Genomic DNA, 144,179 nt, shown 5'->3' with positions numbered 1-144,179 from the left:
AAATTTTCATGAAGCTGAAAAATGCTGTTAAATGGTAGTTAAATCGGCATGCTTTTAATGCCTGGCTAGGGTTAGGGTTACAAGAACCATAGAATTTTGCCCGCTGTTGCACTTTTAGCTGCACTTTAAATGACAAAATGAAGAGAGTTTACCCATTAGAACAGGTATTCTTCACACTTTTCATCTGGCTCAGTTTTGGATAAAATCACTGGATAGGGCAATATACAAAAAGGTGACCAAAACTGTCCGAAAACTAAAAGTGCAGATAGGAGCAAATTATCACTCATCCTAAAGATAACTGGGGACCCGGAATGCAGCACTGACAGTAAAAAACTTCTACCTGTTGTGGGAATGCTAACCCTAACCCTAGCTAGGGTTTCAAATGTGGATTCCAGCAGGGTGTCTCAGAAGCCCTCCAAACATCAAAGATGAATTTTTTCCTCAAACTCCAAAAAATCAGTCTCAAACTATCAAAACAGTTTCTAAAACCTCTAGGAAATGTATCTTCTTTAATATTCTTTCTGGATTAGGCAAATTTTCATGAAGCTGAAAAATGCTGTTAAATGGTAGTTAAATTGGCATGCTTTTAATGCCTGGCTAGGGTTAGGGTTACAAGAACCATAGAATTTTGCCCGCTGTTGCACTTTTAGCTGCACTTTAAATGACAAAATGAAGAGAGTTTACCCATTAGAACAGGTATTCTTCACACTTTTCATCTGGCTCAGTTTTGGATAAAATCACTAGATAGGGCAATATACAAAAAGGTGACCAAAACTGTCCGAAAACTAAAAGTGCAGATAGGAGCAAATTATCACTCATCCTAAAGATAACTGGGGACCCGGAATGCAGCACTGACAGTAAAAAACTTCTACCTGTTGTGGGAATTCTAACCCTAACCCTAGCTAGGGTTTCAAATGTACATTCCGGCAGGGTGTCTCAGAAGCCCTCCAAACATCAAAGATGAATTTTTTCCTCAAACTCCAAAAAATCAGTCTCAAACTATCAAAACGGTTTCTAAAACCTCTAGGAAATGTATCTTCTTTAATATTCTGTCTGGTTTAGGCAAATTTTCATGAAGCTGAAAAATGCTGTTAAATGGTAGTTAAATCGGCATGCTTTTAATGCCTGGCTAGGGTTAGGGTTACAAGAACCATAGAATTTTGCCCGCTGTTGCACTTTTAGCTGCACTTTAAATGACAAAATGAAGAGAGTTTACCCATTAGAACAGGTATTCTTCACACTTTTCATCTGGCTCAGTTTTGGATGAAATCACTAGATAGGGCAATATACAAAAAGGTGACCAAAACTGTCCGAAAACTAAAAGTGCAGATAGGAGCAAATTATCACTCATCCTAAAGATATCTGGGGACCCGGAATGCAGCACTGACAGTAAAAAACTTCTACCTGTTGTGGGAATGCTAACCCTAACCCTAGCTAGGGTTTCAAATGTGGATTCCAGCAGGGTGTCTCAGAAGCCCTCCAAACATCAAAGATGAATTTTTTCCTCAAACTCCAAAAAATCAGTCTCAAACTATCAAAACGGTTTCTAAAACCTCTAGGAAATGTATCTTCTTTAATATTCTGTCTGGTTTAGGCAAATTGTCATGAAGCTGAAAAATGCTCTTAAATGGTAGTTAAATCGGCATGCTTTTAATGTCTGGCTAGGGTTAGGGTTACAAGAACCATAGAATTTTGACGCTGTTGCACTTTTAGCTGCACTTTAAATGTCAATATGAAGTGAGTTTACCCATTAGAACAGGTATTCTTCACACTTTTCATCTGGCTCAGTTTTGGATAAAATCACTGGATAGGGCAATATACAAAAAGGTGACCAAAACTGTCCGAAAACTAAAAGTGCAGATAGGAGAAAGTTATCACTCATCCTAAAGATAACTGGGGGCCCGGAATGCAGCACTGACAGTAAAATACTTCTACCTGTTGTGGGAATGCTAACCCTTAACCCCAGCTAGGGTTTCAAATGTGCATTCCAGCAGGGTGCCTCAGAAGCCCTCCAAACATCAAAGATGAATTTTTTCCTCAAACTCCAAAAAATCAGTCTCAAACTATCAAAACGGTTTCTAAAACCTCTAGGAAATGTATCTTCTTTAATATTCTTTCTGGATTAGGCAAATTTTCATGAAGCTGAAAAATGCTGTTAAATGGTAGTTAAATTGGCATGCTTTTAATGCCTGGCTAGGGTTAGGGTTACAAGAACCATAGAATTTTGCCCGCTGTTGCACTTTTAGCTGCACTTTAAATGACAAAATGAAGAGAGTTTACCCATTAGAACAGGTATTCTTCACACTTTTCATCTGGCTCAGTTTTGGATAAAATCACTAGATAGGGCAATATACAAAAAGGTGACCAAAACTGTCCGAAAACTAAAAGTGCAGATAGGAGCAAATTATCACTCATCCTAAAGATAACTGGGGACCCGGAATGCAGCACTGACAGTAAAAAACTTCTACCTGTTGTGGGAATGCTAACCCTAACCCTAGCTAGGGTTTCAAATGTGGATTCCAGCAGGGTGTCTCAAAAGCCCTCCAAACATCAAAGATGAATTTTTTTCTCAAACTCCAAAAAATCAGTCTCAAACTACCAAACGTTTTTTAAAACCTCTAGGAGATGTATCTTCTTTAATAATCTGTCTGGTTTAGGCAAATTTTCATGAAGCTGAAAAATGCTGTTAAATGGTAGTTAAATTGGCATGCTTTTAATGCCTGGCTAGGGTTAGGGTTACAAGAACCATAGAATTTTGCCCGCTGTTGCACTTTTAGCTGCACTTTAAATGACAAAATGAAGAGAGTTTACCCATTAGAACAGGTATTCTTCACACTTTTCATCTGGCTCAGTTTTGGATGAAATCACTAGATAGGGCAATATACAAAAAGGTGACCAAAACTGTCCGAAAACTAAAAGTGCAGATAGGAGCAAATTATCACTCATCCTAAAGATAACTGGGGACCCGGAATGCAGCACTGACAGTAAAAAACTTCTACCTGTTGTGGGAATGCTAACCCTAACCCTAGCTAGGGTTTCAAATGTACATTCCGGCAGGGTGTCTCAGAAGCCCTCCAAACATCAAAGATGAATTTTTTCCTCAAACTCCAAAAAATCAGTCTCAAACTATCAAAACGGTTTCTAAAACCTCTAGGAAATTTATCTTCTTTAATATTCTGTCTGGTTTAGGCAAATTTTCATGAAGCTGAAAAATGCTGTTAAATGGTAGTTAAATCGGCATGCTTTTAATGCCTGGCTAGGGTTAGGGATACAAGAACCATAGAATTTTGCCCGCTGTTGCACTTTTAGCTGCACTTTAAATGACAAAATGAAGAGAGTTTACCCATTAGAACAGGTATTCTTCACACTTTTCATCTGGCTCAGTTTTGGATAAAATCACTGGATAGGGCAATATACAAAAAGGTGACCAAAACTGTCCGAAAACTAAAAGTGCAGATAGGAGCAAATTATCACTCATCCTAAAGATAACTGGGGACCCGGAATGCAGCACTGACAGTAAAAAACTTCTACCTGTTGTGGGAATGCTAACCCTAACCCTAGCTAGGGTTTCAAATGTGGATTCCAGCAGGGTGTCTCAGAAGCCCTCCAAACATCAAAGATGAATTTTTTCCTCAAACTCCAAAAAATCAGTCTCAAACTATCAAAACGGTTTCTAAAACCTCTAGGAAATGTATCTTCTTTAATATTCTGTCTGGTTTAGGCAAATTGTCATGAAGCTGAAAAATGCTCTTAAATGGTAGTTAAATCGGCATGCTTTTAATGTCTGGCTAGGGTTAGGGTTACAAGAACCATAGAATTTTGACGCTGTTGCACTTTTAGCTGCACTTTAAATGTCAATATGAAGAGAGTTTACCCATTAGAACAGGTATTCTTCACACTTTTCATCTGGCTCAGTTTTGGATAAAATCACTGGATAGGGCAATATACAAAAAGGTGACCAAAACTGTCCGAAAACTAAAAGTGCAGATAGGAGAAAGTTATCACTCATCCTAAAGATAACTGGGGGCCCGGAATGCAGCACTGACAGTAAAATACTTCTACCTGTTGTGGGAATGCTAACCCTTAACCCCAGCTAGGGTTTCAAATGTGCATTCCAGCAGGGTGCCTCAGAAGCCCTCCAAACATCAAAGATGAATTTTTTCCTCAAACTCCAAAAAATCAGTCTCAAACTATCAAAACGGTTTCTAAAACCTCTAGGAAATGTATCTTCTTTAATATTCTTTCTGGATTAGGCAAATTTTCATGAAGCTGAAAAATGCTGTTAAATGGTAGTTAAATTGGCATGCTTTTAATGCCTGGCTAGGGTTAGGGTTACAAGAACCATAGAATTTTGCCCGCTGTTGCACTTTTAGCTGCACTTTAAATGACAAAATGAAGAGAGTTTACCCATTAGAACAGGTATTCTTCACACTTTTCATCTGGCTCAGTTTTGGATAAAATCACTAGATAGGGCAATATACAAAAAGGTGACCAAAACTGTCCGAAAACTAAAAGTGCAGATAGGAGCAAATTATCACTCATCCTAAAGATAACTGGGGACCCGGAATGCAGCACTGACAGTAAAAAACTTCTACCTGTTGTGGGAATGCTAACCCTAACCCTAGCTAGGGTTTCAAATGTGGATTCCAGCAGGGTGTCTCAAAAGCCCTCCAAACATCAAAGATGAATTTTTTTCTCAAACTCCAAAAAATCAGTCTCAAACTATCAAAACGTTTTTTAAAACCTCTAGGAGATGTATCTTCTTTAATAATCTGTCTGGTTTAGGCAAATTTTCATGAAGCTGAAAAATGCTGTTAAATGGTAGTTAAATTGGCATGCTTTTAATTCCTGGCTAGGGTTAGGGTTACAAGAACCATAGAATTTTGCCCGCTGTTGCACTTTTAGCTGCACTTTAAATGACAAAATGAAGAGAGTTTACCCATTAGAACAGGTATTCTTCACACTTTTCATCTGGCTCAGTTTTGGATAAAATCACTGGATAGGGCAATGTACAAAAAGGTGACCAAAACTGTCCGAAAACTAAAAGTGCAGATAGGAGAAAATTATCACTCATCCTAAAGATAACTGGAGACCCGGAATGCAGCACTGACAGTAAAAAACTTCTACCTGTTGTGGGAATGCTAACCCTAACCCTAGCTAGGGTTTCAAATGTACATTCCGGCAGGGTGTCTCAGAAGCCCTCCAAACATCAAAGATGAATTTTTCCTCAAACTCCAAAAAATTAGTCTCAAACTATCAAAACGGTTTCTAAAAGCTCTAGGAAAAGTTTCTTCTTTAATAATCTGTCTGGTTTAGGCAAATTTTCATGAAGCTGAAAAATGCTCTTAAATGGTAGTTAAAAAAAGCATGCTTTTAATGTCTGGCTAGAGTTAGGGTTACAAGAACCATAGAATTTTGACGCTGTTGCACTTTTAGCTGCACTTTAAATGTCAATATGAAGAGAGTTTACCCATTAGAACAGGTATTCTTCACACTTTTCATCTGGCTCAGTTTTGGATAAAATCACTGGATAGGGCAATATACAAAAAGGTGACCAAAACTGTCCGAAAACTAAAAGTGCAGATAGGAGAAAGTTATCACTCATCCTAAAGATAACTGGGGGCCCGGAATGCAGCACTGACAGTAAAAAACTTCTACCTGTTTTGGGAATGCTAACCCTAACCCTAGCTAGAGTTTCAAATGTACGTTCCGGCAGGGTGTCTCAGAAGCCCTCCAAACATCAAAGATGATTTTTTTCCTCAAACTCCAAAAAATCAGTCTCAAACTATCAAAACGTTTTTTAAAACCTCTAGGAGATGTATCTTCTTTAATAATATGTCTGGTTTAGGCAAATTTTCATGAAGCTGAAAAATGCTGTTAAATGGTAGTTAAATTGGCATGCTTTTAATGCCTGGCTAGGGTTAGGGTTACAAGAACCATAGAATTTTGCCCACTGTTGCACTTTTAGCTGCACTTTAAATGACAAAATGAAGAGAGTTTACCCATTAGAACAGGTATTCTTCACACTTTTCATATGGCTCAGTTTTGGATAAAATCACTGCATAGGGCAATATACAAAAAGGTGACCAAAACTGTCCGAAAACTAAAAGTGCAGATAGGAGCAAATTATCACTCATCCTAAAGATAACTGGGGACCCGGAATGCAGCACTGACAGTACAAAACTTCTACCTGTTGTGGGAATGCTAACCCTAACCCTAGCTAGGGCTTCAAATGTGGATTCCAGTAGGGTGTCTCAGAAGCCCTCCAAACATCAAAGATGAATTTTTTCTCAAACCAAAAAAAATCAGTCTCAAACTATCAAAACGGTTTCTAAAACCTCTAGGAAATGTATCTTCTTTAATATTCTGTCTGGTTTAGGCAAATTTTCATGAAGCTGAAAAATGCTGTTAAATGGTAGTTAAATCGGCATGCTTTTAATGCCTGGCTTGGGTTAGGGTTACAAGAACCATAGAATTTTGCCCGCTGTTGCACTTTTAGCTGCACTTTAAATGACAAAATGAAGAGAGTTTACCCATTAGAGCAGGTATTCTTCACACTTTTCATCTGGCTCAGTTTTGGATAAAATCACTGCATAGGGCAATATACAAAAAGGTGACCAAAACTGTCCGAAAACTAAAAGTGCAGATAGGAGCAAATTATCACTCATCCTAAAGATAACTGGGGACCCGGAATGCAGCACTGACAGTACAAAACTTCTACCTGTTGTGGAAATGCTAACCCTAACCCTAGCTAGGGTTTCAAATGTACATTCCGGCAGGGTGTCTCAGAAGCCCTCCAAACATAAAAGATGATTTTTTTCCTCAAACTCCAAAAAATCAGTCTCAAACTATCAAAACGGTTTTAAAAACCTCTAGAAGATGTATCTTCTTTAATAATCTGTCTGGTTTATGCAAATTTTCATGAAGCTGAAAAATGCTCTTAAATGGTAGTTAAATCGGCATGCTTTTAATGTCTGGCTAGGGTTAGGGTTACAAGAACCATAGAATTTTGACGCTGTTGCATTTTTAGCTGCACTTTAAATGTTAATATGAAGAGAGTTTACCCATTAGAACAGGTATTCTTCACACTTTTCATCTGGCTCAGTTTTGGATAAAATCACTGGATAGGGCAATATACAAAAAGGTGACCAAAACTGTCCGAAAACTAAAAGTGCAGATAGGAGAAAGTTATCACTCATCCTAAAGATAACTGGGGGCCCGGAATGCAGCACTGACAGTAAAATACTTCTACCTGTTGTGGGAATGCTAACCCTTAACCCCAGCTAGGGTTTCAAATGTGCATTCCAGCAGGGTGCCTCAGAAGCCCTCCAAACATCAAAGATGATTTTTTTCCTCAAACTCCAAAAAATCAGTCTCAAACTATCAAAACGGTTTCTAAAACCTCTAGGAAATGTATCTTCTTTAATATTCTTTCTGGTTTAGGCAAATTTTCATGAAGCTGAAAAATGCTGTTAAATGGTAGTTAAATTGGCATGCTTTTAATGCCTGGCTAGGGTTAGGGTTACAAGAACCATAGAATTTTGCCCGCTGTTGCACTTTTAGCTGCACTTTAAATGACAAAATGAAGAGAGTTTACCCATTAGAACAGGTATTCTTCACACTTTTCATCTGGCTCAGTTTTGGATAAAATCACTAGATAGGGCAATATACAAAAAGGTGACCAAAACTGTCCGAAAACTAAAAGTGCAGATAGGAGCAAATTATCACTCATCCTAAAGATAACTGGGGACCCGGAATGCAGCACTGACAGTAAAAAACTTCTACCTGTTGTGGGAATGCTAACCCTAACCCTAGCTAGGGTTTCAAATGTGCATTCCAGCAGGGTGTCTCAAAAGCCCTCCAAAAATCAAAGATGAATTTTTTTCTCAAACTCCAAAAAATCAGTCTCAAACTATCAAAACGTTTTTTAAAACCTCTAGGAGATGTATCTTCTTTAATAATCTGTCTGGTTTAGGCAAATTTTCATGAAGCTGAAAAATGCTGTTAAATGGTAGTTAAATTGGCATGCTTTTAATGCCTGGCTAGGGTTAAGGTTACAAGAACCATAGAATTTTGCCCGCTGTTGCACTTTTAGCTGCACTTTAAATGACAAAATGAAGAGAGTTTACCCATTAGAACAGGTATTCTTCACACTTTTCATCTGGCTCAGTTTTGGATAAAATCACTGGATAGGGCAATATACAAAAAGGTGACCAAAACTGTCCGAAAACTAAAAGTGCAGATAGGAGAAAATTATCACTCATCCTAAAGATAACTGGGGACCCGGAATGCAGCACTGACAGTAAAAAACTTCTACCTGTTGTGGGAATGCTAACCCTAGCCCTAGCTAGGGTTTCAAATGTGGATTCCGGCAGGGTGTCTCAGAAGCCCTCCAAACATCAAAGATGAATTTTTTCCTCAAACTCCAAAAAATCAGTCTCAAACTATCAAAACGGTTTCTAAAACCTCTAGGAAATGTATCTTCTTTAATATTCTGTCTGGTTTAGGCAAATTGTCATGAAGCTGAAAAATGCTCTTAAATGGTAGTTAAATCGGCATGCTTTTAATGTCTGGCTAGGGTTAGGGTTACAAGAACCATAGAATTTTGACGCTGTTGCACTTTTAGCTGCACTTTAAATGTCAATATGAAGAGAGTTTACCCATTAGAACAGGTATTCTTCACACTTTTCATCTGGCTCAGTTTTGGATAAAATCACTGGATAGGGCAATATACAAAAAGGTGACCAAAACTGTCCGAAAACTAAAAGTGCAGATAGGAGAAAGTTATCACTCATCCTAAAGATAACTGGGGGCCCGGAATGCAGCACTGACAGTAAAATACTTCTACCTGTTGTGGGAATGCTAACCCTTAACCCCAGCTAGGGTTTCAAATGTGCATTCCAGCAGGGTGCCTCAGAAGCCCTCCAAACATCAAAGATGAATTTTTTCCTCAAACTCCAAAAAATCAGTCTCAAACTATCAAAACGGTTTCTAAAACCTCTAGGAAATGTATCTTCTTTAATATTCTTTCTGGTTTAGGCAAATTTTCATGAAGCTGAAAAATGCTGTTAAATGGTAGTTAAATTGGCATGCTTTTAATGCCTGGCTAGGGTTAGGGTTACAAGAACCATAGAATTTTGCCCGCTGTTGCACTTTTAGCTGCACTTTAAATGACAAAATGAAGAGAGTTTACCCATTAGAACAGGTATTCTTCACACTTTTCATCTGGCTCAGTTTTGGATGAAATCACTAGATAGGGCAATATACAAAAAGGTGACCAAAACTGTCCGAAAACTAAAAGTGCAGATAGGAGCAAATTATCACTCATCCTAAAGATAACTGGGGACCCGGAATGCAGCACTGACAGTAAAAAACTTCTACCTGTTGTGGGAATGCTAACCCTAACCCTAGCTAGGGTTTCAAATGTACATTCCGGCAGGGTGTCTCAGAAGCCCTCCAAACATCAAAGATGAATTTTTTCCTCAAACTCCAAAAAATCAGTCTCAAACTATCAAAACGGTTTCTAAAACCTCTAGGAAATGTATCTTCTTTAATATTCTGTCTGGTTTAGGCAAATTGTCATGAAGCTGAAAAATGCTCTTAAATGGTAGTTAAATCGGCATGCTTTTAATGTCTGGCTAGGGTTAGGCTTACAAGAACCATAGAATTTTGACGCTGTTGCACTTTTAGCTGCACTTTAAATGTCAATATGAAGAGAGTTTACCCATTAGAACAGGTATTCTTCACACTTTTCATCTGGCTCAGTTTTGGATAAAATCACTGGATAGGGCAATATACAAAAAGGTGACCAAAACTGTCCGAAAACTAAAAGTGCAGATAGGAGAAAGTTATCACTCATCCTAAAGATAACTGGGGGCCCGGAATGCAGCACTGACAGTAAAATACTTCTACCTGTTGTGGGAATGCTAACCCTTAACCCCAGCTAGGGTTTCAAATGTGCATTCCAGCAGGGTGCCTCAGAAGCCCTCCATCCATCAAAGATGAATTTTTTCCTCAAACTCCAAAAAATCAGTCTCAAACTATCAAAACGGTTTCTAAAACCTCTAGGAAATGTATCTTCTTTAATATTCTTTCTGGATTAGGCAAATTTTCATGAAGCTGAAAAATGCTGTTAAATGGTAGTTAAATTGGCATGCTTTTAATGCCTGGCTAGGGTTAGGGTTACAAGAACCATAGAATTTTGCCCGCTGTTGCACTTTTAGCTGCACTTTAAATGACAAAATGAAGAGAGTTTACCCATTAGAACAGGTATTCTTCACACTTTTCATCTGGCTCAGTTTTGGATAAAATCACTAGATAGGGCAATATACAAAAAGGTGACCAAAACTGTCCGAAAACTAAAAGTGCAGATAGGAGCAAATTATCACTCATCCTAAAGATAACTGGGGACCCGGAATGCAGCACTGACAGTAAAAAACTTCTACCTGTTGTGGGAATGCTAACCCTAACCCTAGCTAGGGTTTCAAATGTGGATTCCAGCAGGGTGTCTCAAAAGCCCTCCAAACATCAAAGATGAATTTTTTTCTCAAACTCCAAAAAATCAGTCTCAAACTATCAAAACGTTTTTTAAAACCTCTAGGAGATGTATCTTCTTTAATAATCTGTCTGGTTTAGGCAAATTTTCATGAAGCTGAAAAATGCTGTTAAATGGTAGTTAAATTGGCATGCTTTTAATGCCTGGCTAGGGTTAGGGTTACAAGAACCATAGAATTTTGCCCGCTGTTGCACTTTTAGCTGCACTTTAAATGACAAAATGAAGAGAGTTTACCCATTAGAACAGGTATTCTTCACACTTTTCATCTGGCTCAGTTTTGGATAAAATCACTGGATAGGGCAATGTACAAAAAGGTGACCAAAACTGTCCGAAAACTAAAAGTGCAGATAGGAGAAAATTATCACTCATCCTAAAGATAACTGGAGACCCGGAATGCAGCACTGACAGTAAAAAACTTCTACCTGTTGTGGGAATGCTAACCCTAACCCTAGCTAGGGTTTCAAATGTACATTCCGGCAGGGTGTCTCAGAAGCCCTCCAAACATCAAAGATGAATTTTTCCTCAAACTCCAAAAAATTAGTCTCAAACTATCAAAACGGTTTCTAAAACCTCTAGGAAAAGTATCTTCTTTAATAATCTGTCTGGTTTAGGCAAATTTTCATGAAGCTGAAAAATGCTCTTAAATGGTAGTTAAAAAAAGCATGCTTTTAATGTCTGGCTAGAGTTAGGGTTACAAGAACCATAGAATTTTGACGCTGTTGCACTTTTAGCTGCACTTTAAATGTCAATATGAAGAGAGTTTACCCATTAGAACAGGTATTCTTCACACTTTTCATCTGGCTCAGTTTTGGATAAAATCACTGGATAGGGCAATATACAAAAAGGTGACCAAAACTGTCCGAAAACTAAAAGTGCAGATAGGAGAAAGTTATCACTCATCCTAAAGATAACTGGGGGCCCGGAATGCAGCACTGACAGTAAAAAACTTCTACCTGTTTTGGGAATGCTAACCCTAACCCTAGCTAGAGTTTCAAATGTACGTTCCGGCAGGGTGTCTCAGAAGCCCTCCAAACATCAAAGATGATTTTTTTCCTCAAACTCCAAAAAATCAGTCTCAAACTATCAAAAATGTTTTTTAAAACCTCTAGGAGATGTATCTTCTTTAATAATATGTCTGGTTTAGGCAAATTTTCATGAAGCTGAAAAATGCTGTTAAATGGTAGTTAAATTGGCATGCTTTTAATGCCTGGCTAGGGTTAGGGTTACAAGAACCATAGAATTTTGCCCACTGTTGCACTTTTAGCTGCACTTTAAATGACAAAATGAAGAGAGTTTACCCATTAGAACAGGTATTCTTCACACTTTTCATCTGGCTCAGTTTTGGATAAAATCACTGGATAGGGCAATATACAAAAAGGTGACAAAACTGTCCGAAAACTAAAAGTGCAGATAGGAGCAAATTATCACTCATCCTAAAGATAACTGGGGACCCGGAATGCAGCACTGACAGTAAAAAACTTCTACCTGTTGTGGGAATGCTAACCCTAACCCTAGCTAGGGTTTCAAATGTGGATTCCAGCAGGGTGTCTCAAAAGCCCTCCAAACATCAAAGATGAATTTTTTTCTCAAACTCCAAAAAATCAGTCTCAAACTATCAAAACGTTTTTTAAAACCTCTAGGAGATGTATCTTCTTTAATAATCTGTCTGGTTTAGGCAAATTTTCATGAAGCTGAAAAATGCTGTTAAATGGTAGTTAAATTGGCATGCTTTTAATGCCTGGCTAGGGTTAGGGTTACAAGAACCATAGAATTTTGCCCGCTGTTGCACTTTTAGCTGCACTTTAAATGACAAAATGAAGAGAGTTTACCCATTAGAACAGGTATTCTTCACACTTTTCATCTGGCTCAGTTTTGGATAAAATCACTGGATAGGGCAATGTACAAAAAGGTGACCAAAACTGTCCGAAAACTAAAAGTGCAGATAGGAGAAAATTATCACTCATCCTAAAGATAACTGGAGACCCGGAATGCAGCACTGACAGTAAAAAACTTCTACCTGTTGTGGGAATGCTAACCCTAACCCTAGCTAGGGTTTCAAATGTACATTCCGGCAGGGTGTCTCAGAAGCCCTCCAAACATCAAAGATGAATTTTTCCTCAAACTCCAAAAAATTAGTCTCAAACTATCAAAACGGTTTCTAAAACCTCTAGGAAAAGTATCTTCTTTAATAATCTGTCTGGTTTAGGCAAATTTTCATGAAGCTGAAAAATGCTCTTAAATGGTAGTTAAAAAAAGCATGCTTTTAATGTCTGGCTAGAGTTAGGGTTACAAGAACCATAGAATTTTGACGCTGTTGCACTTTTAGCTGCACTTTAAATGTCAATATGAAGAGAGTTTACCCATTAGAACAGGTATTCTTCACACTTTTCATCTGGCTCAGTTTTGGATAAAATCACTGGATAGGGCAATATACAAAAAGGTGACCAAAACTGTCCGAAAACTAAAAGTGCAGATAGGAGAAAGTTATCACTCATCCTAAAGATAACTGGGGGCCCGGAATGCAGCACTGACAGTAAAAAACTTCTACCTGTTTTGGGAATGCTAACCCTAACCCTAGCTAGAGTTTCAAATGTACGTTCCGGCAGGGTGTCTCAGAAGCCCTCCAAACATCAAAGATGATTTTTTTCCTCAAACTCCAAAAAATCAGTCTCAAACTATCAAAAATGTTTTTTAAAACCTCTAGGAGATGTATCTTCTTTAATAATATGTCTGGTTTAGGCAAATTTTCATGAAGCTGAAAAATGCTGTTAAATGGTAGTTAAATTGGCATGCTTTTAATGCCTGGCTAGGGTTAGGGTTACAAGAACCATAGAATTTTGCCCACTGTTGCACTTTTAGCTGCACTTTAAATGACAAAATGAAGAGAGTTTACCCATTAGAACAGGTATTCTTCACACTTTTCATCTGGCTCAGTTTTGGATAAAATCACTGGATAGGGCAATATACAAAAAGGTGACAAAACTGTCCGAAAACTAAAAGTGCAGATAGGAGCAAATTATCACTCATCCTAAAGATAACTGGGGGCCCGGAATGCAGCACTGACAGTAAAAAACTTCTACCTGTTGTGGGAATGCTAACCCTAACCATAGCTAGGGTTTCAAATGTGGATTCCAGCAGGGTGTCTCAGAAGCCCTCCAAACATCAAAGATGAATTTTTTCCTCAAACTCCAAAAAATCAGTCTCAAACTATCAAAACGGTTTCTAAAACCTCTAGGAAATGTATCTTCTTTAATATTCTGTCTGGTTTAGGTAAATTTTCATGAAGCTGAAAAATGCTGTTAAATGGTAGTTAAATTGGCATGCTTTTAATGCCTGGCTAGGGTTAGGGTTACAAGAACCATAGAATTTTGCCCACTGTTGCACTTTTAGCTGAACTTTAAATGACAAAATGAAGAGAGTTTACCCATTAGAACAGGTATTCTTCACACTTTTCATCTGGCTCAGTTTTGGATAAAATCACTGGATAGGGCAATATACAAAAAGGTGACCAAAACTGTCCGAAAACTAAAAGTGCAGATAGGAGCAAATTATCACTCATCCTAAAGATAACTGTGGACCCGGAATGCAGCACTGACAGTAAAAAACTTCTACCTGTTGTGGGAATGCTAACCCTAACCATAGCTAGGGTTTCAAATGTGGATTCCAGCAGGGTGTTTCAGAAGCCCTCCAAGCATCAAAGATGAATTTTTTCCTCAAACTCCAAAAAATCAGTCTCAAACTATCAAAACGGTTTCTAAAACCTCTAGGAAATGTATCTTCTTTAATATTCTGTCTGGTTTAGGCAAATTTTCATGAAGCTGAAAAATGCTCTTAAATGGTAGTTAAATCGGCATGCTTTTAATGCCTGGCTAGGGTTAGGGTTACAAGAACCATAGAAATTTGCCCGCTGTTGCACTTTTAGCTGCACTTTAAATGACAAAATGAAGAGAGTTTACCCATTAGAACAGGTATTCTTCACACTTTTCATCTGGCTCAGTTTTGGATAAAATCACTGGATAGGGCAATATACAAAAAGGTGACCAAAACTGTCCGAAAACTAAAAGTGCAGATAGGAGCAAATTATCACTCATCCTAAAGATAACTGGGGACCCGGAATGCAGCACTGACAGTAAAAAACTTCTACCTGTTATGGGAATGCTAACCCTAACCCTAGCTAGGGTTTCAAATGTACGTTCCGGCAGGGTGTTTCAGAAGCCCTCCAAACATCAAAGATGATTTTTTTCCTCAAACCTAGAAAAATCAGTCTCAAACTATCAAAACGGTTTTTAAAACCTCTAGGAAATGTATCTTCTTTAATAATCTGTCTTGTTCAGGCAAATTTTCATTAAGCTGAAAAATGCTGTTAAATGGTAGTTAAATCGGAATGCTTTTAATGTCTGGCTAGGCTTAGGGTTACAAGAACCATAGAATATTGCCCGCTGTTGCACTTTTAGCTGCACTTTAAATGACAAAATGAAGAGAGTTTATCCATTAGAACAGGTATTCTTCACACTTTTCATCTGGCTCAGTTTTGGATAAAATCACTGGATAGGGCAATATACAAAAAGGTGACCAAAACTGTCCGAAAACTAAAAGTGCAGATAGGAGCAAATTATCACTCATCCTAAAGATAACTGGGGGCCCGGAATGCAGCACTGACAGTAAAAACTTCTACCTGTTGTGGGAATGCTAACCCTAACCCTGTCCAGGGTTTCAAATGTACATTCCGGCAGGAAGTCTCAGAAGCCCTCCAAACATCAAAGATGATTGTTTTCCTCAAACCAAAAAAAATCAGTCTTAAACTATCAAAACGGTTTTTAAAACCTCTAGGAAATGTATCTTCTTTAATAATCTGTCTTGTTCAGGCAAATTTTCATGAAGCTGAAAAATGCTGTTAAATGGTAGTTAAATCGGCATGCTTTTAATGCCTGGCTTGGGTTAGGGTTACAAGAACCATAGAATTTTTCCGCTGTTGCACTTTTAGCTGCACTTTAAATGACAAAATGAAGAGAGTTTACCCATTAGAACAGGTATTCTTCACACTTTTCATCTGGCTCAGTTTTGGATAAAATCACTGGATAGGGCAATATACAAAAAGGTGACCAAAACTGTCCGAAAACTAAAAGTGCAGATAGGAGCAAATTATCTCTCATCCTAAAGATAACTGGGGACCCGGAATGCAGCACTGACAGTAAAAAATTTCTACCTGTTGTGGGAATGCTAAGCCTAACCCTAGCTAGGGTTTCAAATGTACATTCCGGCAGGGTGTCTCAGAAGCCCTCCAAACATCAAAGATGAATTTTTTCCTCAAACTCCAAAAAATCCGTCTCAAACTATCAAAACGGTTTCTAAAACCTCTAGGAAATGTATCTTCTTTAATATTCTGTCTGGTTTAGGCAAATTTTCATGAAGCTGAAAAATGCTGTTAAATGGTAGTTAAATCGGCATGCTTTTAATGCCTGGCTAGGGTTAGGGTTACAAGAACCATAGAAATTTGCCCGCTGTTGCACTTTTAGCTGCACTTTAAATGACAAAATGAAGAGAGTTTACCCATTAGAACAGATATTCTTCACACTTTTCATCTGGCTCAGTTTTGGATAAAATCACTGGATAGGGCAATATACAAAAAGGTGACCAAAACTGTCCGAAAACTAAAAGTGCAGATAGGAGCAAATTATCTCTCATCCTAAAGATAACTGGGGACCCGGAATGCAGCACTGACAGTAAAAAACTTCTACCTGTTGTGGGAATGCTAAGCCTAACCCTAGCTAGGGTTTCAAATGTACGTTCCGGCAGGGTGTTTCAGGAGCCCTCCAAACATCAAAGATGATTTTTTTCCTCAAACCTAGAAAAATCAGTCTCAAACTATCAAAACGGTTTTTAAAACCTCTAGGAAATGTATCTTCTTTAATAATCTGTCTTGTTCAGGCAAATTTTCATGAAGCTAAAAAATGCTGTTAAATGGTAGTTAAATCGGAATGCTTTTAATGTCTGGCTAGGCTTAGGGTTACAAGAACCATAGAATATTGCCCGCTGTTGCACTTTTAGGTGCACTTTAAATGACAAAATGAAGAGAGTTTACCCATTAGAGCAGGTATTCTTCACACTTTTCATCTGGCTCAGTTTTGGATAAAATCACTGGATAGGGCAATGTACAAAAAGGTGAACAAAACTGTCCGAAAACTAAAAGTGCAGATAGGAGCAAATTATCACTCATCCTAAAGATAACTGGGGGCCCGGAATGCAGCACTGACAGTAAAAACTTCTACCTGTTGTGGGAATGCTAACCCTAACCCTATCTAGGGTTTCAAATGTACAATCCGGCAGGGTGTCTCAGAAGCCCTCCAAACATCAAAGATGAATTTTTTCCTCAAACTCCAAAAAATCAGTCTCAAACTATCAAAATGGTTTCTAAAACCTCTAGGAAATGTATCTTCTTTAATAATCTGTCTGGTTTAGGCAAATTTTCATGAAGCTGAAAAATGCTGTTAAATGGTAGTTAAATCGGAATGCTTTTAATGTCTGTCTAGGCTTAGGGTTACAAGAACCATAGAATTTTGCCCGCTGTTGCACTTTTAGCTGCACTTTAAATGACAAAATGAAGAGAGTTTACCCATTAGAACAGGTATTCTTCACACTTTTCATCTGGCTCAGTTTTGGATAAAATCACTGGATAGGGCAATATACAAAAAGGTGACCAAAACTGTCCGAAAACTAAAAGTGCAGATAGGAGCAAATTATCTCTCATCCTAAAGATAACTGGGGACCCGGAATGCAGCACTGACAGTAAAAAACTTCTACCTGTTGTGGGAATGCTAAGCCTAACCCTAGCTAGGGTTTCAAATGTACATTCCGGCAGGGTGTTTCAGAAGCCCACCAAACATCAAAGATGATTTTTTTCCTCAAACCTAGAAAAATCAGTCTCAAACTATCAAAACGGTTTTTAAAACCTCTAGGAAATGTATCTTCTTTAATTATCTGTCTTGTTCAGGCAAATTTTCATGAAGCTGAAAAATGCTGTTAAATGGTAGTTAAATCGGAATGCTTTTAATGTCTGGCTAGGGTTAGGGTTACAAGAACCATAGAATTTTGCCCGCTGTTGCACTTTTAGCTGCACTTTAAATGACAAAATGAAGAGAGTTTACCCATTAGAACAGGTATTCTTCACACTTTTCATCTGGCTCAGTTTTGGATAAAATCACTGGATAGGGCAATGTACAAAAAGGTGAACAAAACTGTCCGAAAACTAAAAGTGCAGATAGGAGCAAATTATCACTCATCCTAAAGATAACTGGGGACCCGGAATGCAGCACTGACAGTAAAAAACTTCTACCTGTTGTGGGAATGCTAAGCCTAACCCTAGCTAGGGTTTCAAATGTGGATTCCAGCAGGGTGTCTCAGAAGCCCTCCAAACATCAAAGATTATTTTTTTCCTCAAACCAAGAAAAATCAGTCTCAAACTATCAAAACGGTTTTTAAAACCTCTAGGAAATGTATCTTCTTTAATAATCTGTTTTGTTCAGGCAAATTTTCATGAAGCTGAAAAATGCTTTTAAATGGTAGTTAAATCGGCATGCTTTTAATGCCTGGCTAGGGTTAGGGTTACAAGAACCATAGAATTTTGCCTGCTGTTGCACTTTTAGCTGCACTTTAAATGACAAAATGAAGAGAGTTTACCCATTAGAACAGGTATTCTTCACACTTTTCATCTGGCTCAGTTTTGGATAAAATCACTGGATAGGGCAATATACAAAAAGGTGACCAAAACTGTCCGAAAACTAAAAGTGCAGATAGGATCAAATTATCACTCATCCTAAAGATAACTGGGGGCCCGGAATGCAGCACTGACAGTAAAAAACTTCTACCTGTTGTGGGAATGCTAACCCCTAACCCTAGCTAGGGTTTCAAATGTGCGTTCCAGCAGGGTGTCTCAGAAGCCCTCCAAACATCAAAGATGATTGTTTTCCTCAAACCAAAAAAAATCAGTCTTAAACTATCAAAACGGTTTTTAAAACCTCTAGGAAATGTATCTTCTTTAATAATCTGTCTTGTTCAGGCAAATTTTCATGAAGCTGAAAAATGCTTTTAAATGGTAGTTAAATCGGCATGCTTTTAATGCCTGGCTAGGGTTAGGGTTACAAGAACCATAGAATTTTGCCCGCTGTTGCACTTTTAGCTGCACTTTAAATGACAAAATGAAGAGAGTTTACCCATTAGAACAGGTATTCTTCACACTTTTCATCTGGCTCAGTTTTGGATATAATCACTGGATAGGGCAATATACAAAAAGGTGACCAAAACTGTCCGAAAACTAAAAGTGCAGATAGGAGCAAATTATCACTCATCCTAAAGATAACTGGGGGCCCGGAATGCAGCACTGACAGTAAAAACTTCTACCTGTTGTGGGAATGCTAACCCTAACCCTGTCCAGGGTTTCAAATGTACATTCCGGCAGGGTGTCTCAGAAGCCCTCCAAACATCAAAGATGATTTTTTTCCTCAAACTCCAAAAAATCCGTCTCAAACTATCAAAACGGTTTCTAAAACCTCTAGGAAATGTATCTTCTTTAATAATCTGTCTTGTTCAGGCAAATTTTCATGAAGCTGAAAAATGCTGTTAAATGGTAGTTAAATCGGCATGCTTTTAATGTCTGGCTAGGCTTAGGGTTACAAGAACCATAGAATATTGCCCGCTGTTGCACTTTTAGGTGCACTTTAAATGACAAAATGAAGAGAGTTTACCCATTAGAGCAGGTATTCTTCACACTTTTCATCTGGCTCAGTTTTGGATAAAATCACTGGATAGGGCAATGTACAAAAAGGTGAACAAAACTGTCCGAAAACTAAAAGTGCAGATAGGAGCAAATTATCACTCATCCTAAAGATAACTGGGGGCCCGGAATGCAGCACTGACAGTAAAAACTTCTACCTGTTGTGGGAAAGCTAACCCTAACCCTATCTAGGGTTTCAAATGTACAATCCGGCAGGGTGTCTCAGAAGCCCTCCAAACATCAAAGATGAATTTTTTCCTCAAACTCCAAAAAATCAGTCTCAAACTATCAAAATGGTTTCTAAAACCTCTAGGAAATGTATCTTCTTTAATAATCTGTCTGGTTTAGGCAAATTTTCATGAAGCTGAAAAATGCTGTTAAATGGTAGTTAAATCGGAATGCTTTTAATGTCTGTCTTGGCTTAGGGTTAAAAGAACCATAGAATTTTGCCCGCTGTTGCACTTTTAGCTGCACTTTAAATGACAAAATGAAGAGAGTTTACCCATTAGAACAGGTATTCTTCACACTTTTCATCTGGCTCAGTTTTGGATAAAATCACTGGATAGGGCAATATACAAAAAGGTGACCAAAACTGTCCGAAAACTAAAAGTGCAGATAGGAGCAAATTATCTCTCATCCTAAAGATAACTGGGGACCCGGAATGCAGCACTGACAGTAAAAAACTTCTACCTGTTGTGGGAATGCTAAGCCTAACCCTAGCTAGGGTTTCAAATGTACATTCCGGCAGGGTGTTTCAGAAGCCCACCAAACATCAAAGATGATTTTTTTCCTCAAACCTAGAAAAATCAGTCTCAAACTATCAAAACGGTTTTTAAAACCTCTAGGAAATGTATCTTCTTTAATAATCTGTCTTGTTCAGGCAAATTTTCATGAAGCTGAAAAATGCTGTTAAATGGTAGTTAAATCGGCATGCTTTTAATGCCTGGCTTGGGTTAGGGTTACAAGAACCATAGAATTTTTCCGCTGCTGCATTTTTAGCTGCACTTTAAATGACAAAATGAAGAGAGTTTACCCATTAGAACAGGTATTCTTCACACTTTTCATCTGGCTCAGTTTTGTATAAAATCACTGGATAGGGCAATATACAAAAAGGTGAACAAAACTGTCCGAAAACTAAAAGTGCAGATAGGAGCAAATTATCTCTCATCCTAAAGATAACTGGGGACCCGGAATGCAGCACTGACAGTAAAAAACTTCTACCTGTTGTGGGAATGCTAAGCCTAACCCTAGCTAGGGTTTCAAATGTACGTTCCGGCAGGGTGTTTCAGAAGCCCTCCAAACATCAAAGATGATTTTTTTCCTCAAACCTAGAAAAATCAGTCTCAAACTATCAAAACGGTTTTTAAAACCTCTAGGAAATGTATCTTCTTTAATAATCTGTCTTGTTCAGGCAAATTTTCATTAAGCTGAAAAATGCTTTTAAATGGTAGTTAAATCGGAATGCTTTTAATGTCTGGCTAGGCTTAGGGTTACAAGAACCATAGAATTTTTCCGCTGCTGCATTTTTAGCTGCACTTTAAATGACAAAATGAAGAGAGTTTACCCATTAGAACAGGTATTCTTCACACTTTTCATCTGGCTCAGTTTTGTATAAAATCACTGGATAGGGCAATATACAAAAAGGTGACCAAAACATTCCGAAAACTAAAAGTGCAGATAGGAGCAAATTATCTCTCATCCTAAAGATAACTGGGGACCCGGAATGCAACACTGACAGTAAAAAACTTCTACCTGTTGTGGGAATGCTAAGCCTAACCCTAGCTAGGGTTTCAAATGTACATTCCGGAAGGGTGTCTCAGAAGCCCTCCAAACATCAAAGATGATTTTTTTCCTCAAACTCCAAAAAATCCGTCTCAAACTATCAAAACGGTTTCTAAAACCTCTAGGAAATGTATCTTCTTTAATAATCTGTCTTGTTCAGGCAAATTTTCATGAAGCTGAAAAATGCTTTTAAATGGTAGTTAAATCGGCATGCTTTTAATGTCTGGCTAGGCTTAGGGTTACAAGAACCATAGAATATTGCCCGCTGTTGCACTTTTAGGTGCACTTTAAATGACAAAATGAAGAGAGTTTACCCATTAGAGCAGGTATTCTTCACACTTTTCATCTGGCTCAGTTTTGGATAAAATCACTGGATAGGGCAATATACAAAAAGGTGAACAAAACTGTCCGAAAACTAAAAGTGCAGATAGGAGCAAATTATCTCTCATCCTAAAGATAACTGGGGACCCGGAATGCAGCACTGACAGTAAAAAACTTCTACCTGTTGTGGGAATGCTAAGCCTAACCCTAGCTAGGGTTTCAAATGTACATTCCGGCAGGGTGTTTCAGAAGCCCACCAAACATCAAAGATGATTTTTTTCCTCAAACCTAGAAAAATCAGTCTCAAACTATCAAAACAGTTTTTAAAACCTCTAGGAAATGTATCTTCTTTAATTATCTGTCTTGTTCAGGCAAATTTTCATGAAGCTGAAAAATGCTGTTAAATGGTAGTTAAATCGGAATGCTTTTAATGCCTGGCTAGGGTTAGGGTTACAAGAACCATAGAATTTTGCCCGCTGTTGCACTTTGAGCTGCACTTTAAATGACAAAATGAAGAGAGTTTACCCATTAGAGCAGGTATTCTTCACACTTTTCATCTGGCTCAGTTTTGGATAAAATCACTGGATAGGGCAATGTACAAAAAGGTGAACAAAACTGTCCGAAAACTAAAAGTGCAGATAGGAGCAAATTATCACTCATCCTAAAGATAACTGGGGGCCCGTAATGCAGCACTGACAGTAAAAACTTCTACCTGTTGTGGGAATGCTAACCCTAACCCTATCTAGGGTTTCAAATGTACAATCCGGCAGGGTGTCTCAGAAGCCCTCCAAACATCAAAGATGAATTTTTTCCTCAAACTCCAAAAAATCAGTCTCAAACTATCAAAATGGTTTCTAAAACCTCTAGGAAATGTATCTTCTTTAATAATCTGTCTGGTTTAGGCAAATTTTCATGAAGCTGAAAAATGCTGTTAAATGGTAGTTAAATCGGAATGCTTTTAATGTCTGTCTAGGCTTAGGGTTACAAGAACCATAGAATTTTGCCCGCTGTTGCACTTTTAGCTGCACTTTAAATGACAAAATGAAGAGAGTTTACCCATTAGAACAGGTATTCTTCACACTTTTCATCTGGCTCAGTTTTGGATAAAATCACTGGATAGGGCAATATACAAAAAGGTGACCAAAACTGTCCGAAAACTAAAAGTGCAGATAGGAGCAAATTATCTCTCATCCTAAAGATAACTGGGGACCCGGAATGCAGCACTGACAGTAAAAAACTTCTACCTGTTGTGGGAATGCTAAGCCTAACCCTAGCTAGGGTTTCAAATGTACATTCCGGCAGGGTGTTTCAGAAGCCCACCAAACATCAAAGATGATTTTTTTCCTCAAACCTAGAAAAATCAGTCTCAAACTATCAAAACGGTTTTTAAAACCTCTAGGAAATGTATCTTCTTTAATTATCTGTCTTGTTCAGGCAAATTTTCATGAAGCTGAAAAATGCTGTTAAATGGTAGTTAAATCGGAATGCTTTTAATGTCTGGCTAGGGTTAGGGTTACAAGAACCATAGAATTTTGCCCGCTGTTGCACTTTTAGCTGCACTTTAAATGACAAAATGAAGAGAGTTTACCCATTAGAACAGGTATTCTTCACACTTTTCATCTGGCTCAGTTTTGGATAAAATCACTGGATAGGGCAATGTACAAAAAGGTGAACAAAACTGTCCGAAAACTAAAAGTGCAGATAGGAGCAAATTATCACTCATCCTAAAGATAACTGGGGACCCGGAATGCAGCACTGACAGTAAAAAACTTCTACCTGTTGTGGGAATGCTAAGCCTAACCCTAGCTAGGGTTTCAAATGTGGATTCCAGCAGGGTGTCTCAGAAGCCCTCCAAACATCAAAGATTATTTTTTTCCTCAAACCAAGAAAAATCAGTCTCAAACTATCAAAACGGTTTTTAAAACCTCTAGGAAATGTATCTTCTTTAATAATCTGTTTTGTTCAGGCAAATTTTCATGAAGCTGAAAAATGCTTTTAAATGGTAGTTAAATCGGCATGCTTTTAATGCCTGGCTAGGGTTAGGGTTACAAGAACCATAGAATTTTGCCTGCTGTTGCACTTTTAGCTGCACTTTAAATGACAAAATGAAGAGAGTTTACCCATTAGAACAGGTATTCTTCACACTTTTCATCTGGCTCAGTTTTGGATAAAATCACTGGATAGGGCAATATACAAAAAGGTGACCAAAACTGTCCGAAAACTAAAAGTGCAGATAGGAGCAAATTATCTCTCATCCTAAAGATAACTGGGGACCCGGAATGCAGCACTGACAGTAAAAAACTTCTACCTGTTGTGGGAATGCTAAGCCTAACCCTAGCTAGGGTTTCAAATGTACATTCCGGCAGGGTGTTTCAGAAGCCCACCAAACATCAAAGATGATTTTTTTCCTCAAACCTAGAAAAATCAGTCTCAAACTATCAAAACGGTTTTTAAAACCTCTAGGAAATGTATCTTCTTTAATAATCTGTCTTGTTCAGGCAAATTTTCATGAAGCTGAAAAATGCTGTTAAATGGTAGTTAAATCGGCATGCTTTTAATGCCTGGCTTGGGTTAGGGTTACAAGAACCATAGAATTTTTCCGCTGTTGCACTTTTAGCTGCACTTTAAATGACAAAATGAAGAGAGTTTACCCATTAGAACAGGTATTCTTCACACTTTTCATCTGGCTCAGTTTTGGATAAAATCACTGGATAGGGCAATATACAAAAAGGTGACCAAAACATTCCGAAAACTAAAAGTGCAGATAGGAGCAAATTATCTCTCATCCTAAAGATAACTGGGGACCCGGAATGCAGCACTGACAGTAAAAAACTTCTACCTGTTGTGGGAATGCTAAGCCTAACCCTAGCTAGGGTTTCAAATGTGCATTCCAGCAGGGTGTCTCAGAAGCCCTCCAAACATCAAAGATGATTTTTTTCCTCAAACTCCAAAAAATCCGTCTCAAACTATCAAAACGGTTTCTAAAACCTCTAGGAAATGTATCTTCTTTAATAATCTGTCTTGTTCAGGCAAATTTTCATGAAGCTGAAAAATGCTGTTAAATGGTAGTTAAATCGGCATGCTTTTAATGTCTGGCTAGGCTTAGGGTTACAAGAACCATAGAATATTGCCCGCTGTTGCACTTTTAGGTGCACTTTAAATGACAAAATGAAGAGAGTTTACCCATTAGAGCAGGTATTCTTCACACTTTTCATCTGGCTCAGTTTTGGATAAAATCACTGGATAGGGCAATATACAAAAAGGTGAACAAAACTGTCCGAAAACTAAAAGTGCAGATAGGAGCAAATTATCACTCATCCTAAAGATAACTGGGGGCCCGGAATGCAGCACTGACAGTAAAAACTTCTACCTGTTGTGGGAATGCTAACACTAACCCTATCTAGGGTTTCAAATGTACAATCCGGCAGGGTGTCTCAGAAGCCCTCCAAACATCAAAGATGAATTTTTTCCTCAAACTCCAAAAAATCAGTCTCAAACTATCAAAATGGTTTCTAAAACCTCTAGGAAATGTATCTTCTTTAATAATCTGTCTGGTTTAGGCAAATTTTCATGAAGCTGAAAAATGCTGTTAAATGGTAGTTAAATCGGAATGCTTTTAATGTCTGTCTTGGCTTAGGGTTACAAGAACCATAGAATTTTGCCCGCTGTTGCACTTTTAGCTGCACTTTAAATGACAAAATGAAGAGAGTTTACCCATTAGAACAGGTATTCTTCACACTTTTCATCTGGCTCAGTTTTGGATAAAATCACTGGATAGGGCAATATACAAAAAGGTGACCAAAACTGTCCGAAAACTAAAAGTGCAGATAGGAGCAAATTATCTCTCATCCTAAAGATAACTGGGGACCCGGAATGCAGCACTGACAGTAAAAAACTTCTACCTGTTGTGGGAATGCTAAGCCTAACCCTAGCTAGGGTTTCAAATGTACATTCCGGCAGGGTGTTTCAGAAGCCCACCAAACATCAAAGATGATTTTTTTCCTCAAACCTAGAAAAATCAGTCTCAAACTATCAAAACGGTTTTTAAAACCTCTAGGAAATGTATCTTCTTTAATAATCTGTCTTGTTCAGGCAAATTTTCATGAAGCTGAAAAATGCTGTTAAATGGTAGTTAAATCGGCATGCTTTTAATGCCTGGCTTGGGTTAGGGTTACAAGAACCATAGAATTTTTCCGCTGTTGCACTTTTAGCTGCACTTTAAATGACAAAATGAAGAGAGTTTACCCATTAGAACAGGTATTCTTCACACTTTTCATCTGGCTCAGTTTTGGATAAAATCACTGGATAGGGCAATATACAAAAAGGTGACCAAAACTGTCCGAAAACTAAAAGTGCAGATAGGAGCAAATTATCTCTCATCCTAAAGATAACTGGGGACCCGGAATGCAGCACTGACAGTAAAAAACTTCTACCTGTTGTGGGAATGCTAAGCCTAACCCTAGCTAGGGTTTCAAATGTACATTCCGGCAGGGTGTTTCAGAAGCCCACCAAACATCAAAGATGATTTTTTTCCTCAAACCTAGAAAAATCAGTCTCAAACTATCAAAACAGTTTTTAAAACCTCTAGGAAATGTATCTTCTTTAATTATCTGTCTTGTTCAGGCAAATTTTCATGAAGCTGAAAAATGCTGTTAAATGGTAGTTAAATCGGAATGCTTTTAATGCCTGGCTAGGGTTAGGGTTACAAGAACCATAGAATTTTGCCCGCTGTTGCACTTTGAGCTGCACTTTAAATGACAAAATGAAGAGAGTTTACACATTAGAACAGGTATTTTTCACACTTTTCATCTGGCTCAGTTTTGGATAAAATCACTGGATAGGGCAATATACAAAAAGGTGACCAAAACTGTCCGAAAACTAAAAGTGCAGATAGGAGCAAATTATCACTCATCCTAAAGATAACTGGGGGCCCGGAATGCAGCACTGACAGTAAAAACTTCTACCTGTTGTGGGAATGCTAACCCTAACCCTAGCTTGGGTTTCAAATGTACATTCCGGCAGGGTGTCTCAGAAGCCCTCCAAACATCAAAGATTATTTTTTTCCTCAAACCAAGAAAAATCAGTCTCAAACTATCAAAACGGTTTTTAAAACCTCTAGGAAATGTATCTTCTTTAATAATCTGTTTTGTTCAGGCAAATTTTCATGAAGCTGAAAAATGCTTTTAAATGGTAGTTAAATCGGCATGCTTTTAATGCCTGGCTAGGGTTAGGGTTACAAGAACCATAGAATTTTGCCTGCTGTTGCACTTTTAGCTGCACTTTAAATGACAAAATGAAGAGAGTTTACCCATTAGAACAGGTATTCTTCACACTTTTCATCTGGCTCAGTTTTGGATAAAATCACTGGATAGGGCAATATACAAAAAGGTGACCAAAACTGTCCGAAAACTAAAAGTGCAGATAGGAGCAAATTATCTCTCATCCTAAAGATAACTGGGGACCCGGAATGCAGCACTGACAGTAAAAAACTTCTACCTGTTGTGGGAATGCTAAGCCTAACCCTAGCTAGGGTTTCAAATGTACATTCCGGCAGGGTGTTTCAGAAGCCCACCAAACATCAAAGATGATTTTTTTCCTCAAACCTAGAAAAATCAGTCTCAAACTATCAAAACGGTTTTTAAAACCTCTAGGAAATGTATCTTCTTTAATAATCTGTCTTGTTCAGGCAAATTTTCATGAAGCTGAAAAATGCTGTTAAATGGTAGTTAAATCGGCATGCTTTTAATGCCTGGCTTGGGTTAGGGTTACAAGAACCATAGAATTTTTCCGCTGTTGCACTTTTAGCTGCACTTTAAATGACAAAATGAAGAGAGTTTACCCATTAGAACAGGTATTCTTCACACTTTTCATCTGGCTCAGTTTTGGATAAAATCACTGGATAGGGCAATATACAAAAAGGTGACCAAAACATTCCGAAAACTAAAAGTGCAGATAGGAGCAAATTATCTCTCATCCTAAAGATAACTGGGGACCCGGAATGCAGCACTGACAGTAAAAAACTTCTACCTGTTGTGGGAATGCTAAGCCTAACCCTAGCTAGGGTTTCAAATGTGCATTCCAGCAGGGTGTCTCAGAAGCCCTCCAAACATCAAAGATGATTTTTTTCCTCAAACTCCAAAAAATCCGTCTCAAACTATCAAAACGGTTTCTAAAACCTCTAGGAAATGTATCTTCTTTAATAATCTGTCTTGTTCAGGCAAATTTTCATGAAGCTGAAAAATGCTGTTAAATGGTAGTTAAATCGGCATGCTTTTAATGTCTGGCTAGGCTTAGGGTTACAAGAACCATAGAATATTGCCCGCTGTTGCACTTTTAGGTGCACTTTAAATGACAAAATGAAGAGAGTTTACCCATTAGAGCAGGTATTCTTCACACTTTTCATCTGGCTCAGTTTTGGATAAAATCACTGGATAGGGCAATATACAAAAAGGTGAACAAAACTGTCCGAAAACTAAAAGTGCAGATAGGAGCAAATTATCACTCATCCTAAAGATAACTGGGGGCCCGGAATGCAGCACTGACAGTAAAAACTTCTACCTGTTGTGGGAATGCTAAGCCTAACCCTAGCTAGGGTTTCAAATGTACATTCCGGCAGGGTGTTTCAGAAGCCCACCAAACATCAAAGATGATTTTTTTCCTCAAACCTAGAAAAATCAGTCTCAAACTATCAAAACGGTTTTTAAAACCTCTAGGAAATGTATCTTCTTTAATAATCTGTCTTGTTCAGGCAAATTTTCATGAAGCTGAAAAATGCTGTTAAATGGTAGTTAAATCGGCATGCTTTTAATGCCTGGCTTGGGTTAGGGTTACAAGAACCATAGAATTTTTCCGCTGTTGCACTTTTAGCTGCACTTTAAATGACAAAATGAAGAGAGTTTACCCATTAGAACAGGTATTCTTCACACTTTTCATCTGGCTCAGTTTTGGATAAAATCACTGGATAGGGCAATATACAAAAAGGTGACCAAAACTGTCCGAAAACTAAAAGTGCAGATAGGAGCAAATTATCACTCATCCTAAAGATAACTGGGGGCCCGGAATGCAGCACTGACAGTAAAAACTTCTACCTGTTGTGGGAATGCTAACCCTAACCCTAGCTTGGGTTTCAAATGTACATTCCGGCAGGGTGTCTCAGAAGCCCTCCAAACATCAAAGATGATTTTTTTCCTCAAACTCCAAAAAATCCGTCTCAAACTATCAAAACGGTTTCTAAAACATCTAGGAAATGTATCTTCTTTAATATTCTGTCTGGTTTAGGCAAATTTTCATGAAGCTGAAAAATGCTGTTAAATGGTAGTTAAATCGGCATGCTTTTAATGCCTGGCTAGGGTTAGGGTTACAAGAACCATAGAAGTTTGCCCGCTGTTGCACTTTTAGCTGCACTTTAAATGACAAAATGAAGAGAGTTTACCCATTAGAACAGGTATTCTTCACACTTTTCATCTGGCTCAGTTTTGGATAAAATCACTGGATAGGGCAATATACAAAAAGGTGACCAAAACTGTCCGAAAACTAAAAGTGCAGATAGGAGCAAATTATCACTCATCCTAAAGATAACTGGGGACCCGGAATGCAGCACTGACAGTAAAAAACTTCTACCTGTTATGGGAATGCTAACCCTAACCCTAGCTAGGGTTTCAAATGTACGTTCCGGCAGGGTGTTTCAGAAGCCCTCCAAACATCAAAGATGATTTTTTTCCTCAAACCTAGAAAAATCAGTCTCAAACTATCAAAACGGTTTTTAAAACCTCTAGGAAATGTATCTTCTTTAATAATCTGTCTTGTTCAGGCAAATTTTCATTAAGCTGAAAAATGCTTTTAAATGGTAGTTAAATCGGAATGCTTTTAATGTCTGGCTAGGCTTAGGGTTACAAGAACCATAGAATATTGCCCGCTGTTGCACTTTTAGCTGCACTTTAAATGACAAAATGAAGAGAGTTTACCCATTAGAACAGGTATTCTTCACACTTTTCATCTGGCTCAGTTTTGGATAAAATCACTGGATAGGGCAATATACAAAAAGGTGACCAAAACTGTCCGAAAACTAAAAGTGCAGATAGGAGCAAATTATCTCTCATCCTAAAGATAACTGGGGACCCGGAATGCAGCACTGACAGTAAAAAACTTCTACCTGTTGTGGGAATGCTAAGCCTAACCCTAGCTAGGGTTTCAAATGTACATTCCGGCAGGGTGTTTCAGAAGCCCACCAAACATCAAAGATGATTTTTTTCCTCAAACCTAGAAAAATCAGTCTCAAACTATCAAAACGGTTTTTAAAACCTCTAGGAAATGTATCTTCTTTAATTATCTGTCTTGTTCAGGCAAATTTTCATGAAGCTGAAAAATGCTGTTAAATGGTAGTTAAATCGGAATGCTTTTAATGTCTGGCTAGGGTTAGGGTTACAAGAACCATAGAATTTTGCCCGCTGTTGCACTTTTAGCTGCACTTTAAATGACAAAATGAAGAGAGTTTACCCATTAGAACAGGTATTCTTCACACTTTTCATCTGGCTCAGTTTTGGATAAAATCACTGGATAGGGCAATGTACAAAAAGGTGAACAAAACTGTCCGAAAACTAAAAGTGCAGATAGGAGCAAATTATCACTCATCCTAAAGATAACTGGGGACCCGGAATGCAGCACTGACAGTAAAAAACTTCTACCTGTTGTGGGAATGCTAAGCCTAACCCTAGCTAGGGTTTCAAATGTGGATTCCAGCAGGGTGTCTCAGAAGCCCTCCAAACATCAAAGATTATTTTTTTCCTCAAACCAAGAAAAATCAGTCTCAAACTATCAAAACGGTTTTTAAAACCTCTAGGAAATGTATCTTCTTTAATAATCTGTTTTGTTCAGGCAAATTTTCATGAAGCTGAAAAATGCTTTTAAATGGTAGTTAAATCGGCATGCTTTTAATGCCTGGCTAGGGTTAGGGTTACAAGAACCATAGAATTTTGCCTGCTGTTGCACTTTTAGCTGCACTTTAAATGACAAAATGAAGAGAGTTTACCCATTAGAACAGGTATTCTTCACACTTTTCATCTGGCTCAGTTTTGGATAAAATCACTGGATAGGGCAATATACAAAAAGGTGACCAAAACTGTCCGAAAACTAAAAGTGCAGATAGGAGCAAATTATCTCTCATCCTAAAGATAACTGGGGACCCGGAATGCAGCACTGACAGTAAAAAACTTCTACCTGTTGTGGGAATGCTAAGCCTAACCCTAGCTAGGGTTTCAAATGTACATTCCGGCAGGGTGTTTCAGAAGCCCACCAAACATCAAAGATGATTTTTTTCCTCAAACCTAGAAAAATCAGTCTCAAACTATCAAAACGGTTTTTAAAACCTCTAGGAAATGTATCTTCTTTAATAATCTGTCTTGTTCAGGCAAATTTTCATGAAGCTGAAAAATGCTGTTAAATGGTAGTTAAATCGGCATGCTTTTAATGCCTGGCTTGGGTTAGGGTTACAAGAACCATAGAATTTTTCCGCTGTTGCACTTTTAGCTGCACTTTAAATGACAAAATGAAGAGAGTTTACCCATTAGAACAGGTATTCTTCACACTTTTCATCTGGCTCAGTTTTGGATAAAATCACTGGATAGGGCAATATACAAAAAGGTGACCAAAACATTCCGAAAACTAAAAGTGCAGATAGGAGCAAATTATCTCTCATCCTAAAGATAACTGGGGACCCGGAATGCAGCACTGACAGTAAAAAACTTCTACCTGTTGTGGGAATGCTAAGCCTAACCCTAGCTAGGGTTTCAAATGTGCATTCCAGCAGGGTGTCTCAGAAGCCCTCCAAACATCAAAGATTATTTTTTTCCTCAAACCAAGAAAAATCAGTCTCAAACTATCAAAACGGTTTTTAAAACCTCTAGGAAATGTATCTTCTTTAATAATCTGTTTTGTTCAGGCAAATTTTCATGAAGCTGAAAAATGCTTTTAAATGGTAGTTAAATCGGCATGCTTTTAATGCCTGGCTAGGGTTAGGGTTACAAGAACCATAGAATTTTGCCTGCTGTTGCACTTTTAGCTGCACTTTAAATGACAAAATGAAGAGAGTTTACCCATTAGAACAGGTATTCTTCACACTTTTCATCTGGCTCAGTTTTGGATAAAATCACTGGATAGGGCAATATACAAAAAGGTGACCAAAACTGTCCGAAAACTAAAAGTGCAGATAGGAGCAAATTATCTCTCATCCTAAAGATAACTGGGGACCCGGAATGCAGCACTGACAGTAAAAAACTTCTACCTGTTGTGGGAATGCTAAGCCTAATCCTAGCTAGGGTTTCAAATGTACATTCCGGCAGGGTGTTTCAGAAGCCCACCAAACATCAAAGATGATTTTTTTCCTCAAACCTAGAAAAATCAGTCTCAAACTATCAAAACGGTTTTTAAAACCTCTAGGAAATGTATCTTCTTTAATAATCTGTCTTGTTCAGGCAAATTTTCATGAAGCTGAAAAATGCTGTTAAATGGTAGTTAAATCGGCATGCTTTTAATGCCTGGCTTGGGTTAGGGTTACAAGAACCATAGAATTTTTCCGCTGTTGCACTTTTAGCTGCACTTTAAATGACAAAATGAAGAGAGTTTACCCATTAGAACAGGTATTCTTCACACTTTTCATCTGGCTCAGTTTTGGATAAAATCACTGGATAGGGCAATATACAAAAAGGTGACCAAAACATTCCGAAAACTAAAAGTGCAGATAGGAGCAAATTATCTCTCATCCTAAAGATAACTGGGGACCCGGAATGCAGCACTGACAGTAAAAAACTTCTACCTGTTGTGGGAATGCTAAGCCTAACCCTAGCTAGGGTTTCAAATGTGCATTCCAGCAGGGTGTCTCAGAAGCCCTCCAAACATCAAAGATGATTTTTTTCCTCAAACTCCAAAAAATCCGTCTCAAACTATCAAAACGGTTTCTAAAACCTCTAGGAAATGTATCTTCTTTAATAATCTGTCTTGTTCAGGCAAATTTTCATGAAGCTGAAAAATGCTGTTAAATGGTAGTTAAATCGGCATGCTTTTAATGTCTGGCTAGGCTTAGGGTTACAAGAACCATAGAATATTGCCCGCTGTTGCACTTTTAGGTGCACTTTAAATGACAAAATGAAGAGAGTTTACCCATTAGAGCAGGTATTCTTCACACTTTTCATCTGGCTCAGTTTTGGATAAAATCACTGGATAGGGCAATATACAAAAAGGTGAACAAAACTGTCCGAAAACTAAAAGTGCAGATAGGAGCAAATTATCACTCATCCTAAAGATAACTGGGGGCCCGGAATGCAGCACTGACAGTAAAAACTTCTACCTGTTGTGGGAATGCTAACACTAACCCTATCTAGGGTTTCAAATGTACAATCCGGCAGGGTGTCTCAGAAGCCCTCCAAACATCAAAGATGAATTTTTTCCTCAAACTCCAAAAAATCAGTCTCAAACTATCAAAATGGTTTCTAAAACCTCTAGGAAATGTATCTTCTTTAATAATCTGTCTGGTTTAGGCAAATTTTCATGAAGCTGAAAAATGCTGTTAAATGGTAGTTAAATCGGAATGCTTTTAATGTCTGTCTTGGCTTAGGGTTACAAGAACCATAGAATTTTGCCCGCTGTTGCACTTTTAGCTGCACTTTAAATGACAAAATGAAGAGAGTTTACCCATTAGAACAGGTATTCTTCACACTTTTCATCTGGCTCAGTTTTGGATAAAATCACTGGATAGGGCAATATACAAAAAGGTGACCAAAACTGTCCGAAAACTAAAAGTGCAGATAGGAGCAAATTATCTCTCATCCTAAAGATAACTGGGGACCCGGAATGCAGCACTGACAGTAAAAAACTTCTACCTGTTGTGGGAATGCTAAGCCTAACCCTAGCTAGGGTTTCAAATGTACATTCCGGCAGGGTGTTTCAGAAGCCCACCAAACATCAAAGATGATTTTTTTCCTCAAACCTAGAAAAATCAGTCTCAAACTATCAAAACGGTTTTTAAAACCTCTAGGAAATGTATCTTCTTTAATAATCTGTCTTGTTCAGGCAAATTTTCATGAAGCTGAAAAATGCTGTTAAATGGTAGTTAAATCGGCATGCTTTTAATGCCTGGCTTGGGTTAGGGTTACAAGAACCATAGAATTTTTCCGCTGTTGCACTTTTAGCTGCACTTTAAATGACAAAATGAAGAGAGTTTACCCATTAGAACAGGTATTCTTCACACTTTTCATCTGGCTCAGTTTTGGATAAAATCACTGGATAGGGCAATATACAAAAAGGTGACCAAAACTGTCCGAAAACTAAAAGTGCAGATAGGAGCAAATTATCTCTCATCCTAAAGATAACTGGGGACCCGGAATGCAGCACTGACAGTAAAAAACTTCTACCTGTTGTGGGAATGCTAAGCCTAACCCTAGCTAGGGTTTCAAATGTACATTCCGGCAGGGTGTTTCAGAAGCCCACCAAACATCAAAGATGATTTTTTTCCTCAAACCTAGAAAAATCAGTCTCAAACTATCAAAACAGTTTTTAAAACCTCTAGGAAATGTATCTTCTTTAATTATCTGTCTTGTTCAGGCAAATTTTCATGAAGCTGAAAAATGCTGTTAAATGGTAGTTAAATCGGAATGCTTTTAATGCCTGGCTAGGGTTAGGGTTACAAGAACCATAGAATTTTGCCCGCTGTTGCACTTTGAGCTGCACTTTAAATGACAAAATGAAGAGAGTTTACACATTAGAACAGGTATTTTTCACACTTTTCATCTGGCTCAGTTTTGGATAAAATCACTGGATAGGGCAATATACAAAAAGGTGACCAAAACTGTCCGAAAACTAAAAGTGCAGATAGGAGCAAATTATCACTCATCCTAAAGATAACTGGGGGCCCGGAATGCAGCACTGACAGTAAAAACTTCTACCTGTTGTGGGAATGCTAACCCTAACCCTAGCTTGGGTTTCAAATGTACATTCCGGCAGGGTGTCTCAGAAGCCCTCCAAACATCAAAGATGATTTTTTTCCTCAAACTCCAAAAAATCCGTCTCAAACTATCAAAACGGTTTCTAAAACATCTAGGAAATGTATCTTCTTTAATATTCTGTCTGGTTTAGGCAAATTTTCATGAAGCTGAAAAATGCTGTTAAATGGTAGTTAAATCGGCATGCTTTTAATGCCTGGCTAGGGTTAGGGTTACAAGAACCATAGAAGTTTGCCCGCTGTTGCACTTTTAGCTGCACTTTAAATGACAAAATGAAGAGAGTTTACCCATTAGAACAGGTATTCTTCACACTTTTCATCTGGCTCAGTTTTGGATAAAATCACTGGATAGGGCAATATACAAAAAGGTGACCAAAACTGTCCGAAAACTAAAAGTGCAGATAGGAGCAAATTATCACTCATCCTAAAGATAACTGGGGACCCGGAATGCAGCACTGACAGTAAAAAACTTCTACCTGTTATGGGAATGCTAACCCTAACCCTAGCTAGGGTTTCAAATGTACGTTCCGGCAGGGTGTTTCAGAAGCCCTCCAAACATCAAAGATGATTTTTTTCCTCAAACCTAGAAAAATCAGTCTCAAACTATCAAAACGGTTTTTAAAACCTCTAGGAAATGTATCTTCTTTAATAATCTGTCTTGTTCAGGCAAATTTTCATTAAGCTGAAAAATGCTTTTAAATGGTAGTTAAATCGGAATGCTTTTAATGTCTGGCTAGGCTTAGGGTTACAAGAACCATAGAATATTGCCCGCTGTTGCACTTTTAGCTGCACTTTAAATGACAAAATGAAGAGAGTTTACCCATTAGAACAGGTATTCTTCACACTTTTCATCTGGCTCAGTTTTGGATAAAATCACTGGATAGGGCAATATACAAAAAGGTGACCAAAACTGTCCGAAAACTAAAAGTGCAGATAGGAGCAAATTATCTCTCATCCTAAAGATAACTGGGGACCCGGAATGCAGCACTGACAGTAAAAAACTTCTACCTGTTGTGGGAATGCTAAGCCTAACCCTAGCTAGGGTTTCAAATGTACATTCCGGCAGGGTGTTTCAGAAGCCCACCAAACATCAAAGATGATTTTTTTCCTCAAACCTAGAAAAATCAGTCTCAAACTATCAAAACGGTTTTTAAAACCTCTAGGAAATGTATCTTCTTTAATTATCTGTCTTGTTCAGGCAAATTTTCATGAAGCTGAAAAATGCTGTTAAATGGTAGTTAAATCGGAATGCTTTTAATGTCTGGCTAGGGTTAGGGTTACAAGAACCATAGAATTTTGCCCGCTGTTGCACTTTTAGCTGCACTTTAAATGACAAAATGAAGAGAGTTTACCCATTAGAACAGGTATTCTTCACACTTTTCATCTGGCTCAGTTTTGGATAAAATCACTGGATAGGGCAATGTACAAAAAGGTGAACAAAACTGTCCGAAAACTAAAAGTGCAGATAGGAGCAAATTATCACTCATCCTAAAGATAACTGGGGACCCGGAATGCAGCACTGACAGTAAAAAACTTCTACCTGTTGTGGGAATGCTAAGCCTAACCCTAGCTAGGGTTTCAAATGTGGATTCCAGCAGGGTGTCTCAGAAGCCCTCCAAACATCAAAGATTATTTTTTTCCTCAAACCAAGAAAAATCAGTCTCAAACTATCAAAACGGTTTTTAAAACCTCTAGGAAATGTATCTTCTTTAATAATCTGTTTTGTTCAGGCAAATTTTCATGAAGCTGAAAAATGCTTTTAAATGGTAGTTAAATCGGCATGCTTTTAATGCCTGGCTAGGGTTAGGGTTACAAGAACCATAGAATTTTGCCTGCTGTTGCACTTTTAGCTGCACTTTAAATGACAAAATGAAGAGAGTTTACCCATTAGAACAGGTATTCTTCACACTTTTCATCTGGCTCAGTTTTGGATAAAATCACTGGATAGGGCAATATACAAAAAGGTGACCAAAACTGTCCGAAAACTAAAAGTGCAGATAGGAGCAAATTATCTCTCATCCTAAAGATAACTGGGGACCCGGAATGCAGCACTGACAGTAAAAAACTTCTACCTGTTGTGGGAATGCTAAGCCTAACCCTAGCTAGGGTTTCAAATGTACATTCCGGCAGGGTGTTTCAGAAGCCCACCAAACATCAAAGATGATTTTTTTCCTCAAACCTAGAAAAATCAGTCTCAAACTATCAAAACGGTTTTTAAAACCTCTAGGAAATGTATCTTCTTTAATAATCTGTCTTGTTCAGGCAAATTTTCATGAAGCTGAAAAATGCTGTTAAATGGTAGTTAAATCGGCATGCTTTTAATGCCTGGCTTGGGTTAGGGTTACAAGAACCATAGAATTTTTCCGCTGTTGCACTTTTAGCTGCACTTTAAATGACAAAATGAAGAGAGTTTACCCATTAGAACAGGTATTCTTCACACTTTTCATCTGGCTCAGTTTTGGATAAAATCACTGGATAGGGCAATATACAAAAAGGTGACCAAAACATTCCGAAAACTAAAAGTGCAGATAGGAGCAAATTATCTCTCATCCTAAAGATAACTGGGGACCCGGAATGCAGCACTGACAGTAAAAAACTTCTACCTGTTGTGGGAATGCTAAGCCTAACCCTAGCTAGGGTTTCAAATGTGCATTCCAGCAGGGTGTCTCAGAAGCCCTCCAAACATCAAAGATGATTTTTTTCCTCAAACTCCAAAAAATCCGTCTCAAACTATCAAAACGGTTTCTAAAACCTCTAGGAAATGTATCTTCTTTAATAATCTGTCTTGTTCAGGCAAATTTTCATGAAGCTGAAAAATGCTGTTAAATGGTAGTTAAATCGGCATGCTTTTAATGTCTGGCTAGGCTTAGGGTTACAAGAACCATAGAATATTGCCCGCTGTTGCACTTTTAGGTGCACTTTAAATGACAAAATGAAGAGAGTTTACCCATTAGAGCAGGTATTCTTCACACTTTTCATCTGGCTCAGTTTTGGATAAAATCACTGGATAGGGCAATATACAAAAAGGTGAACAAAACTGTCCGAAAACTAAAAGTGCAGATAGGAGCAAATTATCACTCATCCTAAAGATAACTGGGGGCCCGGAATGCAGCACTGACAGTAAAAACTTCTACCTGTTGTGGGAATGCTAACACTAACCCTATCTAGGGTTTCAAATGTACAATCCGGCAGGGTGTCTCAGAAGCCCTCCAAACATCAAAGATGAATTTTTTCCTCAAACTCCAAAAAATCAGTCTCAAACTATCAAAATGGTTTCTAAAACCTCTAGGAAATGTATCTTCTTTAATAATCTGTCTGGTTTAGGCAAATTTTCATGAAGCTGAAAAATGCTGTTAAATGGTAGTTAAATCGGAATGCTTTTAATGTCTGTCTTGGCTTAGGGTTACAAGAACCATAGAATTTTGCCCGCTGTTGCACTTTTAGCTGCACTTTAAATGACAAAATGAAGAGAGTTTACCCATTAGAACAGGTATTCTTCACACTTTTCATCTGGCTCAGTTTTGGATAAAATCACTGGATAGGGCAATATACAAAAAGGTGACCAAAACTGTCCGAAAACTAAAAGTGCAGATAGGAGCAAATTATCTCTCATCCTAAAGATAACTGGGGACCCGGAATGCAGCACTGACAGTAAAAAACTTCTACCTGTTGTGGGAATGCTAAGCCTAACCCTAGCTAGGGTTTCAAATGTACATTCCGGCAGGGTGTTTCAGAAGCCCACCAAACATCAAAGATGATTTTTTTCCTCAAACCTAGAAAAATCAGTCTCAAACTATCAAAACGGTTTTTAAAACCTCTAGGAAATGTATCTTCTTTAATAATCTGTCTTGTTCAGGCAAATTTTCATGAAGCTGAAAAATGCTGTTAAATGGTAGTTAAATCGGCATGCTTTTAATGCCTGGCTTGGGTTAGGGTTACAAGAACCATAGAATTTTTCCGCTGTTGCACTTTTAGCTGCACTTTAAATGACAAAATGAAGAGAGTTTACCCATTAGAACAGGTATTCTTCACACTTTTCATCTGGCTCAGTTTTGGATAAAATCACTGGATAGGGCAATATACAAAAAGGTGACCAAAACTGTCCGAAAACTAAAAGTGCAGATAGGAGCAAATTATCTCTCATCCTAAAGATAACTGGGGACCCGGAATGCAGCACTGACAGTAAAAAACTTCTACCTGTTGTGGGAATGCTAAGCCTAACCCTAGCTAGGGTTTCAAATGTACATTCCGGCAGGGTGTTTCAGAAGCCCACCAAACATCAAAGATGATTTTTTTCCTCAAACCTAGAAAAATCAGTCTCAAACTATCAAAACAGTTTTTAAAACCTCTAGGAAATGTATCTTCTTTAATTATCTGTCTTGTTCAGGCAAATTTTCATGAAGCTGAAAAATGCTGTTAAATGGTAGTTAAATCGGAATGCTTTTAATGCCTGGCTAGGGTTAGGGTTACAAGAACCATAGAATTTTGCCCGCTGTTGCACTTTGAGCTGCACTTTAAATGACAAAATGAAGAGAGTTTACACATTAGAACAGGTATTTTTCACACTTTTCATCTGGCTCAGTTTTGGATAAAATCACTGGATAGGGCAATATACAAAAAGGTGACCAAAACTGTCCGAAAACTAAAAGTGCAGATAGGAGCAAATTATCACTCATCCTAAAGATAACTGGGGGCCCGGAATGCAGCACTGACAGTAAAAACTTCTACCTGTTGTGGGAATGCTAACCCTAACCCTAGCTTGGGTTTCAAATGTACATTCCGGCAGGGTGTCTCAGAAGCCCTCCAAACATCAAAGATGATTTTTTTCCTCAAACTCCAAAAAATCCATCTCAAACTATCAAAACGGTTTCTAAAACATCTAGGAAATGTATCTTCTTTAATATTCTGTCTGGTTTAGGCAAATTTTCATGAAGCTGAAAAATGCTGTTAAATGGTAGTTAAATCGGCATGCTTTTAATGCCTGGCTAGGGTTAGGGTTACAAGAACCATAGAAGTTTGCCCGCTGTTGCACTTTTAGCTGCACTTTAAATGACAAAATGAAGAGAGTTTACCCATTAGAACAGGTATTCTTCACACTTTTCATCTGGCTCAGTTTTGGATAAAATCACTGGATAGGGCAATATACAAAAAGGTGACCAAAACTGTCCGAAAACTAAAAGTGCAGATAGGAGCAAATTATCACTCATCCTAAAGATAACTGGGGACCCGGAATGCAGCACTGACAGTAAAAAACTTCTACCTGTTATGGGAATGCTAACCCTAACCCTAGCTAGGGTTTCAAATGTACGTTCCGGCAGGGTGTTTCAGAAGCCCTCCAAACATCAAAGATGATTTTTTTCCTCAAACCTAGAAAAATCAGTCTCAAACTATCAAAACGGTTTTTAAAACCTCTAGGAAATGTATCTTCTTTAATAATCTGTCTTGTTCAGGCAAATTTTCATTAAGCTGAAAAATGCTTTTAAATGGTAGTTAAATCGGAATGCTTTTAATGTCTGGCTAGGCTTAGGGTTACAAGAACCATAGAATATTGCCCGCTGTTGCACTTTTAGCTGCACTTTAAATGACAAAATGAAGAGAGTTTACCCATTAGAACAGGTATTCTTCACACTTTTCATCTGGCTCAGTTTTGGATAAAATCACTGGATAGGGCAATATACAAAAAGGTGACCAAAACTGTCCGAAAACTAAAAGTGCAGATAGGAGCAAATTATCTCTCATCCTAAAGATAACTGGGGACCCGGAATGCAGCACTGACAGTAAAAAACTTCTACCTGTTGTGGGAATGCTAAGCCTAACCCTAGCTAGGGTTTCAAATGTACATTCCGGCAGGGTGTTTCAGAAGCCCACCAAACATCAAAGATGATTTTTTTCCTCAAACCTAGAAAAATCAGTCTCAAACTATCAAAACGGTTTTTAAAACCTCTAGGAAATGTATCTTCTTTAATAATCTGTCTTGTTCAGGCAAATTTTCATGAAGCTGAAAAATGCTGTTAAATGGTAGTTAAATCGGCATGCTTTTAATGTCTGGCTAGGGTTAGGGTTACAAGAACCATAGAATTTTGCCCGCTGTTGCACTTTTAGCTGCACTTTAAATGACAAAATGAAGAGAGTTTACCCATTAGAACAGGTATTCTTCACACTTTTCATCTGGCTCAGTTTTGGATAAAATCACTGGATAGGGCAATGTACAAAAAGGTGAACAAAACTGTCCGAAAACTAAAAGTGCAGATAGGAGCAAATTATCACTCATCCTAAAGATAACTGGGGACCCGGAATGCAGCACTGACAGTAAAAAACTTCTACCTGTTGTGGGAATGCTAAGCCTAACCCTAGCTAGGGTTTCAAATGTGGATTCCAGCAGGGTGTCTCAGAAGCCCTCCAAACATCAAAGATTATTTTTTTCCTCAAACCAAGAAAAATCAGTCTCAAACTATCAAAACGGTTTTTAAAACCTCTAGGAAATGTATCTTCTTTAATAATCTGTTTTGTTCAGGCAAATTTTCATGAAGCTGAAAAATGCTTTTAAATGGTAGTTAAATCGGCATGCTTTTAATGCCTGGCTAGGGTTAGGGTTACAAGAACCATAGAATTTTGCCCGCTGTTGCACTTTTAGCTGCACTTTAAATGACAAAATGAAGAGAGTTTACCCATTAGAACAGGTATTCTTCACACTTTTCATCTGGCTCAGTTTTGGATAAAATCACTGGATAGGGCAATATACAAAAAGGTGACCAAAACTGTCCGAAAACTAAAAGTGCAGATAGGAGCAAATTATCTCTCATCCTAAAGATAACTGGGGACCCGGAATGCAGCACTGACAGTAAAAAACTTCTACCTGTTGTGGGAATGCTAAGCCTAACCCTAGCTAGGGTTTCAAATGTACGTTCCGGCAGGGTGTTTCAGGAGCCCTCCAAACATCAAAGATGATTTTTTTCCTCAAACCTAGAAAAATCAGTCTCAAACTATCAAAACGGTTTTTAAAACCTCTAGGAAATGTATCTTCTTTAATAATCTGTCTTGTTCAGGCAAATTTTCATGAAGCTGAAAAATGCTGTTAAATGGTAGTTAAATCGGCATGCTTTTAATGCCTGGCTTGGGTTAGGGTTACAAGAACCATAGAATTTTTCCGCTGTTGCACTTTTAGCTGCACTTTAAATGACAAAATGAAGAGAGTTTACCCATTAGAACAGGTATTCTTCACACTTTTCATCTGGCTCAGTTTTGGATAAAATCACTGGATAGGGCAATATACAAAAAGGTGACCAAAACTGTCCGAAAACTAAAAGTGCAGATAGGAGCAAATTATCTCTCATCCTAAAGATAACTGGGGACCCGGAATGCAGCACTGACAGTAAAAAACTTCTACCTGTTGTGGGAATGCTAAGCCTAACCCTAGCTAGGGTTTCAAATGTACATTCCGGCAGGGTGTCTCAGAAGCCCTCCAAACATCAAAGATGAATTTTTTCCTCAAACTCCAAAAAATCCGTCTCAAACTATCAAAACGGTTTCTAAAACCTCTAGGAAATGTATCTTCTTTATTATTCTGTCTGGTTTAGGCAAATTTTCATGAAGCTGAAAAATGCTTTTAAATGGTAGTTAAATCGGCATGCTTTTAATGCCTGGCTAGGGTTAGGGTTACAAGAACCATAGAAGTTTGCCCGCTGTTGCACTTTTAGCTGCACTTTAAATGACAAAATGAAGAGAGTTTACCCATTAGAACAGATATTCTTCACACTTTTCATCTGGCTCAGTTTTGGATAAAATCACTGGATAGGGCAATATACAAAAAGGTGACCAAAACTGTCCGAAAACTAAAAGTGCAGATAGGAGCAAATTATCTCTCATCCTAAAGATAACTGGGGACCCGGAATGCAGCACTGACAGTAAAACACTTCTACCTGTTGTGGGAATGCTAAGCCTAACCCTAGCTAGGGTTTCAAATGTACGTTCCGGCAGGGTGTTTCAGGAGCCCTCCAAACATCAAAGATGATTTTTTTCCTCAAACCTAGAAAAATCAGTCTCAAACTATCAAAACGGTTTTTAAAACCTCTAGGAAATGTATCTTCTTTAATAATCTGTCTTGTTCAGGCAAATTTTCATGAAGCTGAAAAATGCTGTTAAATGGTAGTTAAATCGGCATGCTTTTAATGCCTGGCTTGGGTTAGGGTTACAAGAACCATAGAATTTTTCCGCTGTTGCACTTTTAGCTGCACTTTAAATGACAAAATGAAGAGAGTTTACCCATTAGAACAGATATTCTTCACACTTTTCATCTGGCTCAGTTTTGGATAAAATCACTGGATAGGGCAATATACAAAAAGGTGACCAAAACTGTCCGAAAACTAAAAGTGCAGATAGGAGCAAATTATCTCTCATCCTAAAGATAACTGGGGACCCGGAATGCAGCACTGACAGTAAAAAACTTCTACCTGTTGTGGGAATGCTAAGCCTAACCCTAGCTAGGGTTTCAAATGTACGTTCCGGCAGGGTGTTTCAGGAGCCCTCCAAACATCAAAGATGATTTTTTTCCTCAAACCTAGAAAAATCAGTCTCAAACTATTAAAACGGTTTTTAAAACCTCTAGGAAATGTATCTTCTTTAATAATCTGTCTTGTTCAGGCAAATTTTCATGAAGCTAAAAAATGCTGTTAAATGGTAGTTAAATCGGAATGCTTTTAATGTCTGGCTAGGCTTAGGGTTACAAGAACCATAGAATATTGCCCGCTGTTGCAGTTTTAGGTGCACTTTAAATGACAAAATGAAGAGAGTTTACCCATTAGAGCAGGTATTCTTCACACTTTTCATCTGGCTCAGTTTTGGATAAAATCACTGGATAGGGCAATGTACAAAAAGGTGAACAAAACTGTCCGAATACTAAAACTGCAGATAGGAGCAAATTATCACTCATCCTAAAGATAACTGGGGGCCCGGAATGCAGCACTGACAGTAAAAACTTCTACCTGTTGTGGGAATGCTAACCCTAACCCTAGCTTGGGTTTCAAATGTACATTCCGGCAGGGTGTCTCAGAAGCCCTCCAAACATCAAAGATGATTTTTTTCCTCAAACTCCAAAAAATCCGTCTCAAACTATCAAAACGGTTTCTAAAACCTCTAGGAAATGTATCTTCTTTAATATTCTGTCTGGTTTAGGCAAATTTTCATGAAGCTGAAAAATGCTGTTAAATGGTAGTTAAATCGGCATGCTTTTAATGCCTGGCTAGGGTTAGGGTTACAAGAACCATAGAAGTTTGCCCGCTGTTGCACTTTTAGCTGCACTTTAAATGACAAAATGAAGAGAGTTTACCCATTAGAACAGGTATTCTTCACACTTTTCATCTGGCTCAGTTTTGGATAAAAATACCTGGATAGGGCAATATACAAAAAGGTGAACAAAACTGTCCGAAAACTAAAAGTGCAGATAGGAACAAATTATCACTCATCCTAAAGATAACTGGGGGCCCGGAATGCAGCAGTGACAGTAAAAAACTTCTACCTGCTGTGGGAATGCTAAGCCTAACCCTAGCTAGGGTTTCAAATGTACATTCCGGCAGGGTGTCTCAGAAGCCCTCCAAACATCAAAGATGAATTTTTTCCTCAAACTCCAAAAAATACGTCTCAAACTATCAAAACGGTTTCGAAAACCTCTAGGAAATCTATCTTCTTTAATATTCTGTCTGGTTTAGGCAAATTTTCATGAAGCTGAAAAATGCTGTTAAATGGTAGTTAAATCGGCATGCTTTTAATGCCTGGCTAGGGTTAGGGTTACAAGAACCATAGAAGTTTGCCCTCTGTTGCACTTTTAGCTGCACTTTAAATGACAAAATGAAGAGAGTTTACCCATTAGAACAGATATTCTTCACACTTTTCATCTGGCTCAGTTTTGGATAAAATCACTGGATAGGGCAATATACAAAAAGGTGACCAAAACTGTCCGAAAACTAAAAGTGCAGATAGGAGCAAATTATCTCTCATCCTAAAGATAACTGGGGACCCGGAATGCAGCACTGACAGTAAAAAACTTCTACCTGTTGTGGGAATGCTAAGCCTAACCCTAGCTAGGGTTTCAAATGTACGTTCCGGCAGGGTGTTTCAGGAGCCCTCCAAACATCAAAGATGATTTTTTCCTCAAACCTAGAAAAATCAGTCTCAAACTATCAAAACGGTTTTTAAAACCTCTAGGAAATGTATCTTCTTTAATAATCTGTCTTGTTCAGGCAAATTTTCATGAAGCTGAAAAATGCTGTTAAATGGTAGTTAAGTCGGCATGCTTTTAATGCCTGGCTTGGGTTAGGGTTACAAGAACCATAGAATTTTTCCGCTGTTGCACTTTTAGCTGCACTTTAAATGACAAAATGAAGAGAGTTTACCCATTAGAACAGGTATTCTTCACACTTTTCATCTGGCTCAGTTTTGGATAAAATCACTGGATAGGGCAATATACAAAAAGGTGACCAAAACTGTCCGAAAACTAAAAGTGCAGATAGGAGCAAATTATCTCTCATCCTAAAGATAACTGGGGACCCGGAATGCAGCACTGACAGTAAAAAACTTCTACCTGTTGTGGGAATGCTAAGCCTAACCCTAGCTAGGGTTTCAAATGTACATTCCGGCAGGGTGTCTCAGAAGCCCTCCAAACATCAAAGATGAATTTTTTCCTCAATCTCCAAAAAATCCGTCTCAAACTATCAAAACGGTTTCTAAAACCTCTAGGAAATGTATCTTCTTTATTATTCTGTCTGGTTTAGGCAAATTTTCATGAAGCTGAAAAATGCTTTTAAATGGTAGTTAAATCGGCATGCTTTTAATGCCTGGCTAGGGTTAGGGTTACAAGAACCATAGAAGTTTGCCCGCTGTTGCACTTTTAGCTGCACTTTAAATGACAAAATGAAGAGAGTTTACCCATTAGAGCAGGTATTCTTCACACTTTTCATCTGGCTCAGTTTTGGATAAAATCACTGGATAGGGCAATGTACAAAAAGGTGAACAAAACTGTCCGAATACTAAAAGTGCAGATAGGAGCAAATTATCACTCATCCTAAAGATAACTGGGGGCCCGGAATGCAGCACTGACAGTAAAAACTTCTACCTGTTGTGGGAATGCTAACACTAACCCCATCTAGGGTTTCAAATGTACATTCCGGCAGGGTGTCTCAGAAGCCCTCCAAACATCAAAGATGAATTTTTTCCTCAAAATCAAAAAAATCAGTCTCAAACTATCAAAATGGTTTCTAAAACCTCTAGGAAATGTATCTTCTATAATAATCTGTTTTGTTCAGGCAAATTTTCATGAAGCTGAAAAATGCTTTTAAATGGTAGTTAAATCGGCATGCTTTTAATGCCTGGCTAGGGTTAGGGTTACAAGAACCATAGAATTTTGCCCGCTGTTGCACTTTTAGCTGCACTTTAAATGACAAAATGAAGAGAGTTTACCCATTAGAACAGGTATTCTTCACACTTTTCATCTGGCTCAGTTTTGGATAAAATCACTGGATAGGGCAATATAAAAAAAGGTGAACAAAACTGTCCGAAAACTAAAAGTGCAGATAGGAGAAAATTATCACTCATCCTAAAGATAACTGGGGACCCGGAATGCAGCACTGACAGTAAAAAACTTCTACCTGTTGTGGGAATACTAACCCTAACGCTAGCTAGGGTTTCAAATGTACGTTCCGGCAGGGTGTTTCAGAAGCCCACCAAACATCAAAGATGATTTTTTTCCTCAAACCTATAAAAATCAGTCTCAAACTATCAAAACGGTTTTTAAAACCTCTAGGAAATGTATCTTCTTTAATTATCTGTCTTGTTCAGGCAAATTTTCATGAAGCTGAAAAATGCTGTTAAATGGTAGTTAAATCGGAATGCTTTTAATGCCTGGCTAGGGTTAGGGTTACAAGAACCATAGAATTTTGCCCGCTGTTGCACTTTTAGCTGCACTTTAAATGACAAAATGAAGAGAGTTTACCCATTAGAACAGGTATTCTTCACACTTTTCATCTGGCTCAGTTTTGGATAAAATCACTGGATAGGGCAATATACAAAAAGGTGACCAAAACTGTCCGAAAACTAAAAGTGCAGATAGGAGCAAATTATCTCTCATCCTAAAGATAACTGGGGACCCGGAATGCAGCACTGACAGTAAAAAACTTCTACCTGTTGTGGGAATGCTAAGCCTAACCCTAGCTTGGGTTTCAAATGTACATTCCGGCAGGGTGTCTCAGAAGCCCTCCAAACATCAAAGATGATTTTTTTCCTCAAACTCCAAAAAATCCGACTCAAACTATCAAAACGGTTTCTAAAACCTCTAGGAAATGTATCTTCTTTAATATTCTGTCTGGTTTAGGCAACTTTTCATGAAGCTGAAAAATGCTGTTAAATGGTAGTTAAATCGGCATGCTTTTAATGCCTGGCTAGGGTTAGGGTTACAAGAACCATAGAAGTTTGCCCGCTGTTGCACTTTTAGCTGCACTTTAAATGACAAAATGAAGAGAGTTTACCCATTAGAACAGGTATTCTTCACACTTTTCATCTGGCTCAGTTTTGGATAAAAATACCTGGATAGGGCAATATACAAAAAGGTGAACAAAACTGTCCGAAAACTAAAAGTGCAGATAGGAACAAATTATCACTCATCCTAAAGATAACTGGGGGCCCGGAATGCAGCACTGACAGTAAAAAACTTCTACCTGTTGTGGGAATGCTAACCCCTAACCCTAGCTAGGGTTTCAAATGTGCATTCCAGCAGGGTGTCTCAGAAGCCCTCCAAACATCAAAGATGATTGTTTTCCTCAAACCAAAAAAAATCAGTCTTAAACTATCAAAACGGTTTTTAAAACCTCTAGGAAATGTATCTTCTTTAATAATCTGTCTTGTTCAGGCAAATTTTCATGAAGCTGAAAAATGCTGTTAAATGGTAGTTAAATCGGCATGCTTTTAATGCCTGGCTTGGGTTAGGGTTACAAGAACCATAGAATTTTTCCGCTGTTGCACTTTTAGCTGCACTTTAAATGACAAAATGAAGAGAGTTTACCCATTAGAACAGGTATTCTTCACACTTTTCATCTGGCTCAGTTTTGGATAAAATCACTGGATAGGGCAATATACAAAAAGGTGACCAAAACTGTCCGAAAACTAAAAGTGCAGATAGGAGCAAATTATCTCTCATCCTAAAGATAACTGGGGACCCGGAATGCAGCACTGACAGTAAAAAACTTCTACCTGTTGTGGGAATGCTAAGCCTAACCCTAGCTAGGGTTTCAAATGTACATTCCGGCAGGGTGTCTCAGAAGCCCTCCAAACATCAAAGATGAATTTTTTCCTCAAACTCCAAAAAATCCGTCTCAAACTATCAAAACGGTTTCTAAAACCTCTAGGAAATGTATCTTCTTTAATATTCTGTCTGGTTTAGGCAAATTTTCATGAAGCTGAAAAATGCTGTTAAATGGTAGTTAAATCGGCATGCTTTTAATGCCTGGCTAGGGTTAGGGTTACAAGAACCATAGAAGTTTGCCCGCTGTTGCACTTTTAGCTGCACTTTAAATGACAAAATGAAGAGAGTTTACCCATTAGAACAGATATTCTTCACACTTTTCATCTGGCTCAGTTTTGGATAAAATCACTGGATAGGGCAATATACAAAAAGGTGACCAAAACTGTCCGAAAACTAAAAGTGCAGATAGGAGCAAATTATCTCTCATCCTAAAGATAACTGGGGACCCGGAATGCAGCACTGACAGTAAAAAACTTCTACCTGTTGTGGGAATGCTAAGCCTAACCCTAGCTAGGGTTTCAAATGTACGTTCCGGCAGGGTGTTTCAGGAGCCCTCCAAACATCAAAGATGATTTTTTTCCTCAAACCTAGAAAAATCAGTCTCAAACTATTAAAACGGTTTTTAAAACCTCTAGGAAATGTATCTTCTTTAATATTCTGTCTGGTTTAGGCAAATTTTCATGAAGCTGAAAAATGCTGTTAAATGGTAGTAAAATCGGCATGCTTTTAATGCCTGGCTAGGGTTAGGGTTACAAGAACCATAGAATTTTGCCCGCTGTTGCACTTTTAGCTGCACTTTAAATGACAAAATGAAGAGAGTTTACCCATTAGAACAGGTATTCTTCACACTTTTCATCTGGCTCAGTTTTGGATAAAATCACTGGATAGGGCAATATACAAAAAGGTGACCAAAACTGTCCGAAAACTAAAAGTGCAGATAGGAGCAAATTATCTCTCATCCTAAAGATAACTGGGGACCCGGAATGCAGCACTGACAGTAAAAAACTTCTACCTGTTGTGGGAATGCTAAGCCTAACCCTAGCTAGGGTTTCAAATGTACGTTCCGGCAGGGTGTTTCAGGAGCCCTCCAAACATCAAAGATGATTTTTTTCCTCAAACCTAGAAAAATCAGTCTCAAACTATCAAAACGGTTTTTAAAACCTCTAGGAAATGTATCTTCTTTAATAATCTGTCTTGTTCAGGCAAATTTTCATGAAGCTGAAAAATGCTGTTAAATGGTAGTTAAATCGGCATGCTTTTAATGCCTGGCTTGGGTTAGGGTTACAAGAACCATAGAATTTTTCCGCTGTTGCACTTTTAGCTGCACTTTAAATGACAAAATGAAGAGAGTTTACCCATTAGAACAGATATTCTTCACACTTTTCATCTGGCTCAGTTTTGGATAAAATCACTGGATAGGGCAATATACAAAAAGGTGACCAAAACTGTCCGAAAACTAAAAGTGCAGATAGGAGCAAATTATCTCTCATCCTAAAGATAACTGGGGACCCGGAATGCAGCACTGACAGTAAAAAACTTCTACCTGTTGTGGGAATGCTAAGCCTAACCCTAGCTAGGGTTTCAAATGTACGTTCCGGCAGGGTGTTTCAGGAGCCCTCCAAACATCAAAGATGAATTTTTTCCTCAACTTCAAAAAAATCAGTCTCAAACTATCAAAATGGTTTCTAAAACCTCTAGGAAATGTATCTTCTATAATAATCTGTTTTGTTCAGGCAAATTTTAATGAAGCTGAAAAATGCTTTTAAATGGTAGTTAAATCGGCATGCTTTTAATGCCTGGCTAGGGTTAGGGTTACAAGAACCATAGAATTTTGCCCGCTGTTGCACTTTTAGCTGCACTTTAAATGACAAAATGAAGAGAGTTTACCCATTAGAACAGGTATTCTTCACACTTTTCATCTGGCTCAGTTTTGGATAAAAATACCTGGATAGGGCAATATACAAAAAGGTGAACAAAACTGTCCGAAAACTAAAAGTGCAGATAGGAACAAATTATCACTCATCCTAAAGATAACTGGGGGCCCGGAATGCAGCACTGACAGTAAAAAACTTCTACCTGTTGTGGGAATGCTAACCCCTAACCCTAGCTAGGGTTTCAAATGTGCATTCCAGCAGGGTGTGTCAGAAGCCCTCCAAACATCAAAGATGCATTTTTTCCTCAAACTCCAAAAAATCAATCTCAAACTATTAAAACGGTTTCTAAAACCTCTAGGAAATGTATCTTCTATAATAATCTGTTTTGTTCAGGCAAATTTTCATGAAGCTGAAAAATGCTGTTAAATGGTAGTTAAATCGGAATGCTTTTAATGCCTGGCGTGGGTTAGGGTTACAAGAACCATATAATTTTGCCCGCTGTTGCACTTTTAGCTGCACTTTAAATGACAAAATGAAGAGAGTTTACCCATTAGAACAGGTATTCTTCACACTTTTCATCTGGCTCAGTTTTGGATAAAATCACTGGATAGGGCAATATACAAAAAGGTGACCAAAACTGTCCGAAAACTAAAAGTGCAGATAGGAGCAAATTATCACTCAACCTAAAGATAACTGGGGACCCGGAATGCAACACTGACAGTAAAAAACTTCTACCTGTTGTGGGAATGCTAACCCTAACCCTAGCTAGGGTTTCAAATGTACATTCCGGCAGGGTGTCTCAGAAGCCCTCCAAACATCAAAGATGAATTTTTTCCTCAAACTCCAAAAAATCAGTCTCAAACTATTAAAACGGTTTCTAAAACCTCTAGGAAATATATCTTCTTTAATAATCTGTTTTGTTCAGGCAAATTTTCATGAAGCTGAAAAATGCTGTTAAATGGTAGTTAAATCGGCATGCTTTTAATGCCTGGCTAGGGTTAGGGTTACAAGAACCATAGAATTTTGCCCGCTGTTGCACTTTTAGCTGCACTTTAAATGACAAAATGAAGAGAGTTTACCCATTAGAACAGGTATTCTTCACACTTTTCATCTGGCTCAGTTTTGGATAAAATCACTGGATAGGCCAATATACAAAAAGGTGACCAAAACTGTCCGAAAACTAAAAGTGCAGATAGGAGAAAATTATCACTCATCCTAAAGATAACTGGGGGCCCGGAATGCAGCACTGACAGTAAAAAACTTCTACCTGTTGTGGGAATGCTAACCCTAACCCTAGCTAGGGTTTCAAATGTTCGTTCCGGCAGGGTGTCTCAGAAGCCCTCCAAACATCAAAGATGATTTTTTTCCTCAAACTCCAAAAAATCCATCTCAAACTATCAAAACGGTTTCTAAAACCTCTAGGAAATGTATCTTCTTTAATAATCTGTCTGGTTTAGGCAAATTTTCATGAAGCTGAAAAATGCTGTTAAATGGTAGTTAAATCGGAATGCTTTTAATGTCTGGCTAGGTTTAGGGTTACAAGAACCATAGAATTTTGCCCGCTGTTGCACTTTTAGCTGCACTTTAAATGACAAAATGAAGAGAGTTTACCCATTAGAACAGGTATTCTTCACACTTTTCATCTGGCTCAGTTTTGGATAAAAATACCTGGATAGGGCAATATACAAAAAGGTGAACAAAACTGTCCGAAAACTAAAAGTGCAGATAGGAGCAAATTATCACTCATCCTAAAGATAACTGGGGACCCGGAATGCAGCACTGACAGTAAAAAACTTCTACCTGTTGTGGGAATGCTAACCCTAACCCTACCTAGGGTTTCAAATGTACATTCCGGCAGGGTGTCTCAGAAGCCCTCCAAACATCAAAGATGATTTTTTTCCTCAAACTCCAAAAAATCAGTCTCAAACTATCAAAACGGTTTCTAAAACCTCTAGGAAATGTATCTTCTTTAATAATCTGTCTTGTTCAGGCAAATTTTCATGAAGCTGAAAAATGCTTTTAAATGGTAGTTAAATCGGCATGCTTTTAATGCCTGGCTAGGGTTAGGGTTACAAGAACCATAGAATTTTGCCCGCTGTTGCACTTTTAGCTGCACTTTAAATGACAAAATGAAGAGAGTTTACCCATTAGAACAGGTATTCTTCACACTTTTCATCTGGCTCAGTTTTGGATAAAATCACTGGATAGGCCAATATACAAAAAGGTGACCAAAACTGTCCGAAAACTAGAAGTGCAGATATGAGAAAATTATCTCTCATCCTAAAGATAACTTGGGGCCCGGAATGTAGCACTGACAGTAAAAAACTTCTACCTGTTGTGGGAATGCTAACCCCTAACCCTAGCTAGGGTTTCAAATGTGCATTCCAGCTGGGTGTCTCAGAAGCCCTCCAAACATCAAAGATGATTGTTTTCCTCAAACCAAGAAAAATCAGTCTTAAACTATCAAAACGGTTTTTAAAACCTCTAGGAAATGTATCTTCTTTAATAATCTGTCTTGTTCAGGCAAATTTTCATGAAGCTGAAAAATGCTTTTAAATGGTAGTTAAATCGGCATGCTTTTAATGCCTGGCTAGGGTTAGGGTTACAAGAACCATAGAATTTTGCCCGCTGTTGCACTTTTAGCTGCACTTTAAATGACAAAATGAAGAGAGTTTACCCATTAGAACAGGTATTCTTCACACTTTTCATCTGGCTCAGTTTTGGATAAAATCACTGGATAGGGCAATATACAAAAAGGTGACCAAAACTGTCCGAAAACTAAAAGTGCAGATAGGAGCAAATTATCTCTCATCCTAAAGATAACTGGGGACCCGGAATGCAGCACTGACAGTAAAAAACTTCTACCTGTTGTGGGAATGCTAAGCCTAACCCTAGCTAGGGTTTCAAATGTACGTTCCGGCAGGGTGTTTCAGGAGCCCTCCAAACATCAAAGATGATTTTTTTCCTCAAACCTAGAAAAATCAGTCTCAAACTATCAAAACGGTTTTTAAAACCTCTAGGAAATGTATCTTCTTTAATAATCTGTCTTGTTCAGGCAAATTTTCATGAAGCTGAAAAATGCTGTTAAATGGTAGTTAAATCGGCATGCTTTTAATGCCTGGCTTGGGTTAGGGTTACAAGAACCATAGAATTTTTCCGCTGTTGCACTTTTAGCTGCACTTTAAATGACAAAATGAAGAGAGTTTACCCATTAGAACAGGTATTCTTCACACTTTTCATCTGGCTCAGTTTTGGATAAAATCACTGGATAGGGCAATATACAAAAAGGTGACCAAAACTGTCCGAAAACTAAAAGTGCAGATAGGAGCAAATTATCTCTCATCCTAAAGATAACTGGGGACCCGGAATGCAGCACTGACAGTAAAAAACTTCTACCTGTTGTGGGAATGCTAAGCCTAACCCTAGCTAGGGTTTCAAATGTACATTCCGGCAGGGTGTCTCAGAAGCTCTCCAAACATCAAAGATGAATTTTTTCCTCAATCTCCAAAAAATCCGTCTCAAACTATCAAAACGGTTTCTAAAACCTCTAGGAAATGTATCTTCTTTATTATTCTGTCTGGTTTAGGCAAATTTTCATGAAGCTGAAAAATGCTTTTAAATGGTAGTTAAATCGGCATGCTTTTAATGCCTGGCTAGGGTTAGGGTTACAAGAACCATAGAAGTTTGCCCGCTGTTGCACTTTTAGCTGCACTTTAAATGACAAAATGAAGAGAGTTTACCCATTAGAGCAGGTATTCTTCACACTTTTCATCTGGCTCAGTTTTGGATAAAATCACTGGATAGGGCAATGTACAAAAAGGTGAACAAAACTGTCCGAATACTAAAAGTGCAGATAGGAGCAAATTATCACTCATCCTAAAGATAACTGGGGGCCCGGAATGCAGCACTGACAGTAAAAACTTCTACCTGTTGTGGGAATGCTAACACTAACCCTATCTAGGGTTTCAAATGTACATTCCGGCAGGGTGTCTCAGAAGCCCTCCAAACATCAAAGATGAATTTTTTCCTCAAAATCAAAAAAATCAGTCTCAAACTATCAAAATGGTTTCTAAAACCTCTAGGAAATGTATCTTCTATAATAATCTGTTTTGTTCAGGCAAATTTTCATGAAGCTGAAAAATGCTTTTAAATGGTAGTTAAATCGGCATGCTTTTAATGCCTGGCTAGGGTTAGGGTTACAAGAACCATAGAATTTTGCCCGCTGTTGCACTTTTAGCTGCACTTTAAATGACAAAATGAAGAGAGTTTACCCATTAGAACAGGTATTCTTCACACTTTTCATCTGGCTCAGTTTTGGATAAAATCACTGGATAGGGCAATATAAAAAAAGGTGAACAAAACTGTCCGAAAACTAAAAGTGCAGATAGGAGAAAATTATCACTCATCCTAAAGATAACTGGGGACCCGGAATGCAGCACTGACAGTAAAAAACTTCTACCTGTTGTGGGAATACTAACCCTAACGCTAGCTAGGGTTTCAAATGTACGTTCCGGCAGGGTGTTTCAGAAGCCCACCAAACATCAAAGATGATTTTTTTCCTCAAACCTATAAAAATCAGTCTCAAACTATCAAAACGGTTTTTAAAACCTCTAGGAAATGTATCTTCTTTAATTATCTGTCTTGTTCAGGCAAATTTTCATGAAGCTGAAAAATGCTGTTAAATGGTAGTTAAATCGGAATGCTTTTAATGCCTGGCTAGGGTTAGGGTTACAAGAACCATAGAATTTTGCCCGCTGTTGCACTTTTAGCTGCACTTTAAATGACAAAATGAAGAGAGTTTACCCATTAGAACAGGTATTCTTCACACTTTTCATCTGGCTCAGTTTTGGATAAAATCACTGGATAGGGCAATATACAAAAAGGTGACCAAAACTGTCCGAAAACTAAAAGTGCAGATAGGAGCAAATTATCTCTCATCCTAAAGATAACTGGGGACCCGGAATGCAGCACTGACAGTAAAAAACTTCTACCTGTTGTGGGAATGCTAAGCCTAACCCTAGCTTGGGTTTCAAATGTACATTCCGGCAGGGTGTCTCAGAAGCCCTCCAAACATCAAAGATGATTTTTTTCCTCAAACTCCAAAAAATCCGTCTCAAACTATCAAAACGGTTTCTAAAACCTCTAGGAAATGTATCTTCTTTAATATTCTGTCTGGTTTAGGCAACTTTTCATGAAGCTGAAAAATGCTGTTAAATGGTAGTTAAATCGGCATGCTTTTAATGCCTGGCTTGGGTTAGGGTTACAAGAACCATAGAATTTTTCCGCTGTTGCACTTTTAGCTGCACTTTAAATGACAAAATGAAGAGAGTTTACCCATTAGAACAGGTATTCTTCACACTTTTCATCTGGCTCAGTTTTGGATAAAATCACTGGATAGGGCAATATACAAAAAGGTGACCAAAACTGTCCGAAAACTAAAAGTGCAGATAGGAGCAAATTATCTCTCATCCTAAAGATAACTGGGGACCCGGAATGCAGCACTGACAGTAAAAAACTTCTACCTGTTGTGGGAATGCTAAGCCTAACCCTAGCTAGGGTTTCAAATGTACGTTCCGGCAGGGTGTTTCAGGAGCCCTCCAAACATCAAAGATGATTTTTTTCCTCAAACCTAGAAAAATCAGTCTCAAACTATTAAAACGGTTTTTAAAACCTCTAGGAAATGTATCTTCTTTAATATTCTGTCTAGTTTAGGCAAATTTTCATGAAGCTGAAAAATGCTGTTAAATGGTAGTAAAATCGGCATGCTTTTAATGCCTGGCTAGGGTTAGGGTTACAAGAACCATAGAATTTTGCCCGCTGTTGCACTTTTAGCTGCACTTTAAATGACAAAATGAAGAGAGTTTACCCATTAGAACAGGTATTCTTCACACTTTTCATCTGGCTCAGTTTTGGATAAAATCACTGGATAGGGCAATATACAAAAAGGTGACCAAAACTGTCCGAAAACTAAAAGTGCAGATAGGAGCAAATTATCTCTCATCCTAAAGATAACTGGGGACCCGGAATGCAGCACTGACAGTAAAAAACTTCTACCTGTTGTGGGAATGCTAAGCCTAACCCTAGCTAGGGTTTCAAATGTACGTTCCGGCAGGGTGTTTCAGGAGCCCTCCAAACATCAAAGATGATTTTTTTCCTCAAACCTAGAAAAATCAGTCTCAAACTATCAAAACGGTTTTTAAAACCTCTAGGAAATGTATCTTCTTTAATAATCTGTCTTGTTCAGGCAAATTTTCATGAAGCTGAAAAATGCTGTTAAATGGTAGTTAAATCGGCATGCTTTTAATGCCTGGCTTGGGTTAGGGTTACAAGAACCATAGAATTTTTCCGCTGTTGCACTTTTAGCTGCACTTTAAATGACAAAATGAAGAGAGTTTACCCATTAGAACAGATATTCTTCACACTTTTCATCTGGCTCAGTTTTGGATAAAATCACTGGATAGGGCAATATACAAAAAGGTGACCAAAACTGTCCGAAAACTAAAAGTGCAGATAGGAGCAAATTATCTCTCATCCTAAAGATAACTGGGGACCCGGAATGCAGCACTGACAGTAAAAAACTTCTACCTGTTGTGGGAATGCTAAGCCTAACCCTAGCTAGGGTTTCAAATGTACGTTCCGGCAGGGTGTTTCAGGAGCCCTCCAAACATCAAAGATGAATTTTTTCCTCAACTTCAAAAAAATCAGTCTCAAACTATCAAAATGGTTTCTAAAACCTCTAGGAAATGTATCTTCTATAATAATCTGTTTTGTTCAGGCAAATTTTAATGAAGCTGAAAAATGCTTTTAAATGGTAGTTAAATCGGCATGCTTTTAATGCCTGGCTAGGGTTAGGGTTACAAGAACCATAGAATTTTGCCCGTTGTTGCACTTTTAGCTGCACTTTAAATGACAAAATGAAGAGAGTTTACCCATTAGAACAGGTATTCTTCACACTTTTCATCTGGCTCAGTTTTGGATAAAAATACCTGGATAGGGCAATATACAAAAAGGTGAACAAAACTGTCCGAAAACTAAAAGTGCAGATAGGAACAAATTATCACTCATCCTAAAGATAACTGGGGGCCCGGAATGCAGCACTGACAGTAAAAAACTTCTACCTGTTGTGGGAATGCTAACCCCTAACCCTAGCTAGGGTTTCAAATGTGCATTCCAGCAGGTTGTCTCAGAAGCCCTCCAAACATCAAAGATGCATTTTTTCCTCAAACTCCAAAAAATCAATCTCAAACTATTAAAACGGTTTCTAAAACCTCTAGGAAATGTATCTTCTATAATAATCTGTTTTGTTCAGGCAAATTTTCATGAAGCTGAAAAATGCTGTTAAATGGTAGTTAAATCGGAATGCTTTTAATGTCTGGCGTGGGTTAGGGTTACAAGAACCATATAATTTTGCCCGCTGTTGCACTTTTAGCTGCACTTTAAATGACAAAATGAAGAGAGTTTACCCATTAGAACAGGTATTCTTCACACTTTTCATCTGGCTCAGTTTTGGATAAAATCACTGGATAGGGCAATATACAAAAAGGTGACCAAAACTGTCCGAAAACTAAAAGTGCAGATAGGAGCAAATTATCACTCAACCTAAAGATAACTGGGGACCCGGAATGCAACACTGACAGTAAAAAACTTCTACCTGTTGTGGGAATGCTAACCCTAACCCTAGCTAGGGTTTCAAATGTACATTCCGGCAGGGTGTCTCAGAAGCCCTCCAAACATCAAAGATGAATTTTTTCCTCAAACTCCAAAAAATCAGTCTCAAACTATTAAAACGGTTTCTAAAACCTCTAGGAAATATATCTTCTTTAATAATCTGTTTTGTTCAGGCAAATTTTCATGAAGCTGAAAAATGCTGTTAAATGGTAGTTAAATCGGCATGCTTTTAATGCCTGGCTAGGGTTAGGGTTACAAGAACCATAGAATTTTGCCCGCTGTTGCACTTTTAGCTGCACTTTAAATGACAAAATGAAGAGAGTTTACCCATTAGAACAGGTATTCTTCACACTTTTCATCTGGCTCAGTTTTGGATAAAATCACTGGATAGGCCAATATACAAAAAGGTGACCAAAACTGTCCGAAAACTAAAAGTGCAGATAGGAGAAAATTATCACTCATCCTAAAGATAACTGGGGGCCCGGAATGCAGCACTGACAGTAAAAAACTTCTACCTGTTGTGGGAATGCTAACCCTAACCCTAGCTAGGGTTTCAAATGTACGTTCCGGCAGGGTGTCTCAGAAGCCCTCCAAACATCAAAGATGATTTTTTTCCTCAAACTCCAAAAAATCCGTCTCAAACTATCAAAACGGTTTCTAAAACCTCTAGGAAATGTATCTTCTTTAATAATCTGTCTGGTTTAGGCAAATTTTCATGAAGCTGAAAAATGCTGTTAAATGGTAGTTAAATCGGAATGCTTTTAATGTCTGGCTAGGTTTAGGGTTACAAGAACCATAGAATTTTGCCCGCTGTTGCACTTTTAGCTGCACTTTAAATGACAAAATGAAGAGAGTTTACCCATTAGAACAGGTATTCTTCACACTTTTCATCTGGCTCAGTTTTGGATAAAATCATTGGATAGGGCAATATACAAAAAGGTGAACAAAACTGTCCGAAAACTAAAAGTGCAGATAGGAGCAAATTATCACTCATCCTAAAGATAACTGGGGACCCGGAATGCAGCACTGACAGTAAAAAACTTCTACCTGTTGTGGGAATGCTAACCCTAACCCTACCTAGGGTTTCAAATGTACATTCCGGCAGGGTGTCTCAGAAGCCCTCCAAACATCAAAGATGATTTTTTTCCTCAAACTCCAAAAAATCAGTCTCAAACTATCAAAACGGTTTCTAAAACCTCTAGGAAATGTATCTTCTTTAATAATCTGTCTTGTTCAGGCAAATTTTCATGAAGCTGAAAAATGCTTTTAAATGGTAGTTAAATCGGCATGCTTTTAATGCCTGGCTAGGGTTAGGGTTACAAGAACCATAGAATTTTGCCCGCTGTTGCACTTTTAGCTGCACTTTAAATGACAAAATGAAGAGAGTTTACCCATTAGAACAGGTATTCTTCACACTTTTCATCTGGCTCAGTTTTGGATAAAATCACTGGATAGGGCAATATACAAAAAGGTGACCAAAACTGTCCGAAAACTAAAAGTGCAGATAGGAGCAAATTATCATTCACCCTTAAGATAACTGGGGGCCCGGAATGCAGCACTGACAGTAAAAAACTTCTACCTGTTGTGGGAATGCTAACCCTAACCCTAGCTAGGGTTTCAAATGTAAGTTCCGGCAGGGTGTCTCAGAAGCCCTCCAAACATCAAAGATGATTTTTTTCCTCAAACCAAGAAAAATCAGTCTCAAACTATCAAAACGGTTTTTAAAACCTCTAGGAAATGTATCTTCTTTAATAATCTGTCTTGTTCAGGCAAATTTTCATGAAGCTGAAAAATACTGTTAAATGGTAGTTAAATCGGAATGCTTTTAATGTCTGGCTAGGGTTAGGGTTACAAGAACCATAGAATTTTGCCCGCTGTTGCACTTTTAGCTGCACTTTAAATGACAAAAGGAAGAGAGTTTACCCATTAGAACAGGTATTCTTCACACTTTTCATCTGGCTCAGTTTTGGATAAAATCACTGGATAGGGCAATATACAAAAAGGTGACCAAAACTGTCCGAAAACTAAAAGTGCAGATAGGAGCAAATTATCATTCACCCTTAAGATAACTGGGAGCCCGGAATGCAGCACTGACAGTAAAAACCTTCTACCTGTTGTGGGAATGCTAACCCTAACCCTAGCTAGGGTTTCAAATGTACGTTCCGGCAGGGTGTCTCAGAAGCCCTCCAAACATCAAAGATGATTTTTTTCCTCAAACTCCAAAAAATCAGTCTCAAACTATCAAAACGGTTTTTAAAACCTCTAGGAGATGTATCTTCTTTAATAATCTGTTTTGTTCAGGCAAATTTTCATGAAGCTGAAAAATGCTGTTAAATGGTAGTTAAATCGGAATGCTTTTAATGTCTGGCTAGGGTTAGGGTTACAAGAACCATAGAATTTTGCCCGCTGTTGCACTTTTAGCTGCACTTTAAATGACAAAAGGAAGAGAGTTTACCCATTAGAACAGGTATTCTTCACACTTTTCATCTGGCTCAGTTTTGGATAAAATCACTGGATAGGGCAATATACAAAAAGGTGACCAATACTGTCCGAAAACCAAAAGTGCAGATAGGAACAAATTATCACTCATCCTAAAGATAACTGGGGGCCCGGAATGCAGCACTGACAGTAAAAAACTTCTACCTGTTGTGGGAATGCTAACCCCTAACCCTAGCTAGGGTTTCAAATGTGCATTCCAGCAGGGTGTCTCAGAAGCCCTCCAAACATCAAAGATGATTGTTTTCCTCAAACCAAAAAAAATCAGTCTTAAACTATCAAAACGGTTTTTAAAACCTCTAGGAAATGTATCTTCTTTAATAATCTGTCTTGTTCAGGCAAATTTTCATGAAGCTGAAAAATGCTTTTAAATGGTAGTTAAATCGGCATGCTTTTAATGCCTGGCTAGGGTTAGGGTTACAAGAACCATAGAATTTTGCCCGCTGTTGCACTTTTAGCTGCACTTTAAATGACAAAATGAAGAGAGTTTACCCATTAGAACAGGTATTCTTCACACTTTTCATCTGGCTCAGTTTTGGATAAAATCACTGGATAGGGCAATATACAAAAAGGTGACCAAAACTGTCCGAAAACTAAAAGTGCAGATAGGAGCAAATTATCATTCACCCTTAAGATAACTGGGGGCCCGGAATGCAGCACTGACAGTAAAAAACTTCTACCTGTTGTGGGAATGCTAACCCTAACCCTATCTAGGGTTTCAAATGTACAATCCGGCAGGGTGTCTCAGAAGCCCTCCAAACATCAAAGATGATTTTTTTCCTCAAACTCCAAAAAATCAGTCTCAAACTATCAAAACGGTTTTTAAAACCTCTAGGAGATGTATCTTCTTTAATAATCTGTCTGGTTTAGGCAAGTTTTCATGAAGCTGAAAAATGCTGTTAAATGGTAGTTAAATCGGCATGCTTTTAATGCCTGGCTAGGGTTAGGGTTACAAGAACCATAGAATTTTGCCCGCTGTTGCACTTTTAGCTGCACTTTAAATGACAAAATGAAGAGAGTTTACCCATTAGAACAGGTATTCTTCACACTTTTCATCTGGCTCAGTTTTGGATAAAATCACTGGATAGGGCAATATACAAAAAGGTGACCAAAACTGTCCGAAAACTAAAAGTGCAGATAGGAGCAAATTATCATTCACCCTTAAGATAACTGGGAACCCGGAATGCAGCACTGACAGTAAAAAACTTCTACCTGTTGTGGGAATGCTAACCCTAACCCTACCTAGGGTTTCAAATGTACATTCCGGCAGGGTGTCTCAGAAGCCCTCCAAACATCAAAAATGATTTTTTTCCTCAAACTCCAAAAAATCAGTCTCAAACTATCAAAATGGTTTCTAAAACCTCTAGGAAATGTATCTTCTTTAATAATCTGTTTTGTTCAGGCAAATTTTCATGAAGCTGAAAAATGCTGTTAAATGGTAGTTAAATCAGAATGCTTTTAATGTCTGGCTAGGGTTAGGGTTACAAGAACCATAGAATTTAGCCCGCTGTTGCACTTTTAGCTGCACTTTAAATGACAAAATGAAGAGAGTTTACCCATTAGAACAGGTATTCTTCACACTTTTCATCTGGCTCAGTTTTGGATAAAATCACTGGATAGGGCAATATACAAAAAGGTGACCAAAACTGTCCGAAAACTAAAAGTGCAGATAGGAGCAAATTATCACTCATCCTAAAGATAACTGGGGACCCGGAATGCAACACTGACAGTAAAAAACTTCTACCTGTTGTGGGAATGCTAACCCTAACCCTAGCTAGGGTTTCAAATGTACATTCCGGCAGGGTGTCTCAGAAGCCCTCCAAACATCAAAGATGAATTTTTTCCTCAAACTCCAAAAAATCAGTCTCAAACTATTAAAACGGTTTCTAAAACCTCTAGGAAATGTATCTTCTTTAATAATCTGTTTTGTTCAGGCAAATTTTCATGAAGCTGAAAAATGCTGTTAAATGGTAGTTAAATCGGAATGCTTTTAATGTCTGGCTAGGGTTAGGGTTACAAGAACCATAGAATTTTGCCCGCTGTTGCACTTTTAGCTGCACTTTAAATGACAAAAGGAAGAGAGTTTACCCATTAGAACAGGTATTCTTCACACTTTTCATCTGGCTCAGTTTTGGATAAAATCACTGGATAGGGCAATATACAAAAAGGTGACCAATACTGTCCGAAAACTAAAAGTGCAGATAGGAACAAATTATCACTCATCCTAAAGATAACTGGGGACCCGGAATGCAGCACTGACAGTAAAAAACTTCTACCTGTTGTGGGAATGCTAACCCTAACCCTACCTAGCGTTTCAAATGTACATTCCGGCAGGGTGTCTCAGAAGCCCTCCAAACATCAAAGATGATTTTTTTCCTCAAACCAAAAAAAATCAGTCTTAAATATCAAAACGGTTTTTAAAACCTCTAGGAAATGTATCTTCTTTAATATTCTGTCTGGTTTAGGCAAATTTTCATGAAGCTGAAAAATGCTTTTAATGGTAGTTAAATCGGCATGCTTTTAATGCCTGGCTAGGGTTAGGGTTACAAGAACCATAGAATTTTGCCCGCTGTTGCACTTTTAGCTGCACTTTAAATGACAAAATGAAGAGAGTTTACCCATTAGAACAGGTATTCTTCACACTTTTCATCTGGCTCAGTTTTGGATAAAATCACTGGATAGGGCAATATACAAAAAGGTGACCAAAACTGTCCGAAAACTAAAAGTGCAGATAGGAGCAAATTATCACTCATCCTAAAGATAACTGGGGACCCGGAATGCAACACTGACAGTAAAAAACTTCTACCTGTTGTGGGAATGCTAACCCTAACCCTAGCTAGGGTTTCAAATGTGCATTCCAGCAGGGTGTCTCAGAAGCCCTCCAAACATCAAATATGATTGTTTTCCTCAAACCAAAAAAAATCAGTCTTAAACTATCAAAACGGTTTTTAAAACCTCTAGGAAATGTATCTTCTTTAATAATCTGTCTTGTTCAGGCAAATTTTCATGAAGCTGAAAAATGCTGTTAAATGGTAGTTAAATCGGCATGCTTTTAATGCCTGGCTTGGGTTAGGGTTACAAGAACCATAGAATTTTGCCCGCTGTTGCACTTTTAGCTGCACTTTAAATAACAAAATGAAGAGAGTTTACCCATTAGAACAGGTATTCTTCACACTTTTCATCTGGCTCAGTTTTGGATAAAATCACTGGATAGGGCAATATACAAAAAGGTGACCAAAACTGTCCGAAAACTAAAAGTGCAGATAGGAGCAAATTATCACTCATCCTAAAGATAACTGGGGGCCCGGAATGCAGCACTGACAGTAAAAAACTTCTACCTGTTGTGGGAATGCTAACCCCTAACCCTAGCTAGGGTTTCAAATGTGCATTCCAGCAGGGTGTCTCAGAAGCCCTCCAAACATCAAAGATGATTGTTTTCCTCAAACCAAAAAAAATCAGTCTTAAACTATCAAAACGGTTTTTAAAACCTCTAGGAAATGTATCTTCTTTAATAATCTGTCTTGTTCAGGCAAATTTTCATGAAGCTGAAAAATGCTTTTAAATGGTAGTTAAATCGGCATGCTTTTAATGCCTGGCTATGGTTAGGGTTACAAGAACCATAGAATTTTGCCCGCTGTTGCACTTTTAGCTGCACTTTAAATGACAAAATGAAGAGAGTTTACCCATTAGAACAGGTATTCTTCACACTTTTCATCTGGCTCAGTTTTGGATAAAATCACTGGATAGGGCAATATACAAAAAGGTGACCAAAACTGTCCGAAAACTAAAAGTGCAGATAGGAGCAAATTATCATTCACCCTTAAGATAACTGGGGGCCCGGAATGCAGCACTGACAGTAAAAAACTTCTACCTGTTGTGGGAATGCTAACCCTAACCCTAGCTAGGGTTTCAAATGTAAGTTCCGGCAGGGTGTCTCAGAAGCCCTCCAAACATCAAAGATGATTTTTTTCCTCAAACCAAGAAAAATCAGTCTCAAACTATCAAAACGGTTTTTAAAACCTCTAGGAAATGTATCTTCTTTAATAATCTGTCTTGTTCAGGCAAATTTTCATGAAGCTGAAAAATACTGTTAAATGGTAGTTAAATCGGAATGCTTTTAATGCCTGGCTAGGGTTAGGGTTACAAGAACCATAGAATTTTGCCTGCTGTTGCACTTTTAGCTGCACTTTAAATGACAAAATGAAGAGAGTTTACCCATTAGAACAGGTATTCTTCACACTTTTCATCTGGCTCAGTTTTGGATAAAATCACTGGATAGGGCAATATACAAAAAGGTGACCAAAACTGTCCGAAAACTAAAAGTGCAGATAGGAGAAAATTATCACTCATCCTAAAGATAACTGGGGGCCCGGAATGCAGCACTGACAGTAAAAAACTTCTACCTGTTGTGGGAATGCTAACCCTAACCCTAGCTAGGGTTTCAAATGTACGTTCCGGCAGGGTGTCTCAGAAGCCCTCCAAACATCAAAGATGCATTTTTTCCTCAAACTCCAAAAAATCAGTCTCAAACTATTAAAACGGTTTCTAAAACCTCTAGGAAATGTATCTTCTTTAATAATCTGTTTTGTTCAGGCAAATTTTCATGAAGCTGAAAAATGCTGTTAAATGGTAGTTAAATCGGAATGCTTTTAATGCCTGGCTTGGGTTAGGGTTACAAGAACCATATAATTTTGCCCGCTGTTGCACTTTTAGCTGCACTTTAAATGACAAAATGAAGAGAGTTTACCCATTAGAACAGGTATTCTTCACACTTTTCATCTGGCTCAGTTTTGGATAAAATCACTGGATAGGGCAATATACAAAAAGGTGACCAAAACTGTCCGAAAACTAAAAGTGCAGATAGGAGCAAATTATCACTCATCCTAAAGATAACTGGGGACCCGGAATGCAACACTGACAGTAAAAAACTTCTACCTGTTGTGGGAATGCTAACCCTAACCCTAGCTAGGGTTTCAAATGTACATTCCGGCAGGGTGTCTCAGAAGCCCTCCAAACATCAAAGATGAATTTTTTCCTCAAACTCCAAAAAATCAGTCTCAAACAATTAAAACGGATTCTAAAACCTCTAGGAAATGTATCTTCTTTAATAATCTGTTTTGTTCAGGCAAATTTCATGAAGCTGAAAAATGCTGTTAAATGGTAGTTAAATCGGAATGCTTTTAATGTCTGGCTAGGGTTAGGGTTACAAGAACCATAGAATTTTGCCCGCTGTTGCACTTTTAGCTGCACTTTAAATGACAAAAGGAAGAGAGTTTACCCATTAGAACAGGTATTCTTCACACTTTCATCTGGCTCAGTTTTGGATAAAATCACTGGATAGGGCAATATACAAAAAGGTGACCAATACTGTCCGAAAACCAAAAGTGCAGATAGGAACAAATTATCACTCATCCTAAAGATAACTGGGGGCCCGGAATGCAGCACTGACAGTAAAAAACTTCTACCTGTTGTGGGAATGCTAACCCCTAACCCTAGCTAGGGTTTCAAATGTGCATTCCAGCAGGGTGTCTCAGAAGCCCTCCAAACATCAAAGATGATTGTTTTCCTCAAACCAAAAAAAATCAGTCTTAAACTATCAAAACGGTTTTTAAAACCTCTAGGAAATGTATCTTCTTTAATAATCTGTCTTGTTCAGGCAAATTTTCATGAAGCTGAAAAATGCTTTTAAATGGTAGTTAAATCGGCATGCTTTTAATGCCTGGCTAGTGTTAGGGTTACAAGAACCATAGAATTTTGCCCGCTGTTGCACTTTTAGCTGCACTTTAAATGACATAATGAAGAGAGTTTACCCATTAGAACAGGTATTCTTCACACTTTTCATCTGGCTCAGTTTTGGATAAAATCACTGGATAGGGCAATATACAAAAAGGTGACCAAAACTGTCCGAAAACTAAAAGTGCAGATAGGAGCAAATTATCATTCACCCTTAGGATAACTGGGGGCCCGGAATGCAGCACTGACAGTAAAAAACTTCTACCTGTTGTGGGAATGCTAACCCTAACCCTAGCTAGGGTTTCAAATGTACGTTCCGGCAGGGTGTCTCAGAAGCCCTCCAAACATCAAAGATGATTTTTTTCCTCAAACTCCAAAAAATCGGTCTCAAACTATCAAAACGGTTTTTAAAACCTCTAGGAGATGTATCTTCTTTAATAATCTGTCTGGTTTAGGCAAGTTTTCATGAAGCTGAAAAATGCTGTTAAATGGTAGTTAAATCGGCATGCTTTTAATGCCTGGCTAGGGTTAGGGTTACAAGAACCATAGAATTTTGCCCGCTGTTGCACTTTTAGCTGCACTTTAAATGACAAAATGAAGAGAGTTTACCCATTAGAACAGGTATTCTTCACACTTTTCATCTGGCTCAGTTTTGGATAAAATCACTGGATAGGGCAATATACAAAAAGGTGACCAAAACTGTCCGAAAACTAAAAGTGCAGATAGGAGAAAATTATCACTCATCCTAAAGATAACTGGGGGCCCGGAATGCAGCACTGACAGTAAAAAACTTCTACCTGTTGTGGGAATGCTAACCCTAACCCTAGCTAGGGTTTCAAATGTGGATTCCAGCAGGGTGTCTCAGAAGCCCTCCAAACATCAAAGATTATTTTTATCCTCAAACTCCAAAAAATCAGTCTCAAACTATCAAAACGGTTTTTAAAACCTCTAGGAGATGTATCTTCTTTAATAATCTGTCTGGTTTAGGCAAATTTTCATGAAGCTGAAAAATGCTGTTAAATGGTAGTTAAATCGGAATGCTTTTAATGTCTGGCTAGGGTTAGGGTTACAAGAACCATAGAATTTAGCCCGCTGTTGCACTTTTAGCTGCACTTTAAATGACAAAATGAAGAGAGTTTACCCATTAGAACAGGTATTCTTCACACTTTTCATCTGGCTCAGTTTTGGATAAAATCACTGGATAGGGCAATATACAAAAAGGTGACCAAAACTGTCCGAAAACTAAAAGTGCAGATAGGAGCAAATTATCACTCATCCTAAAGATAACTGGGGACCCGGAATGCAGCACTGACAGTAAAAAACTTCTACCTGTTGTGGGAATGCTAACCCTAACCCTAGCTAGGGTTTCAAATGTAAATTCCGGCAGGGTGTCTCAGAAGCCCTCCAAACATCAAAGATGAATTTTTTCCTCACACCAAAAAAAAACAGTCTCAAACTATCAAAACGGTTTCTAAAACCTCAAGGAAATGTATCTTCTTTAATAATCTGTCTTGTTCAGGCAAATTTTCATGAAGCTGAAAAATGCTGTTAAATGGTAGTTAAATCGGCATGCTTTTAATGCCTGGCTAGGGTTAGGGTTACAAGAACCATAGAATTTTGCCCGCTGTTGCACTTTTAGCTGCACTTTAAATGACAAAATGAAGAGAGTTTACCCATTAGAACAGGTATTCTTCACACTTTTCATCTGGCTCAGTTTTGGATAAAATCACTGGATAGGGCAATATACAAAAAGGTGACCAAAACTGTCCGAAAACTAAAAGTGCAGATAGGAGCAAATTATCACTCATCCTAAAGATAACTGGGGACCCGGAATGCAGCACTGACAGTAAAAAACTTCTACCTGTTGTGGGAATGCTAAACCTAACCCTAGCTAGGGTTTCAAATGTACATTCAGGCAGGGTGTCTCAGAAGCCCTCCAAACATCAAAGATGCATTTTTTCCTCAAACTCCAAAAAATCAATCTCAAACTATTAAAACGGTTTCTAAAACCTCTAGGAAATGTATCTTCTTTAATAATCTGTTTTGTTCAGGCAAATTTTCATGAAGCTGAAAAATGCTGTTAAATGGTAGTTAAATCGGAATGCTTTTAATGCCTGGCTTGGGTTAGGGTTACAAGAACCATATAATTTTGCCCGCTGTTGCACTTTTAGCTGCACTTTAAATGACAAAATGAAGAGAGTTTACCCATTAGAACAGGTATTCTTCACACTTTTCATCTGGCTCAGTTTTGGATAAAATCACTGGATAGGGCAATATACAAAAAGGTGACCAAAACTGTCCGAAAACTAAAAGTGCAGATAGGAGCAAATTATCACTCATCCTAAAGATAACTGGGGACCCGGAATGCAACACTGACAGTAAAAAACTTCTACCTGTTGTGGGAATGCTAACCCTAACCCTAGCTAGGGTTTCAAATGTACATTCCGGCAGGGTGTCTCAGAAGCCCTCCAAACATCAAAGATGAATTTTTTCCTCAAACTCCAAAAAATCAGTCTCAAACAATTAAAACGGTTTCTAAAACCTCTAGGAAATGTATCTTCTTTAATAATCTGTTTTGTTCAGGCAAATTTCATGAAGCTGAAAAATGCTGTTAAATGGTAGTTAAATCGGAATGCTTTTAATGTCTGGCTAGGGTTAGGGTTACAAGAACCATAGAATTTTGCCCGCTGTTGCACTTTTAGCTGCACTTTAAATGACAAAAGGAAGAGAGTTTACCCATTAGAACAGGTATTCTTCACACTTTTCATCTGGCTCAGTTTTGGATAAAATCACTGGATAGGGCAATATACAAAAAGGTGACCAATACTGTCCGAAAACCAAAAGTGCAGATAGGAACAAATTATCACTCATCCTAAAGATAACTGGGGGCCCGGAATGCAGCACTGACAGTAAAAAACTTCTACCTGTTGTGGGAATGCTAACCCCTAACCCTAGCTAGGGTTTCAAATGTGCATTCCAGCAGGGTGTCTCAGAAGCCCTCCAAACATCAAAGATGATTGTTTTCCTCAAACCAAAAAAAATCAGTCTTAAACTATCAAAACGGTTTTTAAAACCTCTAGGAAATGTATCTTCTTTAATAATCTGTCTTGTTCAGGCAAATTTTCATGAAGCTGAAAAATGCTTTTAAATGGTAGTTAAATCGGCATGCTTTTAATGCCTGGCTAGGGTTAGGGTTACAAGAACCATAGAATTTTGCCCGCTGTTGCACTTTTAGCTGCACTTTAAATGATAAAATGAAGAGAGTTTACCCATTAGAACAGGTATTCTTCACACTTTTCATCTGGCTCAGTTTTGGATAAAATCACTGGATAGGGCAATATACAAAAAGGTGACCAAAACTGTCCGAAAACTAAAAGTGCAGATAGGAGCAAATTATCATTCACCCTTAGGATAACTGGGGGCCCGGAATGCAGCACTGACAGTAAAAAACTTCTACCTGTTGTGGGAATGCTAACCCTATCCCTAGCTAGGGTTTCAAATGTACGTTCCGGCAGGGTGTCTCAGAAGCCCTCCAAACATCAAAGATGATTTTTTTCCTCAAACTCCAAAAAATCGGTCTCAAACTATCAAAACGGTTTTTAAAACCTCTAGGAGATGTATCTTCTTTAATAATCTGTCTGGTTTAGGCAAGTTTTCATGAAGCTGAAAAATGCTGTTAAATGGTAGTTAAATCGGCATGCTTTTAATGCCTGGCTAGGGTTAGGGTTACAAGAACCATAGAATTTTGCCCGCTGTTGCACTTTTAGCTGCACTTTAAATGACAAAATGAAGAGAGTTTACCCATTAGAACAGGTATTCTTCACACTTTTCATCTGGCTCAGTTTTGGATAAAATCACTGGATAGGGCAATATACAAAAAGGTGACCAAAACTGTCCGAAAACTAAAAGTGCAGATAGGAGAAAATTATCACTCATCCTAAAGATAACTGGGGGCCCGGAATGCAGCACTGACAGTAAAAAACTTCTACCTGTTGTGGGAATGCTAACCCTAACCCTAGCTAGGGTTTCAAATGTGGATTCCAGCAGGGTGTCTCAGAAGCCCTCCAAACATCAAAGATTATTTTTATCCTCAAACTCCAAAAAATCAGTCTCAAACTATCAAAACGGTTTTTAAAACCTCTAGGAGATGTATCTTCTTTAATAATCTGTCTGGTTTAGGCAAATTTTCATGAAGCTGAAAAATGCTGTTAAATGGTAGTTAAATCGGAATGCTTTTAATGTCTGGCTAGGGTTAGGGTTACAAGAACCATAGAATTTAGCCCGCTGTTGCACTTTTAGCTGCACTTTAAATGACAAAATGAAGAGAGTTTACCCATTAGAACAGGTATTCTTCACACTTTTCATCTGGCTCAGTTTTGGATAAAATCACTGGATAGGGCAATATACAAAAAGGTGACCAAAACTGTCCGAAAACTAAAAGTGCAGATAGGAGCAAATTATCACTCATCCTAAAGATAACTGGGGACCCGGAATGCAGCACTGACAGTAAAAAACTTCTACCTGTTGTGGGAATGCTAACCCTAACCCTAGCTAGGGTTTCAAATGTAAATTCCGGCAGGGTGTCTCAGAAGCCCTCCAAACATCAAAGATGAATTTTTTCCTCACACCAAAAAAAAACAGTCTCAAACTATCAAAACGGTTTCTAAAACCTCAAGGAAATGTATCTTCTTTAATAATCTGTCTTGTTCAGGCAAATTTTCATGAAGCTGAAAAATGCTGTTAAATGGTAGTTAAATCGGCATGCTTTTAATGCCTGGCTAGGGTTAGGGTTACAAGAACCATAGAATTTTGCCCGCTGTTGCACTTTTAGCTGCACTTTAAATGACAAAATGAAGAGAGTTTACCCATTAGAACAGGTATTCTTCACACTTTTCATCTGGCTCAGTTTTGGATAAAATCACTGGATAGGGCAATATACAAAAAGGTGACCAAAACTGTCCGAAAACTAAAAGTGCAGATAGGAGCAAATTATCACTCATCCTAAAGATAACTGGGGACCCGGAATGCAGCACTGACAGTAAAAAACTTCTACCTGTTGTGGGAATGCTAACCCTAACCCTAGCTAGGGTTTCAAATGTAAATTCCGGCAGGGTGTCTCAGAAGCCCTCCAAACATCAAAGATGAATTTTTTCCTCACACCAAAAAAAAACAGTCTCAAACTATCAAAACGGTTTCTAAAACCTCTAGGAAATGTATCTTCTTTAATAATCTGTTTTGTTCAGGCAAATTTCATGAAGCTGAAAAATGCTGTTAAATGGTAGTTAAATCGGAATGCTTTTAATGTCTGGCTAGGGTTAGGGTTACAAGAACCATAGAATTTTGCCCGCTGTTGCACTTTTAGCTGCACTTTAAATGACAAAAGGAAGAGAGTTTACCCATTAGAACAGGTATTCTTCACACTTTTCATCTGGCTCAGTTTTGGATAAAATCACTGGATAGGGCAATATACAAAAAGGTGACCAAAACTGTCCGAAAACTAAAAGTGCAGATAGGAGAAAATTATCATTCACCCTTAAGATAACTGGGGGCCCGGAATGCAGCACTGACAGTAAAAAACTTCTACCTGTTGTGGGAATGCTAACCCTAACCCTAGCTAGGGTTTCAAATGTACGTTCCGGCAGGGTGTCTCAGAAGCCCTCCAAACATCAAAGATGATTTTTTTCCTCAAACTCCAAAAAATCAGTCTCAAACTATCAAAACGGTTTTTAAAACCTCTAGGAAATGTATCTTCTTTAATAATCTGTTTTGTTCAGGCAAATTTTCATGAAGCTGAAAAATGCTGTTAAATGGTAGTTAAATCGGCATGCTTTTAATGCCTGGCTTGGGTTAGGGTTACAAGAACCATAGAATTTTGCCCGCTGTTGCACTTTTAGCTGCACTTTAAATGACAAAAGGAAGAGAGTTTACCCATTAGAACAGGTATTCTTCACACTTTTCATCTGGCTCAGTTTTGGATAAAATCACTGGATAGGGCAATATACAAAAAGGTGACCAATACTGTCCGAAAACTAAAAGTGCAGATAGGAACAAATTATCACTCATCCTAAAGATAACTGGGGGCCCGGAATGCAGCACTGACAGTAAAAAACTTCTACCTGTTGTGGGAATGCTAACCCCTAACCCTAGCTAGGGTTTCAAATGTGCATTCCAGCAGGGTGTCTCAGAAGCCCTCCAAACATCAAAGATGATTGTTTTCCTCAAACCAAAAAAAATCAGTCTTAAACTATCAAAACGGTTTTTAAAACCTCTAGGAAATGTATCTTCTTTAATAATCTGTCTTGTTCAGGCAAATTTTCATGAAGCTGAAAAATGCTTTTAAATGGTAGTTAAATCGGCATGCTTTTAATGCCTGGCTAGGGTTAGGGTTACAAGAACCATAGAATTTTGCCCGCTGTTGCACTTTTAGCTGCACTTTAAATGACAAAATGAAGAGAGTTTACCCATTAGAACAGGTATTCTTCACACTTTTCATCTGGCTCAGTTTTGGATAAAATCACTGGATAGGGCAATATACAAAAAGGTGACCAAAACTGTCCGAAAACTAAAAGTGCAGATAGGAGCAAATTATCATTCACCCTTAAGATAACTGGGGGCCCGGAATGCAGCACTGACAGTAAAAAACTTCTACCTGTTGTGGGAATGCTAACCCTAACCCTAGCTAGGGTTTCAAATGTAAGTTCCGGCAGGGTGTCTCAGAAGCCCTCCAAACATCAAAGATGATTTTTTTCCTCAAACCAAGAAAAATCAGTCTCAAACTATCAAAACGGTTTTTAAAACCTCTAGGAAATGTATCTTCTTTAATAATCTGTCTTGTTCAGGCAAATTTTCATGAAGCTGAAAAATACTGTTAAATGGTAGTTAAAACGGAATGCTTTTAATGTCTGGCTAGGGTTAGGGTTACAAGAACCATAGAATTTTGCCTGCTGTTGCACTTTTAGCTGCACTTTAAATGACAAAATGAAGAGAGTTTACCCATTAGAACAGGTATTCTTCACACTTTTCATCTGGCTCAGTTTTGGATAAAATCACTGGATAGGGCAATATACAAAAAGGTGACCAAAACTGTCCGAAAACTAAAAGTGCAGATAGGAGCAAATTATCATTCACCCTTAAGATAACTGGGGGCCCGGAATGCAGCACTGACAGTAAAAAACTTCTACCTGTTGTGGGAATGCTAACCCTAACCCTAGCTAGGGTTTCAAATGTACGTTCCGGCAGGGTGTTTCAGAAGCCCTCCAAACATCAAAGATGAATTTTTTCCTCAAACTCCAAAAAATCAGTCTCAAACAATTAAAACGGTTTCTAAAACCTCTAGGAAATGTATCTTCTTTAATAATCTGTTTTGTTCAGGCAAATTTCATGAAGCTGAAAAATGCTGTTAAATGGTAGTTAAATCGGAATGCTTTTAATGTCTGGCTAGGGTTAGGGTTACAAGAACCATAGAATTTTGCCCGCTGTTGCACTTTTAGCTGCACTTTAAATGACAAAAGGAAGAGAGTTTACCCATTAGAACAGGTATTCTTCACACTTTTCATCTGGCTCAGTTTTGGATAAAATCACTGGATAGGGCAATATACAAAAAGGTGACCAATACTGTCCGAAAACCAAAAGTGCAGATAGGAACAAATTATCACTCATCCTAAAGATAACTGGGGGCCCGGAATGCAGCACTGACAGTAAAAAACTTCTACCTGTTGTGGGAATGCTAACCCCTAACCCTAGCTAGGGTTTCAAATGTGCATTCCAGCAGGGTGTCTCAGAAGCCCTCCAAACATCAAAGATGATTGTTTTCCTCAAACCAAAAAAAATCAGTCTTAAACTATCAAAACGGTTTTTAAAACCTCTAGGAAATGTATCTTCTTTAATAATCTGTCTTGTTCAGGCAAATTTTCATGAAGCTGAAAAATGCTTTTAAATGGTAGTTAAATCGGCATGCTTTTAATGCCTGGCTAGGGTTAGGGTTACAAGAACCATAGAATTTTGCCCGCTGTTGCACTTTTAGCTGCACTTTAAATGACAAAATGAAGAGAGTTTACCCATTAGAACAGGTATTCTTCACACTTTTCATCTGGCTCAGTTTTGGATAAAATCACTGGATAGGGCAATATACAAAAAGGTGACCAAAACTGTCCGAAAACTAAAAGTGCAGATAGGAGCAAATTATCATTCACCCTTAGGATAACTGGGGGCCCGGAATGCAGCACTGACAGTAAAAAACTTCTACCTGTTGTGGGAATGCTAACCCTAACCCTAGCTAGGGTTTCAAATGTACGTTCCGGCAGGGTGTCTCAGAAGCCCTCCAAACATCAAAGATGATTTTTTTCCTCAAACTCCAAAAAATCGGTCTCAAACTATCAAAACGGTTTTTAAAACCTCTAGGAGATGTATCTTCTTTAATAATCTGTCTGGTTTAGGCAAGTTTTCATGAAGCTGAAAAATGCTGTTAAATGGTAATTAAATCGGCATGCTTTTAATGCCTGGCTAGGGTTAGGGTTACAAGAACCATAGAATTTTGCCCGCTGTTGCACTTTTAGCTGCACTTTAAATGACAAAATGAAGAGAGTTTACCCATTAGAACAGGTATTCTTCACACTTTTCATCTGGCTCAGTTTTGGATAAAATCACTGGATAGGGCAATATACAAAAAGGTGACCAAAACTGTCCGAAAACTAAAAGTGCAGATAGGAGAAAATTATCACTCATCCTAAAGATAACTGGGGGCCCGGAATGCAGCACTGACAGTAAAAAACTTCTACCTGTTGTGGGAATGCTAACCCTAACCCTAGCTAGGGTTTCAAATGTGGATTCCAGCAGGGTGTCTCAGAAGCCCTCCAAACATCAAAGATTATTTTTATCCTCAAACTCCAAAAAATCAGTCTCAAACTATCAAAACGGTTTTTAAAACCTCTAGGAGATGTATCTTCTTTAATAATCTGTCTGGTTTAGGCAAATTTTCATGAAGCTGAAAAATGCTGTTAAATGGTAGTTAAATCGGAATGCTTTTAATGTCTGGCTAGGGTTAGGGTTACAAGAACCATAGAATTTAGCCCGCTGTTGCACTTTTAGCTGCACTTTAAATGACAAAATGAAGAGAGTTTACCCATTAGAACAGGTATTCTTCACACTTTTCATCTGGCTCAGTTTTGGATAAAATCACTGGATAGGGCAATATACAAAAAGGTGACCAAAACTGTCCGAAAACTAAAAGTGCAGATAGGAGCAAATTATCACTCATCCTAAAGATAACTGGGGACCCGGAATGCAGCACTGACAGTAAAAAACTTCTACCTGTTGTGGGAATGCTAACCCTAACCCTAGCTAGGGTTTCAAATGTAAATTCCGGCAGGGTGTCTCAGAAGCCCTCCAAACATCAAAGATGAATTTTTTCCTCACACCAAAAAAAAACAGTCTCAAACTATCAAAACGGTTTCTAAAACCTCAAGGAAATGTATCTTCTTTAATAATCTGTTTTGTTCAGGCAAATTTTCATGAAGCTGAAAAATGCTGTTAAATGGTAGTTAAATCGGAATGCTTTTAATGTCTGGCTAGGGTTAGGGTTACAAGAACCATAGAATTTTGCCCGCTGTTGCACTTTTAGCTGCACTTTAAATGACAAAATGAAGAGAGTTTACCCATTAGAACAGGTATTCTTCACACTTTTCATCTGGCTCAGTTTTGGATAAAATCACTGGATAGGGCAATATACAAAAAGGTGACCAAAACTGTCCGAAAACTAAAAGTGCAGATAGGAGCAAATTATCACTCATCCTAAAGATAACTGGGGACCCGGAATGCAGCACTGACAGTAAAAAACTTCTACCTGTTGTGGGAATGCTAAACCTAACCCTAGCTAGGGTTTCAAATGTACATTCAGGCAGGGTGTCTCAGAAGCCCTCCAAACATCAAAGATGCATTTTTTCCTCAAACTCCAAAAAATCAATCTCAAACTATTAAAACGGTTTCTAAAACCTCTAGGAAATGTATCTTCTTTAATAATCTGTTTTGTTCAGGCAAATTTTCATGAAGCTGAAAAATGCTGTTAAATGGTAGTTAAATCGGAATGCTTTTAATGCCTGGCTTGGGTTAGGGTTACAAGAACCATATAATTTTGCCCGCTGTTGCACTTTTAGCTGCACTTTAAATGACAAAATGAAGAGAGTTTACCCATTAGAACAGGTATTCTTCACACTTTTCATCTGGCTCAGTTTTGGATAAAATCACTGGATAGGGCAATATACAAAAAGGTGACCAAAACTGTCCGAAAACTAAAAGTGCAGATAGGAGCAAATTATCACTCATCCTAAAGATAACTGGGGACCCGGAATGCAACACTGACAGTAAAAAACTTCTACCTGTTGTGGGAATGCTAACCCTAACCCTAGCTAGGGTTTCAAATGTACATTCCGGCAGGGTGTCTCAGAAGCCCTCCAAACATCAAAGATGAATTTTTTCCTCAAACTCCAAAAAATCAGTCTCAAACAATTAAAACGGTTTCTAAAACCTCTAGGAAATGTATCTTCTTTAATAATCTGTTTTGTTCAGGCAAATTTCATGAAGCTGAAAAATGCTGTTAAATGGTAGTTAAATCGGAATGCTTTTAATGTCTGGCTAGGGTTAGGGTTACAAGAACCATAGAATTTTGCCCGCTGTTGCACTTTTAGCTGCACTTTAAATGACAAAAGGAAGAGAGTTTACCCATTAGAACAGGTATTCTTCACACTTTTCATCTGGCTCAGTTTTGGATAAAATCACTGGATAGGGCAATATACAAAAAGGTGACCAATACTGTCCGAAAACCAAAAGTGCAGATAGGAACAAATTATCACTCATCCTAAAGATAACTGGGGGCCCGGAATGCAGCACTGACAGTAAAAAACTTCTACCTGTTGTGGGAATGCTAACCCCTAACCCTAGCTAGGGTTTCAAATGTGCATTCCAGCAGGGTGTCTCAGAAGCCCTCCAAACATCAAAGATGATTGTTTTCCTCAAACCAAAAAAAATCAGTCTTAAACTATCAAAACGGTTTTTAAAACCTCTAGGAAATGTATCTTCTTTAATAATCTGTCTTGTTCAGGCAAATTTTCATGAAGCTGAAAAATGCTTTTAAATGGTAGTTAAATCGGCATGCTTTTAATGCCTGGCTAGGGTTAGGGTTACAAGAACCATAGAATTTTGCCCGCTGTTGCACTTTTAGCTGCACTTTAAATGACAAAATGAAGAGAGTTTACCCATTAGAACAGGTATTCTTCACACTTTTCATCTGGCTCAGTTTTGGATAAAATCACTGGATAGGGCAATATACAAAAAGGTGACCAAAACTGTCCGAAAACTAAAAGTGCAGATAGGAGCAAATTATCATTCACCCTTAGGATAACTGGGGGCCCGGAATGCAGCACTGACAGTAAAAAACTTCTACCTGTTGTGGGAATGCTAACCCTAACCCTAGCTAGGGTTTCAAATGTACGTTCCGGCAGGGTGTCTCAGAAGCCCTCCAAACATCAAAGATGATTTTTTTCCTCAAACTCCAAAAAATCGGTCTCAAACTATCAAAACGGTTTTTAAAACCTCTAGGAGATGTATCTTCTTTAATAATCTGTCTGGTTTAGGCAAGTTTTCATGAAGCTGAAAAATGCTGTTAAATGGTAGTTAAATCGGCATGCTTTTAATGCCTGGCTAGGGTTAGGGTTACAAGAACCATAGAATTTTGCCCGCTGTTGCACTTTTAGCTGCACTTTAAATGACAAAATGAAGAGAGTTTACCCATTAGAACAGGTATTCTTCACACTTTTCATCTGGCTCAGTTTTGGATAAAATCACTGGATAGGGCAATATACAAAAAGGTGACCAAAACTGTCCGAAAACTAAAAGTGCAGATAGGAGAAAATTATCACTCATCCTAAAGATAACTGGGGGCCCGGAATGCAGCACTGACAGTAAAAAACTTCTACCTGTTGTGGGAATGCTAACCCTAACCCTAGCTAGGGTTTCAAATGTGGATTCCAGCAGGGTGTCTCAGAAGCCCTCCAAACATCAAAGATTATTTTTATCCTCAAACTCCAAAAAATCAGTCTCAAACTATCAAAACGGTTTTTAAAACCTCTAGGAGATGTATCTTCTTTAATAATCTGTCTGGTTTAGGCAAATTTTCATGAAGCTGAAAAATGCTGTTAAATGGTAGTTAAATCGGAATGCTTTTAATGTCTGGCTAGGGTTAGGGTTACAAGAACCATAGAATTTAGCCCGCTGTTGCACTTTTAGCTGCACTTTAAATGACAAAATGAAGAGAGTTTACCCATTAGAACAGGTATTCTTCACACTTTTCATCTGGCTCAGTTTTGGATAAAATCACTGGATAGGGCAATATACAAAAAGGTGACCAAAACTGTCCGAAAACTAAAAGTGCAGATAGGAGCAAATTATCACTCATCCTAAAGATAACTGGGGACCCGGAATGCAGCACTGACAGTAAAAAACTTCTACCTGTTGTGGGAATGCTAACCCTAACCCTAGCTAGGGTTTCAAATGTAAATTCCGGCAGGGTGTCTCAGAAGCCCTCCAAACATCAAAGATGAATTTTTTCCTCACACCAAAAAAAAACAGTCTCAAACTATCAAAACGGTTTCTAAAACCTCAAGGAAATGTATCTTCTTTAATAATCTGTCTTGTTCAGGCAAATTTTCATGAAGCTGAAAAATGCTTTTAAATGGTAGTTAAATCGGCATGCTTTTAATGCCTGGCTAGGGTTAGGGTTACAAGAACCATAGAATTTTGCCCGCTGTTGCACTTTTAGCTGCACTTTAAATGACAAAATGAAGAGAGTTTACCCATTAGAACAGGTATTCTTCACACTTTTCATCTGGCTCAGTTTTGGATAAAATCACTGGATAGGGCAATATACAAAAAGGTGACCAAAACTGTCCGAAAACTAAAAGTGCAGATAGGAGCAAATTATCACTCATCCTAAAGATAACTGGGGACCCGGAATGCAGCACTGACAGTAAAAAACTTCTACCTGTTGTGGGAATGCTAACCCTAACCCTAGCTAGGGTTTCAAATGTAAATTCCGGCAGGGTGTCTCAGAAGCCCTCCAAACATCAAAGATGAATTTTTTCCTCACACCAAAAAAAAACAGTCTCAAACTATCAAAACGGTTTCTAAAACCTCTAGGAAATGTATCTTCTTTAATAATCTGTCTTGTTCAGGCAAATTTTCATGAAGCTGAAAAATGCTGTTAAATGGTAATTAAATTGGCATGCTTTTAATGCCTGGCTAGGGTTAGGGTTACAAGAACCATAGAATTTTGCCCGCTGTTGCACTTTTAGCTGCACTTTAAATGACAAAATGAAGAGAGTTTACCCATTAGAACAGGTATTCTTCACACTTTTCATCTGGCTCAGTTTTGGATAAAATCACTGGATAGGGCAATATACAAAAAGGTGACCAAAACTGTCCGAAAACTAAAAGTGCAGATAGGAGCAAATTATCACTCATCCTAAAGATAACTGGGGACCCGGAATGCAGCACTGACAGTAAAAAACTTCTACCTGTTGTGGGAATGCTAACCCTAACCCTAGCTAGGGTTTCAAATGTACATTCCGGCAGGGTGTCTCAGAAGCCCTCCAAACATCAAAGATGCATTTTTTCCTCAAACTCCAAAAAATCAGTCTCAAACTATTAAAACGGTTTCTAAAACCTCTAGGAAATGTATCTTCTTTAATAATCTGTTTTGTTCAGGCAAATTTTCATGAAGCTGAAAAATGCTGTTAAATGGTAGTTAAATCGGAATGCTTTTAATGTCTGGCTAGGGTTAGGGTTACAAGAACCATAGAATTTTGCCCGCTATTGCACTTTTAGCTGCACTTTAAATGACAAAATGAAGAGAGTTTACCCATTAGAACAGGTATTCTTCACACTTTTCATCTGGCTCAGTTTTGGATAAAATCACTGGATAGGGCAATATACTAAAAGGTGACCAAAACTGTCCGAAAACTAAAAGTGCAGATAGGAGCAAATTATCACTCATCCTAAAGATAACTGGGGACCCGGAATGCAGCACTGACAGTAAAAAACTTCTACCTGTTGTGGGAATGCTAAACCTAACCCTAGCTAGGGTTTCAAATGTACATTCAGGCAGGGTGTCTCAGAAGCCCTCCAAACATCAAAGATGCATTTTTTCCTCAAACTCCAAAAAATCAATCTCAAACTATTAAAACGGTTTCTAAAACCTCTAGGAAATGTATCTTCTTTAATAATCTGTTTTGTTCAGGCAAATTTTCATGAAGCTGAAAAATGCTGTTAAATGGTAGTTAAATCGGAATGCTTTTAATGCCTGGCTTGGGTTAGGGTTACAAGAACCATATAATTTTGCCCGCTGTTGCACTTTTAGCTGCACTTTAAATGACAAAATGAAGAGAGTTTACCCATTAGAACAGGTATTCTTCACACTTTTCATCTGGCTCAGTTTTGGATAAAATCACTGGATAGGGCAATATACAAAAAGGTGACCAAAACTGTCCGAAAACTAAAAGTGCAGATAGGAGCAAATTATCACTCATCCTAAAGATAACTGGGGACCCGGAATGCAACACTGACAGTAAAAAACTTCTACCTGTTGTGGGAATGCTAACCCTAACCCTAGCTAGGGTTTCAAATGTACATTCCGGCAGGGTGTCTCAGAAGCCCTCCAAACATCAAAGATGAATTTTTTCCTCAAACTCCAAAAAATCAGTCTCAAACAATTAAAACGGTTTCTAAAACCTCTAGGAAATGTATCTTCTTTAATAATCTGTTTTGTTCAGGCAAATTTCATGAAGCTGAAAAATGCTGTTAAATGGTAGTTAAATCGGAATGCTTTTAATGTCTGGCTAGGGTTAGGGTTACAAGAACCATAGAATTTTGCCCGCTGTTGCACTTTTAGCTGCACTTTAAATGACAAAAGGAAGAGAGTTTACCCATTAGAACAGGTATTCTTCACACTTTTCATCTGGCTCAGTTTTGGATAAAATCACTGGATAGGGCAATATACAAAAAGGTGACCAAAACTGTCCGAAAACTAAAAGTGCAGATAGGAGCAAATTATCACTCATCCTAAAGATAACTGGGGACCCGGAATGCAGCACTGACAGTAAAAAACTTCTACCTGTTGTGGGAATGCTAAACCTAACCCTAGCTAGGGTTTCAAATGTACATTCAGGCAGGGTGTCTCAGAAGCCCTCCAAACATCAAAGATGCATTTTTTCCTCAAACTCCAAAAAATCAATCTCAAACTATTAAAACGGTTTCTAAAACCTCTAGGAAATGTATCTTCTTTAATAATCTGTTTTGTTCAGGCAAATTTTCATGAAGCTGAAAAATGCTGTTAAATGGTAGTTAAATCGGAATGCTTTTAATGCCTGGCTTGGGTTAGGGTTACAAGAACCATATAATTTTGCCCGCTGTTGCACTTTTAGCTGCACTTTAAATGACAAAATGAAGAGAGTTTACCCATTAGAACAGGTATTCTTCACACTTTTCATCTGGCTCAGTTTTGGATAAAATCACTGGATAGGGCAATATACAAAAAGGTGACCAAAACTGTCCGAAAACTAAAAGTGCAGATAGGAGCAAATTATCACTCATCCTAAAGATAACTGGGGACCCGGAATGCAACACTGACAGTAAAAAACTTCTACCTGTTGTGGGAATGCTAACCCTAACCCTAGCTAGGGTTTCAAATGTACATTCCGGCAGGGTGTCTCAGAAGCCCTCCAAACATCAAAGATGAATTTTTTCCTCAAACTCCAAAAAATCAGTCTCAAACAATTAAAACGGTTTCTAAAACCTCTAGGAAATGTATCTTCTTTAATAATCTGTTTTGTTCAGGCAAATTTCATGAAGCTGAAAAATGCTGTTAAATGGTAGTTAAATCGGAATGCTTTTAATGTCTGGCTAGGGTTAGGGTTACAAGAACCATAGAATTTTGCCCGCTGTTGCACTTTTAGCTGCACTTTAAATGACAAAAGGAAGAGAGTTTACCCATTAGAACAGGTATTCTTCACACTTTTCATCTGGCTCAGTTTTGGATAAAATCACTGGATAGGGCAATATACAAAAAGGTGACCAATACTGTCCGAAAACCAAAAGTGCAGATAGGAACAAATTATCACTCATCCTAAAGATAACTGGGGGCCCGGAATGCAGCACTGACAGTAAAAAACTTCTACCTGTTGTGGGAATGCTAACCCCTAACCCTAGCTAGGGTTTCAAATGTGCATTCCAGCAGGGTGTCTCAGAAGCCCTCCAAACATCAAAGATGATTGTTTTCCTCAAACCAAAAAAAATCAGTCTTAAACTATCAAAACGGTTTTTAAAACCTCTAGGAAATGTATCTTCTTTAATAATCTGTCTTGTTCAGGCAAATTTTCATGAAGCTGAAAAATGCATTTAAATGGTAGTTAAATCGGCATGCTTTTAATGCCTGGCTAGGATTAGGGTTACAAGAACCATAGAATTTTGCCCGCTGTTGCACTTTTAGCTGCACTTTAAATGACAAAATGAAGAGAGTTTACCCATTAGAACAGGTATTCTTCACACTTTTCATCTGGCTCAGTTTTGGATAAAATCACTGGATAGGGCAATATACAAAAAGGTGACCAAAACTGTCCGAAAACTAAAAGTGCAGATAGGAGCAAATTATCACTCATCCTAAAGATAACTGGGGACCCGGAATGCAGCACTGACAGTAAAAAACTTCTACCTGTTGTGGGAATGCTAAACCTAACCCTAGCTAGGGTTTCAAATGTACATTCCGGCAGGGTGTCTCAGAAGCCCTCCAAACATCAAAGATGCATTTTTTCCTCAAACTCCAAAAAATCAGTCTCAAACTATTAAAACGGTTTCTAAAACCTCTAGGAAATGTATCTTCTTTAATAATCTGTTTTGTTCAGGCAAATTTTCATGAAGCTGAAAAATGCTGTTAAATGGTAGTTAAATCGGAATGCTTTTAATGTCTGGCTAGGGTTAGGGTTACAAGAACCATAGAATTTTGCCCGCTGTTGCACTTTTAGCTGCACTTTAAATGACAAAATGAAGAGAGTTTACCCATTAGAACAGGTATTCTTCACACTTTTCATCTGGCTCAGTTTTGGATAAAATCACTGGATAGGGCAATATACAAAAAGGTGACCAAAACTGTCCGAAAACTAAAAGTGCAGATAGGAGCAAATTATCACTCATCCTAAAGATAACTGGGGACCCGGAATGCAGCACTGACAGTAAAAAACTTCTACCTGTTGTGGGAATGCTAAACCTAACCCTAGCTAGGGTTTCAAATGTACATTCAGGCAGGGTGTCTCAGAAGCCCTCCAAACATCAAAGATGCATTTTTTCCTCAAACTCCAAAAAATCAATCTCAAACTATTAAAACGGTTTCTAAAACCTCTAGGAAATGTATCTTCTTTAATAATCTGTTTTGTTCAGGCAAATTTTCATGAAGCTGAAAAATGCTGTTAAATGGTAGTTAAATCGGAATGCTTTTAATGCCTGGCTTGGGTTAGGGTTACAAGAACCATATAATTTTGCCCGCTGTTGCACTTTTAGCTGCACTTTAAATGACAAAATGAAGAGAGTTTACCCATTAGAACAGGTATTCTTCACACTTTTCATCTGGCTCAGTTTTGGATAAAATCACTGGATAGGGCAATATACAAAAAGGTGACCAAAACTGTCCGAAAACTAAAAGTGCAGATAGGAGCAAATTATCACTCATCCTAAAGATAACTGGGGACCCGGAATGCAACACTGACAGTAAAAAACTTCTACCTGTTGTGGGAATGCTAACCCTAACCCTAGCTAGGGTTTCAAATGTACATTCCGGCAGGGTGTCTCAGAAGCCCTCCAAACATCAAAGATGAATTTTTTCCTCAAACTCCAAAAAATCAGTCTCAAACAATTAAAACGGTTTCTAAAACCTCTAGGAAATGTATCTTCTTTAATAATCTGTTTTGTTCAGGCAAATTTCATGAAGCTGAAAAATGCTGTTAAATGGTAGTTAAATCGGAATGCTTTTAATGTCTGGCTAGGGTTAGGGTTACAAGAACCATAGAATTTTGCCCGCTGTTGCACTTTTAGCTGCACTTTAAATGACAAAAGGAAGAGAGTTTACCCATTAGAACAGGTATTCTTCACACTTTTCATCTGGCTCAGTTTTGGATAAAATCACTGGATAGGGCAATATACAAAAAGGTGACCAATACTGTCCGAAAACCAAAAGTGCAGATAGGAACAAATTATCACTCATCCTAAAGATAACTGGGGGCCCGGAATGCAGCACTGACAGTAAAAAACTTCTACCTGTTGTGGGAATGCTAACCCCTAACCCTAGCTAGGGTTTCAAATGTGCATTCCAGCAGGGTGTCTCAGAAGCCCTCCAAACATCAAAGATGATTGTTTTCCTCAAACCAAAAAAAATCAGTCTTAAACTATCAAAACGGTTTTTAAAACCTCTAGGAAATGTATCTTCTTTAATAATCTGTCTTGTTCAGGCAAATTTTCATGAAGCTGAAAAATGCTTTTAAATGGTAGTTAAATCGGCATGCTTTTAATGCCTGGCTAGGGTTAGGGTTACAAGAACCATAGAATTTTGCCCGCTGTTGCACTTTTAGCTGCACTTTAAATGACAAAATGAAGAGAGTTTACCCATTAGAACAGGTATTCTTCACACTTTTCATCTGGCTCAGTTTTGGATAAAATCACTGGATAGGGCAATATACAAAAAGGTGACCAAAACTGTCCGAAAACTAAAAGTGCAGATAGGAGAAAATTATCATTCACCCTTAAGATAACTGGGGGCCCGGAATGCAGCACTGACAGTAAAAAACTTCTACCTGTTGTGGGAATGCTAACCCTAGCTAGGGTTTCAAATGTAAGTTCCGGCAGGGTGTCTCAGAAGCCCTCCAAACATCAAAGATGATTTTTTTCCTCAAACCAAGAAAAATCAGTCTCAAACTATCAAAACGGTTTTTAAAACCTCTAGGAAATGTATCTTCTTTAATAATCTGTCTTGTTCAGGCAAATTTTCATGAAGCTGAAAAATACTGTTAAATGGTAGTTAAAACGGAATGCTTTTAATGTCTGGCTAGGGTTAGGGTTACAAGAACCATAGAATTTTGCCTGCTGTTGCACTTTTAGCTGCACTTTAAATGACAAAATGAAGAGAGTTTACCCATTAGAACAGGTATTCTTCACACTTTTCATCTGGCTCAGTTTTGGATAAAATCACTGGATAGGGCAATATACAAAAAGGTGACCAAAACTGTCTGAAAACTAAAAGTGCAGATAGGAGCAAATTATCATTCACCCTTAAGATAACTGGGGGCCCGGAATGCAGCACTGACAGTAAAAAACTTCTACCTGTTGTGGGAATGCTAACCCTAACCCTAGCTAGGGTTTCAAATGTACGTTCCGGCAGGGTGTCTCAGAAGCCCTCCAAACATCAAAGATGAATTTTTTCCTCAAACTCCAAAAAATCAGTCTCAAACAATTAAAACGGTTTCTAAAACCTCTAGGAAATGTATCTTCTTTAATAATCTGTTTTGTTCAGGCAAATTTCATGAAGCTGAAAAATGCTGTTAAATGGTAGTTAAATCGGAATGCTTTTAATGTCTGGCTAGGGTTAGGGTTACAAGAACCATAGAATTTTGCCCGCTGTTGCACTTTTAGCTGCACTTTAAATGACAAAAGGAAGAGAGTTTACCCATTAGAACAGGTATTCTTCACACTTTTCATCTGGCTCAGTTTTGGACAAAATCACTGGATAGGGCAATATACAAAAAGGTGACCAAAACTGTCCGAAAACTAAAAGTGCAGATAGGAGCAAATTATCATTCACCCTTAAGATAACTGGGGGCCCGGAATGCAGCACTGACAGTAAAAAACTTCTACCTGTTGTGGGAATGCTAACCCTAACCCTAGCTAGGGTTTCAAATGTAAGTTCCGGCAGGGTGTCTCAGAAGCCCTCCAAACATCAAAGATGATTTTTTTCCTCAAACTCCAAAAAATCAGTCAAAAACTATCAAAACGGTTTTTAAAACCTCTAGGAGATGTATCTTCTTTAATAATCTGTCTGGTTTAGGCAAGTTTTCATGAAGCTGAAAAATGCTGTTAAATGGTAGTTAAATCGGCATGCTTTTAATGCCTGGCTAGGGTTAGGGTTACAAGAACCATAGAATTTTGCCCGCTGTTGCACTTTTAGCTGCACTTTAAATGACAAAAGGAAGAGAGTTTACCCATTAGAACAGGTATTCTTCACACTTTTCATCTGGCTCAGTTTTGGATAAAATCACTGGATAGGGCAATATACAAAAAGGTGACCAATACTGTCCGAAAACTAAAAGTGCAGATAGGAATAAATTATCACTCATCCTAAAGATAACTGGGGGCCCGGAATGCAGCACTGACAGTAAAAAACTTCTACCTGTTGTGGGAATGCTAACCCTAACCCTAGCTAGGGTTTCAAATGTACGTTCCGGCAGGGTGTCTCAGAAGCCCTCCAAACATCAAAGATGATTTTTTTCCTCAAACTCCAAAAAATCGGTCTCAAACTATCAAAAAGGTTTTTAAAACCTCTAGGAGATGTATCTTCTTTAATAATCTGTCTGGTTTAGGCAAGTTTTCATGAAGCTGAAAAATACTGTTAAATGGTAGTTAAATCGGCATGCTTTTAATGCCTGGCTAGGGTTAGGGTTACAAGAACCATAGAATTTTGCCCGCTGTTGCACTTTTAGCTGCACTTTAAATGACAAAATGAAGAGAGTTTACCCATTAGAACAGGTATTCTTCACACTTTTCATCTGGCTCAGTTTTGGATAAAATCACTGGATAGGGCAATATACAAAAAGGTGACCAAAACTGTCCGAAAACTAAAAGTGCAGATAGGAGAAAATTATCACTCATCCTAAAGATAACTGGGGGCCCGGAATGCAGCACTGACAGTAAAAAACTTCTACCTGTTGTGGGAATGCTAACCCTAACCCTAGCTAGGGTTTCAAATGTGCATTCCAGCAGGGTGTCTCAGAAGCCCTCCAAACATCAAAGATGATTGTTTTCCTCAAACCAAAAAAAATCAGTCTTAAACTATCAAAACGGTTTTTAAAACCTCTAGGAAATGTATCTTCTTTAATAATCTGTCTTGTTCAGGCAAATTTTCATGAAGCTGAAAAATGCTTTTAAATGGTAGTTAAATCGGCATGCTTTTAATGCCTGGCTAGGGTTAGGGTTACAAGAACCATAGAATTTTGCCCGCTGTTGCACTTTTAGCTGCACTTTAAATGACAAAATGAAGAGAGTTTACCCATTAGAACAGGTATTCTTCACACTTTTCATCTGGCTCAGTTTTGGATAAAATCACTGGATAGGGCAATATACAAAAAGGTGACCAAAACTGTCCGAAAACTAAAAGTGCAGATAGGAGCAAATTATCATTCACCCTTAAGATAACTGGGGGCCCGGAATGCAGCACTGACAGTAAAAAACTTCTACCTGTTGTGGGAATGCTAACCCTAACCCTAGCTAGGGTTTCAAATGTAAGTTCCGGCAGGGTGTCTCAGAAGCCCTCCAAACATCAAAGATGATTTTTTTCCTCAAACCAAGAAAAATCAGTCTCAAACTATCAAAACGGTTTTTAAAACCTCTAGGAAATGTATCTTCTTTAATAATCTGTCTTGTTCAGGCAAATTTTCATGAAGCTGAAAAATACTGTTAAATGGTAGTTAAATCGGAATGCTTTTAATGCCTGGCTAGGGTTAGGGTTACAAGAACCATAGAATTTTGCCTGCTGTTGCACTTTTAGCTGCACTTTAAATGACAAAATGAAGAGAGTTTACCCATTAGAACAGGTATTCTTCACACTTTTCATCTGGCTCAGTTTTGGATAAAATCACTGGATAGGGCAATATACAAAAAGGTGACCAAAACTGTCCGAAAACTAAAAGTGCAGATAGGAGCAAATTATCATTCACCCTTAAGATAACTGGGGGCCCGGAATGCAGCACTGACAGTAAAAAACTTCTACCTGTTGTGGGAATGCTAACCCTAACCCTAGCTAGGGTTTCAAATGTACGTTCCGGCAGGGTGTCTCAGAAGCCCTCCAAACATCAAAGATGATTTTTTTCCTCAAACTCCAAAAAATCGGTCTCAAACTATCAAAACGGTTTTTAAAACCTCTAGGAGATGTATCTTCTTTAATAATCTGTCTGGTTTAGGCAAGTTTTCATGAAGCTGAAAAATGCTGTTAAATGGTAGTTAAATCGGCATGCTTTTAATGCCTGGCTAGGGTTAGGGTTACAAGAACCATAGAATTTTGCCCGCTGTTGCACTTTTAGCTGCACTTTAAATGACAAAATGAAGAGAGTTTACCCATTAGAACAGGTATTCTTCACACTTTTCATCTGGCTCAGTTTGGATAAAATCACTGGATAGGGCAATATACAAAAAGGTGACCAAAACTGTCCGAAAACTAAAAGTGCAGATAGGAGAAAATTATCACTCATCCTAAAGATAACTGGGGGCCCGGAATGCAGCACTGACAGTAAAAAACTTCTACCTGTTGTGGGAATGCTAACCCTAACCCTAGCTAGGGTTTCAAATGTGGATTCCAGCAGGGTGTCTCAGAAGCCCTCCAAACATCAAAGATTATTTTTATCCTCAAACTCCAAAAAATCAGTCTCAAACTATCAAAACGGTTTTTAAAACCTCTAGGAGATGTATCTTCTTTAATAATCTGTCTGGTTTAGGCAAATTTTCATGAAGCTGAAAAATGCTGTTAAATGGTAGTTAAATCGGAATGCTTTTAATGTCTGGCTAGGGTTAGGGTTACAAGAACCATAGAATTTTGCCCGCTGTTGCACTTTTAGCTGCACTTTAAATGACAAAATGAAGAGAGTTTACCCATTAGAACAGGTATTCTTCACACTTTTCATCTGGCTCAGTTTTGGATAAAATCACTGGATAGGGCAATATACAAAAAGGTGACCAAAACTGTCCGAAAACTAAAAGTGCAGATAGGAGCAAATTATCACTCATCCTAAAGATAACTGGGGACCCGGAATGCAGCACTGACAGTAAAAAACTTCTACCTGTTGTGGGAATGCTAACCCTAACCCTAGCTAGGGTTTCAAATGTAAATTCCGGCAGGGTGTCTCAGAAGCCCTCCAAACATCAAAGATGAATTTTTTCCTCACACCAAAAAAAAACAGTCTCAAACTATCAAAACGGTTTCTAAAACCTCTAGGAAATGTATCTTCTTTAATAATCTGTCTTGTTCAGGCAAATTTTCATGAAGCTGAAAAATGCTGTTAAATGGTAGTTAAATCGGCATGCTTTTAATGCCTGGCTAGGGTTAGGGTTACAAGAACTATATAATTTTGCCCGCTGTTGCACTTTTAGCTGCACTTTAAATGACAAAATGAAGAGAGTTTACCCATTAGAACAGGTATTCTTCACACTTTTCATCTGGCTCAGTTTTGGATAAAATCACTGGATAGGGCAATATACAAAAAGGTGACCAAAACTGTCCGAAAACTAAAAGTGCAGATAGGAGAAAATTATCACTCATCCTAAAGATAACTGGGGGCCCGGAATGCAGCACTGACAGTAAAAAACTTCTACCTGTTGTGGGAATGCTAACCCTAACCCTAGCTAGGGTTTCAAATGTACGTTCCGGCAGGGTGTCTCAGAAGCCCTCCAAACATCAAAGATGATTTTTTTCCTCAAACTCCAAAAAATCAGTCTCAAACTATCAAAACGGTTTTTAAAACCTCTAGGAAATGTATCTTCTTTAATAATCTGTTTTGTTCAGGCAAATTTTCATGAAGCTGAAAAATGCTGTTAAATGGTAGTTAAATCGGCATGCTTTTAATGCCTGGCTAGGGTTAGGGTTACAAGAACCATAGAATTTTGCCCGCTGTTGCACTTTTAGCTGCACTTTAAATGACAAAATGAAGAGAGTTTACCCATTAGAACAGGTATTCTTCACACTTTTCATCTGGCTCAGTTTTGGATAAAATCACTGGATAGGGCAATATACAAAAAGGTGACCAAAACTGTCCGAAAACTAAAAGTGCAGATAGGAGCAAATTATCAATCATCCTAAAGATAACTGGGGACCCGGAATGCAGCACTGACAGTAAAAAACTTCTACCTGTTGTGGGAATGCTAACCCTAACCCTAGCTAGGGTTTCAAATGTACATTCCGGCAGGGTGTCTCAGTAGCCCTCCAAACATCAAAGATGAATTTTTTCCTCACACCAAAAAAAAACAGTCTCAAACTATCAAAACGGTTTCTAAAACCTCTAGGAAATGTATCTTCTTTAATAATCTGTCTTGTTCAGGCAAATTTTCATGAAGCTGAAAAATGCTGTTAAATGGTAGTTAAATCGGCATGCTTTTAATGCCTGGCTAGGGTTAGGGTTACAAGAACCATAGAATTTTGCCCGCTGTTGCACTTTTAGCTGCACTTTAAATGACAAAATGAAGAGAGTTTACCCATTAGAACAGGTATTCTTCACACTTTTCATCTGGCTCAGTTTTGGATAAAATCACTGGATAGGGCAATATACAAAAAGGTGACCAAAACTGTCCGAAAACTAAAAGTGCAGATAGGAGCAAATTATCACTCATCCTAAAGATAACTGGGGACCCGGAATGCAGCACTGACAGTAAAAAACTTCTACCTGTTGTGGGAATGCTAACCCTAACCCTAGCTAGGGTTTCAAATGTAAATTCCGGCAGGGTGTCTCAGAAAACCCTCCAAACATCAAAGATGAATTTTTTCCTCACACCAAAAAAAAACAGTCTCAAACTATCAAAACGGTTTCTAAAACCTCTAGGAAATGTATCTTCTTTAATAATCTGTCTTGTTCAGGCAAATTTTCATGAAGCTGAAAAATGCTTTAAATGGTAGTTAAATCGGCATGCTTTTAATGCCTGGATAGGGTTAGGGTTACAAGAACCATAGAATTTTGCCCGCTGTTGCACTTTTAGCTGCACTTTAAATGACAAAATGAAGAGAGTTTACCCATTAGAACAGGTATTCTTCACACTTTTCATCTGGCTCAGTTTTGGATAAAATCACTGGATAGGGCAATATACAAAAAGGTGACCAAAACTGTCCGAAAACTAAAAGTGCAGATAGGAGAAAATTATCATTCACCCTTAAGATAACTGGGGGCCCGGAATGCAGCACTGACAGTAAAAAACTTCTACCTGTTGTGGGAATGCTAACCCTAACCCTAGCTAGGGTTTCAAATGTATATTCCGGCAGAGTGTCTCAAAGCCCTCCAAACATCAAAGATGATTTTTTTCCTCAAACCAAAAAAAATCAGTCTTAAACTATCAAAACGGTTTCTAAAACTTCTAGGAAATGTATCTTCTTTAATAATCTGTTTTGTTCAGGCAAATTTTCATGAAGCTGAAAAATGCTGTTAAATGGTAGTTAAATCGGCATGCTTTTAATGCCTGGCTAGGGTTAGGGTTACAAGAACCATAGAATTTTGCCCGCTGTTGCACTTTTAGCTGCACTTTAAATGACAAAATGAAGAGAGTTTACCCATTAGAACAGGTATTCTTCACACTTTTCATCTGGCTCAGTTTTGGATAAAATCACTGGATAGGGCAATATACAAAAAGGTGACCAAAACTGTCCGAAAACTAAAAGTGCAGATAGGAGCAAATTATCATTCACCCTTAAGATAACTGGGGGCCCGGAATGCAGCACTGACAGTAAAAAACTTCAACCTGTTGTGGGAATGCTAACCCTAACCCTAGCTAGGGTTTCAAATGTAAGTTCCGGCAGGGTGTCTCAGAAGCCCTCCAAACATCAAAGATGATTTTTTTCCTCAAACTCCAAAAAATCAGTCTCAAACTATCAAAACGGTTTTTAAAACCTCTAGGAGATGTATCTTCTTTAATATTCTGTCTGGTTTAGGCAAATTTTCATGAAGCTGAAAAATGCTGTTAAATGGTAGTTAAATCGGCATGCTTTTAATGCCTGGCTTGGGTTAGGGTTACAAGAACCATAGAATTTTGCCCGCTGTTGCACTTTTAGCTGCACTTTAAATGACAAAATGAAGAGAGTTTACCCATTAGAACAGGTATTCTTCACACTTTTCATCTGGCTCAGTTTTGGATAAAATCACTGGATAGGGCAATATATAAAAAGGTGACCAAAACTGTCCGAAAACTAAAAGTGCAGATAGGAGAAAATTATCACTCATCCTAAAGATAACTGGGGACCCGGAATGCAGCACTGACAGTAAAAAACTTCTACCTGTTGTGGGAATGCTAACCCTAACCCTAGCTAGGGTTTCAAATGTACATTCCGGCAGGGTGTCTCAGAAGCCCTCCAAACATCAAAGATGATTTTTTTCCTCAAACCAAAAAAAATCAGTCTTAAACTATCAAAACGGTTTCTAAAACCTCTAGGAAATGTATCTTCTTTAATAATCTGTTTTGTTCAGGCAAATTTTCATGAAGCTGAAAAATGCTGTTAAATGGTAGTTAAATCGGAATGCTTTTAATGTCTGGCTAGGGTTAGGGTTACAAGAACCATAGAATTTTGCCCACTGTTGCACTTTAAGCTGCACTTTAAATGTCAAAATGAAGAGAGTTTACCCATTAGAACAGGTATTCTTCACACTTTTCATCTGGCTCAGTTTTGGATAAAATCACTGGATAGGGCAATATACAAAAAGGTGACCAATACTGTCCGAAAACTAAAAGTGCAGATAGGAGCAAATTATCACTCATCCTAAAGATAACTGGGGACCCGGAATGCAGCACTGACAGTAAAAAACTTCTACCTGTTGTGGGAATGCTAACCCTAACCCTAGCTAAGGTTTCAAATGTACGTTCCGGCAGGGTGTCTCAGAAGCCCTCCAAACATCAAAGATGATTTTTTTCCTCAAACTCCAAAAAATCAGTCTCAAACTATCAAAACGGTTTTTAAAACCTCTAGGAGATGTATCTTCTTTAATATTCTGTCTGGTTTAGGCAAATTTTCATGAAGCTGAAAAATGCTGTTAAATGGTAGTTAAATCGGCATGCTTTTAATGCCTGGCTAGGGTTAGGGTTACAAGAACCATAGAATTTTGCCCGCTGTTGCACTTTTAGCTGCACTTTAAATGACAAAATGAAGAGAGTTTACCCATTAGAACAGGTATTCTTCACACTTTTCATCTGGCTCAGTTTTGGATAAAATCAATGGATAGGGCAATATACAAAAAGGTGACCAAAACTGTCCGAAAACTAAAAGTGCAGATAGGAGCAAATTATCATTCACCCTTAAGATAACTGGGGGCCCGGAATGCAGCACTGACAGTAAAAACTTCAACCTGTTGTGGGAATGCTAACCCTAACCCTAGCTAGGGTTTCAAATGTACGTTCCGGCAGGGTGTCTCAGAAGCCCTCCAAACATCAAAGATGATTTTTTTCCTCAAACTCCAAAAAATCAGTCTCAAACTATCAAAACGGTTTTTAAAACCTCTAGGAGATGTATCTTCTTTAATAATCTGTCTGGTTTAGGCAAATTTTCATGAAGCTGAAAAATGCTGTTAAATAGTAGTTAAATCGGCATGCTTTTAATGCCTGGCTAGGGTTAGGGTTACAAGAACCATAGAATTTTGCCCGCTGTTGCACTTTTAGCTGCACTTTAAATGACAAAATGAAGAGGGTTTACCCATTAGAACAGGTATTCTTCACACTTTTCATCTGGCTCAGTTTTGGATAAAATCACTGAATAGGGCAATATACAAAAAGGTGACCAAAACTGTCCGAAAACTAAAAGTGCAGATAGGAGAAAATTATCACTCATCCTAAAGATAACTGGGGGCCCGGAATGCAGCACTGACAGTAAAAAACTTCTACCTGTTGTGGGAATGCTAACCCTAACCCTAGCTAGGGTTTCAAATGTGGATTCCAGCAGGGTGTCTCAGAAGCCCTCCAAACATCAAAGATTATTTTTATCCTCAAACTCCAAAAAATCAGTCTCAAACTATCAAAACGGTTTTTAAAACCTCTAGGAGATGTATCTTCTTTAATAATCTGTCTGGTTTAGGCAAATTTTCATGAAGCTGAAAAATGCTGTTAAATGGTAGTTAAATCGGAATGCTTTTAATGTCTGGCTAGGGTTAGGATTACAAGAACCATAGAATTTTGCCCGCTGTTGCACTTTTAGCTGCACTTTAAATGACAAAATGAAGAGAGTTTACCCATTAGAACAGGTATTCTTCACACTTTTCATCTGGCTCAGTTTTGGATAAAATCACTGGATAGGGCAATATACAAAAAGGTGACCAAAACTGTCCGAAAACTAAAAGTGCAGATAGGAGCAAATTATCACTCATCCTAAAGATAACTGGGGACCCGGAATGCAGCACTGACAGTAAAAAACTTCTACCTGTTGTGGGAATGCTAACCCTAACCCTAGCTAGGGTTTCAAATGTAAATTCCGGCAGGGTGTCTCAGAAGCCCTCCAAACATCAAAGATGAATTTTTTCCTCACACCAAAAAAAAACAGTCTCAAACTATCAAAACGGTTTCTAAAACCTCTAGGAAATGTATCTTCTTTAATAATCTGTCTTGTTCAGGCAAATTTTCATGAAGCTGAAAAATGCTGTTAAATGGTAGTTAAATCGGCATGCTTTTAATGCCTGGCTAGGGTTAGGGTTACAAGAACTATATAATTTTGCCCGCTGTTGCACTTTTAGCTGCACTTTAAATGACAAAATGAAGAGAGTTTACCCATTAGAACAGGTATTCTTCACACTTTTCATCTGGCTCAGTTTTGGATAAAATCACTGGATAGGGCAATATACAAAAAGGTGACCAAAACTGTCCGAAAACTAAAAGTGCAGATAGGAGAAAATTATCATTCACCCTTAAGATAACTGGGGGCCCGGAATGCAGCACTGACAGTAAAAAACTTCTACCTGTTGTGGGAATGCTAACCCTAACCCTAGCTAGGGTTTCAAATGTACGTTCCGGCAGGGTGTCTCAGAAGCCCTCCAAACATCAAAGATGATTTTTTTCCTCAAACTCCAAAAAATCAGTCTCAAACTATCAAAACGGTTTTTAAAACCTCTAGGAAATGTATCTTCTTTAATAATCTGTTTTGTTCAGGCAAATTTTCATGAAGCTGAAAAATGCTGTTAAATGGTAGTTAAATCGGTATGCTTTTAATGCCTGGCTTGGGTTAGGGTTACAAGAACCATAGAATTTTGCCCGCTGTTGCACTTTTAGCTGCACTTTAAATAACAAAATGAAGAGAGTTTACCCATTAGAACAGGTATTCTTCACACTTTTCATCTGGCTCAGTTTTGGATAAAATCACTGGATAGGGCAATATACAAAAAGGTGACCAAAACTGTCCGAAAACTAAAAGTGCAGATAGGAGCAAATTATCAATCATCCTAAAGATAACTGGGGACCCGGAATGCAGCACTGACAGTAAAAAACTTCTACCTGTTGTGGGAATGCTAACCCTAACCCTAGCTAGGGTTTCAAATGTACATTCCGGCAGGGTGTCTCAGTAGCCCTCCAAACATCAAAGATGAATTTTTTCCTCACACCAAAAAAAAACAGTCTCAAACTATCAAAACGGTTTCTAAAACCTCTAGGAAATGTATCTTCTTTAATAATCTGTCTTGTTCAGGCAAATTTTCATGAAGCTGAAAAATGCTGTTAAATGGTAGTTAAATCGGCATGCTTTTAATGTCTGGCTAGGGTTAGGGTTACAAGAACCATAGAATTTTGCCCACTGTTGCACTTTAAGCTGCACTTTAAATGTCAAAATGAAGAGAGTTTACCCATTAGAACAGGTATTCTTCACACTTTTCATCTGGCTCAGTTTTGGATAAAATCACTGGATAGGGCAATATACAAAAAGGTGACCAATACTGTCCGAAAACTAAAAGTGCAGATAGGAGCAAATTATCACTCATCCTAAAGATAACTGGGGACCCGGAATGCAGCACTGACAGTAAAAAACTTCTACCTGTTGTGGGAATGCTAACCCTAACCCTAGCTAAGGTTTCAAATGTACGTTCCGGCAGGGTGTCTCAGAAGCCCTCCAAACATCAAAGATGATTTTTTTCCTCAAACTCCAAAAAATCAGTCTCAAACTATCAAAACGGTTTTTAAAACCTCTAGGAGATGTATCTTCTTTAATATTCTGTCTGGTTTAGGCAAATTTTCATGAAGCTGAAAAATGCTGTTAAATGGTAGTTAAATCGGCATGCTTTTAATGCCTGGCTAGGGTTAGGGTTACAAGAACCATAGAATTTTGCCCGCTGTTGCACTTTTAGCTGCACTTTAAATGACAAAATGAAGAGAGTTTACCCATTAGAACAGGTATTCTTCACACTTTTCATCTGGCTCAGTTTTGGATAAAATCAATGGATAGGGCAATATACAAAAAGGTGACCAAAACTGTCCGAAAACTAAAAGTGCAGATAGGAGCAAATTATCATTCACCCTTAAGATAACTGGGGGCCCGGAATGCAGCACTGACAGTAAAAACTTCAACCTGTTGTGGGAATGCTAACCCTAACCCTAGCTAGGGTTTCAAATGTACGTTCCGGCAGGGTGTCTCAGAAGCCCTCCAAACATCAAAGATGATTTTTTTCCTCAAACTCCAAAAAATCAGTCTCAAACTATCAAAACGGTTTTTAAAACCTCTAGGAGATGTATCTTCTTTAATAATCTGTCTGGTTTAGGCAAATTTTCATGAAGCTGAAAAATGCTGTTAAATAGTAGTTAAATCGGCATGCTTTTAATGCCTGGCTAGGGTTAGGGTTACAAGAACCATAGAATTTTGCCCGCTGTTGCACTTTTAGCTGCACTTTAAATGACAAAATGAAGAGGGTTTACCCATTAGAACAGGTATTCTTCACACTTTTCATCTGGCTCAGTTTTGGATAAAATCACTGAATAGGGCAATATACAAAAAGGTGACCAAAACTGTCCGAAAACTAAAAGTGCAGATAGGAGAAAATTATCACTCATCCTAAAGATAACTGGGGGCCCGGAATGCAGCACTGACAGTAAAAAACTTCTACCTGTTGTGGGAATGCTAACCCTAACCCTAGCTAGGGTTTCAAATGTGGATTCCAGCAGGGTGTCTCAGAAGCCCTCCAAACATCAAAGATTATTTTTATCCTCAAACTCCAAAAAATCAGTCTCAAACTATCAAAACGGTTTTTAAAACCTCTAGGAGATGTATCTTCTTTAATAATCTGTCTGGTTTAGGCAAATTTTCATGAAGCTGAAAAATGCTGTTAAATGGTAGTTAAATCGGAATGCTTTTAATGTCTGGCTAGGGTTAGGATTACAAGAACCATAGAATTTTGCCCGCTGTTGCACTTTTAGCTGCACTTTAAATGACAAAATGAAGAGAGTTTACCCATTAGAACAGGTATTCTTCACACTTTTCATCTGGCTCAGTTTTGGATAAAATCACTGGATAGGGCAATATACAAAAAGGTGACCAAAACTGTCCGAAAACTAAAAGTGCAGATAGGAGCAAATTATCACTCATCCTAAAGATAACTGGGGACCCGGAATGCAGCACTGACAGTAAAAAACTTCTACCTGTTGTGGGAATGCTAACCCTAACCCTAGCTAGGGTTTCAAATGTAAATTCCGGCAGGGTGTCTCAGAAGCCCTCCAAACATCAAAGATGAATTTTTTCCTCACACCAAAAAAAAACAGTCTCAAACTATCAAAACGGTTTCTAAAACCTCTAGGAAATGTATCTTCTTTAATAATCTGTCTTGTTCAGGCAAATTTTCATGAAGCTGAAAAATGCTGTTAAATGGTAGTTAAATCGGCATGCTTTTAATGCCTGGCTAGGGTTAGGGTTACAAGAACTATATAATTTTGCCCGCTGTTGCACTTTTAGCTGCACTTTAAATGACAAAATGAAGAGAGTTTACCCATTAGAACAGGTATTCTTCACACTTTTCATCTGGCTCAGTTTTGGATAAAATCACTGGATAGGGCAATATACAAAAAGGTGACCAAAACTGTCCGAAAACTAAAAGTGCAGATAGGAGAAAATTATCATTCACCCTTAAGATAACTGGGGGCCCGGAATGCAGCACTGACAGTAAAAAACTTCTACCTGTTGTGGGAATGCTAACCCTAACCCTAGCTAGGGTTTCAAATGTACGTTCCGGCAGGGTGTCTCAGAAGCCCTCCAAACATCAAAGATGATTTTTTTCCTCAAACTCCAAAAAATCAGTCTCAAACTATCAAAACGGTTTTTAAAACCTCTAGGAAATGTATCTTCTTTAATAATCTGTTTTGTTCAGGCAAATTTTCATGAAGCTGAAAAATGCTGTTAAATGGTAGTTAAATCGGTATGCTTTTAATGCCTGGCTTGGGTTAGGGTTACAAGAACCATAGAATTTTGCCCGCTGTTGCACTTTTAGCTGCACTTTAAATAACAAAATGAAGAGAGTTTACCCATTAGAACAGGTATTCTTCACACTTTTCATCTGGCTCAGTTTTGGATAAAATCACTGGATAGGGCAATATACAAAAAGGTGACCAAAACTGTCCGAAAACTAAAAGTGCAGATAGGAGCAAATTATCAATCATCCTAAAGATAACTGGGGACCCGGAATGCAGCACTGACAGTAAAAAACTTCTACCTGTTGTGGGAATGCTAACCCTAACCCTAGCTAGGGTTTCAAATGTACATTCCGGCAGGGTGTCTCAGTAGCCCTCCAAACATCAAAGATGAATTTTTTCCTCACACCAAAAAAAAACAGTCTCAAACTATCAAAACGGTTTCTAAAACCTCTAGGAAATGTATCTTCTTTAATAATCTGTCTTGTTCAGGCAAATTTTCATGAAGCTGAAAAATGCTGTTAAATGGTAGTTAAATCGGCATGCTTTTAATGCCTGGCTAGGGTTAGGGTTACAAGAACCATAGAATTTTGCCCGCTGTTGCACTTTTAGCTGCACTTTAAATGACAAAATGAAGAGAGTTTACCCATTAGAACAGGTATTCTTCACACTTTTCATCTGGCTCAGTTTTGGATAAAATCACTGGATAGGGCAATATACAAAAAGGTGACCAAAACTGTCCGAAAACTAAAAGTGCAGATAGGAGCAAATTATCACTCATCCTAAAGATAACTGGGGACCCGGAATGCAGCACTGACAGTAAAAAACTTCTACCTGTTGTGGGAATGCTAACCCTAACCCTAGCTAGGGTTTCAAATGTAAATTCCGGCAGGGTGTCTCAGAAGCCCTCCAAACATGAAAGATGAATTTTTTCCTCACACCAAAAAAAAACAGTCTCAAACTATCAAAACGGTTTCTAAAACCTCTAGGAAATGTATCTTCTTTAATAATCTGTCTTGTTCAGGCAAATTTTCATGAAGCTGAAAAATGCTTTAAATGGTAGTTAAATCGGCATGCTTTTAATGCCTGGATAGGGTTAGGGTTACAAGAACCATAGAATTTTGCCCGCTGTTGCACTTTTAGCTGCACTTTAAATGACAAAATGAAGAGAGTTTACCCATTAGAACAGGTATTCTTCACACTTTTCATCTGGCTCAGTTTTGGATAAAATCACTGGATAGGGCAATATACAAAAAGGTGACCAAAACTGTCCGAAAACTAAAAGTGCAGATAGGAGCAAATTATCATTCACCCTTAAGATAACTGGGGGCCCGGAATGCAGCACTGACAGTAAAAAACTTCTACCTGTTGTGGGAATGCTAACCCTAACCCTAGCTAGGGTTTTAAATGTACGTTCCGGCAGGGTGTCTCAGAAGCCCTCCAAACATCAAAGATGATTTTTTTCCTCAAACTCCAAAAAATCAGTCTCAAACTATCAAAACGGTTTTTAAAACCTCTAGGAGATGTATCTTCTTTAATATTCTGTCTGGTTTAGGCAAATTTTCATGAAGCTGAAAAATGCTGTTAAATGGTAGTTAAATCGGCATGCTTTTAATGCCTGGCTTGGGTTAGGGTTACAAGAACCATAGAATTTTGCCCGCTGTTGCACTTTTAGCTGCACTTTAAATGACAAAATGAAGAGAGTTTACCCATTAGAACAGGTATTCTTCACACTTTTCATCTGGCTCAGTTTTGGATAAAATCACTGGATAGGGCAATATATAAAAAGGTGACCAAAACTGTCCGAAAACTAAAAGTGCAGATAGGAGAAAATTATCACTCATCCTAAAGATAACTGGGGACCCGGAATGCAGCACTGACAGTAAAAAACTTCTACCTGTTGTGGGAATGCTAACCCTAACCCTAGCTAGGGTTTCAAATGTACATTCCGGCAGGGTGTCTCAGAAGCCCTCCAAACATCAAAGATGATTTTTTTCCTCAAACCAAAAAAAATCAGTCTTAAACTATCAAAGCGGTTTCTAAAACCTCTAGGAAATGTATCTTCTTTAATAATCTGTTTTGTTCAGGCAAATTTTCATGAAGCTGAAAAATGCTGTTAAATGGTAGTTAAATCGGAATGCTTTTAATGTCTGGCTAGGGTTAGGGTTACAAGAACCATAGAATTTTGCCCACTGTTGCACTTTAAGCTGCACTTTAAATGTCAAAATGAAGAGAGTTTACCCATTAGAACAGGTATTCTTCACACTTTTCATCTGGCTCAGTTTTGGATAAAATCACTGGATAGGGCAATATACAAAAAGGTGACCAATACTGTCCGAAAACTAAAAGTGCAGATAGGAGCAAATTATCACTCATCCTAAAGATAACTGGGGACCCGGAATGCAGCACTGACAGTAAAAAACTTCTACCTGTTGTGGGAATGCTAACCCTAACCCTAGCTAGGGTTTCAAATGTACGTTCCGGCAGGGTGTCTCAGAAGCCCTCCAAACATCAAAGATGATTTTTTTCCTCAAACTCCAAAAAATCAGTCTCAAACTATCAAAACGGTTTTTAAAACCTCTAGGAGATGTATCTTCTTTAATAATCTGTCTGGTTTAGGCAAATTTTCATGAAGCTGAAAAATGCTGTTAAATAGTAGTTAAATCGGCATGCTTTTAATGTCTGGCTAGGGTTAGGGTTACAAGAACCATAGAATTTTGCCCGCTGTTGCACTTTTAGCTGCACTTTAAATGACAAAATGAAGAGAGTTTACCCATTAGAACAGGTATTCTTCACACTTTTTCATCTGGCTCAGTTTTGGATAAAATCACTGGATAGGGCAATATACAAAAAGGTGACCAAAACTGTCCGAAAACTAAAAGTGCAGATAGGAGCAAATTATCATTCACCCTTAAGATAACTGGGGACCCGGAATGCAGCACTGACAGTAAAAAACTTCTACCTGTTGTGGGAATGCTAACCCTAACCCTAGCTAGGGTTTCAAATGTACATTCCGGCAGGCTGTCTCAGAAGCCCTCCAAACATCAAAGATGAATTTTTTCCTCACACCAAAAAAAAAATAGTCTCAAACTATCAAAACGGTTTCTAAAACCTCTAGGAAAAGTACTTTCCTAGAGAGTCCTCGCAGTTCACAGTACAACTGGCCATAGCCGTACTCGGAATATGCTCTCGATAATCTCGTTTAGTTTAAGAACGGCCGTATTTCATATCAACCCACAGATGCATTGCATAAACACTAGAATTCTGGTTGTACTTAAATTGACCTTATACGTTTTGGATTATGTTTAACCTTCTTCAACCATATTTTGAGATGATTACGTTTACAGAAGCAAATATTATTCAGTGCTTTTTCTTCACTCCTTTAATCAAACCCACATTTCTATAAGGAGGGCCATTGTGAAACTCCCCAAAGTGAGCTGAATTAATCTTTTATTCTTCACACCTGCGAAGTCATTCCTTCATTGTGTAATATGAAGGCCTTTCATTATTCACGTATACTACAACATCTGAAAATAATGGGTCTTGAAATAGTTGAATGAAAGAAAATCCTGAATAACTCCTCCAAATGCGTGTTACACTTTCATCAAGTACACACACTTTGAATGTGATGAACTATAAAAAGTTATTTTAACCATACCCAATGGAGCTCGGGAGTGCGATTGCATACACAATCATGTTTTCAGTGTTTGGACATCAGCCGTACATCAGAACAATCATTTCACTAACACAGCTCCATGTTGAGTGACTTCCCTCCAAAAACACAAAGTCACTTTCCCTTAGCAATTATTGCATGGACTTAGATTATCTGCCTTCTGCATCAAGCCCTGTATGATATACTGTACAAAGCCAAGCTTTGGGATAGTGCTTTGTTTGGATCCTTGTCTTTATCCTTTTGGATCCCAGGCTGCTCATTTGCAAATGTGTTTTGACATTAATTATATTGACTATAGCAATGAGGTGGCACTGTGGTTCACAGAGCTGGGGTCCTGGGTTCAATTCCTGGGGTGCAGTCTGGATGGAATTGTATGTTCTCCCTTCATTTGTGTGGATTTCTTCCAGGTGCTCCAGTTTCTTCCCACAGTCCAAAGACATACAGTACTAGTAGGTTAAGGTGGAACTACAGTCCCAATTTTGCAGACACAAAAGTATTTAATTTCAGTCACAAAATAAAATCATTGACATTATAGAAAAACTTTACAAACTCAAAATTGAGCACAAAATCATGAATTTTATAACAAATTCGCATTCAAGTTCCACACAAATTGCGATGTGATGCAGCCCTTCCTGCTCACTAATCACTGTAATGACTAATGCAATGTGATGTAGGAGAGAAAAGGTATAGGTTATGCAGCAAACATTTCACTGCAAAAAACGTTCCATTCCAAGGTTCTTTATGCAGAGTTAACAATGTAATATTATTTATTGGCAAAAAAGGAAAAAAGTTGAGAGCAATATTTCCATTGGATTAAACAAGATGTATTCACAAGCCTGCTCCTTTATTTTATGTCTATTTTGTGATGTAAATTGGAGGTTTTACAAGTTATTGCGTGTTCCCCTTTAGATGGCTTCTGGGAAAACTGGCCTCAACACTGTATTGGATAAGGCACTTAGAAAACAGATTCATGCGTGGACCACAGCAATGTCCCTTTACTGAGAGCCAGCAATCAACGGATGTGTCTGATCGTGAATGGTTTTCCCTGTTGTTTGTTGTATTACTCGGTGTTGCATTTTAAGCTGTGCATGAGGCAGGACCCGGAGGCTGCTGCTTCTGCTGGGATTGAGGAAGAGCTGAGCGCCATGTAAGGCAAAGACACTGCGTTCCACTTTATCAGGTGCCTGGAGTGTAAGAGCTGCAGATAATATTGAGTCACATTAATCCCAACATATTTCAAATATTATGAAAATTAAATAAATTAAATCAAATAACTTTCATTAAAAAAATCAATCACTCTTTACCTTGCTTTTTCAGTTGTTTTAAAGGAAAATTGATGCCGAGAATGTGTGAATACTACTTTTTGATGGTTCCAAGGCCAATGTGACCTGTTCTATTGCCTGCTAATTGTACGTTCCAGGTTGAAAAATTATTTTTAGGAGGTCAAGGTGTATGAATGATAAGAACAGCTTGAAATTTATTTTCACGGTCGACACACATTTTCGCAAGGGAAAAAAACTGAAATAACCACAGTTACGCAAACACCAGTCTACCAAAAAAAAATCATTTTATTAAAACAAGGTAACTTTTTTTTTTATCATCATACGGATGAACTGTGCTAAATATATTTCTAAAAAGAAAAAGCAGGACGTGAGTCGTGAGCCAAGATCATGACTCTTTTACTCTTCTTCACATCAGTTTTCATCTGTGAGGAGGAGGAGGAGGGCGGCTCCTGATGTGCTGACACTTGGGGATGTGCCTCTGTGCCGGCCTGGGGGCAAAGCGCCGGCCGCAGTGAGGGCAGGGCACGTAGTCGGGGTTTGGATTCGCGGGGGGCTGGGGCAGGTTCACAACCTTCCCTCCTTGCGTGATCACCTGCTGCACCTCCCTGGCCTATTTGATGCTCCGAATGAAATCCTCGTGCTTCTGCCTCCAGTTGTTCTTTCTCAGCTGGGAACAGGAAATGAAACCAATGAAACAGCTTCCAGAAAAAGTCCAGACTAGCACTGCGTACACAGTCTGGTTGCAAACCATTCACAAGGCAAGAAAATATCAATACAGTAATAACTTAGCTTTCTGGGCCTACCTTTCATGTCATTGGGTAGAGAGTACCGCTGAGCAATTTCCATATGAGAATAGCCAGAGTGGAAACCCTCAGCTGGTGCCCTGTGAACTGTGTCACAGGAAGTTTGCTATAGAGAGGTTGGAGAAACACAGCAAGATCTGCAAGAAGCTTCAGAATTCAAAGAGGAAGGTTTTTGACTCTTTCAAGCACAGGGACAAGGGAACAGAACTGGAGACATACATCCATAAGAAGAAGGTTAGACCGCCAATCGTGGTAAGGGCTATCCTTAAACTCTTTCCAAGCTTCCCTTGTTTTCTCCTAGAGTCAGACTCAGCTTATAAATCAATGTAAACAATAAATAAGTGTTTTATGAAGTACTCTTCTGAAAAACTGCCGCAAAGGCACATTTGCCAGAAAGAATAAATGGATCTTAGTGACTTCTGAATCAGACTTGTAGGGGACTGTTGTAACAGAAGAAATAAGGTTCTTGATCCCGAGATGAAGTAAAACAAATGAGTTTATTGCATGCAAGGAACAATAAAGCCGAAGTCTTGTTTCCTGCAAGAAACAACAAAACCGAAGTATTGTTCGCCGTACTGTTACAGACATTTGGGTTATATAGTGTTTTCTTCTCCGTTTCTGACGTCACTTGGTCTGATGGTAAAGAGGGGGGTTCATGGTATTTGGCCAGTTTACGATGTTCTGGACAAATGGTCAGTTTAAGATTACACCCAGGGGGGTTCCTAGCTTGCATCTGCAGTCCTTATCAGTTAACCCCCTTTCCTGCCATAAACCCCAGCTTGTGACTTAGAAGTCTAAACCCCCTACAGAAAGGATTAAATTCAAACCCCCGTCTTCACATCATTCTTCAATGTTGTTGTAACAGAAGAATTAAGGTTCTTGATCCCGAGATGAAGTAAAACAGATGAGTTTATTGCATGCAAGGAACAATAAAGCCGAAGTCTTGTTTCCCGCAAGAAACAACAAAACCGAAGTATTGTTCAACGTACTGTTACAAACTTTTGGGTTATATAGTGTTTTCTTCTCCGTTTCTGACGTCACTCGGTCTGATGGTAAAGAGGGGGGTTCATGGTATTTGGCCAGTTTATGATGTTCTGGGCAAATGGTCAGTTTAACATTACACCCAGGGGGGTTCCTAGCTGGCATCTGCAATCCTTATCAGTTAACCCCCTTTCCTGCCATAAACCCCTGCTTGTGACTTGGAAGTCTAAACCCCCTACAGAAAGGATTAAATTCAAACCCCCGTCTTCACATCTTTCTTCATTCCCCCCTTATAAAATATGGCATACGTCAGTGTCGCCTATTTTTATACATACAATGTCAGGGCAGATCTTTCCTTTCTTGGCGAACAGGTATGTATTGCCATGACATTGTTCGTTCCACGGTTATGGCAAGATGTGATACATGTTTTTGTGCACGTGATGATTACAATTATACAAATAAACACTACTATTCCTACAAATAAACACTGTACAAAAGTTCCGCCCCAGGCCCCAAACACAGACTTTACCCAAGATCCAATTCCCCAATTTTCAGTATAATAGTCCTGATATTTCTGTCCCTCATTGTAAATGTGTTGGGCCAGATCTGAGATGTGCTCAGAATTATCAGGGATATATGTGCAGCATTCAGTGCCAATTACTGCACAAGTTCCTCCTTGGGCCGCCAGTACATAATCTAAAGCTAGTCGGTTCTGCATGGCCACTGTTCTGAGGGCTACCATCTCATCATTAACAGCCTTCAGACTAAATGAGGTAGAATTTGCTAATTCTTCTAAAGTCGAGGCCATTTGAATTAACTCTCGACTCAGAAAGTTCATGCCGGCTTGTGGAAATATTATACCTAAATAATATTCCCAATCAGCCAATTTTCTTTGTGGTCTGTGGTTAGGTCCGAAGGGGGTGTGGGTTTGAACACGGATATGAGGAACCACATATCCTAAATAACATGAGCCAGACCACTGGGCTGGCAACCATGGGTAGGCTCGTTTTCCACAAATGAAATATGTTCCGTTTGGCGCTCCCCATGCCTCTGAAAATAAGAAACTTATACCGAATTGTGGGGTGTGCCGATCCCATCCTGGAATTTGGAAGGTAGAGGTGGATATATTTGCAGCGATGGTAAGGTTGCAACGACTCCATCCAACCAAGTGCAGACCATTAGTGTGCTGAAAACATATGTTTCCCTCACGTTCCTTATTTAGAGTCAGGTATGGTGGTGTATGGCTTCTGTTATATTTAGGAGCGTAAGAGCCTGTGAAACTCGTGGGCTCTAAGCCTCGCTCCTGTAGATATTGTAATGTTGTGCAGGTTAAAGTCGTGTTATGGCAACCCCCATAGTTTGTCATATTAAAATCTCCTAAACTATCCCTCCAAATGATCATGCCTATGACTTCCTCGAGACGCCAAGGAATGGCCCCCATAGGAAGTCCTCCCTGTACATATTTGGGTAATGCGGCACACACCCAGCAGGCACTTTGGTTGGTTTTCTTAGCTGTCAGATAGGAGAGGCCTAAAAAGGAATTAATTCCATGTTCTCCTTTGTGGGAGAGATGATCATTAATCCCTGCGGAACATAGTTCTACAGCAACAATTATTGTTATAAACAGAAATGATTTCATTCTGAGTCTGTAAATGGGGATGAGGCTCGTCGGCAGTGTGACGCGTGGATCCAACGATCTTTTCCTTCCACTCGAACCGCAGACTCGGTTGTCAACAGGATCTGGTAGGGTCCGTCCCACCTGGGCTGGAGAACCTGTGAAGGAAATTTCCTGATCCACACCCACAACCTCATCCTGGGATGAGGTTGTGCCCTCCTTCAGGTGGTGGTCCCCACGCCTCCAGGACCTGCTCGCGGGCTCCTTGGGTGGCCTCTGTCAGCAACTTGCAATCATACAAAGGAATGGTTGATCCATCTGAGGAAACCCCAGTCTCAGCACCTGTAAGAGAACTTGTTTCAAATTATTACAGGTGGCTTTTGCTGCAGGAACCAAGGCAATCTTGTCCTTGTACTGCACTCCCCCCTTAAGCAGATCTGTTAAGAGTTGTGCTCACCCTGTAAAAACATTGCACCCAGGCCCTGTTAAAATTTCACAATGCTAGACACTCAAAAAGCTGAAGCAACTCAGACTTGTGGGTTTCCTCGTCAGGGGAAGCACTCAGAATACCATCAACATACTGAGTGATCACAGCCAGTTGAAGCCACGTGATACCCTGTTCTGCATAGTCATTCTTTGTAATGCATAATATTCCAACCCAATAGATCTGGAATAAAACCACCCATTAAAATCTGGTACTCGGCAAGTAAAACTTGCTGTCCCAATACTCCTGTGGCCTCCTGCCATCTTCCCATATACATTAATCTATAGCACACTGTCGAACAGAGGAGTGAAACAAGCAGGACAGTAGTGCTCCAGTATCCCCTAACAGAGAAACCAACACTCCATTAACAGTACATTTTTTATCCACTGGACTGGGACAGACTTAGGGAGGCTACAAGGGATTTACAGGATCTAATCGTTAGGTAAACAGATTTTCTCACAAGACGTTATTCTCCCCAGTCTCGATTCTAAACCTACAGCGTTTCAGCATGTCTGGTTTCGAGACATTCGAATAAAACCAAATTGTTTCCATTATTGCAACTAATTGTATAAATTACAATTTATAATAATTTATAATAATACAAAAACTGTTTAACTACTTTTACGTCCACCTGTACAGTACTTATACGTTTCAGACGCTCTTATATTTTCCAATCTCCTTAAGTTGATTTTCGTCAAGTCTCTTTAGTTACGTCTCTAGCCAGTCCCGCTGGCTAAACACACTCACACCGTCATTTAGTAGACCAAAACTCACAGTTACACACATACATGCCGGCACACAAATTCATAAAACACACATACACATCGAGAATATATTTTTCTCTTCGTAATACAATGTGCTGTATTCTTGTTTTACTTTTATATGAATCCTTTTAATTCCTGAAGCGCACTCCAGGTTCGCTGCATTTCTAATTTCGGGTGCGGTACTTTAGCCCACCGGTCAATATCTTACGGTTTTGGATTTGATCGTATGGGGGAAATCAGGGAAGGTAGGTGCGATTGCAGACCCCCCTCGACGGGGTGCGAGACAGTGTTAGAGTGGCACTGTCATCAACGGCGCCAGCCCCTGCTACATCAAGTCCTTTCCCACTTCGAGTGAGAGTACAGATCTGCGGGCGCCCTCCCTCTAACAGGGGAGACCCTGATCCGTTTTTATCACACTCATACCAAGTGTTATCCCAATCAGACCCCCCTTCTCCATATGGCCACTGAGGGAATTGATCCCAATTATTTTCGTTTCCTGCCTGTTTGTTCCCCTGTGGGAGAGCAGGATATAACTTAGTCGCTGGCTGCAGCACATTAACCAGTGCAGCGTGACCAGGAGTTAATTCCTAATTCGTTTCTCACTCTCCTGTACTGCCTCTTTTAGCTTTTTTTTCTATACTCTTTCGTAGCGAGTAAAGTAATTTTCTTCCGGGTTTTTATTTTCCCCGTAAACACACTTTTAAGTCACATCCCAATTTCTTTCTTTTTCGTCATGTATCTTCCACTACTGGTGCCGGCCGTGCACCAGGGTGGGAGCTACATGCTTGTGCTTTTGCCAATCAATACTCATATATGCTTTCTTTCCAGGCGTCTTCGCCCCAAATTCCCTCTGACAAGCTCAGCTTTTTCCATATTTTTCTCCTTCTTTTCCGTCAACTTACACTTTTCCGATATTTAAACGGACCCTTCCACCACTTTCTCAAACCATCAGTTAGCGCACATGTTCGGTCTCTTTAAGATTTACTTTTGTCGTGTGTGAGGTAACAGCTCATTCAGTAGGGGGATGTTTTCACTTGAAAAACCTGTGCATTACTGCACTCATTCAGCCAAGGGCGTCTGTTACCTCCGGATCTAAATACCTCTCAGAGACTTTAGAGAGGATTTACACCGCACTGTTCACAGGTAAGAAACGAGACCTCGAAAACCCCCTTTCTTGATCAGTAATTCACCATCCCCAGAACGCCAGCATCGCTGCTTTTGCCCCGGGGTGGATTTACGCACTGAGCTCAATAAGGGCGATTCTCGGGTCCCCCAAATCCTGCTACTTAATGCTTTGCTCTTTTATTATGAGGTGTGTTTATGTTAGTGTCGTGCGTGTGTATATGTATTTCACAAACAAGGAAAACACCAAAAACATACATACATATATCTCTTCTACTCCTGTTTCCTTTAAAACAAAAAAAAAAAACCACGCCACGCCAATCTGTGCACGATCAAGGCGTAGCTAATCTCAGGACCCCGGGCGTAATTAAAGCCCACACCAATCCTGGATTATACGTGCATTTAATGCACCACTCAGCTCCAGAACCCCGGGCGCAATTAAGGCCCACACCGATCCCGAGCCACAGAACTCCGGGTGCAATTAAGACCCACACCAGTTCTGACCTTCAGAACTCCGGGTGCAACTAAGACCCACACCAGTCCTGAACTACGTGCATTTAATGCACCACTTGCTCTAGAACCCCGGGCGCAATTAAGGCCCACACCGATTCAGAGCCTCAGAACTCCGGGTGCAATTAAGACCCAAACCAGTTCTGAGCTTCAGAACTCCGGGTGCAATTAAGACCCACACCAGTCCTGACTTCACGGTAAGGGTCCAAAACCCGTTCAAAACTCCACGCGCAATTAAGGCATACACCAGCTTCGAACGCCTGTACACAATACCGCGGAACCCCTGCCAGACCAAATTCTGGGCTTACAGCAAACAACCCATTACATACACCGGTGCCTTCCCCGGGCCAGAGGAATTCAGAAACTCACGTTTACTCCGTCATCTCGGGCGATTCTCGCAGGGAGCAGAGATTTCCCAATCGGTCAGAGAGAGTCGGGACTTTTAAATAAAAGAGGAGTCCTTACCTCTTAGTTATGTGCGCGCTGACCGTCTCTCCTGCCGATGGGAAGTTCTGCGCCTTCTGGAGCATCCGCCGACTACGCCAAATTTGTTGTAACAGAAGAATTAAGGTTCTTGATCCCGAGATGAAGTAAAACAGATGAGTTTATTGCATGCAAGGAACAATAAAGCCGAAGTCTTGTTTCCCGCAAGAAACAACAAAACCGAAGTATTGTTCAACGTACTGTTACAAACTTTTGGGTTATATAGTGTTTTCTTCTCCGTTTCTGACGTCACTCGGTCTGATGGTAAAGAGGGGGGTTCATGGTATTTGGCCAGTTTATGATGTTCTGGGCAAATGGTCAGTTTAACATTACACCCAGGGGGGTTCCTAGCTGGCATCTGCAATCCTTATCAGTTAACCCCCTTTCCTGCCATAAACCCCTGCTTGTGACTTGGAAGTCTAAACCCCCTACAGAAAGGATTAAATTCAAACCCCCGTCTTCACATCTTTCTTCAATGTCAAGTGGCAAATGTTGACTGGTGATGTTATGTGAATCTTAGGAAATGGTCAAACAGGAATGATTTTCTTTTTCTTGTATTTGTTAGGATCTGTGCTACTGCATTTCTAACAAGTAGTAAGGGATTTATTGTTTTCTTGGGAAGCCCACAAAACAGAGCATTATAATCATATCCACATCAATGTGAGCAATGGAGAAGTCAAATTAACGTGTCTAAATATCATCTAGTTCTATCCCAGGGAAGAGGGCTGTTGCCTACACAGACGACAAGACACAAAACGCTCAACTGTGCAAAACACGCATAAGGACATCAGTCAGGAGGAACAAGGTAAAGTGTTTTTTCTTCTTCACCATGGTCATGTAGTTTCACTCCAAGCACTGTCATATGAAATAACTGTGGAAACGACCTCCCCAACATTTTGGGTTGTTGCATTTTGCTTCAATGAATTTTAACCTTTTCTTTTAGACATTAAGAGGAAGGACACATTTAACCTTGGTAGAGATTCAGTTGTTCTATGAGATGTCAAGGTGAGAATTAACCACTTCAGGGATAAGTCAATCCACATAACTGAAAAAGTGGCAATGAACAGGATATGGGGATTTTGCTAGTTATAAAGTACAATAATCATCATTACATGATCTAAGACTACTGAAGTATAAGCTGTGTCCCTGACTGATTAATTAGCAAATTCATCTTTGTAGAGTGCAGCTACTATCTATTCAGTGGCATTTCCTTAAAACAACTGTATTCCCACATTCTGAATATGGAATGAGATCATGTAGAGAATGTTGGACTTGTAATAACTAATTGAAGGATAATAATAATCAACGAAAGTGCTTAAAAGTATCAACAAATGCCTTCAAAGTACTTGACACGTACTTTGCTTTCAAAAGTGAAACATAATTAATGCTTACGTAAGATTTCTCTTGACTTTTCAGGAGTATACTAACTCCAAGGACAAGTAACATCACAAACCATTATTTAAGTGCTGATGTTGGAGCTGCAATACTACTACCAAGACAAAAAATGATACAGGTAACACTGCTTTCAGATTTCTAAGAATTGCTAAAATAGTATGTTTACAGAGCATTCAGAGTTGAGAATATGACAAGTTCCTACCATCTCAAACACTGCCAATCTAGAACAAAAAGAAAGTACTTGAACGCCTGCAGTAATCGAACACAAACCAGAACATATCAGTGCATGACAATGAAATGTAGTCACAAAATGATTCTACCCTTTCAAGTCCCAAAAAGGACCGAGGAACTTACCGGAGGCGATACCTGGATTTCAAACAGAGTACAATGTAGCCACTGTAGGGGAGAAGATCACAGAGAGCTCTTCTCAGATTGCTCAGAGTCAGCCCCAGCACCCTGTCCTGACTGAAGCAGACAAAGTGGTCAAACAGGTAGGTAGAAATGAGTAAGGAACAGAGAGTATGGTTATTCTTGCATTGTTTTGTTCGTCTGTCAAAGAAAAGAGTGCTTCTGACTTTTGTCAATGTTCATCTTTATTTTAGGAGAAGAACAAACGGTGGTATCACACTTTGCTCAAGTGTATGATACCATGTGTGTACAGCAGACATCACCAAAGGAACAGGAGACACCTGAGTAGAGAACAAGAATATGAAAAGACTGATGAAAAAAAGCACCAGGAGAAATCCATTGAATATGCACAATCTCGTCCAGTATTTCAATGAAAAGTTTCAGTGTTGTTTTTAGTGTCGTCGTATTGCATACATTTAAAACAATTTGTCTTGTTTAATGAACAATTTCATTTACTTTAGTAAAAAGTGTTGTTTACTGTAGTCCTAGCATGGATGCAATTGTTAGAAAAAACGTGAATGAAAAACTGAATGTTTCATACAATATGGGTTTGTGTTAACCCACACACCTAAGTGAAATGTTTGATTACGTTTACAAGACATAACATATAGTTCAGTTGAGTGTGAAAGGGAACAACAGAGAAAGTCACAAACAAAACATTTGTGAAGGACTTGATGAATGTTTTTTCTTTAGAAATGACAAAAAATAAAGAATTTTTCAACAAGATGTCTTTCTATAGCGAGTTTCATTTGAGATAGTCTTTTCTTAGAAGTGCAAGAGTGGTATTCCCTACAACTTATTCCCCAATTTGATCATTCTCAGAAATTAGGAGACGGAAACCACAATATTACCTAATATTAGACCTTGTAACAAGGCAACTAGGTTGCAATGGCTTAAAAGGTGCAGAAAGAGGCTCATGTATAATGACCTCCAGTGTCCCACAGGTTTCCCAAATCATTTCTTAGAGTATGGAAAAAGAGGAAATAAAGTGTCTACAGAAAGCGTATACCCCCTTGAACTTTGTTCAGTTTGTTGTGCCAGTGCCAGAGTTTCATGCAATTAAATGAGGACCTCTTTCTCACACCACATATGTTATACTTTCAATGGGAAAAAAGGAAATATTACAATTGTATACATTTTCACCCACATGTTAATATTTGGTAGAAGCCCTTTTCACAGCAATTTCAGCTGTGAGTCTGTTGGTAATGGGCTCCACCACCTCTGCACCAACAAGATTTGATAATATTTGAGAATTTCAGAAGTCTGTCTGGTTTAGCTGAAGAATCAGCTAAGGTAAGTTTCAGGAAGAGCATCTGATTTCTTTCAATAAAGCAGAACAGAGAAAAAACACACAATACAAAATCATGAGAATTTGTATCCATATGACACTTTGACTCGAATACTTTTATCAGACCTACACAGAGTATATACTGTACACACTTTTTCAGCCCAGGTTTATACATTTGATACATTTGGAACTGCCAATTTTAGGTGTTTTTGTGTCTTAGCTCAACACTGTGAAACCTGTAGTTACAAACATGGAGGATGAAGACATGAAGACATATATTGTACCTCTGACCGGCCTACCTTCCAAGATGTGAAAGATGAAACTTTTCCTTTATCGTCAACTCAGTGAATGTCTTTAAACTTTCGAAAACTGTAACAAAGAATAAGTTAAAAAACGTATTTTCATTGGACCCACAGAAAAGTCAAAGTTGTCCATAGAAATGCCCGTCTAAATCAGAAATCTACAGCACAAAGGCAGTGGCCTTTCGGGACATAAAAATGAAATCAGACTTTACTCAGACGAATTGCCCTTGGTCACGGACATCTTGCTATCAGTCACTACAAAGATGTTTTCTCTCGTGCCATGGCTTGCCTGACTTGCTTCTTCTGCTGGATGGCTTCTGGTCGCTGGTCAGGATCGACAGCCAGCATCTCCTGGAGCAGTGTCCTTAGCTCCGTGCTTATGGCTCTATTTACTTTCAGGGGGATGTGGAACTGCAGCCAGGGGTTCTCATGCAGGGCCTCTCCAACAGGCCCTGACAGACATATGCTCCTGTATCGGAAACACACTTTAGTTCAATTCTAAAATATTTCTCATAGGACTGAAGGAACCTTTGCCTGTTAAGAGTTAACAATTAGGTCCTCAAGAACTGTTTTACGGTTTTCTACACTCCTGGCTGGCCAAGGTCTCTTTAAGGTCTCTTAAGTGGAGGTGTAACTCATGTATCCTACATGTGATTTAGCAACATGAAAGGGAATAGCTTCTTATCGGATTATGGTCTTGGTTAACTGCCTAAGGCTGACCTAAGTGCCTAACTTTCTGACTTTCTTTATACCTTATATGTTAAGAAGCTTCTTCTGACCAATCAGAAATGTATGCTTTATGTATGAACATTTTGCTCATCAAAGTGAGTGAGAGACAAGGTTAACAGAAATTAGCCACGGCAGTAAATGACAGCATATTTTTGGGTTCTTAAATGGTCTCTACCTGGCACACCTGCAGTGCAAACTGACACACACTGTTTAGAGAAACAGCTACTCTATTACTAATTTTAATGAAACATTTCTTATTCTATGGAACAAAAACAAACAGTAAAACTAAAACACAGATCTCTTAGCTTCCTATTTCATGAACCAGATGACTGGATGACCAAGCCTAACTAGTAGCCAGAACCCCAGTTAACCCTCCGTAACACAAAGTTTAACCTCACGACAGGAACTCTTTCAAACTGAGTGAAAATCATAAATGGATCCATAACTTTACATCAATTTACTATGTTGTGCCAATACCTGCATTTACATTTAGAACGAATGATGTCATAGAACCAGCATCACACCAGTTCCAGGCGTCTCCAAGGAGACAACAGAACTTCAGTTGTGTTTGCTAAAATACACACTTTGAAACATACTGTAACACTTAGTTAACATGTCTGGTTTAGTTGAAGAATCGGCTAAGGTAAGTTTCAGGGTTTAATGGTGGGATGGCACCTGTGCTTTTTTCCCCCAACTGCTAGAATATGATTCGCACCAAACCCAAAAGAAATACTGCACAGTTCAGGAACTTCATCAACCTAGCAACTGTAAAATAAGCTTACAAACAACTGAATTGAAATGCCAAAAAGTTCAGAGAAAGGCACAAACTATGTTTACTTGGGGTTTACAAAATTAAAGCTAACTAAAACTGTAATGATAAACAATCATGCTGCCAATGGACAGAGAAATATCATCTTTTTTGAATAATGTATTATTTGTTATATAGGAACCCAGTATAAGGGAATCCCTTGCGATCCTGTCTGCAGAGATAAAGGTAATAATTTTTTTCTCTTTAGCTCTGTCACTCCAAGAAATATAATGAACATAAATATATTTGCCAATCTTTTCATAGTAATCCAAACAACTCTGCGTGCATCTGACATTTGTAATATTTATCTACCGCAGTATAACTCTTCTGGCAAGGCGATTGGTATTGTACCTTGAAAGAAAACTGATTGGAAATGTCATGTACTCTATGGTTTCTATTGATGTCAAGTGGCAAATGTTGACTGGTGATGTTATGTGAATCTTAGGAAATGGTCATTTTTCAATCGAGTCTATGTTTCTCAGAATTTGAGACAGAGAGGTCAATCTCTGCAATCCGAGCTGAGGGCATTTCTTGGAATGGAAAGGTAAGAGCAACGTGTTCTTTGATATTCTCTTAAGACTCTTTGCCAGATTTGACGATGAAAAATGTAAATAATAATAACAAACATTATTTTATATAGTGCCTTGAAAGGTGGCTTCTTTACACAATGACAAAACCAACTACAATAAATAATACACAAGATATGTATGATGACAATACACAGTTAGAGGAGACAGTAGATGGTCATTGTCAGTGTATTCTGAAGGTAGTTTTCCAATTTTTTGGAACGGGGTAAAAGAGGCCACCTCTACTAGAATCTTTGTCCTAACCAAAAATGTAACAAAGTATAATAATAATATTAAAAATAATAATAATAAACTTTATTTATAGAGCACCTTTCATACAAATAGTGCTTTGGTGCTTTAAAAACCAAGCGTAAAAATAAAATATTAAAATTGAGAGATATACTTTCAGTTGTAAAAGAAAATACAGCAATACAGTAAAGCAACATACATGTCAATTAAATAAATAAAAATTAGGAAAGTCGTAACAAAATAAGAACAATTAAAGAGAACTAAAAAAAGAAACAGAAAGAACAAAGAACCACTTTAACTAAAAGCAACATTTTCAAATGTTTTTTAAAACAATGTACCGAGCTTGACTGCCTCATAAAAAGTGGAAGTGAGTTTCATAATTTAGAAGCATAAAAACAAAAAGCAGCCTCTCCACTCTTTCTGCATTTCACATGTGGTATTTGCAGTAGGCCAGTATGTGCAGATCTCAGGTCACGTATAGGAACATAGGAAGACAGACATTCAGTAAGGTACAGACGTGCTAGGTCGCTTAAAGCTTTAAAAACAAGTAAAATAACTTTCAAATTTATCCTAGATAATACAGGTGACCAGTGAAGCTTTTTCAAAACAGGAATGATATTCTCTTTCTTGTATTTATTAGGATCTGTGCTACTGCATTTCGAACAAGTAGTAAGGGATTTATTGTTTTCTTGGGAAGCCCACAAAACAGAGCATTATAATCCTATCCACATCAATTTGAGCAATGGAGAAGTCAAATTAACGTGTCTAAATATCATCTAGTTCTATCCCAGGGAAGAGGGCTGTTGCCTACACAGACGACAAGACACAAAACGCTCAACTGTGCAAAACACGCATAAGGACATCAGTCAGGAGGAACAAGGTAAAGTGTTTTTTCTTCTTCACCATGGTCATGTAGTTTCACTCCAAGCACTGTCATATGAAATAACTGTGGAAACGACCTCCCCAACATTTTGGGTTGTTGCATTTTGCTTCAATGAATTTTAACCTTTTCTTTTAGACATTAAGAGGAAAGACACATTCACCCTTGGTAAAGATTCAGTTGTTCTATGAGATGTCAAGGTGAGAATTAACCACTTCAGGGATAAGTCAATCCACATGACTGAAAAAGGGGCAATGAACAGGATATGGGGATTTTGCTAGTTATAAAGTACAATAATCATCATTACATGATCTAAGACTACTGAAGTATAAGCTGTGTCCCTGACTGATTAATTAGCAAATTCATCTTTGTAGAGTGCAGCTACTATCTATTCAGTGGCATTTCCTTAAAACAATTGTATTCCCACATTCTGAATATGGAGTGAGATCATGTAGAGAATGTTGGACTTGTAATAACTAATTGAAGGATAATAATAATCAACGAAAGTGCTTAAAAGTATCAACAAATGCCTTCAAAGTACTTGACACGTACTTTGCTTTCAAAAGTGAAACATAATTAATGCTTACGTAAGATTTCTCTTGACTTCTCAGGAGTATACTAACTCCAAGGACAAGTAACATCACAAACCATTATTTAAGTGCTGATGTTGGAGCTGCAATACTACTACCAAGACAAAAAATGATACAGGTAACACTGCTTTCAGATTTCTAAGAATTGCTAAAATAGTATGTTTACAGAGCATTCAGAGTTGAGAATATGACAAGTTCCTACCATCTCAAACACTGCCAATCTAGAACAAAAAGAATGTACTTGAACGCCTGCAGTAATCGAACACAAACCAGAACATATCAGTGCATGACAAGGAAATGTAGTCACAAAATGATTCTACCCTTTCAAGTCCCAAAAAGGACCGAGGAACTTACCGGAGGCGATACCTGGATTTCAAACAGAGTACAATGTAGCCACTGTAGGGGAGAAGATCACAGAGAGCTCTTCTCAGATTGCTCAGAGTCAGCCCCAGCACCCTGTCCTGACTGAAGCAGACAAAGTGGTCAAACAGGTAGGTAGAAATGAGTAAGGAACAGAGAGTATGGTTATTTTTGCATTGTTTTGTTCGTCTGTCAAAGAAAAGAGTGCTTCTGACTTTTGTCAATGTTCATCTTTATTTTAGGAGAAGAACAAACGGTGGTATCACACTTTGCTCAAGTGTATGATACCATGTGTGTACAGCAGACATCACCAAAGGAACAGGAGACACCTGAGTAGAGAACAAGAATATGAAAAGACTGATGAAAAAAAGCACCAGGAGAAATCCATTGAATATGAACAATCTCGTCCAGTATTTCAATGAAAAGTTTCAGTGTTGTTTTTAGTGTCGTCGTATTGCATACATTTAAAACAATGTGTCTTGTTTAATGAACAATTTCATTTACTTTAGTAAAAAGTGTTGTTTACTGTAGTCCTAGCATGGATGCAATTGTTAGAAAAAACGGGAATGAAAAACTGAATGTTTCATACAATATGGGTTTGTGTTAACCCACACACCTAAGTGAAATGTTTGATTACGTTTACAAGACATAACACATAGTTCAGTTGAGTGTGAAAGGGAACAACAGAGAAAGTCACAAACAAAACATTTGTGAAGGACTTGATGAATGTTTTTTCTTTAGAAATGACAAAAAATAAAGAATTTTTCAACAAGATGTCTTTCTATAGCGAGTTTCATTTGAGATAGTCTTTTCTTAGAAGTGCAAGAGTGGTATTCCCTACAACTTATTCCCCAATTTGATCATTCTCAGAAATTAGGAGACGGAAACCACACCTACTGTAATATTAGACCTTGTAACAAGGCAACTAGGTTTCAATGGCTTAAAAGGTGCAGAAAGAGGCTCATGTATAATGACCTCCAGTGTCCCACAGGTTTCCCAAATCATTTCTTAGAGTATGGAAAAAGAGGAAATAAAGTGTCTACAGAAAGCGTATACCCCCTTGAACTTTGTTCAGTTTGTTGCGCCAGTGCCAGAGTTTCATGCAATTAAATGAGGACCTCTTTCTCACACCACATATGTTATAATTTCAATGGGAAAAAAGGAAATATTACAATTGTATACATTTTCACCCACATGTTAATATTTGGTAGAAGACCTTTTCACAGCAATTTCAGCTGTGAGTCTGTTGGTAATGGGCTCCACCACCTCTGCACCAACAAGATTTGATAATATTTGAGAATTTCAGAAGTCTGTCTGGTTTAGCTGAAGAATCAGCTAAGGTAAGTTTCAGGAAGAGCATCTGATTTCTTTCAATAAAGCAGAACAGAGAAAAAACACACAATACAAAATCATGAGAATTTGTATCCATATGACACTTTGACTCGAATACTTTTATCAGACCTACACAGAGTATATACTGTACACACTTTTTCAGCCCAGGTTTATACGTTTGATACATTTGGAACTGCCAATTTTAGGTGTTTTTGTGTCTTAGCTCAACACTGTGAAACCTGTAGTTACAAACATGGAGGATGAAGACATGAAGACATATATTGTACCTCTGACCGGCCTACCTTCCAAGAGGTGAAAGATGAAACTTTTCCTTTATCGTCAACTCAGTGAATGTCTTTAAACTTTCGAAAACTGTAACAAAGAATAAGTTAAAAAACTTATTTTCATTGGACCCACAGAAAAGTCAAAGTTGTCCATAGAAATGCCCGTCTAAATCAGAAATCTACAGCACAAAGGCAGTGGCCTTTCGGGACATAAAAATGAAATCAGACTTTACTCAGACGAATTGCCCTTGGTCACGGACATCTTGCTATCAGTCACTACAAAGATGTTTTCTCTCGTGCCATGGCTTGCCTGACTTGCTTCTTCTGCTGGATGGCTTCTGGTCGCTGGTCAGGATCGACAGCCAGCATCTCCTGGAGCAGTGTCCTTAGCTCCGTGCTTATGGCTCTATTTACTTTCAGGGGGATGTGGAACTGCAGCCAGGGGTTCTCATGCAGGGCCTCTCCAACAGGCCCTGACAGACATATGCTCCTGTATCGGAAACACACTTTAGTTCAATTCTAAAATATTTCTCATAGGACTGAAGGAACCTTTGCCTGTTAAGAGTTAACAATTAGGTCCTCAAGAACTGTTTTACGGTTTTCTACACTCCTGGCTGGCCAAGGTCTCTTTAAGGTCTCTTAAGTGGAGGTGTAACTCATGTATCCTACATGTGATTTAGCAACATGAAAGGGAATAGCTTCTTATCGGATTATGGTCTTGGTTAACTGCCTAAGGCTGACCTAAGTGCCTAACTTTCTGACTTTCTTTATACCTTATATGTTAAGAAGCTTCTTCTGACCAATCAGAAATGTATGCTTTATGTATGAACATTTTGCTCATCAAAGTGAGTGAGAGACAAGGTTAACAGAAATTAGCCACGGCAGTAAATGACAGCATATTTTTGGGTTCTTAAATGGTCTCTACCTGGCACACCTGCAGTGCAAACTGACACACACTGTTTAGAGAAACAGCTACTCTATTACTAATTTTAATGAAACATTTCTTATTCTATGGAACAAAAACAAACAGTAAAACTAAAACACAGATCTCTTAGCTTCCTATTTCATGAACCAGATGACTGGATGACCAAGCCTAACTAGTAGCCAGAACCCCAGTTAACCCTCCGTAACACAAAGTTTAACCTCACGACAGGAACTCTTTCAAACTGAGTGAAAATCATAAATGGATCCATAACTTTACATCAATTTACTATGTTGTGCCAATACCTGCATTTACATTTAGAACGAATGATGTCATAGAACCAGCATCACACCAGTTCCAGGCGTCTCCAAGGAGACAACAGAACTTCAGTTGTGTTTGCTAAAATACACACTTTGAAACATACTGTAACACTTAGTTAACATGTCTGGTTTAGTTGAAGAATCGGCTAAGGTAAGTTTCAGGGTTTAATGGTGGGATGGCACCTGTGCTTTTTTCCCCCAACTGCTAGAATATGATTCGCACCAAACCCAAAAGAAATACTGCACAGTTCAGGAACTTCATCAACCTAGCAACTGTAAAATAAGCTTACAAACAACTGAATTGAAATGCCAAAAAGTTCAGAGAAAGGCACAAACTATGTTTACTTGGGGTTTACAAAATTAAAGCTAACTAAAACTGTAATGATAAACAATCATGCTGCCAATGGACAGAGAAATATCATCTTTTTTGAATAATGTATTATTTGTTATATAGGAACCCAGTATAAGGGAATCCCTTGCGATCCTGTCTGCAGAGATAAAGGTAATAATTTTTTTCTCTTTAGCTCTGTCACTCCAAGAAATATAATGAACATAAATATATTTGCCAATCTTTTCATAGTAATCCAAACAACTCTGCGTGCATCTGACATTTGTAATATTTATCTACCGCAGTATAACTCTTCTGGCAAGGCGATTGGTATTGTACCTTGAAAGAAAACTGATTGGAAATGTCATGTACTCTATGGTTTCTATTGATGTCAAGTGGCAAATGTTGACTGGTGATGTTATGTGAATCTTAGGAAATGGTCATTTTTCAATCGAGTCTATGTTTCTCAGAATTTGAGACAGAGAGGTCAATCTCTGCAATCCGAGCTGAGGGCATTTCTTGGAATGGAAAGGTAAGAGCAACGTGTTCTTTGATATTCTCTTAAGACTCTTTGCCAGATTTGACGATGAAAAATGTAAATAATAATAACAAACATTATTTTATATAGTGCCTTGAAAGGTGGCTTCTTTACACAATGACAAAACCAACTACAATAAATAATACACAAGATATGTATGATGACAATACACAGTTAGAGGAGACAGTAGATGGTCATTGTCAGTGTATTCTGAAGGTAGTTTTCCAATTTTTTGGAACGGGGTAAAAGAGGCCACCTCTACTAGAATCTTTGTCCTAACCAAAAATGTAACAAAGTATAATAATAATATTAAAAATAATAATAATAAACTTTATTTATAGAGCACCTTTCATACAAATAGTGCTTTGGTGCTTTAAAAACCAAGCGTAAAAATAAAATATTAAAATTGAGAGATATACTTTCAGTTGTAAAAGAAAATACAGCAATACAGTAAAGCAACATACATGTCAATTAAATAAATAAAAATTAGGAAAGTCGTAACAAAATAAGAACAATTAAAGAGAACTAAAAAAAGAAACAGAAAGAACAAAGAACCACTTTAACTAAAAGCAACATTTTCAAATGTTTTTTAAAACAATGTACCGAGCTTGACTGCCTCATAAAAAGTGGAAGTGAGTTTCATAATTTAGAAGCATAAAAACAAAAAGCAGCCTCTCCACTCTTTCTGCATTTCACATGTGGTATTTGCAGTAGGCCAGTATGTGCAGATCTCAGGTCACGTATAGGAACATAGGAAGACAGACATTCAGTAAGGTACAGACGTGCTAGGTCGCTTAAAGCTTTAAAAACAAGTAAAATAACTTTCAAATTTATCCTAGATAATACAGGTGACCAGTGAAGCTTTTTCAAAACAGGAATGATATTCTCTTTCTTGTATTTATTAGGATCTGTGCTACTGCATTTCGAACAAGTAGTAAGGGATTTATTGTTTTCTTGGGAAGCCCACAAAACAGAGCATTATAATCCTATCCACATCAATTTGAGCAATGGAGAAGTCAAATTAACGTGTCTAAATATCATCTAGTTCTATCCCAGGGAAGAGGGCTGTTGCCTACACAGACGACAAGACACAAAACGCTCAACTGTGCAAAACACGCATAAGGACATCAGTCAGGAGGAACAAGGTAAAGTGTTTTTTCTTCTTCACCATGGTCATGTAGTTTCACTCCAAGCACTGTCATATGAAATAACTGTGGAAACGACCTCCCCAACATTTTGGGTTGTTGCATTTTGCTTCAATGAATTTTAACCTTTTCTTTTAGACATTAAGAGGAAAGACACATTCACCCTTGGTAAAGATTCAGTTGTTCTATGAGATGTCAAGGTGAGAATTAACCACTTCAGGGATAAGTCAATCCACATGACTGAAAAAGGGGCAATGAACAGGATATGGGGATTTTGCTAGTTATAAAGTACAATAATCATCATTACATGATCTAAGACTACTGAAGTATAAGCTGTGTCCCTGACTGATTAATTAGCAAATTCATCTTTGTAGAGTGCAGCTACTATCTATTCAGTGGCATTTCCTTAAAACAATTGTATTCCCACATTCTGAATATGGAGTGAGATCATGTAGAGAATGTTGGACTTGTAATAACTAATTGAAGGATAATAATAATCAACGAAAGTGCTTAAAAGTATCAACAAATGCCTTCAAAGTACTTGACACGTACTTTGCTTTCAAAAGTGAAACATAATTAATGCTTACGTAAGATTTCTCTTGACTTCTCAGGAGTATACTAACTCCAAGGACAAGTAACATCACAAACCATTATTTAAGTGCTGATGTTGGAGCTGCAATACTACTACCAAGACAAAAAATGATACAGGTAACACTGCTTTCAGATTTCTAAGAATTGCTAAAATAGTATGTTTACAGAGCATTCAGAGTTGAGAATATGACAAGTTCCTACCATCTCAAACACTGCCAATCTAGAACAAAAAGAAAGTACTTGAACGCCTGCAGTAATCGAACACAAACCAGAACATATCAGTGCATGACAAGGAAATGTAGTCACAAAATGATTCTACCCTTTCAAGTCCCAAAAAGGACCGAGGAACTTACCGGAGGCGATACCTGGATTTCAAACAGAGTACAATGTAGCCACTGTAGGGGAGAAGATCACAGAGAGCTCTTCTCAGATTGCTCAGAGTCAGCCCCAGCACCCTGTCCTGACTGAAGCAGACAAAGTGGTCAAACAGGTAGGTAGAAATGAGTAAGGAACAGAGAGTATGGTTATTTTTGCATTGTTTTGTTCGTCTGTCAAAGAAAAGAGTGCTTCTGACTTTTGTCAATGTTCATCTTTATTTTAGGAGAAGAACAAACGGTGGTATCACACTTTGCTCAAGTGTATGATACCATGTGTGTACAGCAGACATCACCAAAGGAACAGGAGACACCTGAGTAGAGAACAAGAATATGAAAAGACTGATGAAAAAAAGCACCAGGAGAAATCCATTGAATATGAACAATCTCGTCCAGTATTTCAATGAAAAGTTTCAGTGTTGTTTTTAGTGTCGTCGTATTGCATACATTTAAAACAATGTGTCTTGTTTAATGAACAATTTCATTTACTTTAGTAAAAAGTGTTGTTTACTGTAGTCCTAGCATGGATGCAATTGTTAGAAAAAACGGGAATGAAAAACTGAATGTTTCATACAATATGGGTTTGTGTTAACCCACACACCTAAGTGAAATGTTTGATTACGTTTACAAGACATAACACATAGTTCAGTTGAGTGTGAAAGGGAACAACAGAGAAAGTCACAAACAAAACATTTGTGAAGGACTTGATGAATGTTTTTTCTTTAGAAATGACAAAAAATAAAGAATTTTTCAACAAGATGTCTTTCTATAGCGAGTTTCATTTGAGATAGTCTTTTCTTAGAAGTGCAAGAGTGGTATTCCCTACAACTTATTCCCCAATTTGATCATTCTCAGAAATTAGGAGACGGAAACCACACCTACTGTAATATTAGACCTTGTAACAAGGCAACTAGGTTTCAATGGCTTAAAAGGTGCAGAAAGAGGCTCATGTATAATGACCTCCAGTGTCCCACAGGTTTCCCAAATCATTTCTTAGAGTATGGAAAAAGAGGAAATAAAGTGTCTACAGAAAGCGTATACCCCCTTGAACTTTGTTCAGTTTGTTGCGCCAGTGCCAGAGTTTCATGCAATTAAATGAGGACCTCTTTCTCACACCACATATGTTATAATTTCAATGGGAAAAAAGGAAATATTACAATTGTATACATTTTCACCCACATGTTAATATTTGGTAGAAGACCTTTTCACAGCAATTTCAGCTGTGAGTCTGTTGGTAATGGGCTCCACCACCTCTGCACCAACAAGATTTGATAATATTTGAGAATTTCAGAAGTCTGTCTGGTTTAGCTGAAGAATCAGCTAAGGTAAGTTTCAGGAAGAGCATCTGATTTCTTTCAATAAAGCAGAACAGAGAAAAAACACACAATACAAAATCATGAGAATTTGTATCCATATGACACTTTGACTCGAATACTTTTATCAGACCTACACAGAGTATATACTGTACACACTTTTTCAGCCCAGGTTTATACGTTTGATACATTTGGAACTGCCAATTTTAGGTGTTTTTGTGTCTTAGCTCAACACTGTGAAACCTGTAGTTACAAACATGGAGGATGAAGACATGAAGACATATATTGTACCTCTGACCGGCCTACCTTCCAAGAGGTGAAAGATGAAACTTTTCCTTTATCGTCAACTCAGTGAATGTCTTTAAACTTTCGAAAACTGTAACAAAGAATAAGTTAAAAAACTTATTTTCATTGGACCCACAGAAAAGTCAAAGTTGTCCATAGAAATGCCCGTCTAAATCAGAAATCTACAGCACAAAGGCAGTGGCCTTTCGGGACATAAAAATGAAATCAGACTTTACTCAGACGAATTGCCCTTGGTCACGGACATCTTGCTATCAGTCACTACAAAGATGTTTTCTCTCGTGCCATGGCTTGCCTGACTTGCTTCTTCTGCTGGATGGCTTCTGGTCGCTGGTCAGGATCGACAGCCAGCATCTCCTGGAGCAGTGTCCTTAGCTCCGTGCTTATGGCTCTATTTACTTTCAGGGGGATGTGGAACTGCAGCCAGGGGTTCTCATGCAGGGCCTCTCCAACAGGCCCTGACAGACATATGCTCCTGTATCGGAAACACACTTTAGTTCAATTCTAAAATATTTCTCATAGGACTGAAGGAACCTTTGCCTGTTAAGAGTTAACAATTAGGTCCTCAAGAACTGTTTTACGGTTTTCTACACTCCTGGCTGGCCAAGGTCTCTTTAAGGTCTCTTAAGTGGAGGTGTAACTCATGTATCCTACATGTGATTTAGCAACATGAAAGGGAATAGCTTCTTATCGGATTATGGTCTTGGTTAACTGCCTAAGGCTGACCTAAGTGCCTAACTTTCTGACTTTCTTTATACCTTATATGTTAAGAAGCTTCTTCTGACCAATCAGAAATGTATGCTTTATGTATGAACATTTTGCTCATCAAAGTGAGTGAGAGACAAGGTTAACAGAAATTAGCCACGGCAGTAAATGACAGCATATTTTTGGGTTCTTAAATGGTCTCTACCTGGCACACCTGCAGTGCAAACTGACACACACTGTTTAGAGAAACAGCTACTCTATTACTAATATTAATGAAACATTTCTTATTCTATGGAACAAAAACAAACAGTAAAACTAAAACACAGATCTCTTAGCTTCCTATTTCATGAACCAGATGACTGGATGACCAAGCCTAACTAGTAGCCAGAACCCCAGTTAACCCTCCGTAACACAAAGTTTAACCTCACGACAGGAACTCTTTCAAACTGAGTGAAAATCATAAATGGATCCATAACTTTACATCAATTTACTATGTTGTGCCAATACCTGCATTTACATTTAGAACGAATGATGTCATAGAACCAGCATCACACCAGTTCCAGGTGTCTCCAAGGAGACAACAGAACTTCAGTTGTGTTTGCTAAAATACACACTTTGAAACATACTGTAACACTTAGTTAACATGTCTGGTTTAGTTGAAGAATCGGCTAAGGTAAGTTTCAGGCTTTAATGGTGGGATGGCACCTGTGCTTTTTTCCCCCAACCGCTAGAATATGATTCGCACCAAACCCAAAAGAAATACTGCACAGTTCAGGAACTTCATCAACCTAGCAACTGTAAAATAAGCTTACAAACAACTGAATTGAAATGCCAAAAAGTTCAGAGAAAGGCACAAACTATGTTTACTTGGGGTTTACAAAATTAAAGCTAACTAAAACTGTAATGATAAACAATCATGCTGCCAATGGACAGAGAAATATCATCTTTTTTGAATAATGTATTATTTGTTATATAGGAACCCAGTATAAGGGAATCCCTTGCGATCCTGTCTGCAGAGATAAAGGTAAGAATTTTTTTCTCTTTAGCTCTGTCACTCCAAGAAATATAATGAACATAAATATATTTGCCAATCTTTTCATAGTAATCCAAACAACTCTGCGTGTATCTGACATTTGTAATATTTATCTACCGCAGTATAACTCTTCTGGCAAGGCGATTGGTATTGTACCTTGAAAGAAAACTGATTGGAAATGTCATGTACTCTATGGTTTCTATTGATGTCAAGTGGCAAATGTTGACTGGTGATGTTATGTGAATCTTAGGAAATGGTCATTTTTCAATCGAGTCTATGTTTCTCAGAATTTGAGACAGAGAGGTCAATCTCTGCAATCCGAGCTGAGGGCATTTCTTGGAATGGAAAGGTAAGAGCAACGTGTTCTTTGTTATTCTCTTAAGACTCTTCGCCAGATTTTACAATGAAAAATGTAAATAATAATAACAAACATGATTTTATATAGTGCCTTGAAAGGTGGCTTCTTTACAGAATGACAAAACCAACTACAATAAATAATACACAAGATATGCATGATGACAATACACAGTTAGAGGAGACAGTAGATGGTCATTGTCAGTGTATTCTGAAGGTAGTTTTCCAATTTTTTGGAACGGGGTAAAAGAGGCCACCTCTACTAGAATCTTTGTCCTAACCAAAAATGTAACAAAGTATAATAATAATATTAAAAATAATAATGATAAACTTTATCTATAGAGCACCTTTCATACAAATAGTGCTTTGGTGCTTTAAAAAGCAAGCGTAAAAATAAAATATTAAAATTGAGAGATATACTTTCAGTTGCAAAGGAAAATACAGCAATACAGTAAAGCAACATACATGTCAATTAAATAAATACAAATTAGGAAAGTCGTAATAAAATAAGAACAATTAAAGAGAACTAAAAAAAGAAACAGAAATAGAAAGAACAAAGAACCACTTTAACTAAAAGCAACATTTTCAAATGTTTTTTAAAACAATGTACCGAGCTTGACTGCCTAATAAAAAGTGGAAGTGAGTTTCATAATTTGGAAGCATAAAAACAAAAAGCAGCCTCTCCACTCTTTCTGCATTTCACATGTGGTATTTGCAGTAGGCCAGTATGTGCAGATCTCAGGTCACGTATAGGAACATATGAAGACAGACATTCAGTAAGGTACAGACGTGCTAGGTCGCTTAAAGCTTTAAAAACAAGTAAAAGAACTTTCAAATTTATCCTAGATAATACAGGTGACCAGTGAAGTTTTTTCAAAACAGGAATGATATTCTCTTTCTTGTAGTTGTTAGGATCTGTGCTACTGCATTTCGAACAAGTAGTAAGGGATTTATTGTTTTCTTGGGAAGCCCACAAAACAGAGCATTATAATCATATCCACATCAATGTGAGCAATGGAGAAGTCAAATTAACGTGTCTAAATATCATCTAGTTCTATCCCAGGGAAGAGGGCTGTTGCCTACACAGACGACAAGACACAAAACGCTCAACTGTGCAAAACACGCATAAGGACATCAGTCAGGAGGAACAAGGTAAAGTGTTTTTTCTTCTTCACCATGGTCATGTAGTTTCACTCCAAGCACTGTCATATGAAATAACTGTGGAAACGACCTCCCCAACGTTTTGGGTTGTTGCATTTTGCTTCAGTGAATTTTAACGTTTTCTTTTAGACATCAAGAGGAAGGACACATTTACCCTTGGTAGAGATTCAGTTGTTCTATGAGATGTCAAGGTGAGAATTAACCACTTCAGGGATAAGTCAATCCACATAACTGAAAAAGGGGCAATGAACAGGATATGGGGATTTTGCTAGTTATAAAGTACAATAATCATCATTACATGATCTAAGACTACTGAAGTATAAGCTGTGTCCCTGACTGATTAATTAGCAAATTCATCTTTGTAGAGTGCAGCTACTATCTATTCAGTGGCATTTCCTTAAAACAATTGTATTCCCACATTCTGAATATGGAGTGAGATCATGTAGAGAATGTTGGACTTGTAATAACTAATTGAAGGATAATAATAATCAACGAAAGTGCTTAAAAGTATCAACAAATGCCTTCAAAGTACTTGACACGTACTTTGCTTTCAAAAGTGAAACATAATTAATGCTTACGTAAGATTTCTCTTGACTTCTCAGGAGTATACTAACTCCAAGGACAAGTAACATCACAAACCATTACTTAAGTGCTGATGTTGGAGCTGCAATACTACTACCAAGACAAAAAATGATACAGGTAACACTGCTTTCAGATTTCTAAGAATTGCTAAAATAGTATGTTTACAGAGCATTCAGAGTCTCATAGAGAAAATAAGTTGAGAATATGACAAGTTCCTACCATCTCAAACACTGCCAATCTAGAACAAAAAGAAAGTACTTGAACGCCTGCAGTAATCGAACACAAACCAGAACATATCAGTGCATGACAATGAAATGTAGTCACAAAATGATTCTACCCTTTCAAGTCCCAAAAAGGACCGAGGAACTTACCGGAGGCGATACCTGGATTTCAAACAGAGTACAATGTAGCCACTGTAGGGGAGAAGATCACAGAGAGCTCTTCTCAGATTGCTCAGAGTCAGCCCCAGCACCCTGTCCTGACTGAAGCAGACAAAGTGGTCAAACAGGTAGGTAGAAATGAGTAAGGAACAGAGAGTATGGTTATTCTTGCATTGTTTGTTCGTCTGTCAAAGAAAAGAGTGCTTCTGACTTTTGTCAATGTTCATCTTTATTTTAGGAGAAGAACAAACGGTGGTATCACACTTTGCTCAAGTGTATGATACCATTTGTGTACAGCAGACATCACCACAGGAACAGGAGACACCTGAGTAGAGAACAAGAATATGAAAAGACTGATGAAAAAAAGCACCAGGAGAAATCCATTGAATATGCACAATCTCGTACAGTATTCAATAAAAAGTTTCAGTGTTGTTTTTAGTGTCGTCGTATTGCATACATTAAAAACAATTTGTCTTGTTTAATGAACAATTTCATTTACTTTCGTAAAAAGTGTTGTTTACTGTAGTCCTAGCATGGATGCAATTGTTAGAAAAAACGGGAATGAAAAACTGAATGTTTCATACAATATGGGTTTGTGTTAACCCACACACCTAAGTGAAATGTTTGATTACGTTTACAAGACATAACACATAGTTCAGTTGAGTGTGAAAGGGAACAACAGAGAAAGTCACAAACAAAACATTTGTGAAGGACTTGATGAATGTTTTTTCTTTAGAAATGACAAAAAATAAAGAATTTTTCAACAAGATGTCTTTCTATAGCGAGTTTCATTTGAGATAGTCTTTTCTTAGAAGTGCAAGAGTGGTATTCCCTACAATTTATTCCCCAATTTGATCATTCTCAGAAATTAGGAGATGGAAACCACACCTACTGTAATATTAGACCTTGTAACAAGGCAACTAGGTTTCAATGGCTTAAAAGGTGCAGAAAGAGGCTCATGTATAATGACCTCCAGTGTCCCACAGGTTTCCCAAATCATTTCTTAGAGTATGGAAAAAGAGGAAATAAAGTGTCTACAGAAAGCGTATACCCCCTTGAACTTTGTTCAGTTTGTTGCGCCAGTGCCAGAGTTTCATGCAATTAAATGAGGACCTCTTTCTCACACCACATATGTTATACTTTCAATGGGAAAAAAGGAAATATTACAATTGTATACATTTTCACCCACATGTTAATATTTGGTAGAAGACCTTTTCACAGCAATTTCAGCTGTGAGTCTGTTGGTAATGGGCTCCACCACCTCTGCACCAACAAGATTTGATAATATTTGAGAATTTCAGATGTCTGTCTGGTTTAGCTGAAGAATCAGCTAAGGTAAGTTTCAGGAAGAGCATCTGATTTCTTTCAATAAAGCAGAACAGAGAAAAAACACACAATACAAAATCATGAGAATTTGTATCCATATGAGACTTTGACTCGAATACTTTTATCAGACCTACACAGAGTATATACTGTACACACTTTTTCAGCCCAGGTTTATACATTTGATACATTTGGAACTGCCACTTGTAGGTGTTTTTGTGTCTTAGCTCAACACTGTGAAACCTGTAGTTACAAACATGGAGGATGAAGACATGAAGACATATATTGTACCTCTGACCGGCCTACCTTCGAAGAGGTGAAAGATGAAACTTTTCCTTTATCGTCAGCTCAGTGAATGTCTTTAAACTTTCGAAAACTGTAGCAAAGAATAAGTAAAAAAAAATATTTTCATTGGACCCACAGAAAAGTCAAAGTTGTCCATAGAAATGCCCGTCTAAATCAGAAATCTACAGCACAAAGGCAGTGGCCTTTCGGGACATAAAAATGAAATCAGACTTAGCTCAGAAGAATTGCCCTTAGTCACGGACATCTTGCTATCAGTCACTACAAAGATGTTTTCTCTCGTGCCATGGCTTGCCTGACTTCCTTCTTCAGCTGGATGGCTTCTGGTCGCTGGTCAGGATCGACAGCCAGCATGTCCTGGAGGAGTGTCCTTAGCTCCATGCTTATGGCTCTATTTACTTTCAGGGGGATGTGGAACTGCAGCCAGGGGTTCTCACGCAGGGCCTCTCCAACAGGCCCTGACAGACATATGCTCCTGTATCGGAAACACACTTTAGTTCAATTCTAAAATATTTCTCATAGGACTGAAGGAACCTTTGCCTGTTAAGAGTTAACAATTAGGTCCTCAAGAACTGTTTTACGGTTTTCCACACTCCTGGCTGGCCAAGGTCTCTTTAAGGTCTCTTAAGTGGAGGTGTAACTCATGTATCCTACATGTGATTTAGCAACATGAAAGGGAATAGCTTCTTATCGGATTATGGTCTTGGTTAACTGCCTAAGGCTGACCTAAGTGCCTAACTTTCTGACTTTCTTTATACCTTATATGTTAAGAAGCTCTTCTGACCAATCAGAAATGTATGCTTTATGTATGAACATTTTGCTCATCAAAGTGAGTGAGAGACAAGGTTAACAGAAATTAGCCACAGCAGTAAATGACAGCATATTTTTTCGTTCTTAAATGGTCTCTACCTGGCACACCTGCAGTGCAAACTGACAAACACTGTTTAGAGAAACAGCTACTCTATTACTAATATTAATGAAACATTTCTTATTCTATGGAACAAAAACAAACAGTAAAACTAAAACACAGATCTCTTAGCTTCCTATTTCATGAACCAGATGACTGAATGACCAAGCCTAACTAATAGCCAGAACCCCAGTTAACCCTCCGTAACACAAACACAAAGTTTAACCACACGACAGGAACTCTTTCAAACTGAGTGAAAATCATAAATGGATCCATAACTTTACATCAATTTACTATGTTGTGCCAATACCTGCATTTACATTTAGAACGAATGATGTCATAGAACCAGCATCACACCAGTTCCAGGTGTCTCCAAGGAGACAACAGAACTTCAGTTGTGTTTGCTAAAATACACACTTTGAAACATACTGTAACACTTAGTTAACATGTCTGGTTTAGTTGAAGAATCGGCTAAGGTAAGTTTCAGGCTTTAATGGTGGGATGCCACCTGTGCTTTTTTCCCCCAACCGCTAGAATATGATTCGCACCAAACCCAAAAGAAATACTGCACAGTTCAGGAACTTCATCAACCTAGCAACTGTAAAATAAGCTTACAAACAACTGAATTGAAATGCCAAAAAGTTCAGAGAAAGGCACAAACTATGTTTACTTGGGGTTTACAAAATTAAAGCTAACTAAAACTGTAATGATAAACAATCATGCTGCCAATGGACAGAGAAATATCATCTTTTTTGAATAATGTATTATTTGTTATATAGGAACCCAGTATAAGGGAATCCCTTGCGATCCTGTCTGCAGAGATAAAGGTAAGAATTTTTTTCTCTTTAGCTCTGTCACTCCAAGAAATATAATGAACATAAATATATTTGCCAATCTTTTCATAGTAATCCAAACAACTCTGCGTGTATCTGACATTTGTAATATTTATCTACCGCAGTATAACTCTTCTGGCAAGGCGATTGGTATTGTACCTTGAAAGAAAACTGATTGGAAATGTCATGTACTCTATGGTTTCTATTGATGTCAAGTGGCAAATGTTGACTGGTGATGTTATGTGAATCTTAGGAAATGGTCATTTTTCAATCGAGTCTATGTTTCTCAGAATTTGAGACAGAGAGGTCAATCTCTGCAATCCGAGCTGAGGGCATTTCTTGGAATGGAAAGGTAAGAGCAACGTGTTCTTTGTTATTCTCTTAAGACTCTTCGCCAGATTTTACAATGAAAAATGTAAATAATAATAACAAACATGATTTTATATAGTGCCTTGAAAGGTGGCTTCTTTACAGAATGACAAAACCAACTACAATAAATAATACACAAGATATGCATGATGACAATACACAGTTAGAGGAGACAGTAGATGGTCATTGTCAGTGTATTCTGAAGGTAGTTTTCCAATTTTTTGGAACGGGGTAAAAGAGGCCACCTCTACTAGAATCTTTGTCCTAACCAAAAATGTAACAAAGTATAATAATAATATTAAAAATAATAATGATAAACTTTATCTATAGAGCACCTTTCATACAAATAGTGCTTTGGTGCTTTAAAAAGCAAGCGTAAAAATAAAATATTAAAATTGAGAGATATACTTTCAGTTGCAAAGGAAAATACAGCAATACAGTAAAGCAACATACATGTCAATTAAATAAATACAAATTAGGAAAGTCGTAATAAAATAAGAACAATTAAAGAGAACTAAAAAAAGAAACAGAAATAGAAAGAACAAAGAACCACTTTAACTAAAAGCAACATTTTCAAATGTTTTTTAAAACAATGTACCGAGCTTGACTGCCTAATAAAAAGTGGAAGTGAGTTTCATAATTTGGAAGCATAAAAACAAAAAGCAGCCTCTCCACTCTTTCTGCATTTCACATGTGGTATTTGCAGTAGGCCAGTATGTGCAGATCTCAGGTCACGTATAGGAACATATGAAGACAGACATTCAGTAAGGTACAGACGTGCTAGGTCGCTTAAAGCTTTAAAAACAAGTAAAAGAACTTTCAAATTTATCCTAGATAATACAGGTGACCAGTGAAGTTTTTTCAAAACAGGAATGATATTCTCTTTCTTGTAGTTGTTAGGATCTGTGCTACTGCATTTCGAACAAGTAGTAAGGGATTTATTGTTTTCTTGGGAAGCCCACAAAACAGAGCATTATAATCATATCCACATCAATGTGAGCAATGGAGAAGTCAAATTAACGTGTCTAAATATCATCTAGTTCTATCCCAGGGAAGAGGGCTGTTGCCTACACAGACGACAAGACACAAAACGCTCAACTGTGCAAAACACGCATAAGGACATCAGTCAGGAGGAACAAGGTAAAGTGTTTTTTCTTCTTCACCATGGTCATGTAGTTTCACTCCAAGCACTGTCATATGAAATAACTGTGGAAACGACCTCCCCAACGTTTTGGGTTGTTGCATTTTGCTTCAGTGAATTTTAACGTTTTCTTTTAGACATCAAGAGGAAGGACACATTTACCCTTGGTAGAGATTCAGTTGTTCTATGAGATGTCAAGGTGAGAATTAACCACTTCAGGGATAAGTCAATCCACATAACTGAAAAAGGGGCAATGAACAGGATATGGGGATTTTGCTAGTTATAAAGTACAATAATCATCATTACATGATCTAAGACTACTGAAGTATAAGCTGTGTCCCTGACTGATTAATTAGCAAATTCATCTTTGTAGAGTGCAGCTACTATCTATTCAGTGGCATTTCCTTAAAACAATTGTATTGGGGGAGGGGGGGAGGGGGGGAGGGGGGGGGGGGGAGGGAGGGGGAGGGGGGGGGAGAGGGTGTGCCCGCCGGCGCTACCCGAGCTCCCAGATCCCCGACTCCCCCCATCCCCCTCCTGAGAAATGCCTTCAAGTACTTGACACGTACTTTGCTTTCAAAAGTGAAACATAATTAATGCTTACGTAAGATTTCTCTTGACTTCTCAGGAGTATACTAACTCCAAGGACAAGTAACATCACAAACCATTATTTAAGTGCTGATGTTGGAGCTGCAATACTACTACCAAGACAAAAAATGATACAGGTAACACTGCTTTCAGATTTCTAAGAATTGCTAAAATAGTATGTTTACAGAGCATTCGGAGTTGAGAATATGACAAGTTCCTACCATCTCAAACACTGCCAATCTAGAACAAAAAGAAAGTACTTGAACGCCTGCAGTAATCGAACACAAACCAGAACATATCAGTGCATGACAATGAAATGTAGTCACAAAATGATTCTACCCTTTCAAGTCCCAAAAAGGACCGAGGAACTTACCGGAGGCGATACCTGGATTTCAAACAGAGTACAATGTAGCCACTGTAGGGGAGAAGATCACAGAGAGCTCTTCTCAGATTGCTCAGAGTCAGCCCCAGCACCCTGTCCTGACTGAAGCAGACAAAGTGGTCAAACAGGTAGGTAGAAATGAGTAAGGAACAGAGAGTATGGTTATTCTTGCATTGTTTGTTCGTCTGTCAAAGAAAAGAGTGCTTCTGACTTTTGTCAATGTTCATCTTTATTTTAGGAGAAGAACAAACGGTGGTATCACACTTTGCTCAAGTGTATGATACCATGTGTGTACAGCAGACATCACCACAGGAACAGGAGACACCTGAGTAGAGAACAAGAATATGAAAAGACTGATGAAAAAAAGCACCAGGAGAAATCCATTGAATATGCACAATCTCGTACAGTATTCAATAAAAAGTTTCAGTGTTGTTTTTAGTGTCGTCGTATTGCATACATTAAAAACAATTTGTCTTGTTTAATGAACAATTTCATTTACTTTCGTAAAAAGTGTTGTTTACTGTAGTCCTAGCATGGATGCAATTGTTAGAAAAAACGGGAATGAAAAACTGAATGTTTCATACAATATGGGTTTGTGTTAACCCACACACCTAAGTGAAATGTTTGATTACGTTTACAAGACATAACACATAGTTCAGTTGAGTGTGAAAGGGAACAACAGAGAAAGTCACAAACAAAACATTTGTGAAGGACTTGATGAATGTTTTTTCTTTAGAAATGACAAAAAATAAAGAATTTTTCAACAAGATGTCTTTCTATAGCGAGTTTCATTTGAGATAGTCTTTTCTTAGAAGTGCAAGAGTGGTATTCCCTACAATTTATTCCCCAATTTGATCATTCTCAGAAATTAGGAGACGGAAACCACACCTACTGTAATATTAGACCTTGTAACAAGGCAACTAGGTTTCAATGGCTTAAAAGGTGCAGAAAGAGGCTCATGTATAATGACCTCCAGTGTCCCACAGGTTTCCCAAATCATTTCTTAGAGTATGGAAAAAGAGGAAATAAAGTGTCTACAGAAAGCGTATACCCCCTTGAACTTTGTTCAGTTTGTTGCGCCAGTGCCAGAGTTTCATGCAATTAAATGAGGACCTCTTTCTCACACCACATATGTTATACTTTCAATGGGAAAAAAGGAAATATTACAATTGTATACATTTTCACCCACATGTTAATATTTGGTAGAAGACCTTTTCACAGCAATTTCAGCTGTGAGTCTGTTGGTAATGGGCTCCACCACCTCTGCACCAACAAGATTTGATAATATTTGAGAATTTCAGATGTCTGTCTGGTTTAGCTGAAGAATCAGCTAAGGTAAGTTTCAGGAAGAGCATCTGATTTCTTTCAATAAAGCAGAACAGAGAAAAAACACACAATACAAAATCATGAGAATTTGTATCCATATGAGACTTTGACTCGAATACTTTTATCAGACCTACACAGAGTATATACTGTACACACTTTTTCAGCCCAGGTTTATACATTTGATACATTTGGAACTGCCACTTGTAGGTGTTTTTGTGTCTTAGCTCAACACTGTGAAACCTGTAGTTACAAACATGGAGGATGAAGACATGAAGACATATATTGTACCTCTGACCGGCCTACCTTCGAAGAGGTGAAAGATGAAACTTTTCCTTTATCGTCAGCTCAGTGAATGTCTTTAAACTTTCGAAAACTGTAGCAAAGAATAAGTAAAAAAAAATATTTTCATTGGACCCACAGAAAAGTCAAAGTTGTCCATAGAAATGCCCGTCTAAATCAGAAATCTACAGCACAAAGGCAGTGGCCTTTCGGGACATAAAAATGAAATCAGACTTAGCTCAGAAGAATTGCCCTTAGTCACGGACATCTTGCTATCAGTCACTACAAAGATGTTTTCTCTCGTGCCATGGCTTGCCTGACTTCCTTCTTCAGCTGGATGGCTTCTGGTCGCTGGTCAGGATCGACAGCCAGCATGTCCTGGAGCAGTGTCCTTAGCTCCATGCTTATGGCTCTATTTACTTTCAGGGGGATGTGGAACTGCAGCCAGGGGTTCTCACGCAGGGCCTCTCCAACAGGCCCTGACAGACATATGCTCCTGTATCGGAAACACACTTTAGTTCAATTCTAAAATATTTCTCATAGGACTGAAGGAACCTTTGCCTGTTAAGAGTTAACAATTAGGTCCTCAAGAACTGTTTTACGGTTTTCCACACTCCTGGCTGGCCAAGGTCTCTTTAAGGTCTCTTAAGTGGAGGTGTAACTCATGTATCCTACATGTGATTTAGCAACATGAAAGGGAATAGCTTCTTATCGGATTATGGTCTTGGTTAACTGCCTAAGGCTGACCTAAGTGCCTAACTTTCTGACTTTCTTTATACCTTATATGTTAAGAAGCTCTTCTGACCAATCAGAAATGTATGCTTTATGTATGAACATTTTGCTCATCAAAGTGAGTGAGAGACAAGGTTAACAGAAATTAGCCACAGCAGTAAATGACAGCATATTTTTTCGTTCTTAAATGGTCTCTACCTGGCACACCTGCAGTGCAAACTGACAAACACTGTTTAGAGAAACAGCTACTCTATTACTAATATTAATGAAACATTTCTTATTCTATGGAACAAAAACAAACAGTAAAACTAAAACACAGATCTCTTAGCTTCCTATTTCATGAACCAGATGACTGAATGACCAAGCCTAACTAATAGCCAGAACCCCAGTTAACCCTCCGTAACACAAACACAAAGTTTAACCACACGACAGGAACTCTTTCAAACTGAGTGAAAATCATAAATGGATCCATAACTTTACATCAATTTACTATGTTGTGCCAATACCTGCATTTACATTTAGAACGAATGATGTCATAGAACCAGCATCACACCAGTTCCAGGTGTCTCCAAGGAGACAACAGAACTTCAGTTGTGTTTGCTAAAATACACACTTTGAAACATACTGTAACACTTAGTTAACATGTCTGGTTTAGTTGAAGAATCGGCTAAGGTAAGTTTCAGGCTTTAATGGTGGGATGGCACCTGTGCTTTTTTCCCCCAACCGCTAGAATATGATTCGCACCAAACCCAAAAGAAATACTGCACAGTTCAGGAACTTCATCAACCTAGCAACTGTAAAATAAGCTTACAAACAACTGAATTGAAATGCCAAAAAGTTCAGAGAAAGGCACAAACTATGTTTACTTGGGGTTTCCAAAATTAAAGCTAACTAAAACTGTAATGATAAACAATTATGCTGCCAATGGACAGAGAAATATCATGTTTTTTGAATAATGTATTATTTGTTATATAGGAACCCAGTATAAGGGAATCCCTTGCGATCCTGTCTGCAGAGATAAAGGTAAGTATTTTTTTCTCTTTAGCTCTGTCACTCCAAGAAATATAATGAATATAAATATATTTGTCAATCTTTTCATAGTAATCCAAACAACTCTGCGTGTATCTGACATTTGTAATATTTATCTACCGCAGTATAACTCTTCTGGCAAGGCGATTGCTATTGTACCTTGAAAGAAAACTGATTGGAAATGTCATGTACTCTATGGTTTCTATTGATGTCAAGTGGCAAATGTTGACTGGTGATGTTATGTGAATCTTGGGAAATGGTCATTTTTCAATCGAGTCTATGTTTCTCAGAATTTGAGACAGAGAGGTCAATCTCTGCAATCCGAGCTGAGGGCATTTCTTGGAATGGAAAGGTAAGAGCAACGTGTTCTTTGATATTCTCTTAAGACTCTTCGCCAGATTTGACGATGAAAAATGTAAATAATAATAACAAACATTATTTTATATAGTGCCTTGAAAGGTGGCTTCTTTACAGAATGACAGAACCAACTACAATAAATAATACACAAGATATGCATGATGACAATACACAGTTAGAGGAGACAGTAGATGGTCATTGTCAGTGTATTCTGAAGGTAGTTTTCCAATTTTTTGGAACGGGGTAAAAGAGGCCAGCTCTACTAGAATCTTTGTCCTAACCAAAAATGTAACAAAGTATAATAATAATATTAAAAAGAATAATAATAAACTTTATTTATAGAGCACCTTTCATACAAATAGTGCTTTGGTGCTTTAAAAAGCAAGCGTAAAAATAAAATATTAAAATTGAGAGATATACTTTCAGTTGTAAAGGAAAATACAGCAATACAGTAAAGCAACATATATGTCAATTAAATAAATACAAATTAGGAAAGTCGTAATAAAATAAGAACAATTAAAGAGAACTAAAAAAAGAAACAGAAATAGAAAGAACAAAGAACCACTTTAACTAAAAGCAACATTTTCAAATGTTTTTTAAAACAATGTACCGAGCTTGACTGCCTAATAAAAAGTGGAAGTGAGTTTCATAATTTAGAAGCATAAAAACAAAAAGCAGCCTCTCCACTCTTTCTGCATTTCACATGTGGTATTTGCAGTAGGCCAGTATGTGCAGATCTCAGGTCACGTATAGGAACATATGAAGACAGACATTCAGTAAGGTACAGACGTGCTAGGTCGCTTAAAGCTTTAAAAACAAGTAAAAGAACTTTCAAATTTATCCTAGATAATACAGGTGACCGGTGAAGTTTTTTCAAAACAGGAATGATATTCTCTTTCTTGTATTTGTTAGGATCTGTGCTACTGCATTTCGAACAAGTAGTAAGGGATTTATTGTTTTCTTGGGAAGCCCACAAAACCGAGCATTATAATCATATCCACATCAATGTGAGCAATGGAGAAGTCAAATTAACGTGTCTAAATATCATCTAGTTCTATCCCAGGGAAGAGGGCTGTTGCCTACACAGACGACAAGACACAAAACGCTCAACTGTGCAAAACACGCATAAGGACATCAGTCAGGAGGAACAAGGTAAAGTGTTTTTACTTCTTCACCATGGTCATGTAGTTTCACTCCAAGCACTGTCATATGAAATAACTGTGGAAACGACCTCTCCAACATTTTGGGTTGTTGCATTTTGCTTCAATGAATTTTAACCTTTTCTTTTAGACATTAAGAGGAAGGACACATTCACCCTTGGTAGAGATTCAGTTGTTCTATGAGATGTCAAGGTGAGAATTAACCACTTCAGGCATAAGTCAATCCACATGACTGAAAAAGGGGCAATGAACAGGATATGGGGATTTTGCTAGTTATAAAGTACAATAATCATCATTACATGATCTAAGACTACAGAAGTATAAGCTGTGTCCCTGACTGATTAATTAGCAAATTCATCTTTGTAGAGTGCAGCTACTATCTATTCAGTGGCATTTCCTTAAAACAACTGTATTCCCACATTCTGAATATGGAGTGAGATCATGTAAGAATGTTGGACTTGTAATAACTAATTGAAGGATAATAATAATCAACGAAAGTGCTTAAAAGTATCAACAAATGCCTTCAAAGTACTTGACACGTACTTTGCTTTCAAAAGTGAAACATAATTAATGCTTACGTAAGATTTCTCTTGACTTCTCAGGAGTATACTAACTCCAAGGACAAGTAACATCACAAACCATTACTTAAGTGCTGATGTTGGAGCTGCAATACTACTACCAAGACAAAAAATGATACAGGTAACACTGCTTTCAGATTTCTAAGAATTGCTAAAATAGTATGTTTACAGAGCATTCAGAGTCTCATAGAGAAAATAAGTTGAGAATATGACAAGTTCCTACCATCTCAAACACTGCCAATCTAGAACAAAAAGAAAGTACTTGAACGCCTGCAGTAATCGAACACAAACCAGAACATATCAGTGCATGACAATGAAATGTAGTCACAAAATGATTCTACCCTTTCAAGTCCCAAAAAGGACTGAGGAACTTACCGGAGGCGATACCTGGATTTCAAACAGAGTACAATGTAGCCACTGTAGGGGAGAAGATCACAGAGAGCTTTTCTCAGATTTCTCAGAGTCAGCCCCAGCACCCTGTCCTGACTGAAGCAGACAAAGTGGTCAAACAGGTAGGTAGAAATGAGTAAGGAACAGAGAGTATGGTTATTCTTACATTGTTTGTTCGTCTGTCAAAGAAAAGAGTGCTTCTGACTTTTGTCAATGTTCATCTTTATTTTAGGAGAAGAACAAACGGTGGTATCACACTTTGCTCAAGTGTATGATGCCATGTGTGTACAACAGACATCACCAAAGGAACAGGAGACACCTGAGTAGAGAACAAGAATATGAAAAGACTGACGAAAAAAAGCACCAGGAGAAATCCATTGAATATGCACAATCTCGTACAGTATTTCAATAAAAAGTTTCAGTGTTGTTTTTAGTGTCGTCGTATTGCATACATTTAAAACAATTTGTCTTGTTTAATGAACAATTTCATTTACTTTCGTAAAAAGTGTTGTTTACTGTAGTCCTAGCATGGATGCAATTGTTAGAAAAAACGGGAATGAAAAACTGAATGTTTCATACAATATGGGTTTGTGTTAACCCACACACCTAAGTGAAATGTTTGATTACGTTTACAAGACATAACACATAGTTCAGTTGAGTGTGAAAGGGAACAACAGAGAAAGTCAAAAACAAAACATTTGTGAAGGACTTGATGAATGTTTTTTCTTTAGAAATGACAAAAAATAAAGAATTTTTCAACAAGATGTCTTTCTATAGCGAGTTTCATTTGAGATAGTCTTTTCTTAGAAGTGCAAGAGTGGTATTCCCTACAACTTATTCCCCAATTTGATCATTCTCAGAAATTAGGAGACGGAAACCACACCTACTGTAATATTAGACCTTGTAACAAGGCAACTAGGTTTCAATGGCTTAAAAGGTGCAGAAAGAGGCTCATGTATAATGACCTCCAGTGTCCCACAGGTTTCCCAAATCATTTCTTAGAGTATGGAAAAAGAGGAAATAAAGTGTCTACAGAAAGCGTATACCCCCTTGAACTTTGTTCAGTTTGTTGCGCCAGTGCCAGAGTTTCATGCAATTAAATGAGGACCTCTTTCTCACACCACATATGTTATACTTTCAAAGGGAAAAAAGGAAATATTACAATTGTATACATTTTCACCCACATGGTAATATTTGGTAGAAGCCCTTTTCACAGCAATTTCAGCTGTGAGTCTGTTGGTAATGGGCTCCACCACCTCTGCACCAACAAGATTTGATAATATTTGAGAATTTCAGAAGTCTGTCTGGTTTAGCTGAAGAATCAGCTAAGGTAAGTTTCAGGAAGAGCATCTGATTTCTTTCAATAAAGCAGAACAGAGAAAAAACACACAATACAAAATCATGAGAATTTGTATCCATATGACACTTTGACTCGAATACTTTTATCAGACCTACACAGAGTATATACTGTACACACTTTTTCAGCCCAGGTTTATACATTTGGATCTGCCATTTGTAGGTGTTTTTGTGTCTTAGCTCAACACTGTGAAACCTGTAGTTACAAACATGGAGGATGAAGATATGAAGACATATATTGTACCTCTGACCGGCCTACCTTCCAAGAGGTGAAAGATGAAACTTTTCCTTTATCGTCAACTCAGTGAATGTCTTTAAACTTTCGAAAACTGTAGCAAAGAATAAGTAAAAAAAAATATTTTCATTGGACCCACAGAAAAGTCAAAGTTGTCCATAGAAATGCCCGTCTAAATCAGAAATCTACAGCACAAAGGCATGAAATCAGACTTTACTCAGACGAATTGCCCTTGGTCACGGACATCTTGCTATCAGTCACTACAAAGATGTTTTCTCTCGTGCCATGGCTTGCCTGACTTGCTTCTTCTGCTGGATGGCTTCTGGTCGCTGGTCAGGATCGACAGCCAGCATGTCCTGGAGCAGTGTCCTTAGCTCAGTGCTTATGGCTCTATTTACTTTCAGGGGGATGTGGAACTGCAGCCAGGGGTTCTCATCCAGGGCCTCTCCAACAGGCCCTGACAGACATATGCTCCTGTATCGGAAACACACTTTAGTTCAATTCTAAAATATTTCTCATAGGACTGAAGGAACCTTTGCCTGTTAAGAGTTAACAATTAGGTCCTCAAGAACTGTTTTACGGTTTTCTACACTCCTGGCTGGCCAAGGTCTCTTTAAGGTCTCTTAAGTGGAGGTGTAACTCATGTATCCTACATGTGATTTAGCAACATGAAAGGGAATAGCTTCTTATCGGATTATGGTCTTGGTTAACTGCCTAAGGCTGACCTAAGTGCCTAACTTTCTGACTTTCTTTATACCTTATATGTTAAGAAGCTTCTTCTGACCAATCAGAAATGTATGCTTTATGTATGAACATTTTGCTCATCAAAGTGAGTGAGAGACAAGGTTAACAGAAATTAGCCACGGCAGTAAATGACAGCATATTTTTGGGTTCTTAAATGGTCTCTACCTGGCACACCTGCAGTGCAAACTGACACACACTGTTTAGAGAAACAGCTACTCTATTACTAATATTAATGAAACATTTCTTATTCTATGGAACAAAAACAAACAGTAAAACTAAAACACAGATCTCTTAGCTTCCTATTTCATGAACCAGATGACTGAATGACCAAGCCTAACTAGTAGCCAGAACCCCAGTTAACCCTCAGTAACACAAAGTTTAACCACACGACAGGAACTCTTTCAAACTGAGTGAAAATCATAAATGGATCCATAACTTTACATCAATTTACTAAGTTGTGCCAATACCTGCATTTACATTTAGAACGAATGATGTCATAGAACCAGCATCACACCAGTTCCAGGTGTCTCCAAGGAGACAACAGAACTTCAGTTGTGTTTGCTAAAATACACACTTTGAAACATACTGTAACACTTAGTTAACATGTCTGGTTTAGTTGAAGAATCGGCTAAGGTAAGTTTCAGGGTTTAATGGTGGGATGGCACCTGTGCTTTTTTCCCCCAACCGCTAGAATATGATTCGCACCAAACCCAAAAGAAATACTGCACAGTTCAGGAACTTCATCAACCTAGCAACTGTAAAATAAGCTTACAAACAACTGAATTGAAATGCCAAAAAGTTCAGAGAAAGGCACAAACTATGTTTACTTGGGGTTTACAAAATTAAAGCTAACTAAAACTGTAATGATAAACAATCATGCTGCCAATGGACAGAGAAATATCATGTTTTTTGAATAATGTATTATTTGTTACATAGGAACCCAGTATAAGGGAATCCCTTGCGATCCTGTCTGCAGAGAAAAAGGTAAGTATTTTTTTCTCTTTAGCTCTGTCACTCCAAGAAATATAATGAACATAAATATATTTGCCAATCTTTTCATAGTAATCCAAACAACTCTGCGTGTATCTGACATTTGTAATATTTATCTACCGCAGTATAACTCTTCTGGCAAGGCGATTGGTATTGTACCTTGAAAGAAAACTGATTGGAAATGTCATGTACTCTATGGTTTCTATTGATGTCAAGTGGCAAATGTTGACTGGTGATGTTATGTGAATCTTAGGAAATGGTCATTTTTCAATCGAGTCTATGTCTCTCAGAATTTGAGACAGAGAGGTCAATCTCTGC

The sequence above is a fragment of the Lepisosteus oculatus genome, chromosome 18 (genome assembly GCF_040954835.1).
Source record: "Lepisosteus oculatus isolate fLepOcu1 chromosome 18, fLepOcu1.hap2, whole genome shotgun sequence".
Taxonomy (NCBI): domain Eukaryota; kingdom Metazoa; phylum Chordata; class Actinopteri; order Semionotiformes; family Lepisosteidae; genus Lepisosteus; species Lepisosteus oculatus.
This window is presented reverse-complemented; position numbering follows the sequence as displayed.